At 42.7% G+C, this 144179-nt stretch overlaps 4 protein-coding genes and 1 pseudogene across 9 annotated transcripts; 4 read left to right on the forward strand and 1 right to left on the reverse strand.

Annotated features, from left to right (window-relative positions):
• The first annotated feature begins 21847 nt into the window (after positions 1 to 21847).
• Positions 21848 to 41087, forward strand: si:ch211-195b13.1 (STKc_SGK domain-containing protein). 2 transcript variants are annotated; one of them, XM_046361806.1, is made up of 9 exons: positions 21848 to 22090; positions 34728 to 34803; positions 36145 to 36217; positions 36438 to 36623; positions 36798 to 37042; positions 37272 to 37491; positions 37990 to 38145; positions 38302 to 38391; positions 38640 to 41087. In XM_046361806.1, exons 1-9 carry the CDS (start codon positions 22063 to 22065, stop codon positions 38799 to 38801), a joined length of 1236 nt encoding a protein of 411 aa, XP_046217762.1. In that variant the 5' UTR covers positions 21848 to 22062; the 3' UTR covers positions 38802 to 41087. The 2 variants fall into 2 exon arrangements, with proteins under 2 accessions (XP_046217762.1, XP_046217761.1); XM_046361805.1 differs by lacking the exon at positions 21848 to 22090 and adding an exon at positions 33987 to 34198.
• Positions 41088 to 44305: 3218 nt separating this feature from the next.
• On the forward strand, positions 44306 to 76780 carry LOC124043319 (eyes absent homolog 3-like). 4 transcript variants are annotated; one of them, XM_046361807.1, is made up of 18 exons: positions 44306 to 44465; positions 57805 to 57901; positions 58694 to 58743; positions 59118 to 59215; positions 64929 to 65012; positions 65312 to 65381; positions 66147 to 66256; positions 66618 to 66758; positions 67305 to 67381; positions 69645 to 69825; positions 70763 to 70932; positions 71369 to 71452; positions 71613 to 71761; positions 71933 to 72093; positions 72623 to 72746; positions 72862 to 72983; positions 73177 to 73277; positions 73472 to 76780. In XM_046361807.1, the coding sequence occupies exons 2-18, from the start codon at positions 57842 to 57844 to the stop codon at positions 73550 to 73552; spliced, it is 1863 nt and encodes a 620-aa protein (XP_046217763.1). In that variant the 5' UTR covers positions 44306 to 44465; positions 57805 to 57841; the 3' UTR covers positions 73553 to 76780. The 4 variants fall into 4 exon arrangements, with proteins under 4 accessions (XP_046217763.1, XP_046217765.1, XP_046217766.1 ...); XM_046361809.1 differs by having other exon boundaries at positions 72623 to 72737; XM_046361808.1 differs by having other exon boundaries at positions 44315 to 44465; positions 57802 to 57901.
• A 17408-nt stretch (positions 76781 to 94188) lies between these two features.
• LOC124044337 lies at positions 94189 to 96739 on the reverse strand (annotated as a pseudogene).
• A 13410-nt stretch (positions 96740 to 110149) lies between these two features.
• LOC124042739 lies at positions 110150 to 113098 on the forward strand. Of its 2 annotated transcripts, none has more exons than XM_046360842.1 (5): positions 110150 to 110260; positions 110762 to 110781; positions 110911 to 111025; positions 111209 to 111379; positions 111934 to 113098. In XM_046360842.1, the coding sequence occupies exons 1-5, from the start codon at positions 110258 to 110260 to the stop codon at positions 112150 to 112152; spliced, it is 528 nt and encodes a 175-aa protein (XP_046216798.1). In that variant the 5' UTR covers positions 110150 to 110257; the 3' UTR covers positions 112153 to 113098. The 2 variants fall into 2 exon arrangements, 1 of the variants encoding a protein (XP_046216798.1); XR_006840196.1 differs by lacking the exon at positions 110150 to 110260 and adding an exon at positions 110281 to 110488.
• Positions 113099 to 134335: 21237 nt separating this feature from the next.
• Positions 134336 to 136617, forward strand: LOC124042740. Its single transcript, XM_046360843.1, has 6 exons — positions 134336 to 134496; positions 134848 to 134894; positions 135076 to 135131; positions 135484 to 135869; positions 136082 to 136223; positions 136399 to 136617. The coding sequence occupies exons 2-6, from the start codon at positions 134890 to 134892 to the stop codon at positions 136470 to 136472; spliced, it is 663 nt and encodes a 220-aa protein (XP_046216799.1). The 5' UTR covers positions 134336 to 134496; positions 134848 to 134889; the 3' UTR covers positions 136473 to 136617.
• The last annotated feature ends 7562 nt before the right edge of the window (positions 136618 to 144179 follow it).

Raw genomic sequence — 144179 nt, forward strand, 5'->3', positions numbered from 1 at the left:
CAGTTGGATGAAGATCTTTTTAAGAGGCTGGGGTTTTCTCTTAGTCAGTTGGATGAAGATCTTTTTAAGAGGCTGGGGTTTTCTCTTAGTCAGTTGGATGAAGATCTTTTTAAGAGGCTGGGGTTTTCTCTTAGTCAGTTGGATGAAGATCTTTTTAAGAGGCTGGGGTTTTCTGTTAGTCAGTTGGATGAAGATCTTTTTAAGAGGCTGGGGTTTTCTCTTAGTCAGTTGGATGAAGATCTTTTTAAGAGGCTGGGGTTTTCTCTTAGTCAGTTGGATGAAGATCTTTTTAAGAGGCTGGGGTTTTCTCTTAGTCAGTTGGATGAAGATCTTTTAAGAGGCTGGGGTTTTCTGTTAGTCAGTTGGATGAAGATCTTTTTAAGAGGCTGGGGTTTTCTCTTAGTCAGTTGGATGAAGATCTTTTTAAGAGGCTGGGGTTTTCTCTTAGTCAGTTGGATGAAGATCTTTTAAGAGGCTGGGGTTTTCTGTTAGTCAGTTGGATGAAGATCTTTTTAAGAGGCTGGGGTTTTCTCTTAGTCAGTTGGATGAAGATCTTTTTAAGAGGCTGGGGTTTTCTCTTAGTCAGTTGGATGAAGATCTTTTTAAGAGGCTGGGGTTTTCTCTTAGTCAGTTGGATGAAGATCTTTTTAAGAGGCTGGGGTTTTCTCTTAGTCAGTTGGATGAAGATCTCTTTAAGAGGCTGGGGTTTTCTCTTAGTCAGTTGGATGAAGATCTTTTTAAGAGGCTGGGGTTTTCTCTTAGTCAGTTGGATGAAGATCTTTTTAAGAGGCTGGGGTTTTCTCTTAGTCAGTTGGATGAAGATCTTTTTAAGAGGCTGGGGTTTTCTCTTAGTCAGTTGGATGAAGATCTCTTTAAGAGGCTGGGGTTTTCTCTTAGTCAGTTGGATGAAGATCTTTTTAAGAGGCTGGGGTTTTCTCTTAGTCAGTTGGATGAAGATCTTTTTAAGAGGCTGGGGTTTTCTCTTAGTCAGTTGGATGAAGATCTTTTTAAGAGGCTGGGGTTTTCTCTTAGTCAGTTGGATGAAGATCTTTTTAAGAGGCTGGGGTTTTCTCTTAGTCAGTTGGATGAAGATCTCTTTAAGAGGCTGGGGTTTTCTCTTAGTCAGTTGGATGAAGATCTTTTTAAGAGGCTGGGGTTTTCTCTTAGTCAGTTGGATGAAGATCTTTTTAAGAGGCTGGGGTTTTCTCTTAGTCAGTTGGATGAAGATCTCTTTAAGAGGCCTGGGTTTTGATGAAGATCAAAAGTGAGAGGGGAGTGGATGAAAAGATCAAGAGGATGTCCCTAAAGACTGTCTGTGTCTCAAATGGCACCCTATTCTCTATGTCGGGCACTACTTTCGATCAGAGCCTTATAGGCCCTGGAAAAAGTAGTGCACTTAAAGGGAATAGGGTTCCATTTAGGACGCATACCGTGTCTGCAGCATGAACTTATTTAGACCTGCAAGGAAGTGAATGTTCTTCCTCTCTCTCTTTCTCTCTCTCTCTCATTATAAAGTCATTAGACATCCTATTGAGTTACATAACTCTGTCCTCCCTCTTTATAACTTCCTCTCTCTCCCTCTGTTGGTCTCCTTCCGTCTCTCTCTCTCAGACACACATGCACAGTACATCTAACACACACATGCACATGCACACACACATCTCTCTTTAGGGAGATATGAAACAATCTATAACAATCTATAATCTGTAACAGACATGCTAGACCTGGCCCTGGCCCTGGCCCTGCACCTGCGACCAACACCTTTTATTCTCTCCAAAGTATCAAATTTGATCCCTAAAGATGGATGCTGTTTTTCAGCCCAATGCAGTCACATCGTTTGGTCATTTCTCCGTATCCCTCCATCAGACATCAATAAGAGGATTATAGCAGTAATGTAATCTACTTTATCAAGTCTCACTCAAACAGATAATGATGATGATGGGTATTTCTGCTAAAAGGATGTAATCTAATCCCCTGCTGTCCTGTACTATAGGGTAGCCTCCTAAATGGCACCCTATTCCCTATATAGTGCACTAGGGTCCATAGGGCTCTGGTCAAAAGTAGTGCATTATGTAGCAAATATGGTGCCATTTGGGATGTACAATAAGATCTAGATTCAATCAGATCAAGCGTTAAACAGCGATAGAAGATGCATGGCGATAGAAGCCGCAGCGATAGAAGCCGCATAGCAGATGTTTTGGTGGTGTTGGAGGTGGAACTGCGTTGGAACCATCAAATCCGTGAAATTTGTGACAGCTGCTTTTGCGATCATTGACACGAAGCCACACCCGCCCCACTCGGGTTAGAAGTGCAGAACAAGAAACTGTAGGCTTTATAGAAATAATTGCTCTCAAATTTAAATTTAAACGAAATAATGAGGGTTTCTATCATCATAATGGAGGTGTAGATTACATCACATATTCCAACTTGTAAACAAGGCTGCATGGGATTTCTGTTCATGCGACTCCGTGCAGCCAATGGTAATGTCCACTTTAGGTATAAAGCCAGGAGCCACTTGTGGATTTGACAGCTCTAACACAGTTCCACCTCCAACACCGCCAAAACAACCACTATGCGAATGTCAGCTAAAGCGGATCTAATTGAATAATGCCCTCTCTCTTTAGTTAGAGGGTTCTGATGACGTATTAGTTCTTCATTCCCTACTGCTCTTGTAATCTGAACATGAATCAACCAAAACCCTTTGGGTGGTCCCACTCTCACTCCCACTTCTCTTAACCCCTGGAACTTGGCATAGTTCCCTTTTCTTTGTTGAATGTTTGTTGAACATCATTCAAACAAAGATTGCAACGAACAACTCTCACAAATGGCACCCTATGTTCTTTATAGTGCAGTACTTTAGACCAGAGCCCATTAAGGTAAAAGGGTTCCATTTGGAATGCAGATGACTGTATACACTGTTAGACAACTTTAACGGTTTTCCTCTTCTGAGGAGGAGTAGCAAGGATCGGACCAATATGCAGCGTGGTAAGTGTTCATCTTGGTTTTTAATAAGAATAATGAACACTGAACAAGACAATAAACGACAACGTGAAAAAACAAAACCGAAACAGTTCCGTGTGGAACAAAACACTGACACGGAAAATAATCACCCACAACTCAAAAGTGAAACCAAGCTACCTAAGTATGGTTCTCAATCAGGGACAACGATTGACAGCTGCCTCTAATTGAGAACCATACCAGGCCAAACACAGAAATCCCAAAACATAGAAAAAGGAACATAGACAACCCACACAACTCACGCCCTGACTGTCATGTTTTGTCTTATATCATCTTGTCATTTTGCTTTTCCTTCTGTTCGTTTTCCCCCTGCTGGTCTTTTTAGGTTCGTTCCCCTTTTTCTCTCTCCCTTCCTCTCTCTCTTCTCTCCATCGTTCCTGCTCCCAGCTGTTCCTATTCCCCTAATCAATCATTTAGTCTTCCCACACCTGTTCCTTATCTTTTCCCCTGATTAGAGTCCCTATTTCTTCCCTTGTTTTCCGTTCCTGTCCTGTCGGATCCTTGTCTATTGTTCACCGTGCTGTGTCTGTGTATCGCCCTGTCGTGTCGTGTTTCCCTCAGATGCTGCGTGGTGAGCAGGTGTCTGAGTCTGCTACGTTCAAGTGCCTTCCCGAGGCAACCTGCAGTTCATGATCGAGTCTCCAGTCTGTTCTCGTCATTACGAGTGGAATTGTGCTTTATGATTGTATATTTACTTTACTGGATTAAAGACTCTGTTTTCGCCAAGTCGCTTTTGGGTCCTCATTCACCTGCATGACAGAAGGATCCGACCAAAGAATGGACCCAGCGACTACAGAGGCTCGTAACACTGCCGTCGAGATCCAAGGAGCCATGCTCGGCAGACACGAGCAGGAATTGTCTGCTGCTCGCCATGCCGTGGAGAACCTGGCCGCTCAGGTTGCCGACCTCTCTGGACAGTTCCAGAGTCTTCGTCTCGTGCCACCTGTTACTTCCTGGCCTGCCGAGCCTCCGGAACCTAGGGTTAATAACCCACCTTGCTACTCCGGGCAGCCCACTGAGTGCCGCTCCTTTCTCACCCAGTGTGATATAGTGTTCTCTCTCCAACCCAACACATACTCAAGAGAGAGAGCTCGGATTGCCTACGTCATATCACTCCTTACTGGTCGGGCTCGGCAGTGGGGCACAGCTATCTGGGAGGCAAGCGCTGAGTGTACTAACAATTATCTGAACTTTAAAGAGGAGATGATAAGAGTTTTTGATCGTTCAGTTTTTGGGAAAGAAGCTTCCTGGTCCCTGTCTTCCCTATGTCAAGGTAATCGATCCATAACGGATTACTCTATAGAGTTTCGCACTCTTGCTGCCTCCAGTAACTGGAACGAGCAGGCGTTGCTCGCTCGTTTTCTGGAGGGACTCCACGCTAAGGTTAAGGATGAGATTCTCTCTCGGGAGGTTCCATCCAGCGTGGATTCTTTGATTGAACTCGCTATTCGCATTGAACGACGGGTAGATCTTCGTCACCGAGCTCATAGAAGAGAGCTCGCGTTAACTGTGTCCCCCCTCTCCCCGACACTACCATCTTTCCCCACTGACTCAGGTGTTGAGCCCATGCAGCTGGGGGGTATTCGCATCTCGACTAAGGAGAGGGAACGGAGAATCACCAACCGCCTCTGTCTCTATTGCGGTTCCGCTGGTCATTTTGTCATTTCATGTCCAGTTAAAGGCCAGAGCTCATCAGTAAGCGGAGGGCGACTGATAAGCGCTACTAGACGGTCCTCTCCGTCAAGTACCTGTACTACTTTACCAGTCCATCTACGCTGGACCGGATCGGCAGCTTCCTGTAGTGCATTAATAGACTCTGGGGCGGAGGGCTGTTTTATGGACGAAGCCTGGGCTCGGGAACATGACATTCCTCTCAGACAGTTAGGGAGCCCACGGTCATGTTCGCCTTGGATGGTAGTCCTCTCCCCAGTATATTATGTGAAACACTACCTTTAACCCTCACTGTATCTGGTAACCATAGTGAGACCATTTCTTTTTGATTTTTTGTTCACCTTTTACACCTGTTGTTTTGGGTCATCCCTGGCTAGTGTGTCATAATCCTTCTTTTGATTGGTCTAGTAATTCTATCCTTTCCTGGAACGTTTCTTGTCATGTGAAGTGTTTAATGTCTGCTATTTCTCCTGTTTGTTCTGTCCCCTCTTCTCAGGAGGAACCTGGTGATTTGACAGGAGTGCCGGAGGAATATCATGGTCTGCGCACGGTCTTCAGTCGGTCCAGAACCAACTCCCTTCCTCCTCACCGGTCGTATGATTGTTGTTCTGATCTCTTTAAGAAGCGTTTTGCATCCGCTCCTATCCTTGTTGCACCTGACGTCACTAAACAGTTTATTGTTGAGGTTGACGCGTCGGGGGTGGGCGTGGGAGCCATTCTGTCCCAGCGCTCCGATACTGACGATGGGGTCCACCCTTGTGCGTATTTTTCTCATCGCCTGTCACCGTCGGAACGTAACTATGATGTGGCTAACCGCGAACTGCTCGCCATCCGTTTAGCCCTAGGCAAATGGCGACAGTGGTTGGAGGGGGGCGACCGTTCCTTTTGTCGTTTGGACTGACCAAAGGAACCTTGAGTACATCCGTTCTGCCAAACGACTGAATGCGCGTCATGCTCGTTGGGCGTTGTTTTTCGCTCGTTTCGAGTTCGTTATTTCTTATTGCCCGGGTACTAAGAACACCAAGCCTCATGCTTTATCCCGTCTCTTTAGTTCTGCTGTGGCTTCTACCGATCCCGAGGGGATCCTTCCTGTTGGGCGTGTTGTCGGGTTGACTGTCTGGGGAATTGAGAGACAGATTAAGCAAGCACTCACGCACACTGCGTCGCCGCGCGCTTGCCCTAGTAACCTTCTTTTCGTTCCTGTTTCTACTCGTCTGGCTGTTCTTCAGTGGGCTCACTCTGTCAAGTTAGCTGTCCATCCCGGCGTTCGGGGTACGCTTGCTTCTATTCGCCAGCGGTTTTGGTGGCCTACTCAGGAGCGTGACACGCGCCGTTTCGTGGCTGCGTGTTCGGACTGCGCGCAGAAGTCTGGTAATTTTTTTTCTGCTTCTGCTCCTGGTCTTGCTGGGTCTCAGTCTGTTCCCTGCCATCGCATCTCTCCTGTTCTTGTTCCTGCCCTTGCTGTGTCTCAGTCTGTCCCTAGTTGTTACTCTCCTGGCCTGTTTGGTCCTGTTTGCTCTAAAGCTTTCAGTTCTCTACCCGTGTCTCATTTTTTTTTTAGAGTAGTACCCTAGTTTCTTTTTTTTTTCGTTTTTCGTTACGGTCCTGAGGAGAGGAGTTGGGTTCTTTCTCGGGACGTGCTGGACCGTTTGATCTATGATTTCCTCCGTTGCCGCCAGTGTTCCTCCTCGAGAGCGCCAGGAGGCGCTCGGTGAGTGGGGGGGGTACTGTCATGTTTTGTCTTATATCATCTTGTCATTTTGCTTTTCCTTCTGTTCGTTTTCCCCCTGCTGGTCTTTTTAGGTTCGTTCCCCTTTTTCTCTCTCTCTTCCTCTCTCTCTTCTCTCTATCGTTCCTGCTCCCAGCTGTTCCTATTCCCCTAATCAATCATTTAGTCTTCCCACACCTGTTCCTTATCTTTTCCCCTGATTAGAGTCCCTATTTCTTCCCTTGTTTTCCGTTCCTGTCCTGTCGGATCCTTGTCTATTGTTCACCGTGCTGTGTCTGTGTATCGCCCTGTCGTGTCGTGTTTCCCTCAGATGCTGCGTGGTGAGCAGGTGTCTGAGTCTGCTACGTTCAAGTGCCTTCCCGAGGCAACCTGCAGTTCATGATCGAGTCTCCAGTCTGTTCTCGTCATTACGAGTGGAATTGTGCTTTATGATTGTATATTTACTTTACTGGATTAAAGACTCTGTTTTCGCCAAGTCGCTTTTGGGTCCTCATTCACCTGCATAACACTGACCATACTAAAACAAAGACATAACAAAATAACTACAGTCAGAACGTGACAATAACGTAACAAGATAGCCGCCGGCCTAACTACAGAAAAGGTATGTGCCCATACAACAAGGAGACAAAGTTCTATTTAAAACACTAATTATTAAGACCACTTAGTCGTCTGCTTGCAGGCAGGGTTTTTATTCTGTTCTGGAATAAGCCCATGTGGGGACATAAACATCTTACTGTACATTTGTATGCATTTCAAATAAGCAAACTGCCACTATGTTTCTCTGACAACATGAAATTCAGGCCTAAAGAACATTGCCTGAAACCAATTAGTTTCTAGATGCAGCTAAGTCCAGTGAGTTCTCTCTCAAACATTAATGATGGTTTATGGTGGCCCCCCAATAGAGTTTTTATCATCCCTGAACATTCCCTGTGCTCAGTGAGCGAGTACACACACACACACACACATCCATGTACATGCATGCACCACACACACACACACCAATCTCGAGGATGGGCAGCAGACTGTATTGTGAAGTAAGGACTAGATAAGACAGACTTATATCTGACTGCCACCTCATTTATGCAAGAGAAGCTGGTATCCCTAAAATGGGTGAGTAATGTGTGATATGAAATGCATATGAATTCAATAAGCCATGCATAAAAACACTTGTAAAGCTGATAGCAGTTGGTTCTCTTATTACATCACACATATTCATTCTATCCAGCCTGGTCTCTATAGACCACTCCATTGGCTGTGTCCCATGGCACTATATCCCCTATACAGATGCAGTTTCATAATTTGATCAGTCTGTTGTTGCATACAATTTTCCTACACTCCAGGAAATCTAAATCAGTCTGGTGATTTATATAAATTCACTCAATCCCCTCAGTTCTCTTTCTCTCATTAGATCTCACACCTACACTACAGCCTACTGTACCCTATCAAAACTAATTTCCTGTTAGAAATTATCACTTTTTGTTAAAGAATAAAATTCTCCAGCTGCAGGATCATTTTACTCCTGCGACAAAACTGGTCAAATTATATATATTGTACTACTTCTGGTCAAAAGTAGTGCGCTACTGTATATAGGGAATAGGGTGGAATTTGCGGCACAGCCCATCCCTTTTATCATGCTACTGCAACCATAATAGCGGGATTGGGTAAGAGAGCAGAGAGCAGGAGGACTGTAACCTTGCATTCCTCAAAATCATTATGCTCCACATTACAACTCATGCCATGCTGCCCACTCGTCTGCATCGATACACACAGAAACACACGATGAGCAAACACACACACACACACACACACACACACACACACACACACACACACACACACACACACACACACACACACACACACACACACACACACACACACACACACACACACACACACACACACACACACACACACACACACACACTGAACATGCACACATACACACCCTTTCCCGGGACCAGCCATCAAGGAAAAGTCAGAGATAGATTACATCTGACAAATATCGCAAATCTGGGATATTTTCTAACTGAGATAGCTGTGCAAATAATATCATCGTTATGGCCATCAGTCCTGACAGTGATAGAATGTTAAACACTGGATTTAATTAATCTATCTAAAAAGTTATTGGACTTCTGAGATGCTGTAGGGGGTCTATTTTAAACCCATATTTTCTATCCAGCTCTGTTATGTCCTTTAGGTGGCCTGATCAATGCCTGAGAATGTGTTGACTCCCTGAAATCTGATTTTATATCAAGATGTGTGATATTGATGCATTTCATTGTATTATAATTCTACATAGTGACAAAGTGTTACGCACAATATTTCTTATATGTCCTCCGCTGATTTGATCCATATGTTTAGTCTGGAGACTTGGCCTTCTATATCCCTGACAAACCTAAATAGAAACGGGCTGACACCTGTACTGTTTTCTTAGAAAGGCTCTAGGCAGCAGTGCATGTAACCATTTAATACAATGGGTCACTGAGTAGTTCAGCTATATTGAGAAGCTCTCAACCTTGGCTGTGTTGACAATAATCCAGCAAGCTGACACACCTGTCCTGTGTTTTCTTAGACAGGCCATAGGCTGCGGTGCATGTGATCACACGGTCCCACAAAGACATTGGGTCACTAAGCAGTTCAGCTGTATTGAGAGGGAGAGAGGTGTTGGTTGGTGTCTTTGCATTGTGGACATTGGAAAGCTCAGATTATCACAGGAGGTTATAAATAGGTCTGAGGTCTTAAGAACCTGTGATCCTAAAGGTGAAGTGTAGGAGTGCACGAGACTTGCTCAACAGGGGAAGAATGGAAATAGCCTTGCAGGCGTTTTGGTCCAAGGTCAGCAGCAGTCAGAGAGTGAGTCAGCCCACATGATTTCAACAGATCCCACAATACTACCTATGACCAGTTAATCAGTCCAAAGTTAGGGTTATTTAGAGGGTGTACTATTGTACAGCATCCGTAAACAATCCATCACGTCACCTCACCCTCCCTCCTCCCATGATCTGGCCGAACCGAGTTCCCCTTCCTCATTATCTACAGTCAAGACAAGAGGGGAATGACTTTGCATTTTCATGTTTCTCTTTGTCATCCCCACCCACATTTTAGTCTGAAGCTAGGGACAATGGGACTGAACACCCTCCTCTGCAGCTGGATCAAATCAAATCCAATCAAATTGTATTTGTCACATACACATGGTTAGCAGATGTTAATGCGAGTGTAGCGAAATGCTTGTGCTTCTAGTTCCGACAATGCAGTGATAACCAACAAGTAATCTAACTAACAATTCCAAAACTACTGTCTTATACACAGTGTAAGGGGATAAAGAATATGTACATAAGGATATATGAATGAGTGATGGTACAGAGCAGCATACAGTAGATGGTATCGAGTACAGTATATACATATGAGATGAGTATGTAGACAAAGTAAACAAAGTGGCATAGTTAAAGTGGCTAGCGATACATGTATTACATAAGGATGCAGTCGATGATGTAGAGTACAGTATATACTTATGCATATGAGATGAATAATGTAGGGTAAGTAACATTATATAAGGTAGCATTGTTTAAAGTGGCTAGTGATATATTTACATCATTTCCCATCAATTCCCATTATTAGAGTGGCTGGAGTTTGGTCAGTGTCAATGACAGTGTGTTGGCAGCAGCCACTCAATGTTAGTGGTGGCTGTTTAACAGTCTGATGGCCTTGAGATAGAAGCTGGCACCTGTACTGACCTGGCCTTCTGGATGATAGCGGGGTGAACAGGCAGTGGCTCGGGTGGTTGATATCCTTGATGATCTTTATTTCCTTCCTGTAACATCGGGTGGTGTAGGTGTCCTGGAGGGCAGGTAGTTTGCCCCCGGTGATGCGTTGTGCAGACCTCACTACCCTCTGGAAGCTTTACTGTTGAGGGCGGAGCAGTTGCCGTACCAGGCGGTGATACAGCCCGCCAGGATGCTCTCGATTGTGCATCTGTAGAAGTTTGTGAGTGCTTTTGGTGACAAGCCAAATTTCTTCAGCCTCCTGAGGTTGAAGAGGCACTGCTGCGCCTTCTTCACGACGCTGTCAGTGTGAGTGGACCAATTCAGTTTGTCTGTGATGTGTATGCCGAGGAACTTAAAACTTGCTACCCTCTCCACTACTGTTCCATCGATGTGGATAGGGGGGGTGTTCCCTCTGCTGTTTCCTGAAGTCCACAATCATCTCCTTAGTTTTGTTGACGTTGAGTGTGAGGTTATTTTCCTGACACCACACTCCGAGGGCCTTCACCTCCTCCCTGTAGGCCGTCTCGTCGTTGTTGGTAATCAAGCCTACCACTGTTGTGCCGGGCCACCCCCAGGTGGTTAGAGTAGACAACAACACCTCTGTCCCACAGGCCCCTTAACACTGGACCTCCCCAGGGGTGTGTGCTTAGCCCTCTCCTGTAATGCCTGTTCACCCACGACTGTGTGGCCAAGCATGATTCCAACCCCATCATCAAGTTTGCTGACGACATGACGGTGGTCAGCTTGATCACCAACGGCGATAAGCCTACAGGAAAGAGGTCAGAGACCTGTGTGGTGCCAGGAAAACAACCTCTCCCTCAACGTCAGAAAGACCAAGGAGCTGATCGTGGTCTTCAGGAAACAGGAGTGGGTGCACACCCCCATCCACGGGGGTCACAGTTGAGAGGGCCAAGAGCTTCAAGTACCTCTGTGTCCACATCACTTGGGATGTAACATGGTCCTCTTACATCAGCACAATCAGCACGGCAGTGCCTCTTCTCCTTCAGGAGGCTGAAACTATTTGGCATGACCCCTTTTACAGCTGCTCCATGGAGAGCATCCTGAAAATTCCCAAAGACTGCAGCCAACCGAGACATGGACTGTTCTCCTTGCTTCCGTCAGGGACCAGCTCAGACCAACAGACTCCTAACAGGTTCTTTCCCCTGGCCATGAGACTATTAAATGGCTAACAACAACTACTCCCCCTCACACCTACACTGAATTTATTACTACCGCTACACTGCTGTTCATTGACTATTGATTTCCATTACCATTAGTATCTATCTTTTTTATCACTATTACTCCTGTTCACATGTACAGTTGAAGTCGGAAGTTTACATACACTTTAGCCAAATACATTTAAACTCGGTTTTTCACAATTCCTGACATTTAATCAGAGTAAAAATTCCCTGTCTTAGGACAGTTAGGATCCCAACTTTATTTTAAGAATGTGAAATGTCTGAATAATAGTAGAGAGAATGATTTATTTCAGCTTTTATTTCTTTCATCACATTACCAGTGGGTCAGAAGTTTACATACACTCAATTAGTATTTGATAGCATTGCCTTTAAATTGTTTAACTTAGGTCAAACATTTCTGGTAGCCTTCCACAGCTTCCCACAATAAGTTGGGTGAATTGTGGCCCATTCCTCCTGACAGAGCTGGTGTAATTGAGTCAGGTTTGTAGGCCTCCTTGCTCACACACGCTTTTTCAGTTCTGCCCACACATTTTCTATAGGTTTTGAGGTTAGGGCTTTGTGATGGCCACTCTAATACCTTGACTTTGTTGATCTTAAGCCATTTTGACACAACTTTAGAAGTATGCTTGGAGTCATTGTCCATTTGGAAGACCCATTTGCGACCAAGCTTTATCTTCCTGATTGATGTTTTGAGAGGTTGCTTCAATATATCTACATCATTTTCCAGCCTCGTGATGCCATCTATTTTGTGAAGTCCACCAGTCACTCCTGCAGCAAAGCAACCCCACAACATGATGTTGCCACCCCTGTGCTTCACGTTTGGGATGGGGTTCTTCGGGCTTCCCCGTTTTTCCTCTAAACATAATGATGGTCATTATGGCCAAACAGTTCTATTTTTCTTTCATCAGACCAGAGGACATTTCTCCAAAAAAGTATGATCTTTGTCCCCATGTGCAGTTGCAAACCGTAGCTTATTTATGGCGGTTTTGGAGCAGTGGCTTCTTCCTTGCTGAGAGGCATTTCAGGTTATGTCGATTTAGGACTTGTTTTACTGTGGATATAGATCATTTTGTACCTGTTTCCTCCAGCATCTTCACAAGTTCCTTTGCTGTTGTTCTGCGATTGATTTGCACTTTTCGCAGCAAAGTACGTTCATCTCTAGGGGACAGAACACATCTCCTTCTTGAGCGGTATGACGGCTGCGTGTTCCCATGGTGTTTATACTTGCGTACTATTGTTTGCACAGATGAACGTGGCACCTTCAGGCATTTGGAAATTGCTCCCAAGGATGAACCAGACTTTTAGAGGTCTACATTGTTTTTCTGAGAACTTGGCTGATTTCTTTTGATTTTCCTATGATGTCAAGCAAAGAGGCACTGACTTTGAAGGTAGGCCTTGAAATACATCCACAACTACACCTCGAATTGACTCAAATGATGTCAATTAGCCTATCAGAAGCTTCTAAAGCCATGACATAATTTTCTGGAATTTTCCAAGCTGTTTAAAGGCACAGTCAACTTAGTGTATGTAAACTTCTGACCCACTGAATTATAATGTCTGTAAACAATTGTTGAAAAAATTACTTGTGTCATGCACAAAGTAGATGTCCTAACCGACTTGCCAAATCTATAGTTTGTTAACAAGAAATTTGTGGAGTGGTTGAAAAATGAGTTTTAATGACTCCAACCTAAGTGTATGTAAACTTCTGACATCAACTGTATATATTGCCATTAGTATATTACCATAATTACTTATACACTATTTTCCTGCTACTAGTCACTTTTCAGCCCTGTTTACATGTACTGTATATCCGCCGATCACGCCTACATTGACACTCTTGTACACACACACCCTGCTACCATACTGTTTACTATTATTATTATTATTTACCCTGATACCAGTCATTTTCTCCTAATCCCTACCTACATGTTACACAGCTACCTCAAATTACTCCAGTATCTCTGCACATTGTAAAATTGGTGTTGACACTGACCCTGTCTATAGCTTCCTCTCTTACTTATTGTGTTCTTTATTATATACTTTTTTATTAGTTAAACTATTTTAGATATTGATTACTGCACTATTGGGTAGAGCTCACAAGTTAAACATTGCACTATACTTGTGCATGTGACAAAACTTTAACGTAAACTTGAATGCAATGTTTTTGTTTTTACCTCATAAATTGTAGTTCAACTAATCTCTAAACCCAGAACCAAATGGGAAATATTTGATTAATGTTTAACATTTTAACTTAAAGGCTGTCATGAGTGACTGTCTACATCTCAGTCACACACTATTCCCTATGTACAGTAGTGCACATAGTCCCATAGGGATCTGGTCAAAAGTAGTGCACTATCTAGCGTGTTAGGTGCCATTTGGGACGGAGCCTATACTTCCAAAAATAAAACAATTTCAAGATCCCTAATCCGTTTGATCAGGTGTCATGATTTCTTAGGGTTTATGACTAATTAAGTTTTATGGGTGGACGTTCTGGCCGTTTACAAATATGATCACTTTCAAAATCATGCTGTGATCCGTCCATCTTATCAGTCACGTGCACTAATCCACTTGAGATCATGTGCACTTGAGATAAGAAATACTCACACTGTTGCCATCTCTGCACTAACACTTGTCTTTTCTTACTAGAAATATCCAATGTTGGACTTTGCTTATAGCTGCTTTATTGAGAAATAATGCAATTACCATAACTTATGTGTGGTTTTTCACCTAGCTACCTTATTAAGATAGATGCACTAACTGTAAGTTGCGCTGAATAACAGCATCTGCTACATGACTCAAATGTAAACATAACAACATGACAGATGAGACCAGCTGGGACCATGCAGCTGAAGCAGTTTGATTGATCACAGACCAGACATCATGTCTGATTCTTGACAGAATGTGCAGGACAAGTGTCAACATTTTAACACATCTTGTCTAGTCGTGTTCATGATTTCCCAATGCTGGATGGTGACTGGGATACCCAATGCTGGATGGTGACTGGGATACCCAATGCTGGATGGTGACTGAGATACTCAATGCTGGATGCTGGATGGTGACTGGGATACCCAATGCTGGATGGTGACTGGGATATCCAATGCTGGATGGTGACTGGGATACCCAATGCTGGATGGTGACTGGGATACCCAATGCTGGATGGTGACTGGGATACCCAATGATGGAAACATGGATCACCACAGACAACACTGCTACTCCTACTGCTCTCTCTTCGTCCGCCCACGTGTTCTCGCACACCCCGAGAGCGTCTGGTCAGCGGGGTGGTGGCACCGGGATCCTCATCTCTCCCAAGTGGTCATTCTCTCTTTCTCCCCTTACCCATCTGTCTATCGCCTCCTTTGAATATCATTTATCGCCCTCCAGGTTCCCTCGGAGAGTTCATCAATGAGCTTGATGCCTTGATAAGCTCCTTTCCTGAGGACGGCTCACCTCTCACAGTTCTGGGCGACTTTAACCTCCCCACGTCTACCTTTGACTCTTTCCTCTCTGCCTCCTTCTTTCCACTCCTCTCCTCTTTTGACCTCACCCTCTCACCTTCCCCCCTACTCACAAGGCAGGCAATACGCTCGACCTCATCTTTACTAGATGCTGTTCTTCCACTAACCTATTGCAACTCCCCTCCAAGTCTCCGACCACTACCTTGTATCCTTTTCCCTCTCGCTCTCATCCAACACCTCCCACACTGCCCCTACTCGGATGGTATCGCGCCGTCCCAACCTTCGCTCTCTCTCCCCCGCTACTCTCTCCTCTTCCATCCTATCATCTCTTCCCTCCGCTCAAACCTTCTCCCACCTATCTCCTGATTCTGCCTCCTCAACCCTCCTCTCCTCCCTCTCTGCATCCCTTGACTCTCTATGTCCCCTATCCTCCAGGCCGGCTCGGTCCTCCCCTCCCGCTCCGTGGCTCGATGACTCATTGCGAGCTCACAGAACAGGGCTCCGGGCAGCTGAGCGGAAATGGAGGAAAACTCGCCTCCCTGCGGACCTGGCATCCTTTCACTCCCTCCTCTCTACATTTTCCTCTGTCTCTGCTGCTAAAGCCACTTTCTACCACGCTAAATTCCAAGCATCTGCCTCTAACCCTAGGAAGCTCTTTGCCACCTTCTCCTCCCTCCTGAATCCTCCTCCCCCTCCCCCTCCTCCCTCTCTGCAGATGACTTCGTCAACCATTTTGAAAAGAAGGTCGACGACATCCGATCCTCGTTTGCTAAGTCAAACGACACCGCTGGTTCTGCTCACACTGCCCTACCCTGTGCTCTGACCTCTTTCTCCCCTCTCTCTCCAGATGAAATTTCGCGTCTTGTGACGGCCGGCCGCCCAACAACCTGCCCGCTTGACCCTATCCCCTCCTCTCTTCTCCAGACCATTTCCGGAGACCTTCTCCCTTACCTCACCTCGCTCATCAACTCATCCCTGACCGCTGGCTACGTCCCTTCCGTCTTCAAGAGAGCGAGAGTTGCACCCCTTCTGTAAAAACCTACACTCGATCCCTCCGATGTCAACAATTACAGACCAGTATCCCTTCTTTCTTTTCTCTCCAAAACTCTTGAACGTGCCGTCCTTGGCCAGCTCTCCCGCTATCTCTCTCTGAATGACCTTCTTGATCCAAATCAGTCAGGTTTCAAGACTAGTCATTCAACTGAGACTGCTCTCCTCTGTATCACGGAGGCGCTCCGCACTGCTAAAGCTAACTCTCTCTCCTCTGCTCTCATCCTTCTAGATCTATCGGCTGCCTTCGATACTGTGAACCATCAGATCCTCCTCTCCACCCTCTCCGAGTTGGGCATCTCCGGCGCGGCCCACGCTTGGATTGCGTCCTACCTGACAGGTCGCTCCTACCAGGTGGCATGGCGAGAATCTGTCTCCTCACCACGCGCTCTCACCACTGGTGTCCCCCAGGGCTCTGTTCTTGGCCCTCTCCTATTCTCGCTATACACCAAGTCACTTGGCTCTGTCATAACCTCACATGGTCTCTCTTATCATTGCTATGCAGACGACACACAATTAATCTTCTCCTTTCCCCCTTCTGATGACCAGGTGGCGAATCGCATCTCTGCATGTCTGGCAGACATATCAGTGTGGATGACGGATCACCACCTCAAGCTGAACCTCGGCAAGACGGAGCTGCTCTTCCTCCCGGGGAAGGACTGCCCGTTCCATGATCTCGCCATCACGGTTGACAACTCCATTGTGTCCTCCTCCCAGAGCGCCAAGAACCTTGGCGTGATCCTGGACAAAACCCTGTCGTTCTCAACCAACATCAAGGCGGTGGCCCGTTCCTGTAGGTTCATGCTCTACAACATCCGCAGAGTACGACCCTGCCTCACACAGGAAGCGGCGCAGGTCCTAATCCAGGCACTTGTCATCTCCCGTCTGGATTACTGCAACTCGCTGTTGGCTGGGCTCCCTGCCTGTGCCATTAAACCCCTTCAACTCATCCAGAACGCCGCAGCCCGTCTGGTGTTCAACCTTCCCAAGTTCTCTCACGTCACCCCGCTCCTCCGTTCTCTCCACTGGCTTCCAGTTGAAGCTCGCATCCGCTACAAGACCATGGTGCTTGCCTACGGAGCTGTGAGGGGAACGGCACCTCAGTACCTCCAGGCTCTGATCAGGCCCTACACCCAAACAAGGGCACTGCGTTCATCCACCTCTGGCCTGCTCGCCTCCCTACCACTGAGGAAGTACAGCTCCCGCTCAGCCCAGTCAAAACTGTTCGCTGCCCTGGCCCCCCAATGGTGGAACAAACTCCCTCACGACGCCAGGACAGCGGAGTCAATCACCACCTTCCGGAGACACCTGAAACCCCACCTCTTTAAGGAATACCTAGGATAGGATAAGTAATCCCTCTCACCCCCCCTTAAGTTCTAGATGCACTATTGTAAAGTGACTGTTCCACTGGATGTCATAAGGTGAATGCACCAATTTGTAAGTCGCTCTGGATAAGAGCGTCTGCTAAATGACTTAAATGTAATGTAAATGGATGGTGACTGGGATACCCAATGCTGGATGGTGACTGGGATATCCAATGCTGGATGGTGACTGGGATATCCAATGCTGGATGGTGACTGGGATACCCAATGCTGGATGGTGACTGGGATATCCAATGCTGGATGGTGACTGGGATATCCAATGCTGGATGGTGACTGGGATACCCAATGCTGGATGGTGACTGGGATACCCAATGCTGGATGGTGACTGGGATACTCAATGCTGGATGGTGACTGGGATATCCAATGCTGGATGGTGACTGGGATATCCAATGCTGGATGGTGACTGGGATACTCAATGCTGGATGGTGACTGGGATACCCAATACTGGATGGTGACTGGGATATCCAATGCTGGATGGTGACTGGGATATCCAATGCTGGATGGTGACTGGGATATCCAATGCTGGATGGTGACTGGGATACCCAATACTGGATGGTGACTGGGATACCCAATGCTGGATGGTGACTGGGATACCCAATACTGGATGGTGACTGGGATACTCAATGTTGGATGGTGACTGGGATACTCAATGCTGGATGGTGACTGGGATACCCAATGCTGGATGGTGACTGGGATACTCAATGTTGGATGGTGACTGGGATACTCAATGTTGGATGGTGACTGGGATACTCAATGCTGAATGGTGACGGGGATATCGAAGAATCAGGCAAACATAATGACAGATGAGGCCAGTTATGACCAGCTGAGGCCATCTCTTGCCAAAAATCACATTTGATTCAATCTGTGGAGGAAGTGTCAACACTTGAAATAATAGCCATCTTCCATTCTTAATGATTTTCCAATGGCTGGATGGGGATTGTAAAAGTATTGTTATAAGTGAATCAAACCCTACTCCTCTCATTTGCCCCTCCTCTCAAACCCTACTCCTCTCTGCCCTAAATAACATCACAATGTGTTCAAATCCATTCAAAGATGACGTGTGACGCACTTTTCCCTTGTTGTACATAACACTCTAATCTGTTTATTCAAAATCTTTCAAAAGATGCTGCTTGACACACTTTCCAACCTTTGCCAAATTTCTGTTTGTTTAGTTTCCCTATTGATCTTTTCTCACAACACACCAGGGCCCATATTCATCAAGAGTATCTGAGTAGGAGTGCTGATAAAAGATCCGTTTAGCCTTTTAAATCATAATAAGTAATATTATATGGACAGGGGGACCTCTGATTCTAGATCGGTACACCTACTCTGAGATGATTTGTGAAAACAGGCCCAGTCATCAAGTTCCATGGAATCAGCCAGCCAATATCTAGTATGTTTGCTTTCCCTGTGAAATGTTTGCTTTGGATTGTACAGAGTAATGAAAAGAACCCACAAGGTGTGTTTGCTACATGAAACATATTAGTTCCCTCAAGATATAAGATGACTAACTCATCAAACATTGAAACCGTTCAATAAAAAACACATTTTTATTTCAATGCAATTCCATGGAATGAACAAGACTGAGGTAAAAGATACACCAATGTAACAAGTCCTACTAACCTCCAAGTATCTGCATGCTTTATCTGCATGGCTGTGAGTGATACTGTTTGTTCAAATCCATGGTTTCGACACCAGGGCAGGGAAGCTGTATTGCGTCAACTGAAATATTACAAAGTTCGTCCCAAATTGCACCCTATTCCATATTTAGTGCACTAGGGCCTTTGGTCTAAAGTAGTGCATTAAATAGGGAATAGGGTGCCATTTTGGACATGAGGAAGAAAAAAAAAAGTTTTACCCCCAAATTTCAATCTCGTCTCATCGCTGCAACTCCCCAACGGGCTTGGGAGGCAAAGGTCGGGTCATGTGTCCTCCGAAACATGACCTGCCAAACCGCGCTTGTTAACACTTGCCCGCAAGCCACATCAATGTGTCAGAGGAAACACAGTTCAACTGATGACCGAGGTCAGCCTGCAGGCGCCCGGCCCACCACAAGGAGTTACTATAGCGCCATGAGCCAAGTAAAGCCCCCTCCGGCCAAATCCTCTCCTAACCCGGACGACACTGGACCAATTGTGTGCCGCACTATGGGACTCCCGATCACGGCCAGTTGTGACACAGTCCGGGAATGAACCTGGGTCTGTAGTGACGCCTCACACACTGAGATGCAGTGCCTTAGACCGCTGCACCACTCGGAACATAACCACTATTGCCTCGATATCAATACAGCAGAAATTAATGAATGAATGGGTTGTAGAATGCGTCAAGGCATAGAAATGCAAGTGGCCTTGCATCAGATAATGTGGATTGTACAGCCATGGAGTCCATTCTACTACACAACCTGTTTAATCACCAAAAAGCAGCCATGATTGTTTTCTAAATGACACGGTACGGCACATCTTATTTCCATATAGGCTGAGAATGTGTGTGTGTGTGTCCCAAATGCTACCCTATATAGTGCACACATTTTGACCAGAGGGTCAAAAGTAGTGCATAGGGTACCATTTGGGATGTAAAATGGACCTCTATTACAGCAAGGACATAAAATAAAACAATTGCTATCCCTGGGATATAAATGCTTTCTCTGTCCAGGGTTATAGTAGTAATATGCATTTCAAATTTTCTTTCACAAAGTGGATGAGAAATGTATTCGGTTATCAGTGGTGTGGCAGCTTTGCCATTCTCATTTTCAAAGTGGAAGGCAAATCAATTGTGAAGAAAAATCCAAAAGGGACAGACAGATACTGGTTTAAAGTAGGGGAAACAGTGCCACCGTCTGCCCCACGGCCATTGTTAGTGTTTTGTTAACAAAGCAGAGTTGGGGAGCGCTGCACATTCAAGGGAGAAGAAAATGGCAGTACTTATGCTGTTCTTCTATTGGTCGTGCAATGATGTCTGAGACGGTGTTCGCTGTTTGCAGTAACTTCTTTGTTGCTGTAATGTCGCAAACTGACCTGGCAGTTTAACCATTAAGGATTACAACTTTAACAGAGGACTTGGTGAACAGAAAGATTCAAAGTCAGCAACATCCATGTGTGAACTCAACTTTTTTAAATGATTCTCTAATGGCCAGTTTCCCGGACACAGATTAAGCCTAATCTTAGACGAAGAAGAACTTTCAACGGTGAATCTCCTTTGAACATGATTTTTAGGCTTAATATATGTGTCTGTGAAACTGGACCTAATAGTTTTAGCAAGGACTTGTATTGGACACAGTGTTACATTCTGTTACAAGAGCCCACTCAACGAACCACCATGGTCAAATACTATGTACTATATTCAATACATTAAATAATGCAACCATTTACATTTCATATTTTTGTCACGTTCTTAACCGCTGGGCTACCTACCGCCTGAATACACTTGTATATCACATTTCACAACACGTTTACAATGATTTCACATATTCAGTGTCTTAAATTAGCACTAACAAAGAAATAAATAATGATATACCAATGAGGTTTTCCTCATTGAAAAGGGCCTTACCGCGTCAATGACCCAGTTGCATGGAACTCACCATAGAACTACAGTGAATGGCAGCCAGGTGTGCCCACAGACCTAAGGCTGTGTCCCAAAAGGCAATCTATTCCATACATAGTGCACTACTTTTGACCAGTGCATGGTCCAAAAGTAGTGTCATATGAAGGGAATAGGCTGCCATTTGGGAAGCAGACCTCGTTTCCTGACCAACATTCATTGTCCACGTATGACCTCAGGCAGTAAAATATATCAGAACTGTAACAGTGTTCCTAAATAGATCACTTTACTTCCTGGATTACTTCAGAGACTTTAAATAGAAAGACTATACTATACTATAGGGGAAGAAGACACCATCATCATCACCATCATTAGAGTAATATCCCCCAATTAAAGGTGGATTTAAAATCCTGGTGTTGTACTGCTCAGGTGACTCAGGTGCGCTCTAGTGTCATAGAGACCAGGCCTGAGTCCCAAATGGCCCCCTATTTCCTATATAGTGCACTGCTTTTGACCTGGGCCCTGGTAAACAAAAAAAGTAGTGCACTGTGATGGGAATATGGTGCATTTAGGATGCAGACTAGGTTCCCTCGGGCAGGACTCCCATACCCACGGGAACCGTATCCTGACACCTGCTATTGTTTTGTTTGTGGCTCCCTGGTAGATAAAGGAACAGGTGAAGGGGGGTTGAGAGGGGGACAGGTGCGTCACACTTCTCTGGTTTCGCCTCTTTGGTTTCATCAGTTCAGCCAGTACTGCCTGTGAGAGAGGGAGACACACACACACACACACAGACAGAGAGAGAGAGAGAGAGAGAGAGAGAGAGAGAGAGAGAGAGAGAGAGAGAGAGAGAGAGAGAGAGAGAGAGAGAGAGAGAGAGAGAGAGAGAGAGAGAGAGAGAGAGAGAGAGAGAGAGAGAGAGAGAGAGATAGAGAGAGATAGATAGATAGATAGATAGATAGATAGATAGATAGATTGATAGATCTTGATAGAATTGCAGAGTCAAAGGAAGGGATTTTTCAAAGTCAAATTCTTTCAAACGGTGCTGCAGAGAGATAGAGAGGGTGATATTACTGAGGGAGAGGAGCTGGAGACAAGATTACATCATTCATACGCACACAGAGACATACACTGGAGTATTACTGCTTCAGACACACACACAGAGACATACACTGGAATATTACTGCTTCAGACACACACACAGAGAAACATACACAAATACACAAAACACACTGCACCTAAATAGAAGAGGACATGAAGACTGGCAAGAAATCCTTCATAGGTAGGAACTTCTTTCATTTCTTGTGCGATAATAAGCTTTATCTGGCAACGCCTATCCCATGGGTGACATGTTTGAGGCCATTGTTGTAGGTCTAGAACAAGTGGAGTTTAAATAGAACTTTTCGTGCTTTATTGTCTTCATTCAACTTTGTTTGTTTCTCTCTTTCAGTCTGTTCCATCATCTCTTTCAGATTCTCTTTCCTTCCCTTTTTTTACGTGACTTACTTCTTATGGTCTCTCTCTAAATAATTTAGTCAGGGAGAGAGACAGGATTTCATATCACCTCCTGCTCTATCTATCTATCTATCTATCTATCAATCACACCTCTATCTGTCCCATCACAGGTGACATAATCCACTTTACTCTTATAATCATCACTCACCTAGATGGTAGGGAGCAGCCAGTAATCACTAAACACGCTGAGATTATGTACGAGGGAAAAGAAAGTGACAGGAAATATCAGACAGACAGAACACTTTGTTTAAGCACACTCTGTTCTTTGAATGTAAGTGCATTCCAGCCATCTACCCACTCATTCATTGCTTCATTCACATTTACACATCTTTAATCATGATCCATCCCATGTATGGATTAGTGAGAGAGAAACAGGGTCGTTCCACAAGAAGAGGGCCTTTTGCATCTCTTTGATATTTTAAGTAGAAATTGTCCACCAATATTGCATTTTAAAATATTGTTATATTAAATGAAGTGCCTTTTAATATAGACCACATGGGTTATTCAATGAATTTTACATTTTTATAAAGGCTTGCTAACGTGCGAAGATTCAGCATTTTGACATATCCCTGCGTCAACCCTGTGTCACTTCTAGGAATATTTCAATTAATTTAACATCATTGTAAAGCCATAATTATTTAGTTTTTCTTGACAAAGTAATTTCTGAAGATTAGTATTTATTTAATGTGATTAGTCTGTCCCTCGTTGTACGGTCAACACTGTTAAGTGAATTGAACTCTCGTTTTAATATGGTAAAACTATTATTTATATATTTTTTAATTCAAAAGAAACAATGAACATCTAATAGGCAAATCATTTTGTAAAGCAGGTGAGCTGGTTCTACTCTTTTTTGACATTTTCTGTTTCTGTTTCTGTTTTTTGGAATACTTTTCAGGTCGTGTATAATATGCCAACGCTGTTACCCATAGACATACAGGTTAGAAATGCTTTAGGAATTTGATTATTTTTGGTGAAGCATTCAATTGCACCTTTCTGTTGCACAAAACGAGCTTCCATTCCCCCTGTCATGAGGGGATTTATGGCTGGTACTGTTACAGTCAACCCTGTTACTTTCTTTGGCATATAGTATTTTTTTATTTCACATCTTACGATGGGAAAACATGTTTTTTATTAAGTTGAACATGTGCTTATTATGACCCCAATTTTTGGGGGGGGTGAAATCACAAGGTTTTTTTGACCAAGTTACACTTTTCATAAGTCACCGAAATTGGTGGAACAACCCAACAAAGGAATGGGGAAGCAGCATCTTAAAGAGAGAACTTGAGTCACAACACTCCCCATTGATTCATTTATTGATGCTTGTAAACATGAGTTGTGTTGTCATTTTGAATGAATGTGAGTGTGAGTGGTTGTTCTGTGGTACAATCCCTAGACACTCCCCTGTACCATCCACTGAACCATGTTGAGCTAGGTAATGCTGTGGAAGTCAGTAGAGCGTGACAAGCCTGTTGTAGAGTAGTCACCTGGCTCTGGCTCCACCAGCAGAGTTGTATCTATTTCCCTTTTTAGTGCAATTCTTTTGACCAGGGTCCATGGGGCTCTGGTCAAAAGTAGTGCACTATGTATGAAATAGGGTGCCATTTGGAACAGCCTAAGAGAACAGACTCAGGGGGAATTTGGCTTTGCCCACATTACAATGGCTATTAGTATTTGGTCAAATTAAATATTAATTTAGAATGAATAGTAGTAGCAGTAGCTAGTGAAACGTACTAGTAATTATACCCTCAGCAGGAATATTAGAAGGTGCGGTTGTGGTAGGCCTGGTACAGTAGGTTAAGTTGAAGTTAAAGTTAAGTAACAGTTGGCTTAATGTAGAAGCTTGAAGGACATTGCTAATAGAGTACTTGGTGATGGCGCCAGAATCGTTACATAAACTCTCACCTAAAGTGAGCTTCCGTGGCTGTTAACCATTGAGTTGATGTTGAGTCATTGGGACTCAAAGGCACATATCCGTATCCCAGCTGACTGTGATTTGAATATCAGTCATCTCTGTTTCTGGGAATTGTAGAAGGAAATGGAGTTGTACGTAATGCTACCGTACAGATTGTGCTAGGATGATGAGTTAAGCCTCCTACTCACTCGGACCTGAAGCTGCATTGCAGTGTTCATTGTTCAAGGACCCCAACACCTCCAGTACTCTAGTCTCTGTGGGTCGACGTTGAATAATGCCAAAGTTTCCTTGAGCATAGACAGAATGGACAGCACAGACGTAGATAGGTACAGAGAAAGAGCAATAGAAGGGAAGAGGGAGGGTGGGATGATTCTCTCGAGGAAATTGAGAAAAAGGGCAATCGAGAAGCAGTAGAAAAGGCAAAAATGATGGACGTGGAGAGAGATGGGATGTAGCAGGTGAGAAATTGTAGGGAATTACACTGGAGGTTCATTACTCAACCGGGTGACTCACACCAGGTGGAGGGGGGGGGGGTCAATGGAGCTGCTGGCAGCATAACTGTGGGGGCAGGAAGTCAAGGCCCTAGGCTGAATCCCAAATGGAACTCTATTCCCTACATAGGGTAGTGCACTATTGGCCCTGGTCAAAAGTAGTGCACTATGTAAAGAATAGAGTGCAATTTGGGACGCAGACCTGGACACTACCTCCCTCTCTTAGACAGTCAGAGGGAGAGGGAGAGGCTGGCTCCCCCGCCCACTACCCACTCCTCCCTGGAGCCACGACCCACCTAGAGTGAGTTGTGCCTGGGGGAGGCCTGGATGTGCGCCCCCCCTCCCCTGGTGGTTCCTTCAGCCCAGCAACAGCAGCAGGTTAACCAGCCAGGTGGGGATCTAGCTGCACAGCAGGCCCTGCCTTCCCACCAGATCCATCCAAAACAGATGCAAATGGAACCCTACTCCCTTTGTGCACTGGGGGCCCTGGTCAAAAGTAGTGCACTACTGGGTAGCCTAGTGGTTAGAGCGTTGGACTAGTAACCGGAAGGTTGTGAGTTCAAAACCCCTGAGCTGACAAGGTACAAATCTGTCGTTCTGCCCCTGAACAGGCAGTTAACCCACTGTTCCTAGGCCGTCATTGAAAATAAGAATTTGTTCTTAACTGACTTGCCTGGTTAAATGAAGGTAAAATTAAAAAATTAAAAAAATTAAATAAAGTGCACTACAAAGGGAATAGGGTGCCATTTGGGATGCATCCGTGGGGACCTGAAACCAGCAACACACTGCCTTGGATGTAAATACTAAACTCAAACATCTGTAGGAGCAGAACATAGAGAGATAGCCAGAAACAAGTAGCCAAGACAACGCAAAGTAGTAATGTAAAAGAAGACAGTCAGGCTGGGGACTGGGGTTTAATAACAGATAGTACTAACAGAGGCATTTATCAGCCGCTGCTGGTGAAGACAGGGGTCCTTGGTGAGTAGTGACTCATCATGGGTAGTATTCACCAGTGGAAATGTTACCTATACTACCACCTGTCTGCTTGGCATGAATCAGACAAAGAGATGGTGGCAAATGAAGGGCTTTTTTTTAGGATAGGGAGGATGCTAAATATAACCGTTAAAGCCATTATGTGGTGTTGTTGTGTGAAATAGTGTTGTTTAATGAAATAGAGAAAGGTCATCTTTGACTGTTAAACATGCAAAGCTTTTATTAAACTGTAGATTCAGCACCTCTGATTCACCACATGTTTCCATTGCCATAAAGCATCTCCAAAAGCAGACTAAACACAAGTCGCAGGCTTTGAATGACTAATTTGTCAGAAGGAGAATCGGATTGCAGCCAAACCTGGATAGAAGGGAGTTCCCCCATCTACACATTGTAATCCTGATCCTCTCTTTTGGTGATTGTAATGATGTGCGTACACACTAGGAAACCTCGTGCTGGCATTATAGTAGATGACAGATGGGCAGGGTCTAAGCATTATTTGATTTCGGAAAATACATGGGACATCAGAACTTTTGTGACACAGCACAGTGGAAAAATATATGGCAATTAGAAATCCAAAATATACTGTGTGTGTAAAATGTAAATATAAACTGGAAGTAGAAGTCTAGGTGTTGTTGTCCATTATTTTTTACTACTTGGACACACCTACTCATTCCAGATTCTTAATTTTTACTACTTGGACACACCTACTCATTCCAGATTCTTAATTTTTTACTACTTGGACACACCTACTCATTCCAGATTCTTAATTTTTTACTATTTGGACACACCTACTCATTCCAGATTCTTTATTTTTTAGTATTTGGACACACCTACTCATTCCAGATTCTTTATTTTTTAGTATTTGGACACACCTACTCATTCCAGATTCTTTTTTTTACACACCTACTCATTCCAGATTCTTTATTTTTTATTTGGACACACCTATTTGGACACACCTACTCATTCCTTTATTTTTTAGATTTGGACACACCTACTCATTCCAGATTCTTTATTTTTTAGTATTTGGACACACCTACTCATTCCAGATTCTTAATTTTTTACTACTTGGACAAACCTACTCATTCCAGATTCTTTATTTTTTAGTATTTGGACACACCTACTCATTCCAGATTCTTTATTTTTTACTATTTGGACACACCTACTCATTCCAGATTCTTTATTGTTTACATTCCATTCCAGATTCTTTATTTTTTACTATTTGGACAAACCTACTCATTCCAGATTCTTTATTTTTTACTATTTGGACACACCTACTCATTCCAGATTCTTTATTTTTTACTATTTGGACACACCTACTCATTCCAGATTCTTTATTTTTTACTATTTTCTAGAATAATAGTGAAGACATCGAAACTATGAAATAACAAATATTGAATCATGTAGAAACCAAAAAAGTGTTACAAAAATCTAAATACAGTATATTTTATAATTGAGAGATTCTTCAAAGTACCCACCCTTTGCCTTGATGACAGTTTTGCACACTCTTGGCATTCTCTCAACCAGTTTCTGGAATGCTTTTACAACAGTCTTCAAGACTCATGCTGAGCACTTGTTGGCTGCTTTTCCTTCACTCTGTGGTCCAACTCATCCCAAACCATATCAATTGGGTTGATGTCGGGTGATTGTGGAGGCCAGGTCATCTGATGCAGCACTCCATCACTCTCTTTCTTGGTCAAATAGCCCTTACACAGCCTGGAGGTGTGTTGGGTCATTGTCCTGTTGAAAAACAAATGATAGTCCCACTAAGCGCAAACCAGATGGGATGGCATGTCGCTGCAGAAAGCTGTGGTAGCCATGCTGGTTAAGTATGCCTTGAATTCTAAATAAAATCACTGACAGTGTCACTATCACACCTCCTCCTCCATGCTTCACAGTGGGAACCACACATGCGGAGATCATCCGTACACCTACTCTGCATCTCACAATGATACAGCAGTTGTAACCAAAAATAAAATGAAAATAAATGTATCCTCTGCAGCAGAGGTAACTCTGGGTCTTCCTTTCCTGTGGCGTTCCTCATGAGAGCCAGTTTCAATTGGCCCGGTGTCGTCTGGGTTTGGCTGGTGTAGGCCGTCATTGGAAATAAGAATTTGTCCTAACTGAATTACCTAGTTATATAAAAGGTTACATTGTAACATGTAAAAGCTGGTTCAGAGTGTGCAAAGCTGTCAAAGGGTGGCTACTTTGAAGAATATAAAATATATTTTTAACACTTTTTTTATTTATTTATCGCTTTTTTGGTTACTAGATGATTCCATGTGTGTTATTTCATAGTTTTGATGTCTTCACCATTATTCTACAATGTAGAAAATTGTAAAAAAATTAAGAAAACCCTTAAATGCATAAGTGTGCCCAAAGCTTTGACTGGTACTGTATATATTGAACAAAAAAATAAAATGCAACATGTAAAGTGTTGGTCCCACTTTCTATATGCACAAAAATCGTATTTCTCTCAAATTTTGTGCACAAATTTGTTTACATCCCTGTTAGTGAGCATTTCTCCTTTGCCAAGATAATCCATCCACCTGACAGGTGTGGCATATCAAGAAGCTGATCGAACAGCATGATCATTACACAGGTGCACATTGTGCTGGGGACAATAAAAGGCCACTAAAATGTGCAGTTGTCACAACACAATGCCACAGATATCTCAATTGGCATACTGGCATACTGCAATTGACATATTCCCTACAGGAATGTCCACCAACGCTATTTCCAGATAATTGAATGTTCATTTCTCTACCATAAGCCACCTCCAATGTACGTCCAACCGGCCTCACAACCGCAGATCATGTGTATGGCGTTTGTGTGAGCAAGCGGTTTGCTGATGTCAACGTTATGAAACGAGTGCCCCATTGTGACGGTGGTGTTATGGTATGGGCTGGTAAAAACTATGGACAACAAACACAATTGCATGGCAATTTGAATGCACAAAAGTACTGTGACAAGATCTTGAGTCCCATTATGAGGCCATCTTTTTTTTTTACTCTGTTTATTAAGTTTTACACACACACACACATATAGACAAGACAAAGCAATATAAATAATATACTCAACTAGAAAAAAAAGAAAAAAAATACAAATAAAAAATAACTTTAAAGATACCATACTTTAGACAAGTTAAACATACCAGGCATAAGGCTACAGAGGTTAAAGGGCAATCTATAGTACAGGGACAGAGCAAACACCTCACCATTGTTCCTGTAAACAGTCAGGGGATAAGGGTGGAGAAATGCAACCACTCACAGAGAGTCATGGCCACAGACCGACCTTCCACTGGACAGTTTTTTTTTACAATGCTTTAAAATAAAAAATAAATGATTATTCATGTAGGCGTGAACAAAGTGTAAAAATAACTGGGAAAAACAAGCTCACACTTCAGTCTCTGCCCGAGCAAGATGAACAAGGCATCTGCGGATCACAATCAATAAGCACATGGACCTTAATGCCCCCCCCCAGCAAAAACACAGAGAGAGGCTCCTCCAACCCTTAAGTCACAGACTTATTTTAGTATTAATTGGAATGCCATCAGAGGATGGACTGTTTAAAGTAAGACCGGAATGGAGCCCAAGCCTCATTAAACAGTTTGGGGTTCCCACGTGAATTGAATTAGATTTTTTCTAGTTTCAGAGAGCACAACACATCCCTCACCCAATATTTATAAGATGGGGGAGCTGCCATCTTCCAGTTCTGTAGTATTAGCCGTCTAGCTAAAAGAGTTGTATAAGCAACAGTGTCCGACTGGATTCTTGATAGGGGGGGTACCCATGGGCAGTACTCCAAAAAGGGCTGTAAGGGGAGGCGGATCTATAACAGTGTCATATATATCAGAGAAACATTTAAATATTAATTCCCAGAAACCTGACAGTTTATGACAGCCCCAAAACATATGCAACAGTGTGGCTGGTTCCACTTTACATCTGACACAGGTAGGATCAAAATCAGAGAATATTCTTCCAAGTTTGGCCCCCGACCAGTGGATACGGTGAACCACCTTGAATTGAATGAGGCTGTGTCTAGTGCTAAAAGAGGACGAGTGCACCCTGTGCAGCACAGATTCCCAGGTGTCTTCCCCAAGTTCCTCCCCCAAATCCTTTTCCCATCGAGTCTTTAAAAGCACCAAAGAAGGGTTCTGTAAGTCATGAATGATTGCATATACATCTGAAATTGCGCCCCTAGGAAGCTTGTTCAGCTCCAAGATGCTCTCTATAGCTGTATTCGCAGGCCTATTGGGAAATCCAGGTGTGTTAGCCCTGACAAAGTTTCTAGTCTGGAGATAGCAGAAAAAGTGGGATTGGGGGAGATTGAACTTTTCCTGCAGCTGAGAAAAAGAGGCAAATGTATCATCTAAGAATAATTAGGCTAGCGATGAGAGGCCTAGTGAGTGCCAAATGCCAAAAGCCCCATCATTCAAAGATGGAGGAAATAAAATGTTCTGATTGATTGGGCCTGATAGAGAAAAGCCTCGGAGGTTAAAGGCTAAACGGAACTTTTTCCAAATTTTAAGAGACTGCTTTACAATTGGGTTGACACACCTTTTGCCTAGGGACACTGGGAGAGACGAGCACAGCACAGAGGAAAGTGCTGCAGGTTTACACGATTCAGACTCCATCTGGACCCAGAGTGGTCTAGGGCCAGTAGGATCAGTCTGCAGCCAGTACAGAACGGCTCTGAAATTTGCAGCCCAGTAATATGTCTGAAAATTTGGTAGAGCTAAACCCCCCCAATGACCTCTGGCTTCTGTAAATGTTTTCTACCAATCTGTGGTACCTTGCCATCCCAAATAAAATGCATGAATGTTTGATCCAGTGAAATAAAAAAAGATTTTGGAATAAAAATGGGAAAACATTGAAATAAATATAAAAATTTGGGCAACACATTAATTTTAATGACATTAATCCTTCCGATAAGAGAAAGGGGTAGCGAATTCCAAAAAGTAAAAGATTGTTTCAATCTGTCTGCTAGAGCAACAAAGTTTTCCTGAAACAAATTTGAATATTTCCTTTTCACTTTTACTCCCAAGTAAGTGAATTGATCCCGGGCCATCTTTTTTTTAAGGTATCAACAGATTCATATCTGTAGTCCCAATCATGTGAAATCTAATCTTATATTAAACCTTTATTTAACTAGGCAAATCAGGTTAAGAACACATTCTTATTTACAATGACAACCTACTGGAGAACAGTGGAACAAGTGCCTTGTGGAACAAGTGCCTTGTTCACAGGCAGAACAACATATTTTTCCCTTGTCAGCTCAGAGATTCAAACCAGCAACCTTTCAGGTTACAGGCCCAACGCTCTAACCACTCAGCTAACCTGCCTAGATTAGGGCCTAATGAATTTATTTCAATTGACTGATTTCCTCATATGAACCAAAACTCAGTAAAATCAATGAAATTGTTGCATGTTGTATTTACATTTTTGTTCAGTATATATTACCAAAAAAATGAAAAATACAACACGTGCACATGATGGAAGCGAGGTGTATTTACTGCAGTACAAACACACAACCAGTCCTGCAGAGCCGGTATTTGTGCACAAAATAACTTGTGTTAATGTGTATTAAAGTCAAGCAAAACTGAAATAGATTCAACTGTGCGTGAGAATTTGAATATCCCTAGCTGTTTTCAATCATTTGTGGTTACAAATGTTCCCTTTAAAGTGTTGATATCACACCAGCATGACAGAGAGGTTATGTGTGTGAATAATGGCTTGATGAGGTCAGAAAATAGCCTCTACCTAAGCTCCTAACAAGGGTTATGTCCAAAATGAAACAGTATTTGAAAAGTATAACCTCCATAGGCAGTTTAAAGTTCTCACTGAAAAAACGTCTAAATAGTGGCATGTCTCAGAAGTGAGTCATTAGACTCTAGTACAAGGGTGAGAAGAAAATGCCCGGGATAGCATATGGTCTGCCTTTTGGTGCCTATTGTGATTGTCTTAGATATTTATTAGGGATTGATTGTTTTATATATAAGGAATGTATTTATATTTTAGGGGTATTTGAGACAAGGGAGATATACCTGTTTCTTGTTGTTTATTAAGAAATTGAAATGTACTAATTAGCTCCCCCCAGAAGGACTACAATGGAAATAAGCTTTTGACCTTGGTGTTATCCTTGATGATTGTCTTAAATTACATGTGGAGTCTTCACCAGCTGGAGCGCCCTTGTGTATGTATTTTTTTACAATTACATGAATGGCACCCTATTTCCTGTAGTGCAGTACTTTTGACCAGTTGTGCACAATATAATGTAGGTAATAGGGCCCCATTTGGGACACAACCCAGGTGTTAATGTCGTGCCATCTGATCCTGACAGTGTGTAAATAGATCTTTGCTGGATAAGTATACTACCATAACCTGACATGACACGATTAGCTGATGTCTTCACACCATTTTGCCTCTTCATGTACTTAGCTTGGCAACATGCTTCCTCTTATATAGTAGGAACTATCGGTCAAATTCAGTCCCGAGATGGGACATCCTTCGAAGTATGCATGACTATCACATGCCATTGAGCAAGCAAAACATCCCAAATGGCACCCTATTCCTTACATAGTTCACTACATTTGATGAGAGCTCTATGGGCCCTGCTCAAAAGTTGTGTGCTCTGTGGAGAATAGGGTGTCATTTGGGACATAGCCTAGGAGTTACCCCTGACAGTTCTCTGTTTTGATCCTGCGGTTTGTTTTAATGTTTTGATCTGCATTGTTACTGTATGCATAGGTCCATAACTGGGCCTTATGTCAGGGAAATGGAGAGAGGCCATTTGTAAACATCAGGCTTAGGATTTGATGGTGTATTGTAGAATATAATGTCCTGCAGAATATAAAAGAAAATCACTTTTTTGTTGGCATATTTTCACCTGCATTTGAATGTTCCTTGCATTGACTTGCTTCCATCCTTTCATAAGAACATATTGGATATTTGCTGATGATGCAAACAGGGAAATTGGCTACAGAACTTTAAAAACTTTCATCTAGAATTGCCTTTCTCCAAAAATGGGCCTCGGGATCTTGTCACGGTATTTTTGTGCATTCAAATTGCCATCAATAAAATGCAATTGTGTTTGTTGTCCATAGCTTATACCAGCCCATACCATAACACCACCGCCACAATGGGGCACTCGTTTCACAACGTTGACATCAGCAAACTGCTCGCCCACACGACGCCATACACATGGTCTGCGGTTGTGAGGCCAGTTGGACGTACTGCCAAATAGTCTAAAATTACGTTGGAGGCGGCTTATGGTACAGAAATGAACATTAAATACTCTGGCAATAGCTCTGGTGGACATTTCTGCAGTCAGCCTACCAGTTTCAGTGGTGTAAAGTACTTAAGTAAAAAATAATTTAAAGTACTACTTAAGTCATTTTTGGGGGTATCTGTACTTTACTATTTATATTTTTGCCAACTTTTACTTTACTACATTCCTAAAGAAAATAATGTACGTTTTACACCATACATTATCCCTGATAGCCTAAAATACTTGTTACATTTTGACAGGAAAATGGTCCAATTCACACACTTATCAAGATAACCTCCCTGGTCATCCCTACTGCCTCTGATCTGGTAGACTCACTAAACACAAATGCTTTGTTTGTAAGTTATGTGTTGGAGTGTGCCCCTGGCTATCCTTCAATAAATAAAAATCATCAATTGTGCCGTCTGGTTTGCTTAATATAATGAATTTGAAATGGTACATTTTAGCAATTCCATTTACTTATATTTAAAACCAAATACTTTTAGAGACTTTTACTCAAGTAATATTTTACTGGGCGACTTTCACTTTTACTTGAGTCATTTTCTATTAATAAGGTATCTTTACTTTTACTCAAATATGACAATTGAGTACTTTTTCCACCACTGGCCAATTGTACATTGTGTTGTGTGACAAAACTGCACATTTTAGAGTGGCCTTTTATTGTCCCCAGTACAAGGTGCACCTGTGTAATGATCATGCTGTTTATTCAGCTTCTTGAAATGCCACACCTGTCAGGTGGATGGATTATCTTGGCAAAGGAGTTATGCTCGCTAACGTTTACGCGCGCTCCACCTATGCGCTGCTGCGTGCCTCCTGTCATTCCCCGCCTCCTGCAGGCAAGAGATGGAGCTGCGGAATCCCGTGACATCACTGCCTCTGACAGTTGCTTGGTAACCAAGTGACGTCAGTATGCCGCTCCTCCTTATACCACGTGCTCAGTATATAACTCCTTGCCGCCCAGCGCCCTGGATAGACATTTTGGACTGATCGTGTTCGCAGGCAGGATTCTCTGTAGCCAGTGCGTATGAATTGGAGCAATTGGTACTAAAGCAACCAGCGTGTCTTCTCCATAAAGGGGCTTTCTTTTGGCACTGTTTTACAAGTGGATACATATTTTTATTCACCATGGCTGTTACCAAGGCTCCATGTGACTTGTCTTATTGCAAAATGAGAGGAATTGTGTCAGTCCTCACTGGTAGGCATATTTTTTTCTGTTAATCTAAATTCAATTATTTTATTTAGAATTTAGCTTCTACATTGTGGTGTTTAATAGTATGCATCAATATTCTTTGGATTATGATTTGTAGATGGACTGTATGCTCCTTTACTCATGTCCATGTTTGTGATATAGGCTTTGAGTGTTATTTTTCACTATGCGACGCGGCGGTTCGCCAAAGGAATAGTAATATTTTGTTGCATAACGACTAAATTTGGCACGTAATGCTTTATAACTGGATCCATTCCAAATCACTTTTGAACCTCTGAAACATTTTAAAATTAAAGCTTTGAACAGATTTAATATAGGCATACGGCTATAATTTCTAGACTGTTCACCGCACTGTGATGAAATGTAAGCTGTTATCTATCCCAGGTAGATAGTAGAGGCCTATCCATGTCCCTAATTCTGCAATGGTGTAGTTTAGGTCTGAAAGGGCTGTGTTAAATCTGTGACGTTGTGTTCTCTGGGCGCCCAGCTGACATGCATGCTTATTTTTGATTTGCAGCTTTCATCAAGGAGAGGAAAATTGGACTTAACGACTTCATATCGAGGCTGGTGTCAAACCCACATATGTGTCAACAGTAAGTATTATATGGAGCACTTGTATGGCCAAATGAGATGTTTAGATATTATATATGAGCTACCAGCTGCCAATGAAATATGATAATATTATGACAAATGATCTTTTCTGAAAGTATAGATATTTATCAAATAGTCAAGATATATGGTAGGTGTGCACACACTAGGCCTCTGTGCGACATTTCATCTGCTTCCCATGGCGTTAGATTAGGTCTGTGTGTTTATTTATAGGTCTACCTAGGTCAGTGTAAGCTACTGTACATTTCCAATCCAATCAACTGCACTTCACTATTCACATTTTGAGTCAAAGCAGTAATCTGGGGCCAAGCAGGCAAAGCCAGCACAATAATAGTTATGTTATGTCATGTCATGTCAAGTGTGTTCCCGCCATGGCCTCCAGTGCTTAAGCACCTTTTCTGCAAATCCCCTGTGTCCCCTTGACTGGGATAACCGGGTAATTCAATTAAGCGCGCACCACACAATATGGTTTGTACTCAACAGCCTAAAAAGGGACCAGGTGGGGGGTCTAGCTCAGTGGAAAATTCCAAAACACCTTGGGCTCCCGAGTGGCACAGCGGTCTAAGGCACTGCATCTAAGTGCAAGAGGTGTCACTACAGCACCTAGTTTGAATCCAGGCTGTATCACATCTGGCTGTGATAGGGTGGCGCATAATTGGCCCAGTGTCGTCCAGATTTGGCCGGAGTAGGCCGCCATTGTAAATAACAATTTGTTCTTAACTGATTTGCCTAGTTAAATAAAGGTTCAATAAAATATACAAAAAATGAAATACCATCATCAGGTGCTAGGTTGTTATAGCAGTCAGATTCTGGGCTGTTTGTGCTAGTCATGTCTGATCCCCTGGCTTAGAACTACTTTTCAGATGGTGCTGCAGGCTACATGGTGTATAGGGAGGGGCTCAACAACAACTGAATAGTCTCTCGGGAGTTAGAGAAAAGAGACCCTTATTGTCTCTCAGGAGTTAGAGGAGAGACCCTTATTTACAGTCTTGGAAGGTTTGTATCTCATTTGGGTCAGTTATGACAAATGGAACCTTCTCTATCTAATTACTCAATTAAATCACTGTAAAACTCACCATTTTACTGTGCTGTCCGACTTTGAAAAATAGTATGAATCGTAATACTGGCCTGTGATGGCAATCTAAGTATTAGACTACTGTTATAATTTAAACACTCTAGAAAAAACAATGTCAACTTAGAGAGGTCACTCATCCCTATAAAATCACAAAGTGGCAATGAGTGTATCAGTCAAAATAACCATAAGTTATTTTGAGAATGGTAAGTGAAGGAGGATTCCATTCTAACATTCTCTGTTCATTCCTCAGCTCTGAAGTTGACTTCCTCAAGATCGATGAGAACCAGAATGAGAAGCTGGACAATGCTGAGCTCTTAAATCCGGTGAGCATCAGCATAACACATGCCTTGGCCACTGGGACAGACTGAGCCAAAAGGAACCCAATTCTCTAAATAGTGCACAAGTTTTTAAAAGAGCCCTATGGTAGTGCACTATATAGGGAATAGGGTGCCATTTGAATTACCAGTGTGAACTGTAAATAGATCATTTTATCCAGAGCCAAGATGGTCATTCTTAGCTCCTTCTCTCCTCCTCTATTCTTAGATGCTACTGACCTCCCCCAGAAGCTCACTAGCTGAAGAGCTGGCGATCAAACCATGTGATTTCGACTACCTGAAAATCATTGGCAAAGGGAGCTTTGGGAAGGTGCTGCTGGCTCGACACAGGGAGAGCAACGAGTATTACGCCGTCAAGGTTCTACAGAAGAAAATCATCCTGAAGAAGAAAGAAGTGAGTCTTACTCTACTGATCTTCACCATAAAAAAACAATCAATACTCCAAGCAAGGTGCAATAGTCACAAACGCATACAACCACTCAGTCGCTCGCTCAGTTGCTCTAATTGAAGTATTGCACTGATGTCATTGTGAGTGGTATGCTCATCTTTCTCTTACTCCCTCATCTAGCAAAAGCATATAATGGCGGAACGAAGTGTCCTGATGAAGAATATCAAACATCCTTTCCTGGTGGGGCTGCACTATTCCTTCCAGACTACTGACAAGCTGTACTTTGTGCTTGACTACGTGAATGGAGGAGAGCTGTTCTATCATCTACAGAGAGAGAGGGTGTTCCTAGAACCCAGAGCCAGGTTCTACGCTGCAGAGATCGCCAGTGCTCTGGGATACCTCCATTCCCTGCATATTGTTTACAGGTATGAACTAAGATCCTATCATACACCACCCTCTGGTGGTGACTATATTTCATAGCACATGACAGAAACAATACCACTTATAGAAATGTGTATTCTGGTCCACTGAATAAGCGCCAGTGGTTTAGAGGAAGGTAAACGGACGTAAACACTGTTTATCCACCTTTTGCATAAAAATGCATTAAGTATAGGGAGAGTTGCACTTTCCTAACCCTCTCCCTCAACTTCACAGAGATCTGAAGCCTGAGAATATCCTGCTAGACTCTGCGGGCCACATCGTCCTGACAGACTTTGGCCTTTGCAAAGAGGGCCTTGCACCCACTGGGACCACCAGCACCTTCTGTGGAACCCCGGAGTACCTGGCCCCCGAGGTGCTGCAGAAGCAGGCATACGACCGAACCGTGGATTGGTGGTGCCTGGGATCCGTGCTTTACGAGATGCTCTATGGACTGGTGAGGCATTACTGATCACTGCTCTTTTCAGCATCTCTTTCATGGTTCAGTTTTCACAATGCATTTACCTTAGTTATGATATCCACTATCAATGCATCCCAAATGGCACCCTGTTCCCTATATAGTGCACTTCATTTGACCAGAGCTCTATAGACTCTGGTGGGACACCGTATGTCACCATTTCAGTTATATTTTTATTATATTTTACCTTTATTTAACCAGGCAAGTCAGTTAAGAACAAATTCTTATTTTCAATGACTGTCGTTCTGCCTTGTTCAGGGGCAGAACGACAGATTTATTTGTACCTTGTCAGCTCGGGGGTTTGAACTTGCAACCTTCCGGTTACTAGTCCAACGTTCTAACCACTAGGCTACCCTGCCGCCCCATATATAAGGAATGTCAGTATGAATCACACAAGTACACTGACAATCATGGTGCGTGGTGTGTATAGATTTTGGCCACGTAGCATGTACTGATTTTTGCTGTCTCTTTCCATAGCCCCCCTTCTACAGCCGCAACACAGCTGAGATGTACAACAATATCCTGAACAAGCCTCTCGTACTGAAGCCCAACGTGTCCAACGCAGGCAGAGAACTGTTGGAGGGGCTCCTGCAAAAGGACCGCACTAAGAGGCTGGGAGTGAAAGATGATTTTGTAAGTACCCACACACACAGACATAGACAGCGACAGAGCAATCAATGTACAACAAACAAATATATTATATGAATAACACACAAGAAACAAATACTACTAAGGTCTCAGTATTGTTCTGTACCAGTGCATTGATGTAGTGTTTTTATCTGCCTCTAGATGGAACTGAAGTTCCACACCTTCTTTTCACCCATCAACTGGGATGACCTGATGGCAAGGAACATCACACCACCCTACATTCCCTCAGTGGTAAGTACATCTACCAACAATGTATTACATGTAGTCTTCCAGGTTAACATGAGAGAAGTACAAATATACCCTTTCTTGTTCACTTCAAGTAGAATTTCCATCTTGTTTTACTAAAAAATGGTCACAAACTGCATCCCAATGACAGCAATGTATATATTTAGAGGCTTTATGGGTGTGAAATGTGAATTTGATGTTTGTGTTTTAGAGCACGTCTCTAATATAGTGCTCTGTTTGGTTGTCTTTCACAGAGCGGGCCTACGGACCTCAGGCACTTTGACCCAGAGTTCACCCACCTCCCTGTGACCTCATCTCTGTGCAACACGGACGGCCTGCTGGTGACTAGCAGCATCAAGGAGGCAGCTGGAGCCTTCCCAGGCTTCTCCTATGGACCCGCTGACAGCTTCATGTGAAGGACTCCTCTATCCACCTCGATCCTCATCCCCTCCACAGTCGAAAGGGGGAATAGGAACAGACAAACACTGCCTGGGACAATTACCACGCACTGTTAGAGCAGTTTAGGAGGTTTGCATGGCCTGCTAATGGAAATCCTGAGTGACATGCCTAAGAGGCATGAAAAGGGGGTCCAGAAACTCCAGATCTTGTTGGATTGTTGCATGAGGGGTGTAGATTGCATGGGACTCTTATCTTCAACACCAATGGCCCTACCTACCCACTCACCCCAAAACTGATCCAAAGTGTGCCACGGTGGGAAATAGAGATTATGTTTTGTACTACAGGGAGAAAGGACATTTCTCTCAAATCGATGTGGACTACGACCACTGTCGGAGATAAGGATGACGTGCCTGAAGTTTCAAGGCAGCGAGAACAGTACTGTACCCACAGAGCTAGGCAAGAAGAGCCGGCTGCATCAAACCTGCAGACTTTCCAGTCTGTTTGGACTTATGACCCTGGCGCTAGCTGTAGAGAGGTCCATGCCTTCCTAATCTTTCTGCATATATTGAAGATGTACATGTCTGTTCGAGTCACAATGCATTTGTTATCTGTTATGTGAATGGTCGATTGCACTTGAGGAAACAAGGGTAAAGAAAATGTTTGCATTGCTTAAGCATCCACTCTTGTCTCTTGGTCAACTGCATATCTTTTCACCCACAAAATCATCTCAAACAAGTAGGAAAACACCAGAATGGATAATGAAATTTCAACAATTTTGTTTTTGACCAAATAGGGTACTATGGTACCATCTGAACCAAATTCTACTGGTGGATCATTTTCGTCCAAATACTGATGATAATAATAGAGCAAATGAATGCTGATGCATAGAAAGCAGACACGGAATATGTTATTTTACAAGAAATCTGTATATCATGGCATAGTAATTTAATTGTAATCTTACCAAATAATGCAATGGTTTACTATTTTAATGGTACTGTTCATTTTACTACAGTATTTCAGTTTGAGAAATTACAAAGTACTCCTTTTAAAAACACATTTTCCACTTGAATCTTTAACAAAAACCATAGTAATATATTAATTAAGAAGCTCCAAATGTTTAGCTATTTATACTCCCTATGTGAACAAAATGTTCTTGCCTTTGTTCTTGTAATACCTGCACTTTTACCCCCCTGAGACTGTGTTGACATATTGTGTTGACATAAATGTTTGTAGACTCATTAATATATTTTTTATCATAAATAGAGTATACAGTTTTACCAGCAATAATAGGTCTTCTGCAGTAATAACACATATCAATCATTGTTATTCTTGCGAGTGAAAGTGATTGCTGTTTTGCTGGCAAAACACTCTAGAGAATCCATTATATTGTTATGTATATCCATTTGCATTGTGTACAGAACTCCTGCTAGATTGATATAGAAAGGAACTGTACATGCATTTCATTTTGTAAAGTGTGCCTGTCTGTTCCTGCCATGTTACAGTAGGATAGGTAGGCCTGATCCATTTGTATCTATTTCTTGTTATCCTCATGGTCTGGAGACCACGACCTGAAAAGCTGTGCTGCTGCAATGACAAGAGCTTAGACTGAAATTACTCTTTGTAAACAGCGTTAGCGGCGTTCATTTACTGATGGCCCTAAATAGTGCAATAACATCGCAGGCTTGGCAAGAATCACCTTTAATTGATCAGAGATATATTTTTTCCATTAGTCATCATGCCTTAAAAAAATCATCCTCTAAAATGACTGAGATTATGGAAGATCACAGTGTTTACCAGATGTCAGTAGTGATTTTTTTTTTTTAAAGGGCATGAACTGATTTTATTTTATTTGGCCTTAACAGATAACCTTGTAATGGCTGACAGAACAAATATCTATTCATGATGAAAATCACTTTTATTTTTATATAGTGTAAATTGATAAAGGACTGACACTTAATTTGATATGTCACTTTAACTTCCTTGATCCTGCCAAGTCTGAAAATGTTGGTCTGCAAAGAAGTGTTGGCTCTGCAGCGAATATCTACAGATCATTCTGTGGTACCGCTTCCTTCTTGTAGAAAATTACAAACTACGCAATACAGTTCTAGGTGATTTTCTTCCATATTTGGAAGCTTTACATGTGTTATTTGTTTTTGTATTTTATTTCTCCATATTTATTTACATCATGACACAATGTACTGTATGTTTAAAGACCAGAGGACAAATTCCTAGTATTGATAAATTAAAATATTGAATTGTTATCTGTTCAAAATGGTAAATAAAATGTATTGACCAAATTCAAATGGAAGTCTGAACCAAGTGATTGTTCTGGAGGCCAGTTTGATACTAAATAGGAGTTAAGAAAATATATGGTAAGTAGTATGCTAAAATAGTAAGTAGTCAGTTTTAGCTGACTACATTCTATTCCAAGGAACACGTTTTCATACATTTTCATATCAATTTAAAAAAGCACCACACACTTGGTACATTTTGATTATTGGTGCTGGTCTCCTGGAAATATAGGCTACATTCAATTTTATGCACTGAGTGTACAAAACATTAAGAACACCTGCTCTTTCCATGACAGACTGACCAGGTCAAATCTATGATGTCACTTGTTAAATCCACTTCAAATCAGTGTAAATGTGGACAGGTTAGGATTTTTAAGCCGTGTGACATGGATTGTGTATGTTCATTGAGGTTGAATGGGCAAGACAAACTATTTACATGCCTTTTAACGGGGTATGGTAGTAGGTGCCAGGCACACTGGTTTGTGTCAAGAACTGCAAAGCTGCTGGGTTTTTCATGCTCAGTTTCCCATGTGTATTAAGAAGGTCCACCACCTAAAGAACATCCAGCCAACTTTACTCAACTGTGGAAATCGCTGGAGCCAACATGGGCCAGCATTCCTGCGGAACGCTTGACACCTTGTAGAGTCCATGCCCTGACAAATTGAGGCTGTTCTGAGGACAAAGGGGAAGGACAACTATTTTTTTTCCCATACTATTGGTCTGAAAATTTGATAAGATCTGATACGCGTAGTTAGTGCAATCCGGGTTGTTTAGGACATCCCTACCCTAATATTTCCTAAACCTATAGGGGTACTTCGGGATTTTGTCAATGAGGCCCTTTATTTCCGCAGAGTCAGATTAAGTCATGGATACCATTTTTATGTATCGGTGTCCAGTATGAAAGAAGCTGAAATTTCCAAGAAATGTCAGTGGAAATGTGCATATATATATATATAGACACACATACATACACAGTGGGGAGAATAAGTATTTGATAACCTGCACAATCGGTAGTGTTTCCTACTCACAAAGCATGTAGAGGTCTGTAATTTTTTTATCATAGGTACACTTCAACTGTGAGAGACACAATCTAAAAATCCAGAAAATCACATTGTATGATTTAAGTAATTAATTTGCATTTTATTGCATGACATAAGTATTTGATACATCAGAAAAGCAGAACTTAATATTTGGTACAGAAACCTTTGTTTGCAATTACAGAGATCATACGTTTCCTGTAGTTCTTGACCAGGTTTGCACACACTGCAGCAGGGATTTTGGCGCACTCCTCCATACAGACCTCCAGATCCTTCAGGTTTCAGGGCTGTCGCTGGGCAATACGGACTTTCAGCCCCCTCCAAAGATTTTCTATTGGGTTCAGGTCTGGAGACTGGCTAGGCCACTCCAGGACCTTGAGATGCTTCTTACAGAGCCACTCCTTAGTTGCCCTGGCTGTGTGTTTCGGGTCGTTGTCATGCTGAAAGACCCAGCCACGACCCATCTTCAATGCTCTTACTGAGGGAAGGAGGTTGTTGGCCAAGATCTTGCGATACATGGCCCCATCCATCCTCCCCTCAATACGGTGCAGTCGTCCTGTCCCCTTTGCAGAAAAGCATCCCCAAAGAATGATGTTTCCACCTCCATGCTTCACAGTTGGGATGGTGTTCTTGGGGTTGTACTCATCCTTCTTCCTCCAAACACGGCGAGTGGAGTTGAGACCAAAAAGCTTTATTTTTGTCTCATCAGACCACATGACCTTCTCCCATTCCTCCTCTGTATCATCTATGGTCATTGGCAAACTTCAGACGGGGCTGGACATTGCGTGCGCTGCAGGATTTTAATCCATGACGGCGCAGTGGGTTACTAATGGTTCTCTTTGAGACTGTGGTCCCAGCTCTCTTCAGGTCATTGACCAGGTCCTGCCGTGTAGTTCTGGGCAGATCCCTCACCTTCCTCATGATCATTGATGCCCCACGAGGTGAGATCTTGCATGGAGCCCCAGACCGAAGGTGATTGACCGTCATCTTGAACTTCTATCATTTTCTAATAATTGTGCCAACAGTTGTTGTCTTCTCACCAAGCTGCTTTCCTATTGTCCTGTAGCCCATCCCAGCCTTGTGCAGGTCTACAATTCTACCCCCGATGTCCTTACACAGCTCTCTGGTCTTGGCCATTGTGGAGATGTTGGAGTCTGTTTGATTGAGTGTGTGGACAGGTGTCTTTTATCCAGGTAACGAGTTCAAACAGGTGCAGTTAATACAGGTAATGAGTGGAGAACAGGAGTGATTCTTAAAGAAAAACTAACAGGTCTGTGAGAGCTGGAATTCTTACTGGTTAGTAGGTGATCAGATACTTATGTCATGCAATAAAATGTGAATGAATTACTTAAAAATCATACAATGTGATTTTCTAGATTTTTGTTTTAGATTCTGTCTCTCACAGTTGAAGTGTACCTATGATAAAAATACATGCTTTGTAAGTAGGAAACACTGCCGATTTTGCAGGTTATCAAATACTTGTTCTCCCCACTGTATATATTGATATAATAACCATCATATCAAAAATAAATGTAGAGTCATGCAATGATGTGTGGTCTTCCCACTATGACTCGTTGGGAAAGCATGCAGTTTATTAGGCTACAGATGAAATAAATTATGATGACTTTCACAGTGTGGTCAAAGTGCAAAATGATGATGCAGGTGCTTCTACACCTGCATTGCTTGCTGTTTGGGGTTTCCAGCCGGGTTTCTGTACAGCACTTTGTGACATCAACTGATGTAAAAAGGGCTTTACAAATACATTTGCATGATTGATGAGTGATTGAGTTTGATGCTCCTTTCCAATAAATATCAAGGGTCTTATTCTGATGACATGATCATTGATGCTTGGCTGCCGTTTGACAAATAATATAATCACGCTCTTTTATCCATAATAATCTTATTTTGTAGGTTATATGTGCGCAGTTGGCTAGAGCGCACATGCCAATACCAGTGGGCACACTTGCTATATAACGCAACAACAAAAAAAGTGAGAAAACCATTAGTAGAGTTGAAAATGCGATGGAAACCCATTTAACTTGTCTTTTTTATTAATCACATGGGAATTTAACCGCAAAGGGTATGTTTATTTGCCATACATCATCATGCACAGCCTTTTATCTGCGACAAGTCAGTCAATTTGATGCAAACATATCTAAAGTCTCCCTTAACCATTCAACATTTCAGCTTCAATCGTGGGTAGTGACGTCCCAAAGATCCCGGATTGCAAGGACCTTGCACACGGCGTAACATGAATAATCAAAACTTCCTGCTAAATAGTGGTCGAACAGACAAAGCGGTGTGGATTCAGTACGAAGATATTCGACTAAAGCAAAAATACATTACACCAATGGTAAGGTTAAGTTTGACTAACTCCAATGTAGACCCACGGGCGATAACGATTTCTAACTTTGAAAGGGAAGTTCCAACACGTTGCGGTAATACTCCGTTAGCTAGCATAGCATCATGAGAGCGTTGGCTAGCTAAAAACAATGCAGTTTGCTATGCGCTAACTAACGCTTTCTAGTTAGCTATGTTCCCGGTACTCAGCTAATTGCAATATATAAAACCATATCTATAGATTTTCGATTCATCCTAGTTTGCTAAAATGAAAAGTCCGTTGGATAAGTAACGTAGTAATTTGGCTAACTTCGCTAGACATCGTATTTGCTAGCAATAACTGGACTTCACCTTCACAAGCTGTCCTTGACTCTACAAATGTAGAATGTTCTAGTAAACGTGCCATCGCTAGCAACACTTAATCGTGTATACAGTTCCTGGATAAAGATTAATAGAAATTAGGAACCAGTGTTGGATTCAGTGTGGAGCAGTTAACGTTAGCACACCTGTTTTGGGCATGCTAATTACTTATTAGTACCCCCCCACCCACTTGTATAGAATTTAACTTGGATTTGCCTTGGAGGCAAAATTGGCTAGCTATTTTACTATCATCTGCACGCTTATCATTCAAAACGTATTGAAATGACAGTGTAAAGTCAGCCTCAGACACCCACCACCATAGCTGCCGTTAGCAAGGCTAGTATTTACACTAAAAACAGCTACCACCAGATGTCATAATTATCTTGTAAAAAACGGAATAGTCCGCAGGAAGCCTGAAATTAATTACATTTAAATGTATTCTGCCTGTTGTCCGTAGTGTTGGTCCTTATGCAGGGGGGATTGAGAAAAACAAATTAAACGGACATTCCAAACGTGGGTCTATTGTAGACCCACTTCCTCTCTGCTTACCTGGCTATATCTGGGGAAGAGTAGCTTGGGGATTCTAATATACTACACCTCATGTCAAAATCCTACACGTGCGCCATACCTGCCTGCACACGTGAAAGCAAGAACTTGTGTGGGACTTTTATTTTGACATGTCCATGAGATAACAGTTAACAGAAACTGCATGGGTCTACAACAGACTCACGTTTGTTCCATTTAGATGTTTTTTTTTCTCAAATTCCCTCGACAAGAGTACGTTGAAATTAGTCCGCCGGAAAATGTAATGTTCTTTTGTAAGCTAACGTTAACTACTAGTAACGTTAGTGTGTAAATAATAGTTGTTAAAATCAGATAGCTACCGCCACCACAGATAATGGCATGCTGCCAGCTTGTCATTGGTTTTTACCTGCGTTAGCTAGCTACTACTATGAAGGTCAAAGATTTTAATTCAAATAATTTAATTGAAACCATAGCAGGATGTTATACGAAATCCAGCTAGACAGTAGATTATTTGTTACCAATAGTCCACGAGTCAGAAAGAAGCAAGAACAGAATCCAAAGGTACATCAGTTTTCAATGGGCTGGTTTCCTTGACACAGATTTAGCCTGATCCTGAACTAAAAGCATGCTGAGCTTGCTTTTTTTTTTGGTCCATGACTAGTTTTAGGTCCAGGCCTAATCTGTTTCTGGGAAACGGGTCCTATATGTTATGTTTAATATGAATCAAGTCCAGCTCAATGAGCTACGTTATTCAGACAAAATGTATACAGTGCTTTCAGAAAGTATTCATATGCCTTGACATATTCAAAAATGTGTTGTTACAGCCTGAATTCAACATGGGTTGAATATTTTCTCTTTCACCCATTTACACACAATAACGTGTCTTTAGAAATGTTTGTAAATGTATTGAAAATATCTAATTTACATAAATATTCACACCCCTGAGTCAATACATGTTAGATACATGTTATGTATTTCTGTAGCTCAGTTGGTAGAGCATGGCGCTTGTAACGCCAGGGTAGTGGGTTCGATCCCCCGGGACCACCCATACGTAGAATGTATGCACACATGACTGTAAGTCGCTTTGGATAAATGCGTCTGCTAAATGGCATATATATATATATATAGGTAAACTTCTGAGCTTTGCATTCTTGGATTGTACAGTATTTGCACATTATTCTTTAACAAATTCTTCAAACTCTCAAGTTGGTTGTTGATCATCGCTAGACGGCCAATATTTAAAAGAAAGTCTTGCCATAGATTTCAAGACTGTCGTGTCTTTACTATCATTAGATTGAAGACTTAGTTTTTATCAAAGATTCTCTGTCATTAGTATTATGCGATCAAACTGATTAATCATGTAACCGTAATTAACTAGGAAGTCGGGGCACCAAGGAGGAAAATATTCAGATTACAAAGTTATCATTTCCTAAAATAACTTTTCAGATATTTTCTTATCTGATCCATAGTCTTCTGATGAATGAATTATTTACTTTACCTCACGTTAGTCTTATTCCAAATGTCGTAAATTGTTGGTTATCTGCACGAACCCAGTCTTCACTATGAGTCATCCATACATCAATTGTCTTAAATCCTGTATTTATTACTAAGTAATTCACAGAAATGCATAAATAAACAAACAAGGTAAATATGTTTTCAAGAAATGATAGGGGAATGTGTCCTAGTGGGCTAAACCGACATCGTGGCTTGGTGGACAAAAGGGGGAGCCAGCTGAGAAGTCACTACAGAGTGATAATTATAACAATTGAAAATCTAATCCTTTGCTCACTTGGGAACAATTGCAATCAATACATATTTACGCTCAGTGTGTCGTCTTGATCGCGGTTGAAAAGTTTGTTTCTGTTGGAGAGTTTCGTCCTCTCGCTCTCTAGTTCAGATTTACATTCATTCATTTGTTATAGAATGGATGTTTCGGTGGTTGTCGTTCTTCGCGTTCAATGATACCGAATTCCTAGCTTCAGACTAGTAATTAATACAGCCTTGTTCTTATTCTGTTGGTATCGATAGTCTAAGAGTTTAACCACGTGGTATGGTTAAAAGATTCAGCAATGGTCTGCAACCTTTGTTACTCCCGTGATTGAGAGAAACATGGTCTGGTAATAATTTCTCAAGGTTGGGTTTTATTCGGATTTGCAGAAAAGGGGCTGTCCCAGGATGCCTGACCCTACCTGGCTCAGGGGCGGTCCTCTGATTTAGTTCTCAAAAGGGAATTGGAGTTTCCTTCATTAAACAGTCCAACATCGCATTGTAAAATTGTGTAAACAGTATCATACTCACTCATTCATCTTATACAACAATTAGATGTAAACCTCATATCTGAGGCTATTATATAAACAGCGTTATGGTAATGTGGCCGCACCATCTCCCATGAGCTTCCACAAGTTGTAACAAACGGACCAGTTCGTAGCTGGATTCTTCACCGATCTTTTATACCTTTTCCGGAACATGAAATTTGTTCGGACCTCAATTCACTCTCTTATACTGTGTGGCCATGAGGCAGTGTCTTCTCCTCTGGAATTTATGACCTTCCTCTGACCACAGCAGCCTAGTTGACGGAGGCAGGGAGAGGGGGATGGGGCTTGCTGGAGCCAAAGAGGGCAACGTCATGACAACTATTTAATTAAAAAATTGTAACTAGGCCACTCAGGAACATTCAACGTTGTCTTGGTAAGCAACTCCATTGTAGATTTAGCCTTGTTTTAGGTTATTGTCCTGCTGAAAGGTGAATTTGTCTCCCAGTGTCTGGTGGAAAGCAGACTGAACCACGTTTTCCTCTAGGATTTTGCCTGTGCTTAGCTTTTTTTTTTTAATCTTAAACTCCCAAGTCCTTGCCAATGACAAGCATACCCATAACATGATGCAGCCGCCACCATGCTTGAAAGTATGAAGAGTGGTTCTCGTGATGTATTGAATTTACCCCAAACATAACACTTTAATCAGGACATAAATGTAATTTCTTTGCCATATTTTTTTCATGTTTACTTTTGTTCCTTATTGCAAACAGAATGCAGAATTATTATTTTTTTCCTGTACAGGCTTCCATTTCACTTTGTAATTTAAGTTAGTATTGTGGAGTAACTACGATATTGTTGATCCATCCTCAGTTTTTTCCTATCACAGCAATTAAACTCTGTTTTAAAGTCACCATTGGTCTCATGGTGAAATCCGTGTGGTTTCCTTCATCTCTGGCAACTGAGAGGAAAGACACCTGTATGTTTGTAGTGACTGGGTTGATTGATACACCATACAACGTGTAATTATTAACTTCACCATGCTCAAAGGGTTATTCAATGTTCAACTCCCTGGTTTTTGTGGTTGCATCAGTTTGCAATTCACAGCTCCACTGAGGGACCATATAGAGATGAGTTAAACACTATTACACACAGTGATAGTGAACTTATTTGTGCTTGCCATAACAAAGGGGTAAAATACTTATAGACATTTCAGGTTTTTATTTCTAATTCATTTGTAAAAATTCCTAATCATAATTCCACTTTGACATTATGGTTTATTGTGTGTAGGCCAGTGACACAAAACGTGGAAACTGTCAAGGGGTGTGAATACTTTCTGAAGGCACTGTAGGGCCGGTTTTCCTGGACAAAGATTAAGTCAAATCAGCACAGTGCTCCTGTAAATGTCACAATGTCTTATTAGAGGAGGCAATAATAACAGTAAGATCATCATACACACAATGTTTGCTTATCAAGACAATACTCATAGGCAGCACAGAGACATCCCAATTTTAATAAAGTTACATTTTCATTGTTGGACATAAGACTAAAAACGCCAGGAATTTTTTTTATTTTAACTTGAGAAATCTGTGCCCAAGTATCATATACAAATGTAAGAAAAGCTTGAAATGATTTTCTTTTAGCCCAACATTTGTATTTGTAATTATGTTCTTGCCCCGTGACTATCCGCTCAACAAAGAAATCCACCCACAGCTGAATCTAGTTAATGATCACTGAAGTAGACTACAGTATAGCCTATTTAAAATTAATAATAAGTAAATAAATAAAGATTCATACCTCAGTCTGTGGAGCAGGTAGGCTTGCTTCATTGTTTTGCATAAAGCATACTACAGTGCCTGTGTGTGTTGTGATTCAGCTGGCTAAAAGTTTAGTGACGGTTCTGAGAACTGGAAACACCATAGGGTAACATCAGCTGATCACTGTGTACAGTACAGCAGGTTACCTATGTCGACAGCAGGTGCCGTGAGTAGCTCGAGCTTTTGTATGGTTGTCAGGACAACCGAGATTGCATTGGGTTCACAAGCCAGATCTTAACACTGTATTAGATTATAAAGGCCAGATTCATAATATGCCTATATTCAATAGAAAATGCCAGGGCTGTTTGCAAATCTTTAAACCATCAGATTAAATTCGTATTTAACATTTTAGAAGTTTACACTGCACTGCGAATGACAGGGATATTTTTGACTTTTTATTTAGTCAAAGGTGCCCTCATTTGAATTCTTCAGCTTTGCCTTTTGATCTTAGTACTACTGGGCAGTTCTAGCATTATGGATGTTACATTTGCATGCAATATCACAACTTTACTGTCTCAGAATGCACAAAATATAAAATGTAACTTTTAATGTGTGTCTATAGTACCCCTTGGGGGCAGTGTACAGTGCATTCAGACCCCTTGACTTTTTCTACATTTTGTTATGTTACAGCCTTATTTTAGGGTTGCAAAGTGTCTGAAACTTTACGGAAAATTTCCAGAATTTCTCCATGGGAAGTTAAGCCTGGGAGTTTTGCTTGAATTCATCAAAAAAGTTAGCTTATAACAGTGCATTTTTTTGTGGGATGCACAAGGCAATTCTAGGTCTGGCATATTTTGGTTAAACTATCCCCAATTCAATGGAATTGCAACCCTATGCATGCACAGTGCATTCTTCTATCACGTGTACAGCTGATGCTCAAGATTTTTCACAGTAATGAGATCCTATTGAGCCCACACTACTACACTGTCTGAGCCAAGGACTACATGCTTTCTGGTAAGTTTTGATTACAATAATGGGTGGGGTGAATATATTTTGTATGACGTACATTCTTTTTTTTTGTTAACTAGGAAATAGTAGCCTACAGCGAAGTGTTTTAAATCATTTCTAACTTGTTTACAATTTCTTCTAGTTAGTTTTTGCTACCATGTGGGTTTTAGCTTGCTTGAGCCTGCTCACTGAGTGTTAAGTCACCTGTTTCCATGTTTAATTTTAAAACATGTATTTTACAAAAGCTGTTAAATCTATTTATCTTTACATGGAATTGTATTTTGTAACTTTTTTTCCTCTTTTTCTAATCTTTACAGGGAAATGCCACGGGCACTATGTGATGTATTGAGACATTTCACTGCAGCTAATGTAGAAGGAATAGCTCTATAAATGTGAAAATAATTTGCCAAATCCTATGTGAAGAATGCAACAAAAGTGCAGAATCATCTGGCCAAGTGCATAAAGTTCCCTCATCGCTCACAACAAGCAACCTCTGACAAAAGTCCCTCTACCTCTATTCGAGGTGAAAATAATGATTCAGACACCTTATCAATAGCATCAGCTCATGGTCCTCCTGGAATCAGAAGTTCTTTTATTCAATGGAGGAACATAGTCAGAGAAATGCTGATATGAATGTCTTGCTCGAGTTGTATATTCAACTGGTTCACCTCTGATGCTCACAGGCAATGTGTATTGGAAGAGATTTCTGAATGTTCTTCAACCAGCATGCACCCTCCAACAAGACATGCTTTATCTACTCATTTGCTGGATGTTCAAGTGAAGGTCAAGCAAATCATAGAGAAAGCAGACTATATTGCAATCATCTTTGATGGGCGGTTGAATGTAGTTAATTGTTCCTTGCCCACGAACATCTCCACCCCTCAACCAGTATTCTACAAGGGCACAGACACGCCGGTCTCTACATTGCAGATGAGCTGAAGGCAGTCATCAATGACCTTGGACCATAGAAGGTATTTGCACTGGTGATAGACAATGCTGCTAACATGAAGGCTGCTTGGTCTGAAGTGGAGGAGACCTACCCTCATGTCACACCCATTGGCTGTGCTGCTCATGCACTGAATCTGCTCCTCAAGGACATCATGGCACTGAAAACAATAGAAACACTACAAGAGAGACAAGGAAATGGTTAGGTATGTGAAGGGTCATCAAGTTATAGCAGCAATCTACCTCGCCAAGCTTAGTGAGAAGAATAAGAGTATCACATTGGACTTGCCCAGCAACACCTGTTGGGTTGGTGTTGTCATCATGTTTGACAGTCTCCTGGAGGGGAAGGAGTCTCTGCAAGAAATGGCCATATCACAGTCTGCCGATATGGACTGCCCCATCAAGAGGATCCTCCAGGATGATGTATTTTGGGGGAGAGTGGTAAGCAGCCTGAAACCTATAGCAGTAGCCATTGAACGGATTGAGGGAGACAATGCCATCCTGTCTGATGTTCAAACTCTGCCTGCAGATGTAAAAGAAGAAATCCGTACTGCCCTGCCCACTTCACTGTTGCTCCAAGCAGAGGAAACTGCAGTTCTGAAATGCATCAAAAAGCATGAAGGCTTCTGCCTGAAGCCCATACACGCTGCAGCGTACATGTTGAACCCCAAGTATGCTGGCAAGTGCATCCAGTCTGGTTCAGAGATCAAGGCCTATGGTGTCATCACTACCGTGTCTCGCCACCTTGGCCTGGATGAGGGCAAGGTTCTCGGCAGTCTTACGAGGTACACTTCCAAGCAAGGGCTTTGGGATGGAGATGCAATATGCCACCTGATGGAAGGGACTTTGTGGATCAGAGACTCTTTCGCCTGTTACCTCCATCATCCTCCAAATCCCACCGATATCAGCCGCCTCAGAGCGCAACTGGTCCACACCAGAGCACACAACAGGCTGACCAATACAAGGGTTGAAAAATTGGTGGCCATCCAGGGAAATTTGAGGCTTTTTGAGCCTGACAACAAGCCATCCTCAACAAGGTTGGAAAGTCATAGTGAAGATGAGGCCTCAGTCTGATGTTCAAGAGATTGACATTGAGAAGGTCTAAAGAGAAGACATGGACGCCTGAGAGGAAGACGACAAGCTTTAGTTTCTAGACTATTAGTTTACAGATGTATGTTGGAAACGGTTTTGGGAGATGCGATGGATCATTGGGGATTGTTCAATATGCCCTTTTGTTGTTCAGTGAAATCATCCCATGTGAAGAGTCAACTCATTTAAAGGTTCAATTTGTAACTAAATCGATTTTTTTTGGAAGGATTTAATCATTTGCAGGCTTTAATCATTTGCAATTGTCTACTTAGGTTCATGTTTCTGTCTCCATATGAGATTGTAAATATTTTTTTTAAGCATTTACATATAAATGGTGTTAATATTAATTTGCATATATTCCCATTAATTCCCACGGAAAGTTTCCACCTCTGAATATTCCCAAAAATGTGCAATCCTAGCCTTATTAAATTGCCCCCCCCCCCCCTTCAATTTACACACACTACCCCATAAGGACAAAGCAAAAGCAAGTTTTTAGAAATGTTTCCACTTGTTGCATTTTTTTTACCCCCATTTTTCTCTCCAGTTTCGAATCCCACAACTCCTCCTGCAACTCCCGAACGGGCTCAGGAGGCAAATGTCGAGTCATGCGTCCTCCGAAACATGACCTGCCAAACCGATCTTCTTAACACCTGCCTGCTTAACCCGGAAGCTAGCCGCACCAATGTGTCGGAGAAAACAGTTCAACTGATGACTGAGGTGCGCCCGGCCCGCCACAAGGTGTTGCTAGAGAGCGATGAGCCAAGTAAAGTCCCCCCCGGCCAAACCTTCCCCTAACCTGGACGACACTGGGCCAATTGTGAGCCGCCCTATGGGACTCCCAATCAAGGCCAGTTGTGATACAGCCTGGGATTGAACCCGGGTCTGTAGTGATGCCTGTAGTGATGCTAGAGCATGCAATAATGGAAATTTCACATTTACATAAGTATTCAGAACTTTACCTTTGGCAGTGATTACAGCCTTGCTTATTCTTGGGTATGATGCTGCAGCTTGGCACATCTGTATTTGGAGTTTTCCCCATTCTTCTCTGCAGATTATCTCAAACTCTGTCCGGTTATAATAATAATAATAATAATAATAATAATAATATATGCCATTTAGCAGACGCTTTTATCCAAAGCGACTTACAGTCATGTGTGCATACATTCTACGTATGGGTGGACCCGGGGGATCGAACCCACTACCCTGGCGTTACAAGCGCCATGCTCTACCAACTGAGCTACAGAAGGACCACACGGTTGGATGGGGGACTTCGCTACACAACTATTTTCAGGTCTCTCCAAAGATGTTCAAGTCCGGGCTCTAGCTGGGCCACTCAAGGACACTGACACTTGTCCCGAAGCCACTCCTGCACTGTCTTTGCTGTGTGCCAAGGGTTGTTGTCTTGTTGGAAGGTGAACCTTCGCCCCAGTCCGAGGTCCTGAGCATAGGGATGGTGCCAGGTTTCCTCCAGACGTGAAGCTTGGAATTCAGGTCAAAGAGTTCAGTCTTGGTTTCATCAGACCAGAGAATCTTGTTTCTCATGGTCTGGGAGTCTTTAGGTGCCTTTTGGCACACACCAAGTGTGGTGTCATGTGGCTTCTGTCTGTCCACTCTACCATAAAGGCCTGATTGGTGGAGTGCTACAGAGATGGTTTTCCTTCTTTCGCCGTTTTGAATCCAAAATAGGTGACCTATGTGATTTGTGTAGATCCGATGAGATAAGTTTGGGGGTGGGGGGGCTTTGGATGACTACTGGCTGTAAGCGAACAAGTGACGTGTGTTTGGAGATTTTCAGCAAAACACCGTTCCTCAAAGTTGTAATGCGTTAGTTGCTTACTGGACCCTGTCAATCTGTGTTAAATGTTAACTAGTGGTTAGTTTGATTGCTATCTGTTCACTAATGTTTTCCCTCTACAGTATGTGGTTAATTTTCAGAATGAGGGAATTAGTTGAAAATGAGGCATTGCTTGGGGATGACGCAGAATGTAGTCCCAGTGCAGGAACATCAATCAGCGGACATTTCAGAGCGCCACCTATAGTTTTCAATAAAACTCACTTTCATTAAAACACACATGCAAGGTACTGAATTAAAGCTACACTCGTTGTGAATCTAGCCACCAAGTCAGATTTGTAAAATGCTTTTCGGCGAAAGCATGAGAAGCTATTATCTGATAGCATGCACCCCCCCCAAAATACCAGAACGTCACCTAAACAACAGATTTTGCGGTAGCCGGCGCTACACAAAACGCAGAAATAAAACATTCATTACCTTTGACAAGCTTCTCTGTTGGCACTCCTATATGTCCCATAAACATCACAATTGGGTCTTTTTCCCGATTTAAATCCGTCATTGTATACCCAACATGTCATTTCATGAAGACCGGTCTGATTCAGGAAAATTCCACTTTACAAGACGCAACGTCACTTTTTAAAATTACAAAAGTTGCCTATAAACTTTTACAAATCACTTCAAACTACTTTTCTAAACCAACTTTAGGTATTAATAAACGTTGATAGATTATTAAGTTGATCACGGGGCGATCTGTATTCGATAGCAGCAAGTCTTGAAATCAACCTCCATGTTTTCACTTTCATAACATCCTGCGGTGAGCCCCAAGACAGGAAGTGCCTATCTCATCTTACCAAGGATAAAGCAGCCATAAAATGCCAGTACTGGCGACATCGTGTGGAAACTGTAGGCATTGTAATGGAATCCTCGTTTTTTTTCTGTCGCCTTAGACAATACATTGACTGGCGGATGAATATTTTGTTTTTGTTTTTGGTGAACAGTTTTCCCTGGGATTTTTACTCCTAAACACGTTCTGTTATAGCCACAGACACGATTTAACCAGTTTTAGAGACGTCAGAGTGTTTTCTATACACACATACTTATCATATGCATATACTATATTCCTGGCATGAGTAGCAGGACGTTGAAATGTTGCGCAATTTTATTTTTACAAAAAGCTGCGAAAATTCGCATCATCCCTAACAGGTTTTAAACAAGTGGATTCAGGGATCAAGTGTAGCTGGAGCTGGACCTGGTGTAGCTGGAGCTGGGCCTGGTGAAAGGAACTTTCCCCATTCTCACTTTTGTTAGCACATTGTAGAACAGATGTCCACAGCCAGAATGTGTACAATGTAATAATGTGCAGTGTAGCCCAAAGATATTGCTTTTGTTATGTTGAACTTGACAGTAACACGTGTGAGTGAGAGGGGGGATTATCTTTTTGTTTATTTATTTTTTTTACTCAGTGAATGTTGTTTTTGAACACATGTAGTCTTGTGCACTTAATCGATGTATATAGTGGCCACTATAATAGAGCAAAAATAGAATGCCTGTTTCATTATATTTCTACTTAAGATGTCCTTTTCCCCAAGTGCAATATTTATGTGTGTGGTCACAAGCATTCTATTATAAAGGCTGTCATGGCTAACTGCAATATTAGTGTATTGGTTTTTTTCTCAAGACGTCAGTGTCATTTGCAGTAAAGACCAGGCAACAAATAACATTGGATTGCTTTCTTTAAATTGTTTAGCTGTGAGTTAGGTTCACGTCAACCACTCTTTTACACCCAAGCTGATCATGTAGATCATTTTCTTTGTTTTAATTAGTTAACCTGCATTTCCTCCTAAGCAGGGATTTTTTTGTATGTTTCAGTGGGGGGAGGGAAAGTGTCACCTTTTTGGGCCCTTACCAGTTTGCATCCCTGATGCAAGGCACCACATCCTAAATAGGGTTTTTCTTCTCGTTTTGATATATCCAAATGAACCTTAACCAATTGAAGGTAAACACCAGGGTTCCCCAACTTGTGGGCTGAATTTGGTTATGTTTTTATTTCGAACCCAAAATTTTCTGAGCAATTTAAAAAAAAAATCAATTTAATTGTTGTACATAAGACTGTGAAAACATACGTGCAGTGCAGTGTCCACTTACACCCTTAGCTCTTGCCCCTTCCTTTCCACAAATATGCACTTCAGTACTCTTCCATCACCCAGGATTTCTCTGCATATCACATAACTTCTTATCAGTCAGGAGAGGCCTTGAGTTATAGGGCACATTACTGCAGGCCACTAAATAATTGCTTCTCATACACAAAGAGCTTGAATTTATCATTGAAATTGATCTCTAAGGATATATAAAATCATTTAAATGAATCTCTAAGGATATATAAAGACAATTATTCATACTAAGAAAGATTATATATCAGTTTACACAAATATTTTTAAAAAAATGTGTATAATTTTTCTTATACTGTTTGCATACAAAATATGCAAATGATACATGTACTAATCCACTTTTCAGGACACTGGATGAAGTCTGTATGTTTTGGGTCACTTTAATTAGAAAAATACACTCCCAGGACTATTTTAAAAGATCGTTGATAGAAAGATAAGTGTTTATCTGAAATTAAGAACCGTACTGCTACATATGAGAAATACATTTTAGTGTGAACTTTCTAAGCGTATCTTAGCTAAAATACATTTTCAATGTCAACAATTGCTTCAGTAAAAGTCTGAAAAATACATCTCAGAACAAGCGCACACAATGTGGTGAATACAGAAGCTTCTGAAGCTATGAGCCATCAATATCAACACTTAGATGTTATGGATATCAATGCTGAAAATGGATGGGCCTACTGACAATGAAAAGAGAAACCAATTGTAGAATATATGAACTTGACAAAAGTTAGCTTTACAGAGAAAGTTGCAAGATGATCTGATGTAAGCTGCATGGTGTACAAAAATGGTTCCTAAAAAATATGTAGTGATCCGTTTTACTAGGAAGAGTTGTGTAAATGTTTTTGGGACACGTGCCTCGATGTATATCTATAATTCAGGTGGCTGGCATCCTGTTCATGTGCACGGTTTTCTTTAACAAGTGTCTGATAAAGTAGGTCAGGTAGGAAATTCTAAAATACAATTTTCTCCCTTCTCTTCCCGCAAATGCCAGTTAGATCAGGGCTCTATGGCCAGGGCACACCGAGAGGAGGCTAAAGGGGGCGGCCGGTGGCTGAAAATGAGGTTAGATCTTATCCAGTGGACCACCTATTGATACGACAGCTTGCACCTGAACACCTAATGCCGCTCATATAATCCGCAGAGAATACATTTCCTCAAATGTAGGCTAGGTCATGTAAGGAGGCACGCTCCCCTTAATCCAACTGTAAACACCGGAGTGGTGGGGCCACGGTGCACGTGCCTCACCTGCCGCTCCCCTGCGGTAGATTAGGCCGATCGTGCATCACTTCTTCCCCAGTAGGCGACATCACGCCTCACTGTTGATCAACTCCTACGAGAGTAGGGTGGGCGGGGGGCACCCGGAGATGCGTCAGGGGGGAGGGGATCATAGCTGGCTACTTAAACCAGTGGTCCTGTCCACTCACCCTGGGCATACTGTGTTTGTGTGAAGCAGTGTCCGGACAGCCTCCCCAGACGAAGAGAGTGAAGATATGTCAGGAGGACGTGGCTCAGCAGACATGGATGACTTGCAGGACCTGCCTGAACTGCCGGTGAGTTGAGTCTCAAGACATTCATCTTAAAGGAATGGCTCACCGATTAAAAACATTTAAAAAACATTTTTATGTTACATTTGTTTATTTTGCGTCTCTGTGGGATTTTCTATTGATTCCCTGGGTCTTTTCATGGGTATCTGAGTTATTGGCGTTCAAGCAGGCAGAAATCCTGCCGGTATGACGTAGTTCGTGATAAGGTCTCACTACACTGAAATAATATATAATAATAATAATAATAGGAATATTACTTTTGGATCAAGAAAACATCTATCATACATGTCAGATTTCAATACAGGCCAATGTCATAACTCGGGAGGATATCTCCTCGAATGAGCCATTGATCATATTTTTATTACATTCCTACCTCAAGAAAAGTGTAATTTAATGGAGGGTCTAGCACATTTTTCCAATTAGTCTGCCTCTTTAGTCCAGTGCGCATTGCATGGTGCCGTTGCCAGAGATATTATAGAAAGGAGATCCAATGATTGAAGGAATATGTCCAAACGTGCCTATTTTCCTCAAGTACGTAATGTCACGATTCCAAATCTATACAATACTACAGATGGCAAGTTAATTATCTCACATCTCGGAAAAGATTTGTAATATACTTCTTGTTGACAGAATTCGTGGCAATGTTGGGTTTTTGAGTAGATTTCCCTTTAACATCACTTCACAACTTGCCAGACACTAAAGTTGACACTACCTGATTGACTACCGTAATTTGTTTCTAAGGGTTTTAAGACTTAAAGAACGGTTAACATGTCATTCATGTGTGTTTTACTTTCACAGATCAAGAAGGCAAGGCATGAGCTCAACGTTGGACTGGATAAAGAGCCACGGTCAGTTTGTTTATTTCTAACATGCTTTTTAACATGGCCCATTTTGTCTCTAGAAAGCCACTTCGGATGAATGAGATCTATGTTCTGATAATAGGTGACTGAAAGAGCAGACATTTGAGAGGGTCTGTCAGCTTTTTCAGCAGTCTCACATATACTAGAGGATCATTTTGTGATTGTTTCCTGTTGTGGGTTGTACAGTGGTGTTTGTTCTTATTAATGGCCTTTCAAAGACTCTATATGGTGGCTAGACCGATAAATGTATTACTGAATAGTTTGATGGTTCAGTTTTACTTTTCTCTCATTAGCACAGGTAGTGCTGTCGGTGGGTAGTAAATAGGCTTGTGATATTTGGTAAATGGATGTTGTTTTTTTAGGGGATTGGGTGGTGATGACCAGAGCCCCCCTACTCTCTTGGGCTCAGGAGATCAGGACGACTCCTTCTCCTCCTTGTCTAATGCCCAGCTTGATGGAGGTGAGTTGAATAAATGAAAGCCTGAGAAATAAATGACTCTTAAAAAAATGCTCATCTATTGCCTATGGGCCTAAAATGTACCTTTTTTAAAAATCCACCAGCCCCTGTGGCAGGTAGATTACGAAGTCTACCAGCAACTCACAAAATGGATGACCGTGATTTGCTTAATTTAATTTTTGGTGACCTGAGTCTTTTAACCAAAATATCAGAGACAAAATGTTCAGCTGCCCCTATAAGAGTCCTGAGTGCGAGTGACTTGGGATCTGACTAGAGCGTCTCTTCGTTATTGGTTGAAGCAGCAGACTCGAACTAACGTTGAAAAACAACCGACCTTGTGAAAAAGTGTAAATAGCCAAGAAACACGAGGACAAAGTCTCACTTTGTGGACTTTAGAGTAAATTAGACCAACTTTTATTGCTGTGCACAGTGCCTCAAAATGAATCTATCAGCACTGCACTTCACTGGCAGGCAGTGGTGTTGCTGTGTGAAATGGGATATGGGATTCCTATTTCTTTGTGCGATTTGCTATGAAACAAAACTGCAGACATACTTTGAAAATAGCTACTGCCCAATTTTTCTAACTCACACGTGCTCATTAGAGGTCGACCGCTTATGATTTTTTTTAACACTGATACCAATTTTATTGGCGGACCAAATAAAAAGGCTGATGCTGATTTTTCTATATATATTTGTAATAATGACAATTACAACAATACTGAATTAACAATGAACACTTTTATTTGAACTTAATATAATACATAAAGAATATCAATTTAGTCTCAAATAAATAATGAAATGTGTTCAATTTGGTTTAAATAATGCAGAAACAGTGTTGGAAAAGAAAGTAAAAGTGCAATATGTTCCATGTAAAAAAGCTAAAGTTCTGAGCAAGAAACTTAAACATGAGAACTTATGAAAGCTGGTGGTTCCTTTTAACATGAGTCTTCAATATTCACAGTTAAGACGTTTTAGGTTGTAGTTATTATAGGACTATTTCTCTCTACCATTTGTATTTCATATACCTTTGACTATTGGATGTTCTTATTGGTACTTGACTATTGCCAGCCAAATCTCGGAAGGTGATAGGCTTGAAGTCGGCCCTGTGCCTCAATAATTTCTAAGAGCTGCTGGCAAACACATTAAAGTGCTGTTTGAATGCATGCTTACGAGCCTGCTGCTGCCTACCACCGCTCAGTCAGACTGCTCTATCAAATATCAAATCATAGACATGATTATAATATAATAAACACACAGAAATACGAGCCTTGGGTCATTAATATGATCTAATATGGTCAAATCCAGAAACTTGTCATTTCGAAAACTAAACGTTTATTCTTTCAAGGAAATACGCAACCGTTCCGTATTTTATCGAACGGGTGGCAACCCTAAGTATAGATCAGTGGTTCTTAACCTTGTTGGAGGTACTGAACCCCAGCAGTTTCATATGCACATTCACTGAACCCTTCTTAATTGGAATAATAAAATATGATTTTTTCAAATTCAAAACATAGGTGTATATATTTTACTGGTGCACAAAATGAACCGTGCATGAACATCACTGTGTTCAAAGAACAAAATCATCAAAACATGATTTTCACACAAAAACAAAAATATAATAAGGAATATTTACTGCAAATCAGTGTGACTTCTGCTGTTGCCTTTCAGAGACCAGTTCAGAAATCCGCGGCTTCACCTTGGCAAGTGCCACTCTCATGTCATTTTCACTACAAAGTCTGTTCCTTTTCTTCGTTTTTATTTCCAGCATCCTCAAAGGATTGCTCGCAAAGATATGTTGTTACAAAAGGTATAAAATCTCCTTTCTTAGCAATAACAGGGTACGTTACCATTTGTTGACACCAAAACGTTGAAAGCGTTGTTGTTCTGAAGAGTTGCTGTTGAACCTGGCTCTGCTGAATTTCAATGATTTCATCAAGGTATTCATCATTGACATCTGTTGTCTCAACACTACACGTGAACGGCTGTCTCACCCATGCTGGATATGACTCTCTTGTAGGGAAGTATCCTTCGAGAGACTTTGCAAGCTCATCTAAGTGCGTGGCAATTGCTTGCTTCAGTTCCGCGGGTACAGAAATGTCTCTGATTCCAGATACATCTTCGATCTTACTTACACAGTCGTCCAGCAGGGGAAAGTTTGCGAAGTTATCGTTCTCTGTTCGTCGTTTCCATAACGGTAGATTTTTTTGAAAAGCCTTCAGGTTTTCCTCCGCTTCAATGATGTTAACTCCACCGCCTGGCATCTTTGGATTGAGATGATTGAGAACTGTGAAGATATCAGCCATGTACGCTAAAATGAGAATGAACTCAGAATTTTTTAAGCAATCTGCATGACAATGTTGGTGCTCTTGCAAAAACAGGGCTAATTCCACACGCACAGCAAAAACACGATTCAGCACCTGTCCCCGGGATAACCACCGAACGTTAGAATGGTACAGAAGTACCTCGAATTCAGAGCCCATTTCTTTACACAGCTCACTGAAGATGTGGTGCCTCAGAGCACTAGTTCGCACATAGTTCACGCATTCCACTACAATTTTTAATACTTCTGCCAGTTTTGGAGGCAAGGTTTTTCTTCCCAATGCATTCCTGTGCAGAATACAGTGCGTGACAATGATGTGTGGTGCATCGGCTTTCACTAGCGCACCAAAACCAGACTTTCTTCCCAGCATGACTGGAGTTCCGTCTGAACAAACTGCAGAAACCATGTCCCACGAAAGATTGTTGTCTTTGAAGAAGTCATCCACAAGTTTCTTTACATCGGCTGCCTTAGTTGTTGTTGTAAGAGGCTTACAAAATAAAAAAATCTTCCTTTATCACGTCGTCTTTCACATAGCGCACGAATACAGCAAGCTGGCTCAGATTGGAAACGTCTGTGGTCTCGTCGAGTTGAAGGCTGAATTTTGCCGGGCTTGAAATCAGATCTGCAACTACTTCAGCCAAGATGTCTTTGCTCATGTCCTCTATTCTGTCGCTGATGGTGTCATTTGAAAGGGGAATTTGGGATAACTTAACTTCAGCCTCTTTTCCCAGCATGATATTCGCCATCTTCAACACAGCTGGTTTTATGAGTGTTTCACCAATGGTGTGTGGTTTGCCCTGCTTTGCGATCAGGTAAGCAACTTCGTACGATGCTGTGAGGATCGGTTTGTTGATGAGTACAAAGCCGAGAACAGGCAGAGTAGCCTTTTCATCGAATCTGGCTCTCTTCACCTTGAATTCATCGAGCGTTGTGTTCTTGTATTTTCCATCTCCATGCAGCTTAAGGAAGTGTTCTCTTAGTTTTGCCGGTGCTAGACTAGAATTGCTCAACTTGGCATTGCAAATCACGCAGTTAGGACGCTGACTCCCATCACGTTCCGTTATACATGTGAATCCATATTGTACATATTCGTCCGACCACTTTCTTTTTTGCTCGACATAGTATACATTTACATTTAAGTCATTTAGCAGACGCTCTTATCCAGAGCGACTTACAAATTGGTGCATTCACCTTATGACATCGAGTGGAACAGTCACTTTACAATAGTGCACTATATTATACAATTATACAATATTATAATATTATACAATATTACATTACATTTACTTTTAAGTCATTTAGCAGACGCTCTTATCCAGAGCGACTTACAAATTGGTGCATTCACCTTATGACATCCAGTGGAACAACCACTTTACAATAGTGCATCTAAATATTTTAAGGGGGGTGAGAAGGATTACTTTATCCTATCCTAGGTATTTCTTAAAGAGGTGGGGTTTCAGGTGTCTCCGGAAGGTGGTGATTGACTCCGCTGTCCTGGCGTCGTGAGGGAGTTTGTTCCACCATTGGGGAGCCAGAGCAGCGAACAGTTTTGACTGGGCTGAGCGGGAACTGTACTTCCTCAGTGGTAGGGAGGCGAGCAGGCCAGAGGTGGATGAACGCAGTGCCCTTATTTGGGTGTAGGGCCTGATCAGAGCCTGGAGGTACTGAGGTGCTGTTCCCCTCACAGCTCCGTAGGCAAGCACCATGGTCATACCATAGTAGGTATGAAGGGATAAAAATATTAAGAAAGAAATCACAAGACGTACCATCACGACTGTCACAAGTCGACTACTGAGCGCACCAAATTCCTTGCAGCACAGATAGGCCAAGCGATGTAGCGTGATCACCTGCAGCGAATGATGGCCAAGCGGGGCATGTCATCATGAGTCGTATGTATGCCTTGACCTCCGCCGAACCCCTGAGACTGACTCACCGAACCCCTGGGGTTCGATCGAACCCAGGTTAAGAACCACTGGTCTAGATATGACTTGAAGGTTGTGAAATGTAACAGCAATGTCATAATTATGTAAAATTCTGGCTAATTAATTACGGTCTTTGTTAGGAAGAAATTGTCTTCACACAGTTCGCAACGAGCCAGGCTGCTCAAGTGCTGCATATACCCTGACTCTGCTTGCAATGAACACAAGAGAAGTAACACAATTTCCCTAGTTAATATTGCCTGCTAACATGAATTTATTTTAATTACATATGCAGGTTTAACAAAATATGTGTGTATTGATTTTAAGAAAAGTATTGATGTTTATGGTTAGGTACATTTGTGCAACGATTGTGCTTTTTTCGCAAATCCGCTTTTGTTAAATCATTACCCGTTGGGCGATGTTGAAATAGGCTGTGCTTCGATGATAAATTAACAGGCACCGCATTGATTATATGCAACGCAGAACAAGCTAGTTAACCTTGTAATATCATCAACTATGTGTAGTTAACTAGTGATTGTGAAGATTGATTGATTGTTGTTTATAAGCTAAGTTTAATGCTAGCTAGCAACTTACCTTGGCTTCTTGTAGCCACAAGGTCCTTTTGATGCTGCACACGCGTAACAGGTGGTCAGCCTGCCACGCAGTCTTCTCGTAGATTGCAATGTAATCGGCCATAATCGGCGTCCAAAAAGGCCGATTACCGATTTGTTATGAACTTAAAATCGGCCCTAATTAATCAGTCAACCTCTAGTGCTCATACTTGACTTTTGAATATTTTCACATTTGCGAATGCACTGCTCTCACTGTAGAGCCCTGCAAATTGACCACCCGCCAAAGTAGCTGGTGAAATAGACATTCTTACCCGCAAATACCTAAATCTACCCACATTTGGTAGGTGTTCATTTTATGCCCTGATCTATTGTTTATTTATCCGTTATTTTACCAGGTAAGTTGACTGAGAACACGTTCTCATTTGCAGCAACGATGAATGAGCCAATGATGAATGAGCCAATTGTAAATTGGGGATTATTAGGTGACCATGATGGTTTGAGGGCCAGATTGGGAATTTAGCCAGGACACCGTGTTTAACACCCCTACTCTTACGATGAGTGCCATGGGATCTTTAATGACCCCAGAGAGTCAGGACACCCATTTAACGTCCTATCCGAAAGACTGCACCCTACACAGGGCAGTGGGGCATTGGGATATTTTTTTAGACCAGAGGAAATAGTGCCTCCTACTGGCCCTCCAACACCACTTCCAGCAGCATCTGGTCTCCCATCCTGGAACTGCCCAGGACCAACCCTGCTAGCCAGCCGTGATATGCAGGGTGGTATGCTGCTGGCATGTGTGTGGGCATATAAGGAATAGATGGAACTTGTAGATGGCGTTAGTGAACATAAGTGGTAGTTCACTCATTGGTGTAGATGGTTGACTGTTGTCTTTTTGATTTCAGGGAGCAGGGACCAGTCTGGTTCAGACAGAGGAGGAGCAGGGCCTCAGGCTTGTGATGAGTCCATGAACCCCTACACACACACTGGTATGAGCACAACATCCTACACAGGGTTTCCCAAACTCTGTCCGGGGGACCCCAAGGGGTGCACCTTTTGGGTTTTGCCCTAGCACTACACAGCTGATTTCAAATCCTCAAGCTTTGATTATTTGAATCAGCTGTGTAGTGCTAGGGCAAAACCCAAAAGGTGGAAACCGCTGCCCTGCACACGCCAGTTCGAGCACACTCCTTGGGTCTACACAAGCTTTTCATTTGTCATAGTGAGACCATGTTTTGTAAAACGTGTTTAAGCTGAGGCTTGCCTACCATTGTTCATGTTTTTCCAGCGGTGACCTGCAAAGAGCTCACCATGACAACAGCCTCTGAATATAACTCCCACATCTACCATGGAAGCAGGTGAGTATTGTCTGCTGTCATAGGTTATTCAGTGTTTTCTGGTCCTGGAGACCCAAAGGGGTGCATATTATTTTTAAATGGCTAGCACTAACACACCGGATTCAAAAAAACAAATCTAAGGCTTGATAAGGAGTTGATTTGTTAAGTCAAGTGTGTTAGGGATAGGACAAAAATGTGTACATCGTTGGGTTCCCAGGACCAGGATTGGGAGACACTGGGTTACTTGTATGTTGGGACTTGCATGACAGTTCAATTCAAACTGTATTGTTCCCACAGGGAAATGCTTTGTGCAGCCAGAAGTAATCAGTGTGTGATGACTTCTAGTTCTACTGTATAAATGTTAATGTAAGAATATGTCTGTGGAAACTCTAGACATTAAAAAGTTCTGGTCAGGACCCATATTTATCAAGTGTCTCAAAGTAGAAGTGCTGATCTAGGATCTGGTCCGCCCTGTCCATAATAATCTGAACTATTATGATCTAAAATGTCAAACTGATCCTAGATCAGCAATATTTATCTGAGACACTTGATAAATGGGGGCCCAGGACCATATTCTCAATGCGTCTCAGGGTATGAGTTCTGCTCTAGGATCAGTTTGGCTTTTTAAATCATCATGCATCAGATTACATGGACAGGGTGGACCTGATCCTAGATCAGCACTTATACGCTGAGACAATTGATCAATGCGGGCCCAGCTCTCCGCTGCATGCTATTGGGAAGAGAGTTTTCCTCCAGTAGTTCTCACAGTCCCCGTCTGTCCCACAGCCCAGCCGTCACGTCGTACAGCAGCCAGGTGGCCTTCCCTCCTCTGACCCAGTCCACTGTGTACACCGCCTTCCCCCAGGCAGGACAGACCTACGGCCTCCCACCATTCGGTCAGTCCTTGATCTTTCTCGCTCTCTCACATACACAAACACTATTCACCCCCCTGGTCTTCTCCTAACATCACCTGCACAATAACCCAACACTACGCTTCTGTTCGTTCATTATTACGCTTGTTACGCTACGTCAAGCTTTTGCACTGATTCAAATGCCCTAAAATTTCCAATAATTTTCACTCCTTTGACTGAAAGGTCTTTCTTTAACTCTTTTCCTTCTCTACATCTTTTTTAAATTTCCTTTTACAACTCCCTCTCCTACCTTTTGCTCCCTCTCTCTCTCTCTCTCTCCCCCCTCTCTCTCTCTCTCTCTCTCCCTCTCTCTCTCTCTCTCTCTCTCTGTCCATCCCTCCCTCAGGTGCTATGTGGCCAGGCGTTAAGACAGAGACAGGGCTGCCTGATGCAGTGCCTTCTGTTGGCCAGCCTGGGTTTCTCAGCTTCAGCTCTGCATATACCTCAACCCAGCCAGGCCAGGTGCACTATTCATACCCCAGCCAAGGCAAGCCATCGCCATCTATCAATCTCACCACCCTGACTCACATCATATAACCTAACGTAGCAGATGTAGACAGACGCCTGAGTCGATTCCCTACTTCTATTATTCAGCGCAAATGGAAGTTAGGTTGAAAATACTGTGTTCCTGAAAACCGGAAACATCCGCTTTCTGTCAACGCTAATAAGGGTGCACCTCATAATAATATGCTTGATTCACACTACAGGACCAAACTGAGCCAAGCTGTGCTGGGCTGGCCTGGTTACGCATCCACAATAGTTGCTCTAACTGTTCTGGAAAAGGCAATGTGGAAGAAAAATATCCAACCCAGCACATTACGGTTCTGAACAGTCCCATAGTGCAAGTCAGGCACAAGCTTACTGGACAAGGAAATCGGTGCTATGATTTATGCAGATGTATTTTTGCACTTTTCACTACTACGTTACTGCGCTCACTGGCGTGAATGATCTATTCATTGAAATGGATTGAGATGAAGCATTAATTCTTGTCTGCGTTTTTCCAATGTTTTGAGGTGTCTGTTTTCTCTGCCAGGCTCCAGTTTCACTACATCCAGTGTGTACACTAACATCCCCTCAGCTACCACGGCTACACCTACAGTGACTCACCAGGTAAGGACTGGCTAGCTTTGACCAGGGAAATTAGGGCCTCAAAAAGCAACAAAAATGTATCTGAAAGGTCTCTGTTAGGGCTGTCGGGATCATGAAATTTTGGCAGCTGGTTATTGTCATGCAAAAGTCTGCTGGTCTAATAGTAATTTACCATTAATTAACATAAACATGTTTAGCATCTCAAGGCTCCACTCATAGAAGCAGCATACAAGCCACTAATATGTGCCTTTTTGGAACATCTACATTTAAAGTCTAATAAATAAATGTAATATACACCATCACAATACATTCATTATTAAAAAATTAAAAATACATTTTATTTCAGGTGGTCTAAAGAAAAATGGTGCGGTTTTTTTCAGAACAGAATGAGTTGGTCTTATTGTATGTTATCTGACTACACTGTGCCATAGGCTGTAGGCTTGTTAATTTAGCTGACCAGATATGCTTATAAGTCCAGTGCCACTATTATATATTATAATTATTTTATTTTGCCTTTATTTAACTAGGCAAGTCAGTTGAGAACAAATTCTTATTTACAATGATGGCCTAGGAACAGTGGGTTAACTGCCTTGTTCATGGGGCAGAACGACAGATATTTACCTTGTCGGCTCAGGGATTCGATCTAGCAACCTTTCGGTTTCTAGTCCAACGCTCTAACCACTAGGCTACCTTTTTATAGTATGAATCATATAATTGAACTTCGCTAAATAAAATAGAACAGATTTTTTCCCGGAGAGAGAGCGCAAAAGTGCTGAGCGTAAAAGTGAGAATTTGAAACTGTTCCTATATGCTAGATGTAGAGTTTATTTGTATTAATGTTGGGGGGCTGCTTTAGTCATAAATGATACAAACATTAGAAGGCCGTAGAAATCCAAAGATATTTGAGCTGCATGAAAAAAAGTTTGAGCTCTGTTCCTTGCCTCAGTTTTCACACACTGTTCTCTCATCAATTGATCATATTTTCACCCATCAGACTATTCTCAATTTAATCTCGTCTTTATCAATATGTGAAATGTATTTAGATTTAGAATGTTCTATTCATCAAATGGGCAGGAACAGGGTCAAGACAAAAGACATGTCATCCTTATGCACTGGAATAGAGAATGGAGGCCACTTTCCCTGGCGGTATGTTTTGTTCACTCATGTTAGGTAGGCTACTCCGGTAATATCGCTGCACCACAGGTGGTATTCATTCTGCCCAAACTCTCTGCCATGGGCTCTTCAACCCTATTCCAGCAGCTACCCAGTGCATAATTTGAGAAACCAAGTGAAATCTGTTCGGGGACATCGATAGTAACATGTTTTCACAAAACATTTTTCATTAAACTGTTGACAGCCCCTCTCTGTGCGCTGGAGATAGGAATGAAGTAGATGGAAACTCAAGAGTGGTGAGATATTCTCTAAAAATCCCTATTACTAAGCTATTCAAAATCTTAAACAAATTCACTATAAGTGTAGGCTAAATCAGAATTTGTTTAATGTAGGCTAGACCATGTACCAAAGATATCAGTATTTAAAATAAATAAAAAATGTTTTTCTGCCATGTGTATTATTCATTGGTTAGCTATTGTATAACAGCCCTTGGGGCTTGGGCTTATATAGGCCTATGCTTATTAGTAAGCTGTAATATGCGTATGGGTATTTTTGAATGAACAGTCTTCTTAGAAAGCGCTGTCCCATTTTTTTTGAGTTGTTAGGCCTTGAAACAACATCCAGAATGGCCATGTTCTACTCCGTTTCAACCTATTGTTGAACTTCTTTCTTTGAATTTATCAATCAAAATGGTGAGTTTTTGATGTGATTTTTCCATTGCATTTGCATTGTCAGTGGTTAGAGGGATAATAGAGCCCTGACTAGGAGGCCATTAGGACCTGAAGATCGTTAGCCAGTTGGATAGGCTACTGCTAAGGCATGTCCAGAGTGCATAAGAGGAGATTACCGTGACTCAACTTTCATGTAGAATTTTACTGCGGTCATGACTGCTGGTGTGGCGCTAATATGGTCATTGCAACTGCCCTAGTCTCTGTAGCAAAACGTCACTGGAGCATATGTAAAGTTACAACCTACGGCAAGACCAAAATCTCTACACAGAGACTTCAGTGTGGTGCAGGGTCAAGGCACCATGCATTTACGGAGTATGTCTAATGGAGTATGGCTGCCTCACAGCTGCCATACTTTTGACCAGAGCCCTGTGGGACACAGCCTGTAAATCCATCCTTGATTGTTTCATGTCCATTCTCTGTATGTGTCTCTCATGCTGCAGGAGTTCAGCAGCTATAATTCTCTGGGCCAGGCCCAGTTCCCTCAGTACTACGCCCCGCCTCCTAGCTACTTGCTCGCCGGCCAGCCCAATAGCGAAGGGAATGGATCCAGTGTGGGTGTGGCTGGCTATCCAGCCATCAAGACGGAGGGCAGTGCCTCCGCTGGACTGCCCAGCACTACAGGTACTTCAGCCTTACCTCATAACAATAGCTAGTACCGTCTTACCTAGGGTTACAAAGCTACCGGTAGTTTACAAAAGTTAACGTTATTTTGGTAATTAACAGAATCAATAGCTATCTATGGTAACTTTGGTAATTTATACTTGAATAACTTTTAACAAATGTATTCTTATATAGTATTCATTGTTTATCAGTGTCCATTAGTTTTTCTAGTAGATAGGCCAATATGAATCTAGAGAACATATCCTAATTAATGAAGAAAAAAAACATCTAATCAACAATTTCATTATTTTCAACTAATTCTGCAACGTTTTTCACAACTGCCACCAGTTTGACACCAAAACATTGACGACTAATACATATTAAAATAAATGGATGGGGGAAAATAAAGGATATTAAACACCAATGGTTTATATTTAGGATCATGTTTTACAGCTTTGACATTATATTTTGTTAAAATCATCTTGTTTAATTAAAATAGTTTACATGTGATGAGGTCACATAGAGGGCCAGAGATCATTAGACACCTGTAAAAACCTGAAGTACCCAAAAGGGCCATTAGATTTATTGTGATAGATTACATAAAATCCTTGAAAGAGGCCAACATTCTGGTAGTTTACTGGTAAACCTTGAAAGTTTCCAGTAATATACCCTCCCTTTGCAACCCTAGTCTTACGGTATGACCATGCAGGTATCTATAGGTACTTCTGATAATTCCCATTATCGGTGTCACAATGCCTTACCGGATGAATGTCAGTTCCATGTTTAGAATATAGCTGGATGGATAACACTGGGATCCAGTAGTTAATGTGTTATCAACATTGCTTTGATTATGGGCTTGTTAGTCCATTTAGGCTGAGGTGTTCAACATGGGAGTTTGTGTCAGTGCTCAACTGAATTGTCAGCTATCAATCCACAACCTGTCTGCCCTCTCCCTCAGACGCATCTCCACGTGAGAACCTCCCGACCGGAGTGGCCCTCCCGGCAGGCGTGGCTCTCCCCACGGGGGCCCGGGACCAGGATGAGGCAGGGAGGAGGAACCCTGCTGGCAAGGCCAAGGGGAAGGCCAAGAAATCAGACAGCAACCAGCCCACTGACAACGACCTTGAGGTAACTATAGGACCCACATGAACAGAGATGCACAACCACTTACTCACTCATTCACATACAAATTTACCAGCTACTCAGATGAGGTTATTTTTAAAGTAACTTTTCAGTGAAAATCTCCCTTTTTAAAAGTTGTCTAACTCGTACCCAAATAATGTTGTTGACTCATCCTATCTTCGTATGTGGCCAAAGCATACATTTACATAAAAAATAAATAAATAAAACACCTCATACTTTAAAAATGCAGTCATTCATATACAGACTTACAAATTAACCAGCTACTCAGGTGACTGGTTCTTTTAATTGTCTTTGTTATTTATGTATCTGCTCTACAACATGTAATTTTGTTTTAACATGTTCATGTAATTTTATAAATGGAATCATTTCTGATTAATCCCACTCTTTAGTTACTGACTCATTCCTCTCTCGTCTCTTTCAGAGAATCTTTCTCTGGGATCTGGATGAGACGATCATCATTTTCCACTCTCTGCTCACCGGCTCCTTCGCTCAGAAGTTTGGCAAGGTGTGTCTTTGGGAATGAAGAAACATTGGGGAAATCGCAACTATCATGTTTTGCGCTGTAATCTATAATTTTACACGTCTGTATAATAGAATGAATTTCTCTGATGTGGTAAGATTTCTATTGAAATGAATATAACCTCTGTCCTGTTGGGGTTGTGTAGGACCCTGCCACAGTACTGAACCTGGGTCTTCAGATGGAGGAGCTGATCTTTGAGCTGGCAGACACACACCTGTTTTTCAATGACCTGGAGGAGTGTGACCAGGTCCATGTTGAAGACATGGCTTCTGATGACAATGGACAGGATCTGAGGTATGGACATGTCTTCAGTTATGATGCTGCTGGAAACAACCAGTAAATACAAAAGACCATACTATTTAGCTAAATAGTGATGATTTGTGATGCTCATATCAGGAGACTGTAGAGACTCAGTGACCTTAATTTCCTCGCTCGCCACATACAATCCTCTCATCCTCCTCTCAGCACCTATAACTTCCTGGCGGATGGCTTCAACGGCCCCAGTGGTGGAGGGGCCCCAGGGGCCACTACTGCAGTCCAGGGTGGAGTGGAGTGGATGAGGAAACTGGCCTTCCGCTACCGCCGTCTAAAGGACCTCTACAACGGATACAAATGCAATGTGGGAGGTGAGATGTGTGAAAACTGTGTTTGTCTTCAAAATTGGACTAATCACCAGACTGTGACTTACTGGGAAACCCTTAGGGCACGGTGTCCAAGCACTGATGACATCTGAATATTAATATCCGCAATATTACTTTGAGACGTTAAAAGTTGATGCATTGTTCAAATAAAAACGGTATGCTTTTGTGTACTCTTGCCGTGTCATAGTTTCGCCTGGGAGGAATATTCCTGTTTGTCCACAGCCATTTTTTTGTGTGCAGCATCCTAGAATGTAGAATCTAACCAGACATTGATATAACGGCCAGATCTAAAGCCAGATACCAATAGATGGAAAAAGAATAGGGTCGACGATGGGGAGGTTTGTTAATGTGTTCCTGCACCATCTCCTGGTTGCTGTGGTAATAACCTCTAAATGCCCTGCTCTGATGGTATTGTTTTTATATACGGCATCAATGCAAGAAATTAGTGATGCTATATTTGTTTTCTTGGGCTTTTCCTGGTAATAACACATCTAACGCCTCTGCTCTCCTCCAGGCCTGCTGAGTCCCATGAAGAGGGAACTGCTCCTTCGACTGCAGTCTGAGATGGAAAATGTGACGGACGCCTGGCTCAGTACGGCACTCAAATCCTTGCTGCTCATCCAGTCCAGGTCAGCACAGTGAGTTTGACATTTTAGACAATCTTTGTTCTTATTTTACAGTGTAATTTGATGCGGGGGGGTGTAGTGGAGTTTATTGTGGCCCTACTCACTGTGTGTGCATCCGTGTCCACAGAGGTAAGTGTATGAATGTCCTGGTGACGACCACCCAGCTGGTGCCTGCTCTGGCCAAGGTGCTGCTCTACGGCCTGGGGGACGTCTTCCCCATAGAGAACATCTACAGTGCCACCAAGATAGGTAAACTGAACCACTAACACACAGACCTTATAACCCATGTTCTCCATAGCCGTGGGGTTTAAAGGATTTGTATTTGATCCAAGGTGGATGAAATGGATTAAATCCAGCATTTGAGTATCTCAGCTGAAAGTCAATCTACTAGTGTGTGTCCTTGTGACTATTTACTTATGATTTTGCTGTGGTCTTTCTGTAGGGAAAGAGAGCTGTTTTGAGCGCATTGTCTCTCGCTTTGGGAAGAAGGTGACCTATGTGGTGGTAGGAGATGGCCGTGATGAGGAATTTGCAGCAAAACAGGTAGGCCTATGTGCATTTGGGTATCGGCTGCATATTACAAGGTATTAAGACTGAACAAACAGCCGGCAATAATTATTCTGTGTTGCATACAGTATGTCAAATACTTCTGGTATTCACCATTTACACTCAACACTACAGTAAATTAGTCTTGGTGTATTGATTTGACTGTTGGTATCTCTGCTCTGTTTTTGCAGCACAACATGCCTTTCTGGCGTATCTCCACCCACGGGGACCTAGTATCCCTGCACCAAGCTCTGGAGCTAGACTTCTTGTAGAGCGCAAGGGATAGAGGTCTGACACAGAGGGAAACAGTTAGTCACACCACTGTTCGCTTGTGGAGTGACTTATTTTCTTTATTATTATTAGGTACTTGGCTCCACCCCAGCCCTCTGAAATACACACACACACACACACCACACTGCTGGCCCTAGTGAGTTACTCTTGCCCCAGTGTGATGGCCATGGACTGAACTGAGGTGGACTTGGGGATGGCAGTGGTTGGGAAGCAGACTGGACAGATATACTCTCTGATGCAGGGCTCCTGCCCAGCAGCACTCTCCCTATGGCAGCTATCCTGGCACTGGGGCACAGCAGTCAGAGAGGACACAACTAAAGGGAAGAAGACAAACCTCTGGCTCCACAACTCACAGGCTGTTGTTCCTCTGGGTTCATCCCAAATGACACTCTATTCCCTATGCAGTGCACTACTTTTGACTAAGTAGTGATTATATATGGAAAAGGGTGCCATTTGGGATGCACACTGTCTGCAGCACTGTCGGGCATCACGGACGGACGCTTTGGATTGTTTTAGAGCCCTCGGTAGCTATACATGAAAGGATAATGTCACAAAATGAATTATTTTTCTAATTTTGGGGTTATTTTGCACTCATTCCAAAGCTTGAAAACAGCATTGATTGGGGTTGGGAATTGTTTTAGTTTTTCTAAGCATATGATGAGATTGCTACTTAGGAATGACATTCAATTGCCTTCTGGATGTAACCTTTCTACTAGTTATACTCTAGTACTGACCATGTCCTCCATGGAGATAGAATGTTGTGCTCATTATAAAACCACCCTTCTCTCAGCTGTCCCGACCTCTCCACTGTGTCAGACTTCAACAGCCTAACAGTCTTCTGTGGTCTTTTTACATAAACTGATGTGTGGCAAAGACAATGACTCAATGAAGAACCTAGCCTGTATTTCACTGCATGATATCTATGGACCCCAGGTTGCTGTATATTATTACCTAAGATAAGCCAAACCAGGCCTTTCTGTAAATTAACTTTAAAAGACTAAGGATGGGCCTTCAAAACAATGTGTAATTTCTTCAGCATTGTGCTGAAGTTCAATGTGTGTACATGTATAAATAACCTTTTAGAAGCTGTCCCCACTGGGCTAACTGTTCCTCAGAGCACAGCCCTAAGTGTCCTTGTATTCCTGCAAAGGGACTTAAACATGACAAATAGCATTTAAAAGCAGTTTGCTGAAAGGAATGGCAAGTGGCACAATCCAATCACATGTTGTTTAAGATACAGTGCAATTGTTGTTATTGTTCAATACTGGAAATGATGTTAGACCAAGTCACAGGAGGTTTGTCTGGTCAATCTGGTCCTGATTACCTCACATGGCAGATATTTTCCATCACAAAGATCAACTGCTTGAGTCATTGATAAATGGAAATGTGTAAAATCAATCTTTAGCTGATTTGCATGGTGCGAGTCACACAACCCCAGATACCATTATTACAATGTGGTGGGTAACTTACCAAAAATATGTGTTGATTTATTTCCCAAGTGTTTCCCACAGTTTCCAAATACCACAGATGTTCCTATCGTCACATTTTGAATAGAGAAACAGCAGCATACAAAGACATGTCCCCAAGTTGGTAATTCATCTGTGAACTAGCTGGGGTGCCCCAAAAATATACAGCCGCTGTCTGTTTGCAGTGTAGTCAGTCGATCTACCCTCATCATTATACATATTGGGGGGCGGGGGGGGGGGGGGGGGGCAGGGATGACCGTGCAATACATTTCTGGTCAGTGGTAATGGTATGCCTGTTATTAACTGGTCTATATTTCAAGGGACATTTTGTTGCCGCATGTAGCTAGCTGGTCAAGAAGAGGTGGTTAGAGGGTTGATATTATTAAACCCTGGTCTGTGAGATTATGACTAAACAATACTGAGCCTGAAGAAGATTTGGCCATTTTACACACCCCTGCAGCTTGACCGTTAAGAATGTGTTCTTTGTATTTGTTTGCATCTTTCTAGAGTCTTGTACATATTTGTATTGTGCCTTTTTAGCCATCTATATTGTATATGAATATATCATCTCTAAGGGAAATACTTAAGTTGTGTTAAATGCATTTATCAAACATGGTTGTTGTTACACTTTAGTTCAAGTGTTATTTTACTCATCTTTTTTTTAGCGTCATTAATCGGTGCTGAAATCTTTTATTTGTAACTCAGTAGCACTGAAAAGCTTACTGTATGTGAATCATGTATTTTTTTCCTTTTGAATACGTTTTATTTTCTTGTTTTGATTGTCCTGCCGATGACAAATGTTACAGCGGAAATTCTCTCCTTTTAAAGACGATTCGCAGCTTTCTTCACCAAGTCATCGCATCCTTCCCTTTGTTGAAAACTGAATCCCAATGCTGTCATGTAGCATTTCTGAGTCGCTGTGACTGGCTTTTACCGCTTAGACAATCAAATCTGTATCACATGGTACTTTGAATGGTGCCCAGATCCACCGCCTACGGTGAAGCATGTATATAGACTTGCAGTATGTTTGGTGTATGTTCTCCTAAAACAGTACATGTTACTACCTAATGGAGTTGAGAGGAAATGGATGCATTGTAAAATGGTGAATTAGATCCTTTAGAATGGAAGGGTGTCATGGACATGGCATTTTGTGAAGTTGACACACATTTGGAAGTCAGCATACCCAAACCAATTGTTTTTATTGTTGAACTGTTCATTAGATCATCTTTAGTTTTGTTTGCCTTTCACCCTTTTCATTGGTATGATTTAGTTTGTTTTATCTTAGGTGTTTACGGTGCATGTATTTCTATCAGTGATGGTTTCTGATTTAAAGTACTCTGTTGCTAAACAAGTTGATTGTTAAAAAAAAGCTGTGTCTGCTTTTTACATTTCCCTTGGATTTGTGTTGAAGACGAAGAACTATGTACAATTTTATAAGTGCATTTTGACAAGTCTCTGTTGGCTGTCATGTAGTGATTTACATTTCAAATGCAAGGAGCTATGAAGGCACAGCTTTGTAGGGACATATCTGGCTCAACTTGATCATGTTATTTCTTGAATACTCAGCTAGTGTGACTATCTTCTGTAGAAAAAAAGCCTTGAGATAAAACATGTAAGGGACGTGTTTTCCCACCCCACTTTTTTTGTCTGGGACCAGAACACTGTTGAAGGCCCAATAAGGTTGTCCTGTGTATAATAACACTCAAGGCAATTGTAAATACAAATAAAATGACTTTGAAAGTTGCCTTGTTTTCATTGTCTTTGCACATTTTATAGTCATGTTTGCATACAAAGAACAAAAAATACAAATGTACACCATAAAGTGCTTCTGAACCTCTCGCTAGCAGCTGTATGAAAATGATTGTGTGTGAGATGACACTCAGAGGCTCTGTCCCCTTCCTCTGATGGAATGTACCACCGGCTCGGTTCAAATCGTCGGCAGCTCAGAGATCAGAAATGTTATCCTGGGGCACAAGGTTGTTAAGGCTATTACTCAGTGGCTTTCTTCCATGCTATGCCAGAGGCCTGGGTCTATCAACTTCAAACTGCCTAATTCGGAGCTGCTAAAGCAGTATTTTTAAAGAGCTGATAACTTTGAAAGATTCAAGACAGCGGTAAATCTGTGATCACAAATGTGATCACTGTCCAATTGCATGTATTAAAATCCTTTGATGCATACAATCACATATTTGTGATCATTGTTGAGTGCACGGTCCCTGCAGCGAACCATCACTAATATGATTGGAACAGTAGCAACAGAACGTATGATGCAAACGCGTCTAAACTATCATTGTCTGAAAAGCATCCAAATAATCTTTTGTACTAATTGGAAATAAGTCTTCACGACTTTATTCCTCAATTTCATCTTTTATTGTAAAAGATAAACGCGAACGTCATCCAAACATCACCCGAACACATCCACAGCCAAACTCATTCCATAAACCAGTCTAAATAACAGGTTACACTGACCAAAACATAAATTAGTAACCTAACAGTTAGACTTATTTACAATGTACAATAATCACATCTCTGGTGAGTACAAGGGAGAAATGCAATATTGTTTAGAAAAGCGATGCGTGTCAGCTACATTAACAGCAGTTAAATGATTTATGATGGCAGCCATGTTTGTTTGACAAATAAATAATCCCTAATCCCAGAATGCCATTCACTATAAAACGCAAATAAACAAATTCGAAGATGGCTGCGCCCTTTGTCTGAAAAACATGAATTTAGATTTGTAATATGCTGAAAAGTGGCCAAACTTCAATATACTTGTTATAGTGTATACAAGAACTGGAGCACATGACTTGACAAGTCGTTTACAGTTTTTGACAAATCACAAAGCAAATAAATGTTATCACCTCACAGATCATCACTTCAAATAGAAGCCGACTGCCCGGCCTAAACATACGCGAACTTTATCAGGGTTGTCAAATTTGGATGAAACCACTATGATGGGGGATTTATCAATAAACAGAGGCAAACACAGGAGAAGTTTATAAGTTAAATAAAAAATAAAACCCCTGGAAAAGGGTGTGGGGAATGTGTTGGCAACCCTGAGGTACCATAGTTACAATCTGATGCCACGTTCAAACAACTGGGAACTCAGAAAGACAACTTTGAACTTTTTGAACGGTCATCCAACTCGGGCCTCTTTCTAGAGCTCCAACTTTCCGACCTGAAGATCACTGACATCATGATTTGACCCCGAGGAGGTGCGGTATATAGCCAATATACCACGGCTAAGGGCTGTTCTTAAGCACGACGCAACACGGAGTGCCAGGACACAGCCCTTAGCCGTGGTGCATTGACCATATATCACAAACCCAATAAGGTGCCTTATTGCTATTATAAACTGGTTACCAACACAATTAGAGCAGTAAAAATACATGTTTTGTCATACCCGTGGTATATGGTCTGATATACCATGGCTGTCAGGCAATCAGCATTCAGTGCTGAACCAACCAGTTTATAACCTAATTATCCAACATTTCGACAGAAAAGCTATCTTCATCAGGGTATAATGACAAACACTATGGGGCACTAGTTTAGTGTCTCAGGACACATACAGGTGTCTGTAATCATGGCTGGGTATGGCCTGATATCATTGGTTAATTCCCAGATATAAAAATACCATACAAAAAACATGAATGGATAGCGTACAATCGTAGATACAATTTGGCTACACACATTTACAATGAGTAGCACAATCCCAATGGTTTCAGATCAAAGTCTACATTGAGACCAACGGGAGCAAGGGTCTTTAAATGAAAGATCCAGGCATCCTCTCGTTTTATTAATAAATTGTCGAGGTCACCCAATCTCCTAGGGAGGGTGACATGTTCCGATGCCGATATAACGTTGGGGCGAAATCGAGTGGTTCACTTCCAAAAAGTGAGCCGCAACTGGGTAAATCGAGTTTTTGCACCAAATGGTGCTACGATGCTCCGAGATTTGTACTTTTAATTCGCGCTTTGTTTTACCCACATACCTTTTACCACAAGGACAAGATATAAGAGAAATAACTGCCTTAGTGGAGCACGTGATAACACCTTTGATAGGGATCTGTTTCCCTGTTTGGGAGTGTTTGATTGATCTACATTTTTAAATGCCATTGCATTGAGCGCAGCCATTACACTTGTAGTTTCCATCCGGTAGATGCGCAAATAAACGTTGTGCAGGGTTATTTTAGGGAGGTAAATTAGAGTTTTATCAATTTATCTGAGATTTCTGCCCCGCGAGAATACGACCAAAGTGAGGGTCCGAAAACACGTGTTTGTGAAAGTACCAATGTTTGCTTAATTTGTTCAGAACACTTTGAATTGCAGGTAGCTAGAACGCAAGAATGCTTATTTTTGCGAGACTTGTCCTTGAAAGAGCTCATGTCTCGATTAGTTTTGCATTTTTCAATGGCAGTATTAATCCGACCATTTTTGTACCCTTGAATCCTTGAGTTTACTTTGCGTCTCAGACATATTTCTGTCGAAGTCTGTTTTTTGCAAATTATTTTGATTCGACAGAATTGGCTATAAGGCAAAACTGTTTTTCAAGAAACTGTTACGATCAGTAGGTTTCCTGTAAAGATCAGTGTATAGAACATTATCCTCAAACAAAATCAGAAGATCAAGCAAACTAATTTGACGTGTGTCAGATTGCGTAGTAAATCTCAGATGCCTGGAGCTGTTTCACTTCACCCCTCAATAGAACAAAAACATCAATCTACCGTTTCCAAATAATAATGTTAGACAAGATGTTTTGTTGAGAGGATTGAAAATGGACTGTTTCTCCATGTAACCCTCATTCAAATTAGCGTAGTTAGAAACCTTAGTAAACCCATAGCAGTACCCTTCATCTGAATAAAGAAATCATTTAGAAATATGAAGTAGTTGTGTGCGAGTACTATTTCAGCCAATGTCATAATGCATGCACTGGAAGGTAATTCATTAGGGTCACGTTGCAGAAGACAATGTTCCATGGCTTCAATACCGCCCTCGTGTGGAATATTAGTGTATAACGACTCAACATCAAAAGTAACTAACAAAGTACAATCAGGGAAAGGATCAAGAGATTCACTAATAGAGATCATACTGCTGGTGTCCTTTACAAAGGAGGGGAGCTGTTCTGCGAGTGGTCTAATAAAAAGTCAACAAAAGTCGATAAAGGGGCCGTTACTGTGTCAATGCCCGCTACAGCCCTGCAGGTTTTGTAACATTCTTGTGTAATTTCGGCAAAGTATAGAAAGTGACACTTTTAGGCTGTTGAATAACCAAAATGTCGTTTTTTTTTGGTGATCTGACCAGAACTTAAAACCCATCGAGGACAGTAAAGTTAGTGTTCTGAAATTAGGAAGTGGGGTCACTTCTGAGTTTCTTGTAAGAGCTGTTGTCAAGCAGTTGTCCATGACACTCCTTTACATAAACTGTACTATCCACGAGTACAACCGACCCACCCTTATCAGCAGGGCGGGTAAGGACTGATGTATCAGATTGTAAATCAAGCAAAACTTGTGTTTCATTGTCTGTTAAATTATGGAAGGATATGTACTCCTGTTTTGTTCTGAAGGAGATTACCAACATATTTTTCAACGAGTCTGCAATATGTCTCAATAGAGTGATTGCGATTGGCTGGAGGTATAAAATAACTCTTACTTCTAAAAGAAGTTGGAGTATGTGTGCAGGTGAGCAAACTACATGTTAAATTGAAATATCACGATTAGGGGAACTGAAGTTTTCCATTAAAGGGATGTACCAACAACAAAAACACACTGCTAGCCAGCACCTCTCCTAAACAGGTGTTCTACTCTGCTAGCCAGCACCTCTCCTAAACAGGTGTTCTACTCTGCTAGCCAGCACCTCTCCTAAACAGGTGTGTGTTTCTTTCGCCTCCAGATTAATCTGTAAAAGAGACCTTGGTCTCAGCATGACTCCCTGTCAAAATAAAGTTTAAATATATATTTTTAAAGGACCATGTTATTTTCACCAGTGTGGGAAGGGCTCACATAGCCATCTGTCATGTGGATTCCATCTCCACATGTGACAGACCATTTAGTCATTGTGGGTAAATTGTGACCAAATGACTAATTGAGACTGACTGCAATGTCGGCTGCAATGTCAAACAAGCCCATACAGTCTTCTCCATGTTCAGGAGGTCTCTGATGATCAATTCAGGAGTAGAAGTTATCAGCTAAGTTCCTCGTCCTCTTATTGACTCCGATGACCGGTTCTGTAGGACCCATTCTATAGCTCATAAGCCTAGACTCCCCTTCGTCATGGCAATCTGAGGTGAGATCCTCTGGCTCAGACCTTGGCTCCAGCTCGAGGCAACGCTCGTCTTCTCTCAGCTGTGTGATCTTTGGGTGACTGTACTTGTAGTATATCACCTTAAGACCGAGCCCAACAATGTAGAATGAGATCATAATGCCAAGGATGACATAGGGATCTCGTGGCAGTTCAAAATATGGAGGGTTCTTCTTCATCTGCCACATCCAAAGACAACAAAGCATCCCAATATCCACTCCTATCTAGGTGTGGTAGAGGGTGCTCTGGCACCTGGTGTCCCCCTTTATCACATTGAACCAGCTGAAATACCAGATGAGTCCTATGGTGGCCCGGTAGAGCCATTCTCCACCAGGGCTGTCCATGAAGGCTGTCTTGAGTCGCCAGGCGAAGAAAAAGAGAAGCATCCAGGAAGAGAGGAAGTGGGCAGTGATAAAGCAGGGGAAGGCTGAGGCAAAGAGGGCGACTGCTGCCACACGCGGACCAATAAGGAGCAGGTTCCACAGGAAGTAGACCACGGAGGAGAACCAGCCCTGCTTGGCCTTGTCAGGGAGGAAGGAGCGCAGAGAACGGTGGTACATGGTCACACTGACGGCGATGGCAGATGCTGAACCAAGTGCCTTCAAGACTGAGGGAGAGAGAACACCAACACAAGATGTTAAATAGCAGACTGATCAACTAACTGACAATGGATGAAATGATAAAAATGTATCATAATGTTTGTAGTCTGTACTCGTAGATTATGTAGGGTCAGGAGAAAACTCTGAAGCCTAGTTACAGGGCAATACCAGCCACAATGTGTCATACCTCTAGGACTGGCACATTTGGCTCCCTATTTTTTGCACTACTTTTGACGAGGGCACATAGGGCTCTGGTCAACGTTGTGTATGATATAGGGAATAGGGTGTCATTTGGGACGCAGTCTCTGTCTATACATGTATGTACTTGTGATGGGCTCAACCTCTCCCCTCTGGACAACGATAGTGATCATGAGGACAAACTGTGAGGTGCTCTCAGAGAAAGCCTTCGAAGAGGCGCAGCAGGCTTAGGTCATGGGTCAGATACACAGCATCGCCGCCCATGTAGCGCTTTCCACAGCAGAAGCCACATATCGAGATCCTCACCACACCAGCATATCTAGAATGACAGTCAGCATAAATCAACATTCGACAATCTGGAGATGGCCCGTTCCCACCACCTGGAGATTTGTACAACTGAATGAACTATGGAACAGACCTTCATTGTTACTAAACTCCTGACTACATTATATACACAATTGGGAAAGGGAGCAAGAGAGACTAGTCAGTTCTGATTGGAATGTATACATAATTAGTCATTTCAACCATAATTTCCTCTATCAGTAATCCATGTCCTTAGTCTGCTAGTCTTCAGCAAACTGTTTGCAGGCTTTCTTGTGCATCATCTTTAGAAGAGGCTTCTTTCTGGGACGACAGCCATGCAGACCAATTTGATGCAGTGTACGGCGTATGGTCTTAGCACTGACAGGCTGAGCCCCCACCACTTCAACCTCTGCAGCAATGCTGGCAGCACTCATATGTCTATTTCCCAAAGACAACCTCTGGATATGACGCTGAGCACATGCACTCAACTTCTTTGGTTGACCATGGCGAGGCCTGTTCTGAGTGGAACCTGTCCAGTTAAACCGCTGTATGGTCTTGGCCACTGTGCTGCAGCTCAGCTTTAGGGTCTAGCAATCTTCTTATCGCCCAGGCCATCTTTATGTAGAGCAACAATTCTTATTTTCAGATCCTCAGAGAGTTCTTTGCCATGAGGTGCCATGTTGAACTTCCAGTGATCAGTCAGTTTGAGAGAGTGTGAGAGCGATGACACCAAATTTAACACACCTGAGACCTTGTAACACTAACGAGTCACATGACACCGGGGAGGGAAAATGGCTAATTGGGCCCAATTTGGACATTTTCACATAGGGGTGTACTCACTTTTGTTGCCAGCAGTTTAGACATTAATGGCTGTGTTGAGTTATTTTAAGGGGACAGCAAACTATTATACAAGCTGTACACTCACTACTTTACATTGTAGCAAAGTGTCATTTATTCAGTGTTGTCACATGAAAATATTTACTCAAATATTTAAAAAATGTGAGGGGTATACTCACTTTTGTGATATACTGTAGATACTTTTGTTCCTGTTTCCTCCAGCATCTTCACAAGGTCCTTTGCTGTTGTTCTGGGATTGACTTGCACTTTTAGCAACAAATTACATTCATCTCTAGGAGACAGAACGCGTCTCCTTCCTGAGTGGTATGACGGCTGCGTGGTCCCATGGTGTTTATACTTGTGTACTATTGTTTGTACAGATGAAAGTGGTACCTTCAGGCGTTTAGAAAATGCTCCCAAGGATGAACCAGACTTGTGGAGGTCTACGATTTCTTTTGATTTTCCCATGATGTCAAGCAAAGAGGCACTGGGTTTGAAGGAAGGCTTTGAAATACATCCACAGGTACACCTCCAATTGACTGAAATTATGTCAATTAGCCTATCAGAAGCTTCTAAAGCCATTACATAATTTTCTGGAATTTTTCAAGCTGCTTATAGGCACAGTCAACTTAGTGTATGTAAACTTCTGACCCACTGAAATTGTGATACAGTGAAATAATCTGTCTGTAGACAATTGTTGGGAAAATGATTTGTCATCCACAAAGTAGATGTCATAACCGACTTGCCAAAATTATATTTTGTTAACAAGAAATTTGTGGAGTGGTTGAAAAACGAGTTTTAATAACTCCAACCTGAGTGTATGTGAACTTCCGACTTCAACTGTATATGATTTTATACTAACACAATTGCTAAGAGAAATTTTGGTTAACAAGTAATCTTTTTTTATCTTAAAGATAGGGGTAAAAATGATTGGCATCCCCGTTTTCAATACTATACCTCCCCTTGTCAGGAAAATGGCACTGAGCCTTTTTCTAAAATGTTTTATTAGATTGGAGAACAGCTTTAGAAGGAGCAAAATAGCCCCTCAAATTTTACATGACATTTTAGTCATTCAGCAGACGCTCTTATCCAGAGCGAATTACAGTTAGTGCATTCATCAAAGATCCACCATATTTTACAGTAGGTATGAGGTACTTTTCTGTATGTGCACATTTTTCACGCAAAAACCACCACTGGTGTGTATGGCCAAAGAGCTCTATTTTCATGTCATCTGACCATAGCACCAGTTCCAATGCCATTTATCAAACTCTAGGTGTTTAAATTTGTTAGAAAGAGCTATTTGGCCACGTACACCAGTGGTGGGTTTTGCGTCAAGTGAAACATTTTTTATTTATATATTTAAGTCAGTTAAGAACAAATTCTTATTGTCAATGACGGCCTAGGAACAGCAGGTTAACTGCCTTGTTCAGGGGCAGAATGACAGGTTTTTACCTTGTCAGCTCAGGGATTCAATCTTGCAACCTTTTGGATACTATTCCAACAATCTAACCACTAGGCAACCTGCCGCCCCATGCAGGAAATAACCCCATACCCACTGTAAAATATGGTGGTGGATCTTTGAGGTTATGGGGACATTTTGCTTCCACTGGTCCTTGAGCTTTCGGACAAGTAAAACAATCTGTCCTACTTGTCTGAAGAACTAGTGGCTAAAAAAGCTAATGTCAATTCCTGCTGAGTCAGTGTCTCTGTTACACCGACACCATGGCTGTGTCCCAAATGACACCCTATTTCCTATTTAGTGCACTACTTTTGATCAGAGCTCATAGACCCATAACTACTATGGGGCCTGGTAGAGCACCATATAGGGAATAGGCTGACATTTGAGCCCATATGACTGGAACAGAGCAGTCAGAACAGCATCACCACAGAGCTGAACTTACTGTGGGCCTTTCAACATCAGCGTGTCAGGAAAACACAGCAGACATTTTGTCTTTTCATAACAAAGATACAAACATTAATACAAATGCGGTCTCTAATTAGTTTAAATTGGCTTGCTGATTATAGCTGGTTTCTCTTTAATAGGCTACAACTCCAAATCAAATCAAATTGTATTTGTCAGATACACAAGGTTAGCAGATGTTAATGCGAGTGTAGTGAAATGCTTGTGCTTCTAGTTCCGACAATGCAGTAATAACCAGCGAGTAATCTAACCTAACAATTCCACAACTACTACCTTATACACACAAGTGTAAAGGGATAAAGAATATGTACCTCAAGCTGAACCTCGGCAAGACGGAGTTGCTCTTCCTCCCGGGGAAGGACTGCCCGTTCCATGATATCGCCATCACGGTTGACAACTCCATTGTGTCCTCCTCCCAGAGCGCTAAGAACCTTGGCGTGATCCTGGACAACACCCTGTCGTTCTCAACTAACATCAAGGCGGTGGCCCGTTCCTGTAGGTTCATGCTCTACAACATCCGCAGAGTACGACCCTGCCTCACACAGGAAGCGACGCAGGTCCTAATCCAGGCACTTGTCATCTCCCGTCTGGATTACTGCAACTCGCTGTTGGCTGGGCTCCCTGCCTGTGCCATTAAACCCCTACAACTCATCCAGAACGCCGCAGCCCGCCTGGTGTTCAACCTTCCCAAGTTCTCTCACGTCACCCCGCTCCTCCACTCTCTCCACTGGCTTCCAGTTGAAGCTCGCATCCGCTACAAGACCATGGTGCTTGCCTACGGAGCTGTGAGGGGAACGGCACCTCAGTACCTCCAGGCTCTGATCAGGCCCTACACCCAAACAAGGGCACTGCGTTCATCCACCTCTGGCCTGCTCGCCTCCCTACCACTGAGGAAGTACAGTTCCTGCTCAGCCCAGTCAAAACTGTTCGCTGCTCTGGCCCCCCAATGGTGGAACAAACTCCCTCACGATGCCAGGACAGCGGAGTCAATCACCACCTCCCGGAGACACCTGAAACCCCACCTCTTTAAGGAATACCTAGGATAGGATAAAGTAATCCTTCTCACCCCCCTTAAAAGATTTAGATGCACTATTGTAAAGTGGCTGTTCCACTGGATGTCATAAGGTGAATGCACCAATTTGTAAGTCGCTCTGGATAAGAGCGTCTGCTAAATGACTTAAATGTAAATGTAATGTAAATGTACTTAAAGATATATGAATGAGTGATGGTACAGAACGGCATAGGCAAGATGCAGTAGATGGTATCGAGTACAGTATATACATATGAGATGAATAATGTAGGGTATGTGATCATAAAAGTGGCATAGTTTAAAGTGGCTTGTGATTTAAAAAAATTACATCAATTTCCATCCATTTCCATTATTAAAGTGGCTGGAGTTGAGTCAGTATGTTGGCAGCAGCCACTCAATGTTAGTGGTGGCTGTTTAACAGTTTGATGGCCTTGAGATAGAAGCTGTTTTTCAGTCTCTCGGTCCCTGCTTTGATCCACCTGTAGGCGAGGTCAGGTTTTTATGATCAACGAACTTCACAATGAAGTTTGCTTTGAGTATAAAAAAGGGTAGAAAAATACAGCAACTTTCAGTAGAAACATATAATGTGAAAAATGTTACCTTTTGGATTGACTTTGGTCTGATGCACATATTTACATCTGTTTATACATTCATGTCCTCATTTTGTACATTACTTATATTCTATATTTACATTTTGCACATATTCCATATTAACATTATGTACATTACTTGGATGTTTACCTAGACTAGAACAACCATAATATTGTAATAAATGACCCACCCACTTAACTTGATAGTTATCTAGAATGAAAAGTTCTTCATAATGTGGGAAACTGGTGGAGGAATATACTGTATAATTCCTAAAGAAATCCATGTAGGAAAATACAAATGATAGGGGAGAACACTAGTTGGAATGACATCCCTGAATGTAATGAATCTACCCCATGTTTCTGGTCTCCACTAGTCTCTGTGTTCCTGGTAGTTGTTGCATAACTCCCTGGTCCTCCTCCTGTTTAACCAGACAGCAGCCAGGAGGACCCGAAAGTAGCAGCAGCTTCCACACTCCCAATGATGAAACCTGCATTGTCATCCTCTGGAACTGAACAGAAAAAATATGTTAATGAATTATGGGTACTTGTTTAGGCATTGGTCTTAGTATGACATGACATAAGTTAGGGACACTCCTCCACAGCTTCTCAGTGCTTACAAAGATCATATTACAGTTCTTATTGTAAATGTCCATGAGAAAATGATAACTGGCTATGCAATTTGAAGTCAACCGTGCAGATATTAATTGCAAGTGATGTAATTATGATCTGTGGTATTCCAACTAGTTTTGGATTAAAACTCAACTGTGCCGTTGATGAGTAAAAAATGGTTGTAACGGCGTTCGCTTGTTGAAGGAGAGTCGGACCAAAATGCGGCGTGGTAGTTACTCATGTTCTTTAATGAAAAAACAACGATACATGAAATAACTGTAATATATACAAAAACAACAAAACGGAACGTGAAAACCTATACAGCCTGTCTGGTGAACACTAACACAGAGACAGGAACAATCACCCACGAAATACACAGTGAAACCCCGGCTACCTAAATATGGTTCCCAATCAGAGACCATGAGAATCACCTGACTCTGATTGAGAACCGCCTCAGGCAGCCAAACCTATGCTACACCCCTACTCAGCCGCAATCCCAATGCCTACAAAACCCCAATACGAAATACAACAAAATAAACCCATGTCACACCCTGGCCTGACCAAATATATAACGAAAACACAAAATACTATGACCAAGGCGTGACAGAACCCCCCCCTAAGGTGCGGACTCCCGGACACACCTCAAAACCATAGGGAGGGTCCGGGTGGGCGCCTGTCCATGGTGGCGGCTCCGGCTCGGGACGTGGACCCCACTCCATTAATGTCATAGTTCCTCCCCTTCGCGTCCTGGGATAATCCACCCTCGCCGCCGACCATGGCCTAATAGTCCTCACCCAGAACCCCACTGGACTGAGGGGCAGCTCGTGACTGAGGGGCAGCTCGGGACTGAGGGGCAGCTCGGGACTGAGGGGAAGCCCGGGACTGAGGGGAAGCCCGGGACTGAGGGGAAGCCCAGTACTGAGAGGAAGCCCAGTACTGAGAGGAAGCCCAGTACTGAGAGGAAGCCCAGTACTGAGATGAAGCTCAGGCAGGTAGTTGGCTCCGGCAGATCCTGGCTGGCTGGCGGATCTGGAAGAATCTGGTTGACTGGCAGATCTGGAAGAGTCTGGTTGACTGGCAGATCTGGAAGAATCTGGTTGACTGGCAGATCTGGAAGATCATGGCTGACTGGCGGATCTAGCTGCTCTGGCTGCTCCATGCAGACTGACAGCTCTGGCTGCTCCATGTAGACTGGCAGCTCAGGCTGCTCCATGCAGATTGGCAGATCTGGAAGATCATGGCTGACTGGCGGATCTAGCTGCTCTGGCTGCTCCATGCAGACTGACAGCTTTGTGCAGACTGACAGCTCTGGCTGCTCCATGTAGACTGGCAGCTCTGGCTGCTCCATGCAGATTGGCAGCTCTGGCTACTCCGTGCAGATTGACAGCTCAGGCTGCTCCATGCAGACTGACAGCTCTGGCTGCTCCATGCAGACTGACAGCTCTGGCTGCTCCATGCAGACTGGCAGCTCTGGCTGCTCCATGCAGATTGACAGCTCAGGCTGCTCCATGCAGACTGACAGCTCTGGCTGCTCCATGCAGACTGGCAGCTCTGGCTGCTCCATGCAAACTGAAATCTCTGGCTGCTCCATGCAGACTGGCAGCTCTGGCTGCTCCATGTAGACTGACAGCTCAGGCTGCTCCATGCAGACTGACAGCTCTGGCTGCTCCATGCAGACTGGCAGCTCAGGCTGCTCCATGCAGACTGACAGCTCTGGCTGCTCCATGCAGACTGGCAGATCTGGCTGCTCCATACAGACTGGCAGCTCTGGCTGCTCCATGCAGACTGGCAGCTCTGGCTGCTCCATGCAGACTGGCAGCTCTGGCTTCTCCGAACAGGCAGGAGGCTCCGGCAGCGCTGTAGAGGAGGAAGGCTCTGGAAGCGCTGAACAGGCAGGAGACTCCGACAGCGCAGGAGCGGAGGAAAACGCTGACTGCGCTGAACAGGCGGGAGACTCCGGCAGCGCAGGAGAGGGGAAAAGCGCTGGCTGCGCTGAACAGGCGAGGCGCACTGAAGGCCTGGTGCGTGGTGCTGGAACTGGTGGTACTGGATCGAGGACACGCACAGGAAGCCTGGTGCGGGGAGCTGCCACCGGAGGACTGGTATGTGAAGGTGGCACAGGATGGACTGGACCGTGAAGGTGTACTGGAGAGCCTGAGAGCAGGAAAGGCACAGGACGTGCAAGGCTAGGTAGGTACACAGGAGGCCTAGTGCGTGAGGCTGGCACATTTTTCACCAACCGACTAACACGCACCTCAGGACGAGTATGGAGCGCTGACCTAGGTGCCATCAAATCCCCGACACGCTCCGTCGGACGAAACTTGTACCTAAAGCACCAAGCTAGCAACTCCCTCATTACTCTCCACTCTACTTTCCCCATTAACTCCTTCACAGTCTCTGCTTCGCTCACCTCTAACACCGTGTCATGTTTTGTCTTATTTTGTCTTGTCATTTTGCTTTTCCCTCTGTTCGTTTTCCCCCTGCTGGTCTTTTTAGGTTCGTTCCCCTCTTTCTCTCTTCCTCCCTCTCTCTCTTCTCTCTATCGCTCCGTTCCTGCTCCCAGCTGTTCCTATTCCCCTAATCAATCATTTAGTCTTCCCACACCTGTTCCCTATCTTTCCCCCTGATTAGAGTCCCTATTTCTCCCCTTGTTTTCCGTTTCTGCCCTGTCGGATCCTTGTCTATTGTTCACCGTGCTGTGTCTGTGTATCGCCCTGTCGTGTCGTGTTTCCCTCAGATGCTGCGTGGTGAGCAGGTGTCTGAGTCTGCTACGTTCAAGTGCCTTCCCGAGGCAACCTGCAGTTATGATCGAGTCTCCAGTCGGTTCTCGTCATTACGTGTGGAATTATGCTTTATGATTGTAGATTTACTTTACTGGATTAAAGACTCTGTTTTCGCCAAGTCGCTTTTGGGTCCTCATTCACCTGCATAACAGAAGGATCCGACCAAGAATGGACCCAGCGACTATGGATTCTCTCTACTCTACTCTCGAGTTCCAGGGAGCGATGCTCGGCAGACACGAGCAGGAATTGTCTGCTGCTCGGCATGCCGTTGAGACCCTGGCCGCTCAGGTCTCCGACCTCTCAGGACAGTATCAGAGTCTTCGTCTCGTGTCACCAGCTACTTCCGGTTCTTCCGAGCCTCCGGAACCTAGGGTTAATAACCCACCATGTTATTCTGGGCAGCCCACTGAGTGCCGCTCCTTTCTCACCCAGTGTGATATAGTGTTCTCTCTCCAACCCAACACATACTCAAGAGAGAGAGCTCGGATTGCCTACGTCATATCACTCCTTACTGGTCGGGCTCGGCAGTGGGGCACAGCTATCTGGGAGGCAAGCGCTGAGTGTACTAACAATTATCTGAACTTTAAAGAGGAGATGATAAGGGTTTTTGATCGCTCAGTTTTTGGGAAAGAAGCTTCCTGGTCCCTGTCTTCCCTATGTCAAGGTAATCGATCCATAACGGATTACTCTATAGAGTTTCGCACTCTTGCTGCCTCCAGTAACTGGAACGAGCAGGCGTTGCTCGCTCGTTTTCTGGAGGGACTCCACGCTAAGGTTAAGGATGAGATTCTCTCTCGGGAGGTTCCATCCAGCGTGGATTCTTTGATTGAACTCGCTATTCGCATTGAACGACGGATAGATCTTCGTCACCGAGCTCATAGAAGAGAGCTCGCGTTAACTGTGTCTCCCCTCTCTCCGACACTACCGTCTTTCCCCACTGACTCAGGTGTTGAGCCCATGCAGCTGGGGGTATTCGCATCTCGACTAAGGAGAGGGAACGGAGAATCACCAACCGCCTCTGTCTCTATTGCGGTTCCGCTGGTCATTTTGTCATTTCATGTCCAGTTAAAGGCCAGAGCTCATCAGTAAGCGGAGGGCGACTGATAAGCGCTACTAGACGGTCCTCTCCGTCAAGTACCTGTACTACCTTACCGGTCCATCTACGCTGGACCGGATCGGCAGCTTCCTGCAGTGCATTAATAGACTCTGGGGCAGAGGGCTGTTTTATGGACGAAGCCTGGGCGCGGGAACATGACATTCCTCTCAGACAGTTAGGGAGCCCACGGTCATGTTTGCCTTGGATGGTAGTCCTCTCCCCAGTATATTATATGAAACACTACCTTTAACCCTCACTGTATCTGGTAACCATAGTGAGACCATTTCTTTTTTGATTTTTGTTCACCTTTTACACCTGTTGTTTTGGGTCATCCCTGGCTAGTGTGTCATAATCCTTCTTTTGATTGGTCTAGTAATTCTATCCTTTCCTGGAACGTTTCTTGTCATGTGACGTGTTTAATGTCTGCTATTTCTCCTGTTTGTTCTGTCCCCTCTTCTCAGGAGGAACCTGGTGATTTGACAGGAGTGCCGGAGGAATATCATGGTCTGCGCACGGTCTTCAGTCGGTCCAGAACCAACTCCCTTCCTCCTCACCGGTCGTATGATTGTTGTTCTGATCTCTTCAAGAAGCGTTTTGCATCCGCTCCTATCCTTGTTGCACCTGACGTCACTAAACAGTTTATTGTTGAGGTTGACGCGTCGGGGGTGGGCGTGGGAGCCATTCTGTCCCAGCGCTCCGATACTGACGATGGGGTCCACTCTTGTGCGTATTTTTCTCATCGCCTGTCACCGTCGGAACGTAACTATGATGTGGCTAACCGCGAACTGATCGCCATCCGTTTAGCCCTAGGCAAATGGCGACAGTGGTTGGAGGGGGCGACCGTTCCTTTTGTCGTTTGGACTGACCAAAAGAACCTTGAGTACATCCGTTATGCCAAACGACTGAATGCGCGTCATGCTTGTTGGGCGTTGTTTTTCGCTCGTTTCGAGTTCGTTATTTCTTATTGCCCGGGTACTAAGAACACCAAGCCTCATGCTTTATCCCGTCTCTTTAGTTCTTCTGTGGCTTCTACCGATCCCGAGGGGATCCTTCCTGTTGGGCGTGTTGTCGGGTTGACTGTCTGGGGAATTGAGAGACAGGTTAAGCAAGCACTCACGCACACTGCGTCGCCGCGCGCTTGTCCTAGTAACCTTCTTTTCGTTCCTGTTTCTACTCGTCTGGCTGTTCTTCAGTGGGCTCACTCTGCCAAGTTAGCTGGCCATCCCGGCGTTCGGGGTATGCTTGCTTCTATTCGCCAGCGGTTTTGGTGGCCTACTCAGGAGCGTGACACGCGCCGTTTCGTGGCTGCGTGTTCAGACTGCGCGCAGAAGAAGTCTGGTAATTTTTTTCTGCTTCTGCTCCTGGTCTTGCTGGGTCTCAGTCTGTTCCCTGCCATCGCATCTCTCCTGTTCTTGTTCCTGCCCTTGCTGTGTCTCAATCTGTCCCTAGTTGTTACTCTCCTGGCCTGTTTGGTCCTGTTTGCTCTAAAGCTTTCAGTTCTCTACCCGTGTCTCATTTTTTTTTTTTTTAGAGTAGTACCCTAGTTTCCCTTTTTATCGTTTTTCGTTACGGTCCTGAGGAGAGGAGTTGGGTTCTTTCTCGGGACGTGCTGGACCGTTTGTGATCTATGATTTCCTCCGTTGCCGCCAGTGTTCCTCCTCGAGAGCGCCAGGAGGCGCTCGGTGAGTGGGGGGGTACTGTCATGTTTTGTCTTATTTTGTCTTGTCATTTTGCTTTTCCCTCTGTTCGTTTTCCCCCTGCTGGTCTTTTTAGGTTCGTTCCCCTCTTTCTCTCTTCCTCCCTCTCTCTCTTCTCTCTATCGCTCCGTTCCTGCTCCCAGCTGTTCCTATTCCCCTAATCAATCATTTAGTCTTCCCACACCTGTTCCCTATCTTTCCCCCTGATTAGAGTCCCTATTTCTCCCCTTGTTTTCCGTTTCTGCCCTGTCGGATCCTTGTCTATTGTTCACCGTGCTGTGTCTGTGTATCGCCCTGTTGTGTCGTGTTTCCCTCAGATGCTGCGTGGTGAGCAGGTGTCTGAGTCTGCTACGTTCAAGTGCCTTCCCGAGGCAACCTGCAGTTATGATCGAGTCTCCAGTCGGTTCTCGTCATTACGAGTGGAATTATGCTTTATGATTGTAGATTTACTTTACTGGATTAAAGACTCTGTTTTCGCCAAGTCGCTTTTGGGTCCTCATTCACCTGCATAACACACCGGCTCTGGTTCTGGTCTCCTCCTTGGCTCCTCACGATTAACAAGGAGAGTTGGCTCAGGTCTATCTCCTGACTCTGCCACTCTCACTCTGAGCCCCCCCCCCCAATACATTTTTGGGGCTGACTCATGGGCTTTCTTCTCCGCCGTCGTGATTGTCTCTCCAACTCCATTCTGCTATAGCCCTGCTATAGCCCTCTTCGCACTGCTCCAGCGAATCCCAGGCGGGCTCCGGCACTCTCTCTGGGTCGACCGCCCACCTGTCTATTTCCTCCCACGTCGTATACTCCATACTTCTGCTGTCCATAATGTCCTCACTCAGGCGTGACAATGGTCCCCAAAATTGGACTTCATTGGCCAGGAAAGAGGACACCTTTCCACACAGTAAATGCTTTATCATTGAGGTAATTTGTTTTTATTTTGAATGTTTGGTATGCTAAGTTTGGGAATTTTTGGTTTATGAGGTAAAAATGAATTAATAGCCTATGACTATATGCATCGAGTTAAATGTTTTACCAATATTCAAAGGCAAAAATTATCAATTAACATGACAGAGGTCCTTTGTGTAGACTGTAGCCTCTCTACAAGTATGCCGTAACATTCACAATTTCTCTGTATGATCATAATTGCTAACTCCAGTTGGTCTTGACCACCTGAGTGTTCCAGTCTGATGGTGACTTCATCCTCAGGGTATAACGACACAGGGCAAGACCCAGATGGTGACTTCATCCTCAGGGTATAACGACACAGGGCAAGACCCAGATGGTGACTTCATCCTCAGGGTATAACGACACAGGGCAAGACCCAGATGGTGACTTCATCCTCAGGGTATAACGACACAGGGCAAGAACCAGATGCAGACATAGGAGGCAGATGGTTCGAATCTCTGATATTTATTGAACAACCAAGGGGCAGGCTTGAGGCAAGTCGAGGACAGGCAAAAGTTCATAAACCAGGTCAGAGTCCAAACGGTACAGGGCGGCAGGCAGGCTCGAGGTCAGGGCAGGCTGAATGGTCAGGCAGGCGGGCTCAGTGTCAGGGCAGGCAAGAGGTCAAATCAGAGTCTAGTAGAAAACAGGAACTCAGAAAATACGCTGGTAAGCTTGACAAGATGAATTGGCAACAGATAAACAGAGAACACAAGTATAAATACACTGGGGGTAATGGGGAAGAGGGTCAACACCTGGACTGGGGTGGAGATGAGCACAAAGACTGGTGGAACAAATCAGGGTGTAATACAGGGTTCTTGTTGGACGACACAGCTTTAGGTGTTGTTGTTGTCCCACTCCTTAGGGTCCACCGTCAGACGAGACCTCATCTGGAAGATCCCGTCGTGGTTGGGGAGGGTCTCTCCATACTTCACATCCTCATGGATATCCTCTTCTCCTCTCATCCGCATCACCATCACTCCTCTGGGGTAGAAACCTGTAGCATGACGTGTCACAACTGGAGAGGGGGGGGGGGTTCTTCTGGAGGATAGACACTGGGGGAGAGAAATGGGTGTGGAAAGAAAGGATGGAAGAGAGAGTAGGGTGGGGTAAAGAGACAGAGATGGGAGAGAAAGAATGACAGGGAAAAGATGTAGAGCAGAATAAGGAAGTTGTTATTAACAATGCACAGTGTTAACAGTATTGTGACTTATGTACAATTCAATGCACACATTTAAAAACTCAACAGTATTAAATAAGAATTGTGTATGTAGAAGAAATTGTCCCAGTGTTTCTGTACCTATCCTCTGCAGAGTACTCTTCCCATTCTGCAGATACTTCTTGAGACATGTTATACACCTCTGGGTGTGGTAATGCTTATACCCCTCATTAACAGCTATGTTACTGTCATACTTGTGTTTGGTGATGACAGCCTGTGGCTTTGGAGTGACCCATGTCATTGTCTTTAGGTCAAATGAGATGAAATCCTCTCTATCATGACCATACTGGAACAACACATCAGTGATACCAGTCTCTTCATCCCACTCACAACCATACATTACCTGCGATATGTGCACACCAGAGAGAGAGAGGCAACGAGAGAGACCGAGTGAGGTTCAGAGTAAGAGTTGTCGAGATATCATCACAGTGCACTGCTTTCTCTGTCCGTTGCTTTCTCTCTTATCAGAGACTCACACAGGCAGGTGGCTCTGCTGTTGGTTACAGAGGAGGGTAATACACACACACATGCTTAGTTAAGTTGATATTTAATACTGATGTTAATAAGGGTGGTTTATCATCACTCACCTGCAGTCTGATTGAAGCGCTGCTGGGAAACAACCAGGTTGGTTTTGGGGAGCAGCTCATTACCAATGTACAGCTGAATGTTTCTCTCCCAGTAGTCAGGCCCCTCTGACTTGGCTATCCACTCCTGTTTATGAGTCATTCTGCTGATGTTACTATCATAGTAGGAGAAGAGATTTCCATTCACCAGCACCAAAGTCACGAACTCTGGCAAGTCTGGTATTCCTAATGTCCCAGAGTACTAACAAACCGCAGGGAATGCACAGCTGGAAAGTAGAAATATTCTACAATTACCACATATACAGTAACTCTATGTACTAACTCAACAATAGTATGTAATAAATGACACAGAAGATAGACATACTGACAGGTACGGTAGGTTAGTACCTATTGAGAGATGGTGTGGCTGTTCAGTTAAACAGCTTTTTAGGTACACCCATTTAGTACCGTATTGGACACCCTTTTCCCTCCAGAAGAGCCTAAATTCTCTGGAGCATGGAAAAGTTACTCAAATGGTATCATGGGACCTAATGTGTGCAAGGAAAACATTACCCACACCATTATACCACCACCACCAGCCTGTTCCGTTGACACTGAGAGCCACTTCTTCTTGTTTTTTGCTGATAGGAGTGAAACCCGGTGGGGCCGTCTGCTGCAATAGTCCATCCGTGACACGGACCGACGAGATGTGTGTTACGAGATGCCATTCTGCAAACAACTGTTGTACTGTACTTGTATTTGCCTGTTCGGGGCCGCCTGTTATCTTGCATGATTCTTGCCATTCACCTTCGACCTCTCATCAACGAGCTGTTTTTGCCCATAGGACTGCCTCTGACTGGATGTTTTTTTTGTCACACCCTTCTCTGGAGGCATTCCTTCTCAGCCCAAGACACAGTCTTGCGTGAAAAGTCCAGGAGGCCGACCGTTTCTAAAATTCTGGAACCGGCGCACCTGGCACTGACGATCATAGCACTCTGAAAGTCTCTTAGGTCACACATTTTAACATTCAACTGAACACTAACCCAATGCCTGTGTGCCTGCATTATATAGCAAGCCATGGCCACATGAGTAATTGGTGGTGTCCCTAATAAACTGGCCACTCACTGAGCGTACTTTTGAATGTTATTCTCTGAATGATGAGATGGGGATAATGTGCACTATTTCTGAAAACCAACTTTGAAATTCTAGTAAAGTGGAATGTTAATAAATTCCCCATTAAAGTAGTTCACAATTGGCTCCTGGCAGCACACACATTAACTTCAGCATGTTGTTATTTGTTTACTGTATGATTTATGTTTTACTATGTCCCGGTCAGTAAACTTGTCAAGAAATAATGGAAAATAGTCATTTTTACCAATCCAACAAAAGGCCTGAGGAATGCCACATTCAAAACAACTGGGAACTCAAAAATATGAGGTCAAATCATGAAGTCAGTAATCTTCTGGTGGGAAAGTCAGAGCTCTAGAAAGCAGTGACCATGTTGTGCTGCTGCCATGTCATGTGTTGCTAACATGCTGTGTTGGTGTCTTAGGTCTCTCTCTATGTGGTGTTGTGGTGTCTCCCTTGTTGTGATGTGCATTTTTGTCCTATATTTTATTTTTTTAATCCAAGCCCCTGTCCCCGCAGGGGGCCTTTTGCCTTTTGGTAGGCCGTCATTGCAAATAAGAATTTGTTCATTAACTGACTAGTTAAATAAAGGTGAAATCAAATAAAAGGCTCCCGAGCGGGAATTCCCGATTTGGATGAGATTTATTTTTTTTTAAATCCCAGTCTGTGCTCGTTCTTTTCCCCGGAGTTCCCAGATGTTTTGAATGCACTGAAGTAGAATGTTGGAGTTTTCCAGGTTCCCAGTTCTGAGTTCCTAGTTGCTTTGAATGCGGCATAAGCCAGGGCTAGACAGCCCTGGGCCTCTACGCATCAGTGCTGATCTCGGATCAGGTCCCCTATGTCGATGTCCTCTTATTAATTATGATCTAAAAGGCCAAGCTGATCCTTAATCAGCACTCTGACTCTGAGTAGTTTGATACAGGCTTTCGAATGCTGGTGCCTGTACATGTGTCAGTGCCTATCAATGATTTATGTACAGAAGAGAATAGACATTTTACAATGATGGCATTATGCCTGGTACGGCAACTGCTCCGCCCACAACCGTAAGGCTCTCCAGAGGGTAGTGAGGTCTGCACAACGCATCACCGGGGGCAAACTACCTGCCCTCCAGGACACCTACACCACCCGATGTCACAGGAAGGCCATAAAGATCATTAAGGACAACAACCACCCGAGCCACTGCCTGTTCACCCCGCTATCATCCAGAAGGCGAGGTCAGTACAGGTGCATCAAAGCTGGGACCGAGAGACTGAAAAACAGCTTCTATCTCAAGGCCATCAGACTGTTAACCTCTTAAGTCGACCCTCAAACTTTTTCGAACATTCTGTTAAAAATCGCACAACATTTCAGCGCCCTGCTACTCATGCCAGGAATATAGTATATGCATATGATTAGTATGTGTGGATAGAAAACACTCAGACGTTTATAAAACTGGTTAAATCACGGCTGTGACTATAACAGAACGTGCGTTTCATCGAAAAGTGCAGGAAAATCTGATCACTGAAAATGGAAAAATATATCCATGCGCCATTTCAACCCATTGATAAAGGTGAACCACATTAAATGGGGCCCGAGGTTGCAATACCTACAGCTTCCACACGATGTCAACAGTCTTGTCATTTGCCTAGTATTTGTTTCTTGGTCAAACAGACGCAAGGCAGCTCCTTTCTTCCGGTCTCCGACCGGATATTTTGGTTGAGATTTACCCGGACATTATTTCCAGACGTACAGCTATAGAATATACATCGCCTCGTGATCAATTTGATCGCTTATTAACGTTTACTAATACCTAAAGTTGCATTACAAAAGTATTTTGAAGTGTTTTGTGAAAGTTTATCGTCAACTTTTTTCATTTAAAAAAAAGACGTTACGTTATAAAACGCTATTTTTTTCGTTGATCACACAGTCTTCATAGATCGATATCTAGGCTATATATGGACCGATTTAATCGAAAAAAAAGACCCAATAGTGATGTTTATGGGACATCTAGGAGTGCCAACAAAGAAGATGGTCAAAGGTAATGAATGTTTTATATTTTATTTGTGCGTTTTGTGTAGCGCCAGCTATGCTAATTATTTTGTTTACGTCGCCTGCGGGTCTTTTGGGGTGTTACATGCTATCAGATAATAGCTTCTCATGCTTTCGCCGAAAAGAATTTTAAAAATCTGACTTGTTGCATGGATTCACAACGAGTGTAGCTTTAATTCAATACCCTGCATGTGTATTTTAATGAACGTTTGAGTTTTAACTAGAACTATTAGCATTTAGCGTAGTGCATTTGCATTTCCAGATGTCTAGATGGGACGCCTGCGTGTCAGGTAGGAGCAAGAGGTTAAACAGCCACCACTAACATTGAGTGGCTGCTGCCAACACACTGACTCAACTCCAGCCACTTTAATAATGGGAATTGATGGAAATTTATGTAAAATATATCACTAGCCACTTTAAACAATGCTACCTAATATGTTTACATACCCTACATTATTCATCTCATATGTATATACTGTACTCGATACCATCTACTGCATCTTGCCTATGCCGTTCTGTACCATCACTCATTCATATATCTTTATGTACATATTCTTTATCCCTCTACACTTGTGTGTATAAGGTAGTAGTTTTGGAATTGTTAGGTTAGATTACTCGTTGGTTATTACTGCATTGTCGGAACTAGAAGCACAAGCATTTCGCTACACTCGCATTAACATCTGCTAACCATGCGTATGTGACAAATACATTTGATTTGATTTGATAAGAGTGAGGCAGGGCAAAGTTGACAAACGAAACAACCTTATTTCAAACAGATTAAAAAACGCCATTATTTGTTATTATTTGCTGATGCAGCGTGAACGCAGAGAAGCAAAGTAATAAGACACTAACTTGGTTGGTTCGGTTGTTAAAACACTTTGAAAGAACATTCCCATCGATTATAGATGCTCGCTCACATATCTATGGATCAGAAACAGACTCCATCTAAGTGGAGTAAATTAAAGTATTAAGGGTCTGTAACGATCGTCGTCCTCCTCGGATGAGGAATAGGAAGGATCAGACCAAAACGCAGCGTGGTAAGTGTCCATGTTCGTTTTAATAAATAAACTGAAAACTGCAATAACCAAAAAAACAACAAAGAGAGAGCGGGAACGAAACAGTTCTGTAAGGTGCAGACACACAAAACAGAAAACAACTACCCACAAACACAGGTGGAAACAGGCTACCTAAGTATGGTTCTCAATCAGAGACAACGATTGACAGCTGCCTCTGATTGGGAACCATACCCGGCCAAACACATAGAAATACACCACACAAAACAAAACATAAAATGAACAACATAGAATGCCCACCCCAACTCACGGCAAGACCAAACCAAAATAGAGACATTAAAAAGGAACTAAGGTCAGGACGTGACAGGGTCGGACTGGCCATGCATGAAAATTATGTTGTGAAGCAGGAATTTGAGCCAATTTAAAATTTGTTACAATCGACCACATCACAGAAAAACTAGGCAGGGTAAAGCTCCTATGTTTACAAAGTGAATGTATCAGCTTGTATTGCTCACAAACATAACATTTACTTTATCTGACAGTTTGTGCATTCATCAACAAAAACATAGTAAAAAGAAATTATGCAATAGTACAACGACCGGTAAAGTTGTCTGTTGATTGCCAAAGTTGTCTTTTTGGTTTAGGGACCGAGGAGAAATCGCAATAACTTGTGGAAAGGTTGGTCCTGTGCAAAATGTCAAAATGTCATCAGATGGACAGGTTTATAAGTAAATGAAAAGTTGAGAAAATGATGAAACACATTCCTGATAAGATAACAAGTTACACAGGCATTAAAATTCTCAACATATGCTGAAAGAAATAAAACATTTTTCTATTCCTGTTCCCAGACAAAATGAACATTTGTTGTATAGTTTTACTGCAAGAATGCATCATTTTACATGAGTTAATAAAAGTGGTGTAAAAATGTATTTAAAATACTTTAAAAACCTCTCTGGGATATGTGGGACTCTAGCATCCCAACTGGCCAACATCCAGTGAAAATGCAGAGCGCCAAATTCAAATAAATTCCTATAAAAATTAAACTTTCATGAAATCACATATTCAATATACCAAATTAAAGCTACACTTGTTGTGAATCCAGCCAACGTGTCAGATTTTCAAGCTATTATCTGAGGATAGCACCCAAGCAAACAAACCCAGACCATCATATTTCAACCCGCCAGGCGCAACACAAAACGCAGAAATAAAGATATAATTCATGCCTTACCTTTGACGAGTTTCTTCTGTTGGCACTCCAATATGTCCCATAAACATCACAAATTATCCCTTTGTTCTATTAATTCCATCGATATATATCCAAAATGTCCATTTATTTGGCGCGTTTGATCCAGAAAAACACCGGTTCCAACTTGCGCAAAGTGACTAAAAAATATCTCAAAAGTTATCTGTAAGCTTTGTTCAAACATTTCAAAGTACTTTTGTATTACAACTTTAGGTATTTTTTAACGTAAATAATTGATAAAATTGAAGACGGGATGATCTGTGTTCAATACAGCAGGAAAACAAAGTCTAGCTAGCCTCTGTGTAACACGCCTCTAACAAAGAGTACACTTCCCTCCAGCCTCATTCTGAACAGTGTTACTTCTTAGTTTCTCAAAGGAAAATCCTCAACCAATTTCTAAAGACTGTTGACATACAGTGGAAAAAATAGGAACTGCAAATCTGGATTCCCAATGAAAACCTATTGAAAAGAGTGACCTAAAAAGAAAACTGAATGGTTTGTCCTCAGGGTTTCGCTTGCCAAATAAGTTATGTTATTGTCACAGACATGATTCAAACAGTTCTAGATACTTTGGAGTGTTTTCTATCCAGATCTACTAATAATATGCATATCTTAGCATCTGTGCAAGAGTAGCAGGCAGTTTAATTTGGGCACACTTTTCATCCAAAATTCCGAATGCTGCCCCCTATCCTAGAGAAGTTCAGTATTTCTTTGTTGTCTGTACTTTACTTTACTATTTACATTTTTGACTACTTTTTGTTTTACTTCTAAATTCCTACAGAAAATAATGTACTTTTTATGTTTTCTGTGACACTCAAAAGTAGCGGGACAACTTCCGGTGAAACTGGAGGGCGCGCAATTCAAATAAATAATCATAGAAATTATGGATATTAAACATTTAGGAACATACAAGTGTCTTATATCGGTTAAAAGCTTAAATTCCTATTAATCTAACTGCACTGTCTGATTTACAATAGGCTTTACAGTGAAAGCATGCCATGCGATTATTTGAGGACGGTGCTCTACATCAAAATATTGTTCCACCAGCACAGGTTACATAAATTCACAAATAGCGATAAAATATTCACTTACTTTTTTTGAAAATCTTCCTCTGATTTGTCATCCAAAGGGTCCCAGCTACAACATGTAGTGTTGTTTTGTTAGATAAAATCCTTCTTTATATCCCAAAAAGTCTGTTTAGTTGGTGCCATCGATTTGAGTAATCCACTCAATCAACATGCAGAGAAAGGAATCCAAAAGCTACCGCTAAACTTTGTTAAAACAAGTCAAAATACGTTTCTATTTAATCCTCAGGTACCCTAAATTGTAAATAAACTATAATATTTCATACAGAAAGAAGTATGTTCAATAGGAAAATGATATTAGCAGGTGCGCGTCCTCTTCATCGTGCGTGCATAGACTGATTTCTAAGTCTGTATCCCGGTACTAAAACTCACAATTCTTCCTCGTTTGGGAAGAAACAAGCCTGAAACCTTGAACAAGGCCTACTGACATTCAGTGGAAGCCATAGGATTTAATTTTTTCCCTATACATTCTAATGGAGGAACATGGGCTCTCAAAACAAAAAATATGTCCGGTTTGGTTTTTCTTAGAATTTTCTCCTACCATATCTATTGTGTTATAGTCTCTTACATTATTTTAACATTTCTACAAACTTCAGAGTTTTCTTTCCAATGGTACCAATTATATGCATATCTGGATTTAGTTTAGTTTAGTTTACTTTGGGCACGTCAGTCAGGCAAAAATGGAGAAAAATAGACCCTAGCCTGTAGAAGTTTTGAATGCTTAGCCGGACAGCTCAAGGGTCCAATTCACACACTTGACCAGGGAGAACATCCCTGGTCATCCCTGCTGCTTATGATCTAGCAGACTCACTAAACGCAAATGCTTTAGTGAGTGTGTGTCATGTATTGTATTGTCATGTCTTGTCCCTGTGCTTTCTCTTCGTTTCCCCCTGCTGGTCGTATTAGGTTTCTTTCTCTCTCTTTATTCCTCTCTCTCTCTATCGTTCCGTTCCTGCTTCCAGCTGTTCCTCATTCTCCTAACGACCTCTTTTACTCTTTCACACCTGTCCCCTATTTTGCCCTCTGATTAAGTCTCTATTTCTCTCTCTGTTTCTGTTTCTGTCCTTGTCGGATTCTTGTTCGCGTTGCCATTGTTCCGTCCTGTTGTATTCTGCCTCGTCTTCAGATACTGCGTGTGAGCAGGTGTCTCTATCCACTACGGCCCGCGCCTACCCGAAGGGACCTGCAGTCTGTTGCCGCTAGCCCTGCAACTCTCCTCAACAACTAGAAGGGGGACTCTCCTGTTAAACTAGAGGATTTGTGTTTTCCCTGTTTGGACTTCCCCTGTAATGATTGAGGATTTATGTTTTCCCTGTTTGGACATTAAAAGACTCTGTTTCTGTTATATCGCTTTTGGGTCCTCACTCACCTGCATAACAGTGTGCCCCTGGCTATCCATACATTTTAAAAACAAGAAAATGCACTGTCTGCTTAATATAAGGAATTTGAAATTGTTTGTACTTTTACTTATGGTGCTTAATATAGGGAATTTGAATTATTTGTACTTTTACTTTTGATGTTTAACTGTTCACTAATCACGTTACTCCATTTAGTTTATTTTTGTTTCTGTCGGCCCCAGCCTCAAACTCAGGCTCTGTGTGTAGTTAACTGACCCTCTATGCCCATTCATCGCCATTTTACCTGTTGTTGTTGTCTTAGCTGATTAGCTGTTGTTCTCTTACTTGTTCTTGTCTTAGCTAGCTCTCCCAATCAACACCTGTGATTGCCTTATGCCTCGCTTTATGTCTCTCTCTAATGCCAATATGCCTTGTATACTGTTGTTTAGGGTAGTTAGCATTGTTTTATTTCACTGCGGAGCCCATAGTCCCACTCAACATGCCTCAGATACCTATTTTGTCCCACCTCCTACACATGCGGTGACCGCACCTAGCATAACTAGTGCCTCCATAGACGCATCCTCTCATATGTCCACTCAATGCCTTGGTTTACCTCCACTGTACCCGCACACTACCATACTCCTGTCTGTACATTATGCCCTGAATCTATCCTACCATGCCCAGAAATCTGCTCCTTTTATTCTCTGTCCCATACGCACTAGACGACCAGTTTTGATAGCATTTAACCATACCCTCATCCTACTCCTCTGTTGCTTGGGTGATGTAGAGGCTAACCCAGGCCCTGTGTGTCCCCAGGCGCTCTCATTTGTTGACTTCTGTAACCGTAAAATCCTTGGTTTCATGCAAGTTAACATCAGAAGCCTCCTCCCTAAGTTTGTTTTACTCACTGCTTTAGCACACTCCGCCAACCCTGATGTCCTTGCGGTGTCTGAATTCTGGCTTAGGAAGGCCACCAAAAATTTGGAGATTTCCATCCCCAACTACAACATTTTCCGTCAAGATAGAACTGCCGAAAGGGGAGGAGTTAGCCTGCAGAGTTTTGTCATACTATCCAGGTGAATGCCCAAACAGTTTGAGCTTCAAATTTTAAAAATGAATCTTTCCAGAAATAAGTCTCTCACTGCTGCCGCATGTTATAGGCCCCCCTCAGCACCCAGCTGTGCCCTGGACACCATATGTGAATTGATCGCCGCTGCCTCCCCCCACCCATCTATCTTCAGAGTTTGTTCTGTTAGGTGACCTAAACTGGGATATTCTTAACACCCTGGCCGTCCTACAATCTTATATAGGTTCCCTCAATCTCACACAAATTATCAAGGAACCCACCAGGTACAACCCTAAATCCGTAAATATGGGCATTTTCAAAGATATTATCCTGACCAACTTGCCCTCCAAATACACCTCTGCTCTTTTCAATCAGGATCTCAGCGATCACTGCCTCATTGCCTGCATCTGTTATGAGTCTGCGGTCAAACGACCAGTCCTCATCACTGTCAAACGCTCCCTAAAACACTTCTGCGAGCAGGCCTTTCTAATCAAACTGGCCCGGGTATTCTGGAAGGATATTGACCTCATCAGTTCAGTAGAGGATGCCTGGTTGTTCTTTAAAAGTAATTTCCTCATCTTAAATAAGCATGCCCCTTTCAAAAAATGTAGAACTAAGAACAGATATAACCCTTGGTTCACTCCAGACCTGATTGCCCTCGATCAGCACAAAAACATCCTGTGGCGTACTGCGCTAGCATCGAATAGTCCCTGCGATATGCAACTTTTCAGGGAAGTCAGGAACCAATACACACAGTCAGTTAGGAAAGCAAACGCTAGCTTTTTCAAACAGAAATTTGCATTCTGTAGCTTTAACTCCAAAACGTTTTGGGAAACTTTAAAGTCCATGGAGAATAAGAGCACCTCTTTTTAGCTGCCTACTGCACTGAGGCTAGGAAACACTGTCACCACCAATAAATCTACGATAATCAAGTATTTCAATAAGCATTTCTCTATGGCTGGCCATGCTTTCCTCCTAGATACCTCAACCCTGGCCAACAGCTCCGCACCCCCCACAGCTACTTGCCCAAGCCTCCCAGATTTTCCTTTACCCAAATCCAGATAGCAGATGTTCTGAAAGAGCTTCAAAACCTGGACCCGTACAAATCAGCTGGGCTAGACAATCTGGACCCTCTCTTTCTAAAATGATCCGCCGCCATTGTTGCAACCCCTATTACTAGTCTGTTCAACCTCTTTCATATTGTCCGAGATTCCTAAAGATTGGAAAGCTGACGCAGTCATCCCACTCTTCAAAGGGGGTGACACTCTAGACCCAAACTGTTATAGACCTATATCCATCCTGCCCTGTCTTTCTAAAGTCGTCGAAAGCCAAGTTAAGAAACAAATCACTGACCATTTCGAATCCCACCGTACCTTCTACACTATGCAATCCGGTTTTCGAGCTGGTCACGGGTGCACGTCAGCCACGCTTAAGGTACTAAACGATATCATAACCCCCATCGACAAAAGACAGTACTGTGCAGCCGTCTTCATTGACCTGGCCAAGGCTTTCGACTCTGTCCATCACCGTATTCTTATCTGCAGACTCAACAGCCTTGGTTTCTCAAATGACTGACTTGTCTGGTTCACCAACTACTTCTCAGACAGAGTTCAGTGTCAGTCAAATTGGAGGGCCTTGAGACCAGTCTTAAAAGCCAGGTTAAAGAGCGTTTTAATTCCAGAGAGTACTAACCCATACACAGATTTCCACAGGTTATAAACTCAAAATGACATCATCAGTTTCCCACGATAGCCCCGTTGTTTTTTTGTTTAGGTCCGGAGATGCTTTCTACTCCCCTCATAAACCAGACATTACAACCTGTCTAAAAGATACAGATTTCTCTCAACAATGGAATAAAACCCAAACATTCTTATCTTGTCTGAAAAGCTTTTTCTCCCCCTTGACCTTCCCAAGAGGCACAGACAATCAAATTAGTTCTGCTTACATTTTCAGTAACAGCTTAACCAATAACCTTTACTTTTCATATCATAACATAATAGTATTAGAATAAATGGTTTCTAATCATTAACGAATACATAATTGATCATCTAAACTATATTTTCCACTATCAGTTGTTCAGACTTCTGGCAGTCTCTATGGGGGTACCACAGGGTTAAATTCTCGGGCTGGCTCTTTTCTCTCTATATATCAATGATGTTGTTCTTGCTGCTGGTGATTCCTTGATCCACCTCTACGCAGATGACACCATTCTGTATACATCTGGCCCTTCTTTGGACACTGTGTCAACAAACCTCCAGACGAGCTTCAATGCCATACAACTCTCCTTCCGTGGCCCCAACTGCTCTTAAACGTTAGTAAAACGAAATGCATGCTCTTCAACCAATTGCTGCCCGTACCCGCCCGCCGGCATCACTACTCTGGACGGTTCTGACTTAGAATATGTGGACAACTACAAATACCTAGGTGTCTGGCTAGACTGTAAACTCTCCTTCCAGACTCATATTAAACATTTCCAATCCAAAATGAAATCTAGAATCAGCTTCCTATTTCGCAACAAAGCCACCTTCACTCACGCTGCCAAACATACCCTCGTAAAACTGACTAGCCTACCGATCCTCAACTTCGGCGATGTCATTTACAAAATAGCCTCCAACACTCTACTCAGCAAATTGGATGTAGTCTATCACAGTGCCATCCGTTTTGTGACCTGTATGCTCTGTATGCCACCACTGTGACCTGTATGCTCTCGTCAGCTGGCCCTCGCTACATATTCGTCTCCAGACCCAATGACTCCAGGTTATCAAAAAGTATTTTCTAGGTAAAGCTCCACCTTATCTCAGCTCACTGGTCACCATAACAACACCCACCCATAGCACGCGCTCCACAAGGTATATTTCACTGGTCATCCCCAACGCCAACCCCTCCTTTGGCCGCCATTCCTTCCAGTTCTCTGCTGCCAATGACTGGAACGAATTGCAAAAATCGCTGAAGTTTGAGACTGATATCTCCCTCACTAACTTTAAGCATCAGCTATCTGCGCAGTTTACCGATTGCTGCAGCTGTACACAGCCCATCTTTAAATAGCCCATCCAACTACCTACCTCATCCCCATAGTTTTTATTTACTTTTTTTGTTGCTCTTTTGCACACCAGTATTTCTACTTGCACATCATCATCTGCACATCTATCACTCCAGTGATCATTTGTTAAATTGCAATTATTTTGCTACTATGGCCTATGTATTGCCTTACCTCCTTACTCCATTTACACATATTGTATATAGATTTTTCTATTGTGTTATTGACTGTACTTTTGTTTATCCCACGTGTAACTCTGTGTAGTTTAGTGTCACACAGCTTTGCTTTATCTTGGCCAGGTCGCAGTTGTAAATGAGAACTTGTTCTCAACTGGCCTACCTGGTTAAATAAAGGTAAAATTAATACAAATAAAAAGTATATTTTAGCAATTCAATTTACTCATGATACTTAAGTATATGTAAAACCCAATCGTTTTAGACTTTTACTCAAGTATTTTACTGGGGGACTTTCATTTTTACTTGAGTCGTGTTCTATTAAGGTATCTTTAATTTTACTCCAGTATGATAATTGGGTACTGTTTCCACCACTGGTTATTATTATATTATGTGAGAGGCTATTCCATTTAACCCATGATGCTCTACAATACGTCTTCTTGTTTGTGTCCCTACCATCAGACTCTGTTTCTCCCCTCTCAGCCTCTCTGATGTTCTGTCTCCACCTTCCACCAGCATGTGCCAAATGCTCAGACTGTTCACAGCCAGAAAGGTATGTTACGCAACAGAGACAGGCACCAATGGCAAGCAAGCACAGAAAAGATTAGTGCTGAGAGGTCATTTTAGTTTTTTTTAATGCATATTTTACAAGTAAATTTAAACTAAAATGTTATCCAATATAGTTAGGGGTTCAACAGCAAAGCTGGGAAAGGTGATGAGGAGAGAAAGCATGAAGCTACTGTAGACTATTGAGGTGCACCTTAGCAGCTCTGTGAGAATCAGCCTGAATTAACTAGAACAATGAATCGTTGTTCTCCCGTTTGAAGTCTTCACTGTTGCATTAAGATCATCCACTGCATTTCACACAACTGTATATATTTATTCATTCATGTATTCAGCTGCTTTATTACCTGTACTTAAGCAGGGAGAGTCTATTTTAGACCCTGCCTATGGGGAGCAGACACCAGAAAACATGTTAACATATACACTGAGTGTACAAAACATAATGTACACCTGCTCTTTCCATGACATAGACTGACCAGATGAATCAAATCAAATCAAATTGTATTTGTCACATGCGCCAAATACACCAGGTGTATACCTTACAGTGAAAGGCCTGGATAGCCATTTCATTAGATGTTCAGGAGTCTTATGGCTTGGGGGTAGAAGCTGTTTAGAAGCTTGGACCTAGACTTGGCGGTCCGGTACCGCTTGCCGTGTGGTAGCAGAGAGAACAGTCTATGACAAGGGTGGCTGGAGTCTTTGACAATTTTTAGGGCCTTCCACTGACACCACCTGGTATAGAGGTCCTGGATGGTAGCAAACTTGGCCCCAGTGATGTACTGGGCCCTACGCACTACCCTCTGTAGTGCCTTGCGGTCGTAGGCCGAGCAATTGGCATACCAGGCAGTGATGCAACCATGCTCTCGATGGTGCAGTTGTAGAACGTTTTGAGGATCTGAGGACCCATGTCAAATCTGTTCAGTCTCTTGGGGGGGAATAGGTTTTGTCGTGCTCTCTTCACGACTGTCTTTTGGTGTGCTTGTGTAACGGATGTGAAACGGCTAGCTTAGTTAGCGGTGTGCGCTAAATAGCGTTTCAATCGGTTACGTCACTTGCTCTGAGACCTTGATGTAGTAGTTCCCCTTGCTCTGCAAGGGCCGCGGCTTTTGTGGAGCGATGGGTAACGATGCTTCGAGGGTGACTGTTGTCGTTGTGCGCAGAAGGTCCCTGGTTCGCGCCCAGGTATGGGCGAGGGGACGGTTTAAAAATTATACTGTTACACTTGGACCATGTTAGGTTGTTGGTGATGTGGACACCAAGGAATTTGAAACTCTCAACCTGCTCCACTTCAGCCCCGTCGATGAGAATGGGGGTGTGCTCGGTACTCCTTTTCCTGTAGTCCAGGTGAAAGCTATGATCCCTTAAATTATGTCACTTGTTAAATCCACAATCAGTGTAGATGAAGGAGAGGAGACGGGTGAAAACAACGATTTATGTACTTTAGTAGGTGCCAGGTGCACCAGTTTGTGTCAAGAAATATAACACTGCTGTTTAAAAAAATGCTCAACAGTTTAGTTTCCCTTGTGTATCAAGAATGGTGCACCACCCAAATGACATCCAGCCAACTTGACACAATTGGGTAATTAAGGTGTCCTTCATTTTTTGTACACTCAGTGAAGTTATTTAATAGAGCTGTTTCTCAAACAACATTAACTTAATTATAGGAATTTGTTGTAAGAACAGTAAAATCAAGTCTTGATTAGGCAATAGGACGAAAGGCATAACCATCAATCTAATATGAAAAGTCGGCACTTAAAGTCAGCACACATCTAATTCTTGAATTCTTACTGTAAATCACGTGATGGTGACTAAACGACTGTTTGGCTGTTGAGTTTCATTTTCATCTTTGCAACTTCCTCAAAAATGGTGAGTAGCTTTTTTTGCACCGTCTGTTGAGAAGAAAAATAGGCCTAAAAGGCAAAAATGAACAATTGAACACACTATCTTGTATCTATCTATCGATTTAGCCAAAACAACTCGAAATCCATTCAAGACTTTTGACGCGCAGGAACGTGCGCACATAAAAGGCTATAAGGAAACCAAATTTCATTTCAGAATTGGTTAAAATTATGTTATGATCAGGGTTTAGATAAGGTAAGTGTCAGTATTATGTTTTGTTAAGTCGTTTTGCAGGTCAGAAGTGTCCTAATAGCCTCTGTCCCCGTGCGCAGACACGTCTATGCAAATATTAGGTGTTGTCTACTATATTTTCTCAGTCCTCTTAAAAACATAGCTATTTCAGTAAATAATTTGGCTAATTTGAAATTAATATGAACCTTCTAATGAGTTTTCATATCAGCAGTATCAGTTTATTGTATAGGTCAAGTGCTCTATTTAATGGTTATGACGTCATCTTTCTCATGACAGGACGCTGAACAACAGACGAAGTAAGCCTTAACATATTCACCATTAACATGAACTCTTCTTTTGATATTTCAATATATTAAATAATTGCACACTTATTTATTTAATAAAAATCTTGTTCTGTCATAACTGACAAAAAATATATATTTTAGGGCAGAAGAACTTCTATTGGCTGAAGCAAGTTTTAGGACAAATGCCTTCAGAATCATCAATATAATGATTGAACTATGCAGAAATAACCCTGGCAGTAAGGTGCATGTGGATGAGGTATGTATGCATTTGAAGGTGTCATTGGATAGTTTATCTTCTTTTCCTGCATAAAACGACCTCAAAAAATATGAATAAAGGGATGGATGGATGGATAGAGTCATCCAGAAATTAGGGTTATGCATCCAAAGAGACAATCATTTAATTTGTACATCTCATAGCAAACCTGTGTTTGTCTCTAAGATTCTCCACAGCATCTTCTTCTTAGGTTTATTTCGTAAACCCCAACAATGCACCCCCAACGATATCCTTGGTGAATTTATGCCTAAAGTGCAGGAGACTTTCCCGAGACCATTTGTGAATTACACAAGTAAACTGCCAAAACGGACTCCGTTCTCCTCTGTGCTGGATATGGTAAGTGTTGTGTGGATGAATGCTTTTTAATATTATACCGTATTAATTCAACTGAGAAAGGACAAACCTTCAATGACTTCAATGCTATATGCAGCAGCAATGTCATATTTGTTTGGACCAGACAGCATCAGATAGATGGCATACCAGTAGAGAGACAGAGGGGCGCTGTTTTACTCGCTTGGATGCTTTCTCCTGTGCGATACTGTACATTTAGCATCTTGCGAATTGACAGAAAATTCTGAAACACAGAGAGAAGTCTGGCTTCCTTTGGTATCCATGAATACACGCCACGGCCCACAAGGGGCATTCCTATCCTATGATGTCTACCGTTTGTAGAAAAAAGGTGGACAGTATATTGCGGAGAAACTTTTGTAAAGTATTCACAAAAACGTGTGTGACCTGCTCTAACATAATATATTGATCTGCTCCTATCTGTATATATTTGTGTAAATCATGCTGTGAATAGTTCAATAAGGTTTCTCTGCAATATACAGGCCACCCTTTTTTTCTTTTTGGGGATTTTACCTGACCTGTCTTTTGACATCTACTCACAGGTGGTCTCCTCGCTTGGACCAGACATAGAGATCAATATACTGGTGGAGAGACTGCAGGAAATCGCCAATCGCATGTCAGAACCCAATAGTAAATACAAGTTCACCTCCTCAACCATCTGTGTCTCTCAAAGGAGGATGTTCAAGGAAGTTACTATGGAGCGTCCATGTCCTGCAATGGGAAGCAAGAAGGACAGATCATGGTTGCTGTGTCCTGTCTGAGTACCTGGCACTGCGGTGTATCCAATGCTGTGATGACATACGACCCAAAAACCATGATGAAGAGAGAGAACTTTGACCACACCTTCAATCTACCAACACATTTCAGGTGCCAGGCTTTCAATCTGAGTACTGGGGCCGAGATGAAACCTTGCAAATCATGTCATAATCTGTTTGGCCTTGAGACAAGTGAAGTTAAGATATGGCCCTACGGGAACTGCGCCGAGGCAGAGAGCTTGAGTAAACTGTTCGATGGAAATGGATTTGATGCTATTGGAGTAGTAGATGACGAGGTGCGAAGGCAGGTGATACAGTCGGTAAGATCTGACCTGCAAATAAAACTCAGGTCTATTAGATATGAATGGGATGGTGACTATTACATTCCACTGTAGATTGTCAAAGATGATGGTGAAGCACATCCATACACACACAATCACTTACATACTTCACACACACTTATAAACACTCTTACTGCAACACACTGAGATCCAAAACATGAAACATATAATCATAGCTTGGTGCGGGGCTAGCAACATGTGATTTGTGGCTGACAGTTAGCGTTGAAACATTGCCAAAGCAGTGAACCACTATGTGCATGTAGTATACAGTATAACTGCTAGGCTACAGCTATCGGCTCTTATCAATGACATCTGTGAGGTAGATGGTTCTTTTAGAAGGGGACCGTTGTTTAGAGTACCTCATGGAGATACCTGAAATTGAATTTAATATTCTAGTCTAGACACAGCATTTAACATATATATATTTTTAAAGATGATTTTAATTGGGATTTTAAACTTTATTTCTGTATACTCTAGTTATTAATGTACATTTTACTAATCTGTAACAAATTACTAATACTGTAAACGTTGGTGTGAATTCATGTCTGGGTTGATTTCTAGCTATGTGAGGAATTCATCTAATAAAGGAACTTACATTGTAACCATTGTAATGTAGCCTATGTTGTCATTTGTATGTGTGACAGAGAGATTTTCAGTGCTTACTGTTCTTAGTTTGCAAACGGAAGGGTGAAGAGAGTTGAAATAGCAGAACAAAAAAACAGGATGCTGAAAAGTGAAGTGCAAGTATTAATGGTATTGTGTATTGCGTATATTGAAGTGAATATACTGTATGTGTGTGGGAAGAGACATGTCCTAGGATTAATAAAAACATAAGGTTAACAACCTGCACGAATAAATTGCTATTACTTATGTGACACATGGATATGGAAAGACCAAGGACTTTATTTTCGGCTGCCGCTGAGGTGCAAGTGTCAAACGCACTGTAGTTTGCTATTTTATCAAGTAAAAACTGGCGCACTGGCATTTTCCACCCTTTTCGCCAGGTTTGGCAATTTTCCTCCCTCAGTCTCCCCCTATTCTGCTCCTCCATCTCTACCTCTCCCTCCTTTCTTCTCCCCTCTCTACCCTCATACTCCCTCCCTCTCTCCCTCTTCCTCCATCTCTCCACCTCTCACTTTCTCCCTCCGTAACTCCTCCCCCGTGTCAAAGAACAGTCAGAAATAATTATAGTTTGTATAAAGAACTGAAGTTGAGGGTCTGTTAGACCCTTTTTACTTTCTCTATTTGTATGTTCTCCTTTCCCTCTCTCTTGATCTTGAGGTAGAGAACATATAATGGGACTCCAGCTGATTGGAGACGCATAGTCACACACTCATACACACGGTGCTCAAACTCAGTTTCTATTCCAAAAAAAGGATTGAGCCCGTACCATGCCTCAGTGATGGCAAACACAAAGCTCAATGTGTCTGTGTCTGCCTCTGTTGTGGCATCATAGGAAAGGGAATTTCCCGTTGAAGTAGAGGGAGAGTGCTGATTGACTGAGCTATCTGGGTGCTCACCAATGGAGTTATGCCATTGGCCATTTGCCATTGGCATATACGGCGCAGTCTGAAAAACTCTTTTTAATGGCTCAAGATGGAAGCTGTCCCCCTGTAATAGAGTATTTCTGTCTGTTTCTTTTCTATACAGAGTTGTAAACGGGGTTCCATTTGATTTCTCAATCCACATATTGAGGTAATGAACACGTTGAGTGTCACATTCAACAGTGAATTTGAGATTGGGGTCAATGTAATACAATAATATATGCCATTTAGCAGACGCTTTTATCCAAAGCGACTTACAGTCATGTGTGCATACATTCTACGTATGGGTGGTCCCGGGGATCGAACCCACTACCCTGGCGTTACAAGCGCCATGCTCTACCAACTGAGCTACTGAGCTACTACTGAGCTACTACTCATTGAGTAGTGCCATAAAATCTGACAGCTCTTTTTCAGTTCTTTCCCATATGCAAAAAATGTCGTCAATATATCGATACAGCTTCAGGACTTTATTCAAAAATGGATTTTTGTTTTCATTATTAACAAAACGTTCTTCACAAAGACCTGCATAAAAGTTAGCATAACTCGGAGCGAATGTGGAACCCATGGATGTTCCATTCGTTTGGAGGTAGTATTCATCATCAAACCTAAAATAGTTATACGTCAAAACATATTCGGCTCTAGAATGAAGTTTGTTGGTGGATATTCATTGGTATCTCTGTCTCCCAAATAGTGTGCTAGTGCTGCCAGCCCCCCCACATGGGGAATGCTGGTATACAGACTCTCGACATCTAATGTGACCAAAATAGTCTTCTTTTAAACCCGCTATTGGTGAGATCTTGGTTATGAAGTCTATAGAGTCTTTTACATATGATAGCAATGCTTACACATGAGTTTTAATAAAAGAGTACAAAGTTTGACAATGGTTCTAGCATTGAGCCTATTCCTGCAACCACTGTCTGCCTGGATAATTGCCTTGTTGTTTTTTAGGTTTGTGTAATTTTGGTCAAATGTACAGGCATGAACGTATGGCACATTTGCAGCAAACATATTCATATTCAGGTTTTGATATAAGGTGGTTTAATAGGGCTCCAGATTAGAGCATATTTCCCTTTGGAACACCTGTGTGGGATCAACACTCAGTTTTCTATAGAAACGTTCATTACTGAGTTGTCTCTGAATTTCTTTATATTTTTCATAGTCTAAACAACCTCTGCACCCCCTTTGTCTGCAGGTTTAATAACCAAATATTCATCTTTCATTAATTCCTTAAGTGCCTGTTCTTCTGTTCTAGTGAGTACTTCTGAATATGGTTCGTTTGTCTCATATATACTGACATGGGATTCTTGTTCGACTAACCTACAACGGGTATTAATCGAGGAGTTGTTAACCATGGGCCACACAAGCTCACAGAATGGGACCGCTGAAGTGCATAGAAATCATCTGTCCTCACTACCGAGCTCCAAACTGCCTTTGGAAGCAACGTCAGCATAATAACTGTTTGTCGGGAGCTTCATGAACTCTACCTGCCCCAATTAATAGTGCCAACTGTACATTTTGGTGGAGGAGGAATAATGGTCTGGATCTGTTTTTCATGGGTTGGGCTAGGCCCCTTAGTTCCATTAAAGGGGTATCTTAAGTCTACAGCATACAATGACATTCTAGACGATTCTGTGCTTCGAACTCTGTGGCAACAGTTTGGGGAAGGCCCTTTCCTGTTTCAGCATGACAATGCCCAAAGCGAGGTCCATGCAAAAATGGAGACCTGACTTCAACCCCATCGAACATCTTTGGAATGAATTGGAACGCTGACTGCGAGCCAGGCCTTATTGGCCAACATCAGTGCCTGACCTCACTAATGCTGTCATGGCTGAATGGAAGCAAGTCCCCACAGCAAGGTTCTGACATCTCGTGGAAAGTCTTTCCAGAAGAGTGGCGGCTGTTATAGCAGCAAAGGTGGGGACCAACTCCCTATTAATGCCAATGATTTTTGAATGAGATGTTTGACTTGCAGGTGTCCACTTACTTCTTGTTGTGTAGCTATTAGCAAAGTCACTGTCAAGGGGGGCAGAATGGGATTCAATCAAAATCATTTATTGCAGGATTAATTATGTTAGTAACCAAATATCAACAGTCTGCTAAAGCTCCTTTGACACGATGCTCTTATTTGTCACCCTGCCAGCCTTCTTGTTTGCCTCCCTGCCAGCAGACTCTGTTTCTCAACCCTCAGCCTCTCTGAAAGACTCTGACAGACTGTCTCCACAGCCAGTAACGTATGTGTGAAACAGTGGACAGGCAGACCAGCCCTGAAAAGCATGGTGCTGAGGTCGTCGTTTTAGGTAGGTTTTTGATGCATATTTACTTGTAAATTTAAATTGAATTGTTATCCAATATAATTAGGGGTTAAACAGCGAAGCTGGGTGAAATCCTATTGTATTTGTTGGCATTCATTATGGCTTCAAGCAACAAAGCTGGTGAAACCCTATTGTATTTCTTCTGGTTCATTATTCAAATACTGGTTCTTCTTACGAGCAAAATTAACAGACAAATTCCTGTGAGATGGCAAGGCCGCCAGTAGTTGACACCCTGTCATGCAATGCTTTGCCAATTGGCCACAAGGTGGCACTAATAATAGGCGATTTGAAATTGCAAACTTTGAAAGGTCACGCAGAGACCTAGAGCAGGGATGGGCAACTTTGATGGGGTTGGGGGTCAAAATAAATCTGAACTCATCATGAGGGTCCACAGTTGCTCGCAGGTCTGCATACACACATCCATACCCACACCCACATAGCAAGCAAAACATTTTCATGGTCCTCTCTTGATAGTGGATAAAATTGTACGTTTTACAGTTAATTTCATGCAGTTCTACTCATTTTGCCATGGGGCGGCGAGGAACATTTGCTGTTTTACAGCTAACTTCCTGCAATTCTACACATTTTGCCATAGGGTGGAGAGAAATGTTTACAATTTTTTAATGATATTTGAGTGACACTGAGTAACAAAGTCAAAGGGTGCCTCCCGGCCGGTAATTCACCTATGATAACAAGTTTAGATAGCTAGCCGCTAAACTAACTTAGCAATCTAAAAAATGTTAGCTGACATGGGACTAACTATCAGTGGCTATCATAACAAGAAAAAACTTCTGATGCACAGCCAAATTTCGAAATTGCGTCTTGTGTATTCTACTATTTTAACTCGCAACAATAAATTGAGATGCTTTTCCTACACTGCAGTCCAACTCATCCCAAACCATCTCAATTTGGTTGAGGTTGGGTGATTGTGGAGGCAAGATCATCTGATGCAGCACTCCATCACTCTCCTTTGTCAAATAGCCCTTAAACATCCTGGAGGTGTGTTTTGGGTCATTGCCCTGTTGAAAAACAAATGCTAGTCCCATATGGCGAACCAGATGGGATGGCTTATCTCTGCAGATTTCTGTGATAGCCATGCAGTTTAATTGTGCCTTGAATTCTAAATAAATCACTGACAGTGTCACCAGCAAAGCACCAACATACCTCCTCTATGCTTCATGATGGGAACCACACATGCGGAGATCATCCGTTCACCTACTCACAAAGACACAGTGGTTAGAACCAAAAATCTATAATTTGGACTCCTTAGACCAAAGGACAGATTTCCACCGGTCTAATGTCCATTGCTCGTGTTTCTTGGCCTAAGAAAGTCTCTTCTTATTATTGGTGTCCTTTAGCAGTGGTTCCTTTTCAGCAATTCGACCATGAAGGCCTGATTCACGTCTCCTCTGAACATTTGATGTTGAGATGTCTGTTATTTGAACTCTGTGAAGCATTTATTTGGGCTGCAATTTCTGAAGCTGATGGTTTTTGCGACTGCACTTGAAGAAACTTTAAAAGTTCTTGAAATGTTCCTGATTGACTGAGTTTCATATGTTAAAGTAATGATGGACTGTCGTTTCTCTGCTTATTTGAGCTGTTCTTGCCATAATATTTTTTACCAAATAGGGCTTCTGTATTAACACTTTTTTTTGGTTACTACATGATTCCATATGTTATTTCATAGTTTTGATGTCTTCACGATGATTCTACAATGTAAAAATAAAGTAAAACCTTTGAATGAGTAGGTATGTCCAAACTTTCGACTGGTTCTGTAAATAGTAATTACACTACCAAAGATATGTGGACACCTGATCGTCGAGCATCTCATTCCAAAATCATGGGCATTAATATGGAGTTGGGTCCCCCCTTTGCTGCTATAACAGCCCCCAGTCTTCTGGGATGGCTTTCTACTAGATGTTGGAATATTGCTGTGGGGACTTGCTTCCATTCAGTCACAAGCATTAGTGAGGTCGGACTCTGATGTTGGGCGATTAGGCCTAGCTCGCGGTCTGCGTTCCAATTCATCCCAAAAGTGTTCAATGGGGTTGATGTCACGGCTCTGTGCAGGCCAGTCAAGTTCTTCCACACCGATCTCAACAAACGATTCCTGCATGGACCTCACTTTGTACACAGGGGCATTGTCATGCTGAACCAAGAAGGGGCCTTCCCCAAACTGTTTCCACAAAGTTGGAAGCACAGAATCGTCTAGAATGTCATTATGCTGTAGCTTTAAGATTTCCCTTCACTGGAACTAAGGGACCTAGCACGAACCATGAAAAGCAGCCCCAGACCATTATTCAAACCACCAAACTTTACAGTTGGCACTATTCATTGAGGCAGGTAGCGTTCTCCTGGCTTTCCCAAAACCAGATTTGTCCGACGGACTGCCAGATGGTGAAGCGTAATTAATTCATAAGATCAACCATGATGGCTTTTCCACCATTTTGAACTTTGTGAAAAGCATCTAAATTACATCTCCTCCGGAACCACAGGGCTGATCTGAATGGCACGACAATGGGCCTCAGGATTTTGTCATAGTATCTCTGTGCATTCAAATTGCATTCATAAAATGCGTTCATTGTCCATAGCTTATGCCTGTCGGCCCATACCATAACCCCACCGCCACCATAGGGCACTCTGTTCACAATGTTGACATCAGCAAACCGCTCGTCCACACAACGCCATACACGTGGTCTGCAGTTGTGAGACAGGTTGGACGTGCTGCCGAATTCTCTAAAACAACGTTGGAGGTGGCTTATGGTAGAGAAATTAACATTAAATAATCAGCATGCCAATTCCACACTCCTTCAAAACTTGATACATCTGTGGCATTGTGTTGTGGCACAACTGCTCATTTTAGAGGCCTTTTATTGTCTCCAGCACAAGGTGCACCTGTGTAATGATCATGCTGTTTAATCAACTTCTTGATATGCCACACCTTTCAGGTGGATGGATTATCTTGGTAAAGGAGAAATGTTCACATACCTGTTTGTGAGCAAATTTGTGCACAAAATGAGAGAAATAAGCTTTTTGTGCCTATGGAACATTTCTGGGATCTTTTATTTCAGCTCATGAAACATGGGACTAACACTTTGCATGTTGCGTTTTATATATTTTTCAACGTATAGCACTTGATCTGTTACTCAGTGTTGAAATTGAACGTTTTGTGAAATTGTGATTCCTAGGATTTGTGTGTGGTGTCAATCTGACTCATTTTTGTAACTACTTCTTTTGTTCCTGTTATTCAAAGGTGCTGTCAGGTGAAACTTTCACACCCAAAGCTACTGATGGAGAGATGGAGAAGTTTGTCATAAGGTTGCTGCAGCTTGCACCAGACCTAGACGGAGGCAGAAAGGAGAGGACTAAACACAGCCAGGAGAGTGTGGATAGACCCAGAGACGGATGTATTTACATACATTTTAAAGGATAAATGCCAACACTTTGTACATTATCTGGAAATAATGGACTACTTGGTAATGCCTGAGTTTATTAGCTCCAGATAATGTATAGAGCGGAGGCGTTTATCCCGCTTATACCAGGGTTGCCAAAGAAACAAGCACACATTTACCAGTAAAAATGTTTTCAATTATATTTGAATAAGTAAATTCATCCTTTCATCCTTTCACTAAATCTGGTTGTTAGTTCTATCAATTAGGTTGCTAGAGAAGCGGGCTGGTCGTTCATTCTCTTTGTTTGATTGCTAAGCTGGTTGGCAATGTTCTTATCCTTTGCTTGCTAGCTAGCCAACTACGTCTAACAAAGTCACTGTTTGAATGTTAAATGACGAGACAGAGGCATTGATGCAAGTAACCAGTCTTGTTCAGTACATGACAACACATCCGGGTATCTCAAGCACCCCGGTAAAACACAAGAGTTGCAGTAATGAACATTTACCAACAGATGGCATCACTGTGCCATCTTACACCCATAACATCTTCCATTTCATAAAATAGGACAGGAGGTGTCAATTCACTAACAAAGCAAACCTAGTAACAATTTCCAACATGAACAGTTTAGTAATGTTTTTGTTTTTTCTTTTTTTCAGGTAACAACAACACATTTTGATATTCTCTTCACTTTTATCTCCGTCAACAATCCCTGATGGGAAACCTACATATTAAGTATTTTTGGTGGCTGGGACAGACGCCCGCAGCGTGAAGAGACAGGGGGCTTGTCTGCGAGGACTGCGGGTTCCCGCACAGGCGTGTCACCTGAATGTCTAAGGGGAGAATTGATAGGCGAGGGAGCGGCCGACCTGTGATCCCCTGGCTCTTCGCCCAGTGCCTCAGGCCCCATGTGACTTGCTGGGATTCTGTCTTTTGTCATGCGACCCCTTTGACCATCAGGGTTCTGAGTAGGTGCTGGCTCAGCAATCCGAAGGTCAACCCTGTTACGACGGTACAGTGATCCATTCACTTCGACCAAGTAGGAGCATGGTGCCACTTTCTGTACACAGGATCCGAGTCTCCAGAGGCCTGTCCGGTCCCCTGGTAGTAGCTTCATTCGCACCGTTTCACCCACCCTGAGCTCAGGTAAGTCTTTTGCTGATTTGTCGTAGATGAACTTGGAGACCTGTCTTCTGTGACGTAGCTTCACCAGCACGTCTGTCACCACACATGGCTCCAGGAGAGTGCTGGCTACTGGCAGAGCTGCTTTTAAGCGCCGTGCCATGAGGCGCTGTGCCGGGCTGCTGTCCATGCCTTCTGTCGGGGTATTGCGCCACTGCAGGATTGCTTTCCAGGCATCTTTGCCCTCTCGCAGAGCCTTTTTGCAGAGGTTCTTTGCGATTTTTACAGCGGACTCCGCCTTCCCATTAGCTTTTGGGTGTCGTGGTGATGAAGTGACGTGCTCGAATTCCCATCCTGTAGCAAATTTTCGGAACTCAACTCCGGAGAATTGGGGTCCATTGTCTGAAATTACCCTATCTGGCTGGCCATAGCGGGCAAACTGAGCCTTGCAGCGTTTGATCGTTGTCTCTGCTGAGAGGTCGGGGAGGAGGTCGATCTCCCAAAAGTCTGAGTAATGATTGACTACCAGCAGAAAGTCTTTGCCACTGTGCTGGAAGAGATCTAGACTTACTATCTGCCAGGGACACATCGGTAGCTCGTGGGACATCATCATCTCTCTCTGTTGCTCAATGGCATATTCATTGCAGATTGTGCATTTACTGACATAGTCTTTGATTTCACTCTGCATTCCTGGCCAATACAGTGTGTCACATGCTTGTCTGTAACAGGCCTCACCTCCTATGTGACTTGAGTGCACGCGTGCCAACATCTCAGGGCGCAGAGACCGGGGAATAACGACTCTCTGACGCTTGAATATTACTCCGTTTTGAACACTGAGCTCCTCTTTGACTGGCCAATATTCTCTGACGGCTAAAGCAGTTTCTTCCCTGCAGTCGGGCCAGCCCATCAGAATCACAGACCTCAATGCCTGGAGTTGCCCGTCCCTGTCTGTGTGCTGTCTGATTTGTATAAGGCGCTGGTCCGTAACATTAAGGTAGTCAGCCTGGTTGATGTGTTCAACATCCACTTGCTCTGTTTGTAAGCTGCACACTGCGTGTTGGTCATGCATGGAGCGTGTGTGAGTGCCTGATGCAGTAGCCCTGCTGAGCGTGTCACTCACATACATCTCTGGCCCTGGCTTATACACCACCTTGAGGTTGTAGTTTTGTAGGGCCAGTAGCATGCTCTGCAGTCGTTTTGGGGCATTCAGGAGAGGCTTGCTGAATATAGCAATAAGGGGCTTGTGATCTGTCTCTGCAGTAATATTGTCGCTCCCGTACAGGTAGTGGTGGAAGCGTTGGCATGCAAACACAATGCTGAGGCAGTCCTTCTCTATCTGGGCATAGTTCTGCTCTGTTGGGGTGAGTGCCCTAGAGGCGAATGCCATAGGCTGGCCCTCCTGCATGAGGCAATAGCCAAGTCCATACTGGTTTGAGTCACTCTGAATCGTGACAGGTTTTGACACATTGTAGTATCGCAGTACAGGTGTCTGGGTGACCAGTTGTTTTATTTCCCTCACCGCTGCGTCATGTTTTGGGAGCCAATGCCAGATGGTGTCCTTGTCCATGAGCCTCCTCAGTGGCTCACACACTTCAGAGAGCCGCGGTAGGAATTTGGCCAGGTAGGTGACGGATCCGACAAAGCGCTGCACTCCCTTCACGTCAGATGGGTGGGGCATTTCCAAGACAGCCTTCACTTTTTCAGGATCCACCTTCAATCTGGTGGAGGACAAGATGTGCCCATGAAAGCGGACCTCTGGCACTTTAAACTGAAGCTTTTTCATGCTTAGCCTTAGCTTGACCAGTCTGCATCTGACCATCAGGGCCAGCAGCTTGGCGTCATGGTCACATTCTGCCTCCTCATCACTGTCCCCACAGCCCACTACGAGGATGGCATCTGCTATGGGTTCCACGCCACTGAGTCCCATCAACAGCTCATGCTGTTTTCGCTGATACACCTCTGGAGCCACGGAGACACCAAACGGAAGCTTCAACCACCTCTTCCTGCCCCAGGGTGTCCAAAAGTTGGTCATGTAGCTGCTGGGCTCGTCGATCTTGCACTGCAGGAAGGCATCTCTGGCATCCACGAGCGTGAAGACTCTGGCCTTTGGGAGCTTGTAAAGAACATCCTCCAACGTGGGCATAGTGTAATGTGAACGTCGCAGAGCCCGGTTGAGGTGTTTAGGATCAAAGCATATCCGTAGCTTGTCTGGTTTCTTGACGATAACCATATTACTTATCCAGTCCGTGGGCTCGGTGACGGATATGATGTGGCCATCTGCTTCGTATTTGTCAAGCTGAGCCTTCGTAGCTGCTTTCATGGCCACTGGTACATTGCGGGGTGCACACTGGACAGGCTGGCTGCGGCGTCCAACTCAAAGTGGACTTCCCCAGGAACCGACTCGACCGGTGCGTTGAAGACATCATGGTACTTGCTTAGGAGTGTCTCCTTGCTCAGGGGCCCAGCCTGGACTTTGTCTATAATGTTAACTTCTTGCGTCGAGCCAACCCGGATCCGGGATCATGACTACAGCCTCAAGACCATTACCATAACGCAACGTTAACTATTCATGAAAATCGCAAATAAAATGAAATCAATATGCTAGCTCTCATGCTTAGACTTTTGTTAACAACACTGTCATCTCAGATTTTCAAAAATATGCTTCTCTATCATAGCAAAACTAGCATTTAGCGTTAGCATTTAGCATTAGCATTTAGCGTTAGCATCACCAGGCAACATTTTCACAAAAACCAGCAAAAACATTCAATAAATCATTTACCTTTGAAGAACTTCGTGTGTTTTCAATGAGGAGACTCTCAGTTAGATAGCAAATGTTCCGTTTTTCCTGAAAGATTTTTTGTGCAGGAGAAATCGGTCCGTTTGGTGCGTCACGTTTGGCTACCAAAAAAAAAACGAAAATTCAGTTATCCAAACGCCAAACTTTTTCCAAATGAACTCCATAATATCGACTGAAACATGGCAAACGTTGTTTAGAACCAATCCTCAAGGTGTTTTTCATATATCTCTTCAATGATGTTTCGTTCCTGGAAGTGTGCTTCTCCCTCTGTTATCGCATGGTAAAATGATTGCCACTGGGAATTACGCACCAACTTAGACAAAGGACACCGGACGGACCCCTGGCAAATGTAGTCTCTTATGGCCAATCTTTCAATGATATGCCTACAAATACGTCACAATGCTGCAGACATCTTGGACGAACGGCAGAGAGCATAAGCTCGTTCACAGCACATTCACAGCCATATAAGGAGATGATAGTAAAACAGAGCTTCAGAAATTCAGCTCATTTCCTGTTTGAGGTTATATCTTGGTTTCGCCTGTAGCATCATTTCTAGGGCACTCACAGATAATATCTTTGCAGTTTTGAAAACGTCAGAGTTTTTTCTTTCCAAAGCTCCCAATTATATGCATAGTCGAGCGTCTTTTCGTGACAAAATATTGCGCTTAAAACGGGAACGTTTTTTTATCCAATAATGACATAGCGCCCCCATAGGTTGAAGAGGTTAAGATTAGCTGGGATGGTGAAGTTAATAAGTCCAAGGCGCTCGCATGTAGAACCTGACAGTAATGGCTGTTGACTAGCCTCAACTATTTCAAACTCAAGGGTGTATTTCTGGCCACGTAAAACACACTCTGTCACAAACAGGCCTAAAGAGGTCATGAACTGGCCTGAATACACTTTCAGCTTGGTGCTACTCTGTGTGAGTTTGTCTCTGGGCGCGAGCCTCCTTTTGTCTTTAAGGCTCATAACATTGCATGTGGCCCCTGAATCTAGCTGGCATTGCTGTGGTTTATTATTAAGTAGCAGAGTGACAAACCACTTTTGTCCTTTTGCCCTCACTGCCCCTATGCACTCGCTAGCATATACATCCTCTGCGCTGCCGTTCCCTTCAGCTGTGTTTGTTTCTATGGAGTGCACTTTACCCTCCTTTCTCTTGCTTTTCATGCAGACCCTTGCGAAGTGATTAGCTGTACCACAGGATTTGCATATTTTTCCATAGGCTGGGCAGTGTTCTTTTCCTCGTCCATGAGAAATGCCACAATATCGGCATGTATTGGGGTTGTCTACTGCAGAGTTGGCTGTAGTATTAGCAATAGCTGTGGCAAAGGGGAATTTCTTTACTGGCTGCCTGAATGTAGCATTGACATTGTCCGTATTGTAACGGTTTTGACTTGAGGTTATTATTTATAGGGGTGCCAGGTAGGTTGTGCCTACCAGAGAAAACATTAGTTTCTCCTTTTAGTTTGGGTGGGAATGAGTCCCATCTGGTCCGTCAAGTCTACACCAATACAAAGGACTTATGTAAAAGTCAGGATGGAAATAAACTTTTCATAAACCCTTAAAACATTGAAAAGAACTTCAAAAACAATTATATTCTGTTGCGTGGGTTGTATTAGCAACAACAATGATTACACACATATATAATAATATCACAATGAGTTCTGGCTCCTCCAGAAATGTCCTGTACCTCGGGCCTAAAAAGAGTCCTGCCCGGTAAAGGAGTTCAGTGAACTCAAGTGACTTTTGTCACGCGATGTTTGTCCGTTCGTTCCGTGTAGCGTAAACCCCGTATTAAACATACAATCAATATAACAATTACTTTACCACAGAACCTTAAAGCGGATCAACACTTAATTAAGTCCTCAACTACCACTAACTACACAAATCACAGTATACATCACATCCAAACAAATGAAATACCGTATACAAAAAGGTGGTGGTCAGTCAGACAATCCAATCTGCCAATAGATCTCCAGCGGAGAAAGGCCACGAAGAACGGAGAGGTGTAGTCCAGGGACGCAAAGAGTGGATCCGATCCTGGGTAAACTCTCTTAGGCTACAAAACACACGTTTAACGGCAACAAAACAAACGGAATAGAGAAGCTTCGGAACTGAGGGTTGAACACATCCTCATGCACGTCTCCATCACAACCCCACTTTTGCGCAGCTGATCCTGGCTATTTAATTGGGAATTAAAGGGAAAGCGCCCTATTGGAAGGAGCTGCACTGAGACGGTTCAGAAAAATTCAGGGCCGTCACACACCCCCTCCCCTGGAAAAAGCCGACCATTGCCCTGGAAGGCAAATCTTGGTCGGGGAAACCGAGAAAGGTCTCCTCATCGCTTTCCTCTACAAAAATATTCATTACTTTTTGGAGCTCACGCTCCTCAGCTGAGGGGTCACAGGCCTTAAGGTGCGAGACTTCTGGGTCTGGGAATCCGAGAAAAGTCTCCTCACTTTCCTCTTCAAAGATATCCAGGACCTTGCGGCGCTCAATCGCCTCCATTTCCTCAGCCGAGGGGTAACAGGCCTTAAGGCGTGAGACATGAACAACGCGCATATCTTCACCTGTGTCCTCTTTCACCACTCGGTAGTTCAAAGGGCCCATCTGCTCCACAATCCTATATGGTCCTTGCCATTTAGGAGCGAGCTTGGCCGAGAAGAATTGTTCAGCTTTCGAGTAAGGATGAGAGCGAAGCCACACCCGATCACGAAGCTGGAACTGCATGTCTCGTCTGTTCTTATCATAATTTCTCTTCTGCTTGAGTCGAGCCTGGATCATGTTCTTTGAGACAAGAGCTCTCAAGTCATGGAGATGGCCTACCTGGTCATAGCAAGCAGCATCTGGAGTAAGCTGCTGGGGCTGTAGCACCATATCCAAGGGTCCTCTGAGAGGACGACTTAGGTTCAGCTCTGCAGGTGTGACTCCAGTGGACTCTTGCACAGCAGAATTCAGGGCAAATCGAAACTCATGAAGGTGCTTGTCCCAGTGTTTGTGCTGGGTCCCTACATAGGAAGCAATCATTGTCTTCAAGGTTCGATTTACTCTCTCAGTGAGATTGGTCTGTGGGTGATAGGCCGTGGTCAACTTCTGCCTCAGGTTCCATCTTTGGCAGGTCTCCTCAAAGAGATCAGAGACAAATTGGGAACCTCGATCAGACAGGATGTAATCAGGCACTCCCCAGCGAGTCAGGATCTCTTTCGTAAGGATGTTAGAGACGGTCCTTGCTGTGGCCTGACGCAGGGAAAAGAGTTCCACCCACTTTGAATAGTAATCAACAAAAACAAGTATGTACACATTCTGATTGGAGCTTCTAGGAAATGGACCCATCAAATCCACTCCTAACATTTCCCAAGGTCGGGTAACCACCGTTTGCTGCAACTTGCCAGCAGGCTTTCTACCTTCTGGTTTGTACATTTGACAAACCTGACAATTTCGGATGTGTGACTTCACATCCATGCTCAGATGTGGCCAGTAGAGTAACGCTTGCAACCGCTTGTAGGTTTTGAACCTGCCCAAATGACCAGCTAATGGGTCTTCATGGAAATGTTGAAGCAGTTGTAGGCGTAGAGTGTCTGGTATGTACATTTGGTAGAGTGTTCTGTGAGGTAGTTGTACGACTCGGTAGACTTTATCTTCAATGATGGTCAGCTTTGTGGTAGGATTGACCATCTTTTCTCCATCTTCCAGGATAGTCTGGTACAAAGCCTGTACTTCTGGATCATCCTGTTGAGCTTTCCATATTGCCTCATCAGAGATGGGAAAGTCTGTTTTGGGCGAGTCTCGACTGCTTGACAGGACAGTAGCACATGTAAGATCAGGGCCACCGTTATCACAAGTAGGAGCTCTGGACAAGGCATCTGGAACAGTGTTGTATTTTCCTTTCCTGTATTCCACTGCAAATGTGAACTCTTGCAACCGTAGAGCCCATCTTATGAGTCTGGTGCTTGGTTTGTTGGTCTTGAACACCCACACAAGGGAGGAATGGTCAGTGACCACAGTGAAGTGTCTTCCCTCCAAGTAGTACCTCCACTTTTCCAAAGCCCAGACCACTGCAAGGCACTCTTGCTCTGTTGTGGAGTAGTTCCGTTCTGCTCCATTCAATGTCCGACTGGCGAACGCTAGCACTTCTTCAGTGCCAAGTCCAGTCTGTTGGACTAGGACAGCACCAAGTCCAACATCACTTGCATCAGTGTAAACAACAAAAGGGCAATCAAAGTTGGGATGACCTAAAATGGGAGGTGTGACGAGATGTCGTTTCAGGGTTTCAAAGGAAGTCTGGCACTCTGCCGTCCATTGGAATTTCGCTCCTTTTCGCTTCATCGCGTTGAGGGGTTCTGCCACCTGGGAGAAGTTCGACACAAACCGATGGTACCATCCAGCCATACCAAGGAACCGTTGAAGGGCCTTGAGTGTGGTTGGCACAGGGAAGTCTTGTACAGCCTTTGTCTTTTCAGGATCCACATGAATGCCGTCGAAAGACACAATATGGCCAAGGAACTTCAGGGAGGTTTGGCAGAAGTTGCTCTTCTTCATATTCAAGGTCAGACCAGCTTCTCGTAGCTTGTCCAACACTGCTTGAAGATCTTGAAAGTGTCTTTCTCTGTTCTGAGAGTAGATAATTATATCGTCCAGGTAGACAAAACAGATCTTCCCTTTGAGCTCACCTAACGCAATCTCCATGAGTCTTTGGAAAGTGGCAGGGGCATTCTTTAATCCAAAGGGCATCACCTTAAAGGAAAACAAGCCCTCAGCACAGACAAAAGCAGTCTTGTCCTTGCTTTCCTGGTCCATCTCAACCTGCCAATAACCACTATTGAGGTCAAGGGTAGTGAACACAACAGCGCCAGACAATGACTCCAGGATCTCATGGATGGTAGGAAGAGGATAGGCATCAGTCTGAGAAACATTGTTGGTCTTCCTATAGTCCACACAAAATCTAAGACCACCAGTCTTTTTTGGGATGAGGACAACAGGAGCAGCCCAGGGAGAGGAGGAACGGTCTATTATATCTTGTGCTAACATATCATTTATGAGTCCCTTTTGGATGATTAGCTTCGCTGGGGACAAACGATATGGCTTTTGCTTGATCGGCATTTCCTGTGTAAGGAATATTTTGTGCTTCAGGAGCCCGGTGCGTCCTAGCTTTGAAGTACATACATCAGCATTATTCTGCAGCTGTTCCAACAGCCGTAACTCCTCTGGCTGTTCCAGCTGAGCTCTTCTCACAGCCTGTAAAAGGAGATCGTCAGAAGGATTATCAAGGGTTAGTGGTACCGGAGCAACGGCAGAGAAGAGTGCCACATTTGAACCCCAATCATGTAACTTTTTAGCTTCTGATTGGTGCGGTATTAACTGAAAGGATGGGGATGTCGATGGGGGCGTAGGCAGTGACTCTTGGGGTTTCAGCTCTGGTTAAAGCACCCAGAGAAGGATGGTCATTGCTGCGAAGAGAGTTAGGTGTGTTGGCCTGTTGTGATTTGTGGTTTCTGGAAGGGTTTACTTGATACGGTCTTGGACATGTAGCTGAAGAATGTCCCTTTTGGCTACATCTCCAACAAAACATGAGAGAGGTCTTGGCTGGAGACTCTGGCTGTTGTTGATGGTCTGTCTTGGGCAACTGTTTGGGTGTCTGTTTCTTTCTCTGGTCATATTGCTGTTGGCATTCTCTGTCCTTCTCAAACTGCTGTCCCAAGCGAACCAGTCCATCGACAGTGATGACTGTAGCATTGCCTTGTCTTGGCTGTTCAGAGGTGCCAGCTTGGCCCTCAGTGGTCTGAACTGAAGTGGACACCAGGGAAACTCTGTGTAAGGAGTTGTGCCTAATGGAGGCCATGTCCACAGACACGTCATCCAACATTTTAACACAATTAGAGAACTCTGTCTGCAAGTGGTCTACAGTGTTAACCATGGGAGAAAAAACAGAATTAACGTCCTTGAGGACCTCAGTGTGGTGATGTTGCAGGCGCCATTGGAGAGTGGCAGTGAGTTGGTTTCGTTGGTAGTCAAACTGCCTGTCCATGGCACCAGTCATTTCCCGTCTTCCACTCTCACTGAGCTCTGTCAGCATGTGGGTTAGAGTGCTCAGTGAGTTTCTGAATTCCATGGCACTCTGTTGTTGCTCTTCCCTCAGACATTTGAAATTATGGTGGATAAGAGTTTGGAGATGTTGTTGAGTCCGACGAATATCAAGGATGTCACCTTGAAGTTGTAAGACTACAACCTCTGGAGATAAACCAGACAATGGAGGAAGGTTGGGTGTCAGAGGGAGGGCTAGCTCAGTACTTCCACACAGATCCATGTCAATAAATGAGTAACTGGTTAGACCTCCTGTGGCCTGTGGCTCAGGCCGGGCATTCAGATTCCCAGGGCTCTGGCCCTAAGCAAGTCCATTATCTCCATTCACATTATGATTTGCGTTGTCAGCTTGATGGTCAGAATGGCCCTGTGTATTCCCATTGACAGGTATGACATGGATGAGCACATTATCTTGGGGTGAATCCATTGTTTTAATTCCACACAAAATATTTGCTTTGGTTAGTTCTCAATGTTGAGCTGTCCCATCTGGGGTGCCATTTTTTATGTAACGGTTTTGACTTGAGGTTATTATTTATAGGGGTGCCAGGTAGGTTGTGCCTACCAGAGAAAACATTAGTTTCTCCTTTTAGTTTGGGTGGGAATGAGTCCCATCTGGTCCGTCAAGTCTACACCAATACAAAGGACGTATGTAAAAGTCAGGATGGAAATAAACTTTTCATAAACCCTTAAAACATTGAAAAGAACTTCAAAAACAATTATATTCTGTTGCGTGGGTTGTATTAGCAACAACAATGATTACACACATATATAATAATATCACAATGAGTTCTGGCTCCTCCAGAAATGTCCTGTACCTCGGGCCTAAAAAGAGTCCTGCCCGGTAAAGGAGTTCAGTGAACTCAAGTGACTTTTGTCACGCGATGTTTGTCCGTTCGTTCCGTGTAGCGTAAACCCCGTATTAAACATACAATCAATATAACAATTACTTTACCACAGAACCTTAAAGCGGATCAACACTTAATTAAGTCCTCAACTACCACTAACTACACAAATCACAGTATACATCACATCCAAACAAATGAAATACCGTATACAAAAAGGTGGTGGTCAGTCAGACAATCCAATCTGCCAATAGATCTCCAGCGGAGAAAGGCCACGAAGAACGGAGAGGTGTAGTCCAGGGACGCAAAGAGTGGATCCGATCCTGGGTAAACTCTCTTAGGCTACAAAACACACGTTTAACGGCAACAAAACAAACGGAATAGAGAAGCTTCGGAACTGAGGGTTGAACACATCCTCATGCACGTCTCCATCACAACCCCACTTTTGCGCAGCTGATACTGGCTATTTAATTGGGAATTAAAGGGAAAGCGCCCTATTGGAAGGAGCTGCACTGAGACGGTTCAGAAAAATTCAGGGCCCACAGTATGTTGCCTTTTCTAGCTCCATGGACCTCATCCGTATATCAGTAAGCTCTGCTGCACGGCATGTCTCCACTGCCAAGGCCAGCGTCAGGTCAGGTGCCCTCATCAGTTATGCCAAGCACAATCGTATCTCTGATCAGTTAATCTCTTAAAGCACCATAGTCACATGTAGCTGCCTTTTCCCTTAACCTAGTGACAAAGCTGTCAATGGACTCCCTGTCCTCCTATTTGCAATGACCGAAAACATAACGCTCGTAGATGACGTCCTTTGCTGGCGTAAAGTAATGTTCAAGAGCATCAAGAATAGCTATAGCGTTACCTTGCTGTGCTGCTGTTAGGTTCAGTTTGTGTTTGTATACGTGTAGGCATTCAGTTCCCATTATAGTCCTTAAAGTGGCAGCCACTACCTCATCTTCCTTTTCCAGAAGTCCCGTTGCTAGCGCATAGTCCTCCCATTCACTTCTAAACGTATCCCAGTACGTGCTCCAATCCCCGCGGAGCTTCATAACCGCTGGAGAGGGAATGTTCGCTGCCATGTCTAACCGGTGCTAACAACACTGAAGCTAACTAGCAAACTCACTCTAGCTTAAGGCCAATTCCGGGCGAAATTTTACACAAATAAGCATTTGTTTGTAAACCAGAGCATGTGACTCTAATTTGCGGAAAGCATGGTTAGTTATCCGACTCTGACACCAAGTTTGAATGTTAAATGACGAGACAGTGGCATTGATGCGAGTAACCAGTCTTGTTCAGTACATGACAACACATCCGGGTATCTCAAGCACCCCGGTAAAACACAAGAGTTGCAGAAATGAACATTTACCAACAGATGGCATCACTGTGCCAGTCACTCAACAGATGGAATAACATCAAAGTGTGCCTCCTGTGTGGCGCAGTGGTTAAGGATTCTGTACTGCGCACTAGAGACTCTGGGTTCACACGTAACCGACCGACTGGGAGGTCCGTGGGGCGATGCACAATTGGCATAGCGTCGTCCGAGTTGGGGAGGGTTTGTCCGGTAGGGATATCCTTGTCTCATCGCACACCAGCGACTCCTGTGGCGGGCCGGGTGCAGTGCATGCTAACCAAGGTTGCCAGGTGCATGATGTTTCCTCCGACACATTGGTGCGGCTGGCTTCCGGGTTGGATGTGCGCTATGTTAAGAAGCACTGTGGCTTGGTTGGGTTGTGTATTGGAGGATGCATGACTTTCAACCTTAGTCTTTCCGGAGCCCGTATGGGAGTTGTAGCGATGAGACAAGTAGCTACTAACAATTGGACACCATGAAAAGGGGGGTAAAAAAAAGAATAACATCAAAGTAGCTGAATTTGCTGTTTTCTAGTGATGTTTATTTGGATTTATCCATTCATCCATCTATACATGTTGAGGGATGATAGTGTTTCCTTCCAGTTCTCTGCTGCCAATGACTGGAACGAATTGCAAAAATCTGAAGCCTTATCTCCCTCTCTAACTTTAAGCATCAGCTGTCTGAGCAGGTCTGGCCGGGTCGCAGTTGTAAATGAGAACTTGTTCTCAACTGGCCTGGTTAAATAAAGGTGAAATACAATTGTTTTTTAAAGTCAATTTCATCTAGTCTTAAAATGAAAAAATGTATTTTATGTTGTTCATAGTTCGTTTAATAGCTACAGTATTACTACCTACATTTTAATATAATATTGAGTGGATTTTTGACATTGCTGGGAATATTCTGGTCCTAAAATTGCACGGATCCGGCTGCCAGACCCGGGCCAGCAGTTTGTGATGTTTGTGTTTGTGCTACTTCGGGAGTAATCAGTATCAAGCATCAAACACTGCATCACAAATGACACCCTATTTCCTATATACAGTAGTTCACTACTTATGACCAGACCCCTATGGGCCCATATGACTGGAATAGAGCAGTCTTCAGCATCAGTTAAGACAACACCTGTTTGTGTTTGCCACCAGAGAAGCTAGCATGAGTGTTTAGCATCAGTATTTGGAGTTGAGTGTCTGAGTGTGACCAACCGTTTGAATGCAATTATTCTGCATACTAGACAATGATGTTAGCCCCCTGAACAAAAACCAAGGTATTTGTTTAGTCAGTTTCAGCATCATTCCTGTACTGCGCTATTTGTGAGGCTTTTTATAGGCTAGCAAACTGAATGGAGCTTTTACTATTGCTGAACTATATCTGAGTGAACAGTTCTTAGTCTACTTTTTAGGGGCACTTCTTAATGTGTAATTCATCGCTGCTCTTCTGATGCAGTGCTCCCTTTGAAAAAGAGACTTTAGTCTCAGTGGAGCTACCTGCTTAAATAATGGTAAATAAAAGATGAGGACATAGAGTCTATCAGACTGAGAGATCCTTGATATAATTGAATAAATCCTATGGCTACATTTGGGGCCAGGGGTTATACAATGGGCATCTTCTAGTCGCTATCTGTTCTTACCATGATATATTTTGTTATATTCATTTTACCCATAAACTTAATATGTTGTGCACCTGACTGCCCCCTCTTTTCTTGATTGTGTGCATTAGAATTATCCCCAGGTTATAGGAAATTGTGGCATCTGGATAAGAGCGTCTGCTAAATTACTTAAATGTAAATGTAAATGTAAACGTTTTGTTATTGTTGTATTTACCACTAGAATGTTTGGGTGGTGCTCTCCAGTGGCAGAGATTATGATATTTATAGTAGGCCTACTGTGCAAATGGTTGACACTAGCTGCTGCCCCCATATGGACAGCTTAGGATCATTTAGGTGGCAGGTTAGGATCATTAACGTGGCTGGTTATGATCGTTTACATGGTAGGTTATGAGAATTAGGTTAGGAAAAGGGTTAGGGTTAAATAAAATGCTGGTCGTACAGTAGTTGTACTCTCCCTAGTCACAAACACCCTTCATTGTTCAAACCATAGAGAGTGATTATAGGCACAGAGTTTCTAAACCCAGAGTCGCAACATCGCAAGACTTCTGGAATCTCTTGCGAAGCAGACTAAGTAGACCAGGCCGGGGTTTGAGTTATTCATTTTCTCGAAATCTAAAGTCACAACCTAAATTCGAGCCAATTGAGAATTTAAACATGTTATTACTCCAACTTCGTGACAGTGACAAACTGACACGTTTTTGTTTTCGTCAAAAACGACTTACTACTGTAGGAGTGCCTTTGCTTTGACTGCCTCCACTTGCGCAGTTAAGCGGAAACTCAACCGGATGCGTCACACTTGTACATCCTGTGAATAATCTGGCTCATCTGTGACGTTATGTTTACTTCAAACGCGGAAAAGCAAACAGAAGAAATTGCACAGCGGTCCGTTCTCTCTTCGTATCTACAGAGTGAGGATATAAGCATCTTACATGCCAATTCACGACATTTCTTCACAATAATAGTGGCAGGTAAGCTTAATTAAATTGGTGAAATAAATTATGATTGCGTATGTTGGTTGCATTTCAAGTTGTTTTTGTGCTCAATAGTTTCACTTTCACTTTTGATAGCTTTAGTCTTTTTATGTCTGAATGTTTTAGAACATTTCTTTCAAACCTTTTCTTTTAGTAGATCTAATTATATCAAATATTGTTTTACCTTTTATGTTACATGAAACGAGCAGTTGAACAAGCTGTCAGACAATAATAGCAGTTGAAAGCTGCGTTTTGTCGTGTCCAAACGTTATTCAACATGAGAGATGCTCCTCTAATGGTGACTGTCCATGCGTCCTGTCTTTATATTCTGTTTCCTTCCTAATTTAGAAAACGTCAACTGCCCTTGACCAGGCTACAGCACATACAGAGATGGCGTAAGGGATTTCTTAAATTGAGCAGACTCACTAAAATATATCTAGTTAGTGTGTTGTAATGACACTGCAATAAATCATGTGTGGTGGGGTTGATGTCATTAAAGAGCTGTACACACAAATCCAGTGTTAATGTAATAAAAACTCATGACAGTTTGTTTCTGTTGGTCTATATCCCATACAGATCTGCAGGCTATCAGGACATTAAGGACCATTTCATAAAATGTGGAGAAACACAAGGTACCTATTGATTTGTTGACTTGATCATACCTTGGCTTTGGTCACTCAACAGTTTGTGATAATATGGTAGCTCAATAGCAGTTGGTTAGCCTACAGCAGCAGCTTTTGTCACCAGTAATATTATTGTAAGCCACAGCATTTAAAATAGATTTTAAGAAACATGTTTTGGTCAGAGTTTTAACCCTAATGAAGAAATATTGACCAAAACGTTGCCTTTAAGATCTATTTAACGTTGTGGAGCATAGACCTAGCATACAATAATATGTTAGGCTAAAACAAAAACCTGCATATATTCTACACCTGCTCTTCAGTAATTTAGTTTGACACTTTTGTTTAACAATATCTTCAACAGATGCAAGGAAATACCTACAAAAGTTGTCTGATGCAGTGTCCAAACATCGTCATGCTAGTATTGCTCTCAAGAAGCCAAAGGGATCAGAGTGGAAGATTGCGGGCCTGGATGACACGTCCTACAAAGGAGAAGAGGAAATTAAGGAGTGGCAGAACTTCTACCTACCAGACAGTGTGAAGATGGAGGTGTTAGGAGCTGTGGAAAACCTCCCCTACCCGACAGAGAGTGGCCAGCTGGTCATAATGCTGTGTGAGGACCTTCAGGTGTATGCTTATGACGGAGAGGAGATGCACCTGGTCGCTCTGAGCCTGGAGGAAGTCTTTGTCTCTGGGCTTCAGTATCCTGGCATCAAGTCCTTCTACAGAGGGGAGTGCTTTAAGGACATGGTGAGAATCAATCTGTAGTGAATCAAACAGTTGTTATAGCTGGTAAAATGTAGTGATTCAAGTAGAGTAACATTTATCATTATTTATTTGGTATAGTTTTGTTAATATTGATATTGATAATGGATCAGGTGCATTTACAAATCTTGAGGAGTGATCATGCTTGATATCTAACACTTATGTTGTGCTGTTTTGCGTTGCATTCCGTTGTGTAGACTAAAGAAGACTGGGCCAAGGTAAGACAGGGCAAAGTGGGGAGGAGACTTGAAAAGGAGCACCAGGATTTACTGAGACAAGCCAAACCCAGCTTCCTGAGTTGTCTTGACTCCATCAAAGGAGCAAGCCACACAGTCACAGGTGGGCAGGTTTAATGTGTAGCACACAGACAGCTCATTATTGGTGTGCCCATCCAATGTGATCAATGATGATAAAAGTTAACATAGATATACTGTTATAGTAATTGCTGTTTAGATAGAAAAGTTGCAATTTTTGGATTTACTCCTTAACAAGCACCTTTGCCCTTCCCTCACAGGTGCCTGTAGCTATCACAAACCAGTGGAACCTCCAACAGTACTTGATGGACTTCTTACGGTTGAAATCCTGTGAACGGGATCCAAATTCAAACAAATCTCATAATTAAAATTCCTCAAACATACAAGTATTATACACCATTTTAAAGATACACTTGTTGTTAATCCCACCACAGTATCCGATTTCAAAAAGGCTTTACGACGAAAGCATACCATGCGATTATGTTAGGTGAGTGACTAGTCACAAAAAACAGCCATTTTTCAAGCCAAAGAGAAGAGTCACAAAAAGCAGACATAAAGATAAAATTAATCACTAACCGTTGATCCCCCCCCCCCAAAAAAAGAAAAGAAATATGCCGTCTGTAGCCTGCACTCTTAATAGCGTTTGGAGATTACGTGATATGTTTTTAATATGCCAGGTAGGCTACATCGTTTGTAAAGCGGATTGTGCTTAATTTTACGGATTTAGCTATGAATATAGCAACATGAGAAAGCTGGGATCCTCTTTTAAATAGTAGCCACTCAAAACTCTGTTCTCACACACGATTACGCAATGACTGGGCTTATAAGAACCCATTTCACTAGGATGGGGGGAAAAAAGACATGTAGTCCTTATGTCCTTGAATAGCAAATGGAGGATGCTTTCCCATAGGTTAATTTTCTTGCCAGCCAGGTAGGCTACTCCAGTTGTAAAGCAAAACAATGTGCTTAATTTTAGGAAAGTTGAGAAATAAATATAGTCTATAGAAATCTGATGGGATCCTCCTCTTTAACTTCTTGGCGCACCCATCCCGTTAGCGGGATCATTTTCGTCAACATCCGCTGAATTTCAGAGCGCCAAATTCAAATTAAATTTCTAAAAATATTAAATTTTCATGAAATCACAAGTGCAATATAGCAAAACACAGCTTAGTTTGTTGTTAACCTCTTGCTCCTACCTGGCACGCAGGCGTCCCATCTAGAGCTCTGGAAATGCAAATGCACTACGCTAAATGCTAATAGTATTAGTTAAAACTCAAACGTTCATTAAAATACACATACAGGGTATTGAATTAAAGCTACCCTCGTTGTGAATCCAGGCAACAAGTCAGATTTTTAAAATGCTTTTCGGTGAAAGCATGAGAAGCTATTATCTGATAGCATGTAACACCCCAAAAGACCCGCAGGGGACGTAAACAAAATAATTAGCATAGTCGTCGCTACACAAACCGCACAAATAAAATATAAAACATTCATTACCTTTGACCATCTTTGTTGGCACTCCTAGATCTCCCATAATCACTATTGGGTCTTTTTTTTCGATTAAATCGGTCCATATATAGCCTAGATATCGATCTATGAAGACTGTGTGATAAACGGAATAAATAGCGTTTCATAACGTAACGTCATTTTTTTTTATTAAAAAAGTTGACGATAAACTTTCACAAAACACTTCGAAATACTTTTGTAATGCAACTTTAGGTATTAGTACATGTTAATAAGCGATAAAATTCATCAGGAGGCGATGTAAATTCTATAGCTGTCCGTCTCGAAAAAATGTCTGGAGAGAGCTCGACCAAAACATCCAGTCGGAGACCGGAGGGAATCGGTTCCCTTGATTCGGTTTGACCAAGAATCAAAGCCGAATCAAATGACAAGACTCTAGACATCGTGTGGAAGCTGTAGGCACTGCAACCTCGGTCTCATGTAATTCGGTTCACTTTGAACAATTCCTGGAAGTAGCGCAATGATATTTATTTCCATTTTCAGTGATCAGATTTTCCTGCACTTTTTGATGAAACGCACGTTCTGTTATAGTCACAGCCGTGATTTAACCAGTTTTATAAACGTCTGAGTGTTTTCTATCCACACATACTAATCATATGCATATACTATATTCCTGGCCTAAGTAGCAGGGCGCTGAAATGTTGCGCGATTTTTAACAGAATGTTCGAAAAAGTAGAGGGTCGACTGAAGAGGTTAATCCACCTGGCGTGGCACATTTCAAAAAAGCTTTACAGCAGAAGCTATCCAAGCGTTTATGTGAGGACATCTCTCTCAGCAGACAAAACATTACAAACAGCTAGCAGCAAAGTAGATTGGTCACAAAAGTCAGAAAAGCAATAAAATGAATTGCTTACCTTTGATCTTCGGATGTTTGCACTCACGAGACTCCCAGTTACACAATAAATGTTCCTTTTGTTCCATAAAGATAATTTTTATATAATAATAATAATAATAATAATAATATATGCCATTTAGCAGACGCTTTTATCCAAAGCGACTTACAGTCATGTGTGCATACATTCTACGATAACAACATTAGACCATTAGACCATAACAACATTAGACCATAACAACATTAGACCATTAGACCATAACAGCATTAGACCATTAGATCATAACAACATTAGATCATAACAACATTAGATCATAACAACATTAGACCATTAGACCATAACAACATTAGACCATAACAACATTAGACCATAACAACATTAGACCATTAGATCATAACAACATTAGACCATTAGACCATAACAACATTAGACAATTAGATCATAACAACATTAGATCGTAACAACATTAGATCATAACAGCATTAGACCATTAGATCATAACAGCATTAGACCATTAGACCATAACAACATTAGACCATAACAACATTAGACCATTAGACCATAACAACATTAGACCATAACAACATTAGATCATAACAACATTAGACCATTAGACCATAACAACATTAGATCATAACAACATTAGACCATAACAACATTAGACCATAACAACATTAGACCATAACAACATTAGATTATTATATAACATTATATATAACATTATATCCAACCTTTGGTTGGCGTGTTTTGTTCAGAAATCCACAGGCTCGAGCGGTCACGACGGGGCAGACTAAAATTCCAAATAGTATCCGTAAAGTTTGTAGAAACATGTCAACAAAAAAAATTATAATCAATCCTCAGGTTGTTTTTACAATAAATAATTGATAATATAACGTGACTAAATGTCACATGGAATTTGACTGCGGTCATGTCTCGCGACTGCCGGTGGGAGGTAATATGGTCACCTTAACAGCCCCAGATGCAATGCACAATGCATCCTTTTGGTTGTTAATTCAATGTGTCAAAGTTTTACTTCTATCCTGTCCATATTCAAATAAACTAGGCCTACTAAATGTGTGAATTATGAATCTTCTCTGCATGCAGGACCATGTCATCTTTGTCTGAACACTTCAAGTCTTATCTGATTGTATATTTGCAGCAGTGGTAGAAAATTCAGTAAACATATTGATAAAACTTTGAATGTTTAACTTTTTCCCCTCCAAAGTACGCATGTTACCTGTTTAAACCTCTCCTGCACATTTTTCCTGTCGCATCACTCCTGAACCATACCATACTCTACAGCTCTACAGGAGTCTATACTACCAACCAATCACTTAATCTGCCTCAGAAGCTCTGTGCTGGACCAATCATATATTTTGTGCACTAATAAACAAATATACACAAATTAATTATTGTGGATCATTTTTATTTGTAAATGTTGATTAGGTCTATGGGTGCATTTTAATAGTGTGAAGCGGTTTCTTCTCCATCTGAGAAAACAGGACACTGACAGGTAGAAACAACATTGGGGTTGTCTACAGGGGACTGGCTCTCATGTGCAATGATGTCAGTACAGATTAAGGAAAGGTGATGAGGAGAAGAAGCAGGAAGCCACTTGTGGTGCACCCTAGCAGCTCTGAGTTTGTGGCCAAAATAACAAGAATAATGACTAGTTTTTCTCCTTGATGTCTTCATGTTTGCATCATGTTTGCATCACTGCATTTCACACAACTTTATATATTAATTTATATGTGTACTTTATTACCTGTACTAACGCAGTTGGATTATATTCAGGGGTGTTTCTAGGATTTTAAGGCATTGGGGGCTAAATCCCTAAGCCAGTAAGGGGTCTCAATAGCTAAATGCAGGAATGAAAGAATTCCACTGTACACACACACACACACACTCTCTCACCTACAAATGATTTGTAAACCACATTTTACTTTTTCACTGTATTTCACCTCTTATAATTTGTGCAAATAAATATAACTAATTAGAATCTATAGAACAGCTTGAAGTGATAGTCTACTGTGTACTCAACCCACCTCGTTTCTGTCTCCATCTGCCCTCTTCTGTCACTTTCTCTGTGTCTTGTCTGTTGCTGTTTCAGGTTCTTGTTTATTACTGTCTCCTTTGTCTGTCCTTTTCTGATCTTCTGGTGTCTATATTATATCATATGCTTATGTTGCTGTCTCTGTCTTGTCTGATGTGTCTTCAGTTTTGCAATCCAAAACGATCAAGGGGATACTGGGGTAGCTTAACTTGTTTTGGGCATGTGTCTGGGTCACCTAAAAGGGGGCCCCCCTTTGATGCACATTTTGGTTTTTACATTAGCACTACATAGCTGATTCAAATAATCAAAGCCTAATGATGAGTTGGTATTTGAATCAGCTGTGTAGTGCTAGGGCAAAAACCAAAACGAGCACTCGGGGGTTCCCAGGACCGAGTTTGGGAAACACTGATCTAAATCATCCTCTTCCCCACAATTTGCCCTTGCCTGCTGTTCTCATCTGTCCTCATCCTTAACTCATCTGAAAGGGAGCAAGGTGCCACATGTCAATATTTCATATTAAAGGGTGACTGCACTTCCTGATTTAGCTTAGTTTTACATTTGGGACCATCAATAAATGACAATGTAAATTAGACAATATTTTCATGTTGCACACCTTTTAGTTTTCTCATTAAATGCTTTCGATATTTGTATATGAGTATCTTCAATTTATAGTTGATCTGAGGTTTTAAAGTCATGGAATTTTGGAACTATTGGAATTTAACATAATTACTGATTGTCCCTAACTTGACCCTTAGGGATATCCAAAGGCAACCCAAATGTACCACAGGCATTACATGAAATAATAACATGTTTGAGGAAAGTGCACAGTTATAGACTTCAAAAGTTATTAATAAACCAATTAGGCACATTTGGGCAGTCTTGATACAACATTTTGAACAGAAATGCAATGGTTTATTGGATCAGTGTAAAACTGTGCACATACACTGCTGCCATCTAGTGGACAAAATCTGGGCTGGGCTGGAATAATACATTATGGCCTTTCTCTTGCATTTCAAAAATGATGGTACAAAAAAACGCATATATTTTTCTTCATATTATCTTTTGCCAGATCTAAACTTCAAAGTGTTTCCTTTCAAATGGTATCAAGAATATGCATATCCTTGCTTCAGGTCCTGAGCTACAGGCAGTTAGATTTGGGTATGTAATTTTAGCCGAAAATTGAAAAAAAGTGTGGATCCTCAAAATATCACAGACAAAATGTCCAGCTGCCCCTTTATGGATGGGGGTTACCGTGGTAACAGGGCCACACGAGTCCGTGCACGTGAGTCTGTGATTTGGGTTCTGACAAGGGTCAGCGTCAAGGTCTCTTTATAGCATCTAAAAGCTATAAGTTGAAGCAGCAGATGCAAAGTATACTTGTTAAACAACCGAGACTTTCGAGTAAATTAGACCAACTTCTATGCCAATGCCTCCAAAAATTAATCCATCAGCACTTCACTCATTGCACACAGCTCCCCTGCGTTTCTGCATGAGGTGGGATATAGGATTCATATTTATTTGTGCAAATGGCAGCAATGAAACAAAACAGCAGAAATAAACTCCGCAGGAAAAGAAATGTCCTCTCATTGTCAACTGCATCTATTTTCAGAGAACTTAACATGTGTAAATATTTGTATGAACATAACAAGATTCATCAACTGAGACATAAACTGAACAAGTTCAACACACATGTGACTAACAGAAATGGAATAATGTGTCCCTGAACAAAGGGGGGTCTAAATTATAAGTAACAGTCAGTATCTGGTGTGGCCACCAGCTGCATTAAGTACTGCAGTGCACCTCCTCCTCGTGGACTGCACCAGATTTGCCAGTTCTTGCCGTGAGATGTTACCCCACTCTTCCACCAAGGCACCTGCAAGTTCCCGGACATTTCTGTGGGGAATGGCCCTAGCCCTCACACTCTGATCCAACAGGTCCCAGACGTGCTCAATGGGATTGAGATCCGGGCTCTTCCCTGGCCATGGCAGAACACTGACATTCCTGTCTTGCAAGAAATCACGCACAGAACAAGCAGTATGGCCGGTGATATTGTCATGCTGGAGGGTCATGTCAGAATGAGCTTGCAGGAAGGGTACCACATGAGGGAGGAGGATGTCTTCCCTGTAACGCACAGTAATGAGATTGCCTGCAATGACAAAAGCTCAGTCTGGGGTTACTGCCCCAGACCATGACGGACCCTCCACATCCAAATAGGTCCCGCTCCAGAGTACAGGCCTCGGTGTAACGCTCGTTCCTTCGATGATAAACGTGAATCTGACCATCACCCCTTGTGAGACAAAACCGCGACTTGTCAGTGAAGCGCACTTTTTGCCAGTCCTGTCTGGTCCAGCGACTGTGTGTTTGTGCCCATAGGTGACATTGTTGCCGGTGAGGTCTGATGAGGACCTGCTTTACGACAGGCCTACAAGCCCTCAGTCCGGCCTCTCCCAGCCTATTGCGGGCAGTCGGAGCACTGATGGAGCGATTGTGCATTCCTTGTGTCACTCTGGCAGTTGTTGTTGTCATCCTGTACCTGTCTTGCAGGAGTGATGTTCGGATGTACCGATCCTGTGCAGGTGTTGTTACACGTGGTCTGCCACTGCGACGACAATCAGCTGTCCGTCCTGTCTCCCTGTAGTGCTGTCTTAGGCGCCTCATAGTACAGACGTTGCAATTTATTGCCAATGCCACATCTGCAGTCGTCATGCCTCCTTTCAGCGTGCCTAAGGCACGTTCACACAGATGAGCAGGGACCTTAGGCATCATTCTATTGGTGTTTTTCCAGTGTCAGTAGAAAGGCCTCTTTAGTTTCCCAAGTTTTCATAACTGTGACCTTAATTGCCTACCCTCTGTAAGCTCTTAGTGCCTTAACGACCATTCCACATGTGCATGTTCATTAATTGTTTATGTTTTTTGTAGGTTTTTTTTAACCTTTATTTAACTAGTCAGTTAAGAACAAAATTCTAATTTTCAATGACAGCCTAGGAATAGTGGGTCAACTTAACTGCTTGTTCTGGGGCAGAACAACAGATTTGAACCTTGTCAGGTCAGGGGTTTGAACTTGCAACCTTCTGGTTACTAGTCCACCGCTCTAACCACTAGGCTACCCTGCTGGTTCATTGAACAAACATGGGAAACAGTGTTTAAACCCTTTACAATGAAGATCTGTGAAGTTATTTGGATTTTACTGAATTATCTTTGAAAGAGGGTCCTGAAAAAGGGACGTTTCTATTTTTGCTGAGTTTACTTTCAAAACAGCTACTCCAACATTTTTCTAACTGTAACTCGCACATATGCTCATACTTGACTTTTGACTATTTTTATTCACAAATGTAATAGAGCCCCACCGTGTTGGTGTCATAATACCCATAAAACCTAGCGGTCAAACAGGGATATTCCCCGTAGGGGATTTTAGAAAATAAGGGCTATGTATTGTGCAGGCTTACCCTGGTGTGATGTTTTGGATAACCATGTAAATATCTCTCACACAAGGTGACTTTTATCAATTTATTCGGCTCTATTTACCCTCATATTAGAAAATGCTCATCAGCATCAAAGTAGACCTCATGCAATAGACATTCTTGAAATAGACATTCTCTACCCGCCATTCCTAAATCTACCCGCATTTGCC

This window comes from Oncorhynchus gorbuscha, linkage group LG09 (assembly GCF_021184085.1).
Source record: "Oncorhynchus gorbuscha isolate QuinsamMale2020 ecotype Even-year linkage group LG09, OgorEven_v1.0, whole genome shotgun sequence".
Taxonomy (NCBI): domain Eukaryota; kingdom Metazoa; phylum Chordata; class Actinopteri; order Salmoniformes; family Salmonidae; genus Oncorhynchus; species Oncorhynchus gorbuscha.

Excerpts from the sequence above, each read along its gene's own strand:
- si:ch211-195b13.1 (XM_046361805.1), top strand. The coding sequence starts at position 34,129 with ATGGCTGTTACCAAGGCTCCATGTGACTTGTCTTATTGCAAAATGAGA. Across the intron at positions 34,199-34,727 it reads AATTGTGTCAGTCCTCACTG|CTTTCATCAAGGAGAGGAAA; the intron begins GTAGGCATATTT and ends TTTGATTTGCAG. Across the intron at positions 37,043-37,271 it reads TCCCTGCATATTGTTTACAG|AGATCTGAAGCCTGAGAATA; the intron begins GTATGAACTAAG and ends TCAACTTCACAG.
- LOC124043319 (XM_046361807.1), top strand. The coding sequence starts at position 57,842 with ATGTCAGGAGGACGTGGCTCAGCAGACATGGATGACTTGCAGGACCTG. Across the intron at positions 67,382-69,644 it reads CACCTACAGTGACTCACCAG|GAGTTCAGCAGCTATAATTC; the intron begins GTAAGGACTGGC and ends CTCATGCTGCAG. Across the intron at positions 72,747-72,861 it reads ATCCAGTCCAGGTCAGCACA|AGGTAAGTGTATGAATGTCC; the intron begins GTGAGTTTGACA and ends CCGTGTCCACAG.
- LOC124042739 (XM_046360842.1), top strand. Across the intron at positions 110,782-110,910 it reads GACGCTGAACAACAGACGAA|GGCAGAAGAACTTCTATTGG; the intron begins GTAAGCCTTAAC and ends TATATATTTTAG. Across the intron at positions 111,380-111,933 it reads TCTCCTCTGTGCTGGATATG|GTGGTCTCCTCGCTTGGACC; the intron begins GTAAGTGTTGTG and ends ATCTACTCACAG.
- LOC124042740 (XM_046360843.1), top strand. Across the intron at positions 135,870-136,081 it reads GGGAGTGCTTTAAGGACATG|ACTAAAGAAGACTGGGCCAA; the intron begins GTGAGAATCAAT and ends TCCGTTGTGTAG. Across the intron at positions 136,224-136,398 it reads AGCAAGCCACACAGTCACAG|GTGCCTGTAGCTATCACAAA; the intron begins GTGGGCAGGTTT and ends CTTCCCTCACAG.